We start from the raw sequence: 144,179 nt of genomic DNA, 5'->3' as shown, positions 1-144,179 counted from the left end.
CAGATAAGCTAAGTTTTAAGACCCAGATACAACATCTCAATATCCTAAATCTTTGCCTTCCGAGTAGTTTAGTGGCAAGTCAAAAGGCTTATAAAACTAAAATCTGAGTTTCAATACCCATGGTGGGCACAGCATAGATGGACCCATCATGTAGCTCTGAGCTTAAAAAAAGAAGAAACCTAATTTTTACTTCAAGCATACAAGGTCATTCTTCTAAAACTGTTTTACAAAAAAAAATCATCCAGCTGATCATACAAGAACAACAAAGGTCAAACAATAATTTAAATGGTTGGCAGCTGTTTAAAAACTTCTATTCATAATTCAGGCCAAAAGAAGTTGACCCATCATGCTGTGCCTCAGAGCCCCATTATACCCCATTACAAAGGAATAGTGGCAATCTTTCTCCATAAAATAACCTTAATAGAGACCAATAAAGTCTTACTGTATACATTACAAAATTCAACTACAGATGATAACAAAGCAATTGCTGCTGCAACGGTTCTTGATACAGATTATAATTTAAAGTATTCAATTTAAAAAAATGCCTGAAATGCTTGGTATTTGCACTGTAATGTTATACTTTAGATAATATTATGAGCCCTGGTAGAACTTCAAAATTAATATAATTCTGTTAATCAATATTCTCAGGAACCCTGGCTAGCAAAATTAAATATCAATTGAATTTTATCTGCTGCCATGACATGCCACACAAACAAAATAATAAAACTGATCCAAATCCTGATGACACAAGTCAACTGGTTATTTGTTTAACTTAATAAACTTTCACCAGTTTGTTAAACTAAAATTGTTTGGTCAATTACTTCCTTCTACACATTGTTATAAAGACTTACCTTTTTACACAATTCAAATACATAAATAACAGTACTGTATATTGTATATAAATATAATAGTACTGTCTGTTGTATGTCCATGTAACCACTTTCAGTGGGGTGTGGATGGATCTTCACCAGATTTGGCATAGATGTTCATTAAGTCTATGTGAGAGGGTATATAAACATTTTCAGTTTTGCATTTTGTAGGTTTTATGGGAGTGTTTGCTTTTTATAACACTACCTCACCTGCTGTAAATTAGCCTTCATTCAGTCCATGGGGAGATGCATACAAATTTTCAATTTTGCATACTGCAATTTTATGGGCATTTCTTACCACTACATTGTCCCCTGTGGATGAACTTCACCAAATTTGATATAAAGGTTTGTTGGGTACATGGGTAAATACACACAAACTTTCAGTTTAATGTTTTGTAGTTCTTACAAACATTTTATGCTTCCATTATATGTAACAAATTTTCATGTCTTAGGACAACCTTTCACTGATAATGAATTTATATAATTTACATCCAGTAGATGGATACTCCAGGTAGTAAATAAATAAATGTATCTAAACATACTTGAAAGAAGTATGCAGTAATTGTGATAACATTACTAATGATTAAAATAAACGTTTTCTTACAGAAACTGTTAATTCATTCATGCCAGGAGGTTTTGGAGCTTTGGGTTTATTTCGTCGATGATTTTTAGGTTTAACTGGATTGAGAATCTCCTTGGTAACAGTTGCATAGCAATCAGAAGGATTGTCAGCCAGAGAATCAGGGTTTGATTCACTTGTTGAGCTGCGGGTAGTAACTGGCAGAGGGATGTCAGGCAAGGCTCGATCTTTGGCTCTATAAAGCAACATGATTTTTAAAATCTATAAAAATCACCAACCCTAATATTAGATGATGATGATGTTGTGTAGTAAGTTAAACAGCATTTTCTCTTCTGTAAAATGTATAAAATAACAATGACTAAAATTTATACATAACAGTGATATCAGTAGAATTTTACATTTTTGTAGATATTGAACTATTTTACCAAATGGAAGATAAAATCTGTTTCTTTTATTTATATGAAACTTGTATCATAATAATTCTTTATTTTCCAACACTAAAATAATTGCTATTTAGCATTTCTCTTGCTACAATATATAAGAACCAAAGCTCATTGACTGCACACTTAAAATTAAGTCTAGCTTAACAATGATTACAACAGAGTAACTTATATGTCAGTCTTAAGTAAAACATTTATTATCTATAAACTGAACTTTTTGCACTATGTCACAAGACTTAAAAAAAACTGAACATAAACTTTTTACATTCCTGCAAAAACCATTCACTGTAATTTCTATTTTATGCACATCCTTTGAAGTTTAGCATTGGATCTCCCTAGTGACCTCAGCCATCACAGTCGTTTAGCGCTGGACTCTTCTAGTGACCTCAGCCATCACAGTCGTTTGGCGCTGGACTCTTCTAGTGACCTCAGCCATCACAGTCGCTTTGGCTGGACTCTTCTAGTGACCTCAGCCATCACAGTCGCTTACGCTGGACTCTTCTAGTGACCTCAGCCATCACAGTCGCTTGGCTGGACTCTTCTAGTGACCTCAGCCATCACAGTCGCTTTGGCTGGACTCTTCTAGTGACCTCAGCCATCACAGTCGCTTTGGCTGGACTCTTCTAGTGACCTCAGCCATCACAGTCGCTTGGCTGGACTCTTCTAGTGACCTCAGCCATCACAGTCGTTTAGCGCTGGACTCTCCTAGTGACCTCAGCCATCACAGTCGTTTGGCGCTGGACTCTCCTAGTGACCTCAGCCATCACAGTCGTTTGGCGCTGGACTCTTCTAGTGACCTCAGCCATCACAGTCGTTTGGTGCTGGACTCTTCTAGTGATCTCAGCCATCACAGTCGTTTGGTGCTGGACTCTTCTAGTGATCTCAGCCATCACAGTCGTTTGGTGCTGGACTCTTCTTCTTATCTTAGCCATCACAGTCGTTTGGTGCTAGACTCTTCTTATCTTAGCCATCACAGTCGTTTGGTGCTGGATTCTTCTTCGTAATCTTAGCCATCACAGTCGTTTGGTGCTAGACTCTTCTTATCTTAGCCATCACAGTCGTTTGGTAACGCTATAGTCGTTTGGTGCTGGATTCTTCTAAGTAATCTTAGACGTTTTAGTCGTTTGGTGCTGGATTCTTCTAATCATCTTAGACGCTTTAGTCGTTTGGTGCTGGATTCTTCTAATCATCTTAGACGCTTTAGTCGTTTGGTGCTGGATTCTTCTAATCATCTTAGACGCTTTAGTCGTTTGGTGCTGGATTCTTCTAATCATCTTAGACGCTATAGTCGTTTGGTTCTGAATTCTTCTAATCATCTTAGATGCTATAGTCGTTTTGTACTGAATTCTTCTAATCATCTTAGACGCTATAGTCGTTTGGTACTGGATTCTTCTAATCATCTTAGACGCTATAGTCGTTTGGTACTGAATTCTTCTAATCATCTTAGACGCTATAGTCGTTTGGTACTGGATTCTTCTAATCATCTTAGACGCTATAGTCGTTTGGTACTGGATTCTTCTAATCATCTTAGACGCTATAGTCGTTTGGTACTGGATTCTTCTAATCATCTTAGACGCTATAGTCGTTTGGTACTAGATTCTTCTTATCTTAGCCATTAGAGTCGTTTGGTACTGGATTCTTCTAATCATCTTAGACGCTATAGTCGTTTGGTACTAGATTCTTCTTATCTTAGCCATTAGAGTCGTTTGGTAATTGATTCTTCTAATCATCTTAGACGTCACAGTCGTTTGGTACTGGATTCTTCTAGCTACCTCAGATATTACAGCTGTTTGGTGCTGGATTCTTTTAGTTATCTTAGACGTTACAGTCATTTGGTGCTAGATTCTTCTAGTTATCTTATACATTACAGTTTTTTAGTACAGGATCCTCCTAGCCATCTTCACATTACAATTATTGTATACTACCAATATTTTTTTCAACACTGTAGATTTTACCTGTTCCATACATCAAAACATGCTCAAATATTCAGTACAGTTGAATAATGGATAATGCTTTACAAAGAGTACCTTGCTTTGGGATCCAGCGATACAGCATCATCAGGTGCAGGAATTATCATGTGACCATTTGCTTCCAATCCCTAAAGTAAAAAAAAGAAGTAAAAAGTACAATTTTTTTAAAAACATGAGTGTTATATTAAACCTGATAATTGCAAAAAGAAGACAAAAATATAATATGGTAAAAACTGAAGGCCAGTGATACAGAATACATGTTAATCATTTCTAAAGATAGTAACTTTAGGTTTCTGAGAAAGGAGAAATGATTTTTTTTTAATCTGAAAATGATAACTAAAGTAGAATTATTTGTCAGAATAAACTCAAAATTATCCAGGGGGGGGTCACAGTAAACTAGCTGCAAAGGTAACACAATGAACAACAAACTGAATAATGTTTTGTATGCCTGCTTTGTATTGAAATATATGGAATTCAGAAAGTTGTAATTGTTAGTGGAAATATCTGGGAGGTGGGGGACAGACAATTACTCATAGTGGCAGCCACCAACATTCACTTCCCCTAAAATCATCACTGTACAACTATGAAAAATAATTAAAATGTTAACATAATTAGAAAAAAAACAAAAAACACTAATAGCCAATGGATTTCACTTATTTCTCAAAAGCAGTTTACACCAAATTTACTCCATACACTAAACACTGAGTTATAGATATGTTTACATTCTATTTCCTATCAGTGGAAGCCATTTATCAAATCACATTACGTAATTTATGTTTTCTGGCTCTCACAAAACTCAATGCAAAACAACAAATAATCCAAAACAAATTGGGTGAAATCAATTGTTCATACCATTCTCTTCCTAAATTCACCTGCCAACTGACCTAAAGCTATGTCTAGATGACATGATGATAATCTATATAAGGTATGAGACACCACCAGGACTAAGGTTATAAAAGTATTCATTAACAATATAAAGGAGTCAAAAGTCAGGTTACATAAAATAATTAACCTTTTTTGTGACACAACTTGGGGAAGACACTAGACTGTGTCAAAATTAGCAGATTTTTAACCATTTGCAGAGATGCCAAAACTATTTCAAATGACTGAGCATAATGATTGTAGACAGAACCCTTTCACAGTTTTAGTCCTTTTAGATTTGCCAGAAACAAGACAATCTGGTGAATGAGGCCTCTCTTTTTCCATCTTGTGAACAATCGCATTGGTGTTTCTATGCTGCTTAGAAAATGAGAAATACCCATCTACGCAGGTGCTGATTAGCTGACAAGCACTGATGATGTAACTATGAATTCCCTTACGTACCTAGTATGGAGAAGCACCACACTCAAACTATTGGTAAACGTCGGAGATACAAATATTTTTTTATTATTTCAAGCACAAACATTATTGCAAGTATCCATTTGGACTATGTCTTTTATTTATTATCAAAATTTATTTGTATCTCATTAAAAATTTTCTTTTCACCCCTTTCAAGCCCTGGGGGAACAATTTATCACTTTATTGTATAGGCCTATATAATATATAATAACTTGGGAGTTGCAACAAGTCGTAATAATTGTCAGTATGAGCATATAGTCATAATGTATACACCAAAATTGTAATAATTACACTCAAATCATAATGATTGGCATCTCTGCATTTGGTTTCACTAAAATTTTCTTGGTCTGTTGTTTTATTTCGTCTGTTGTATCTCATAAAAGGAATTTTACTATTCATTAAAAACTTTTGTTTTTCCAGTTTAATGCAGCAAAATGGTCTGCAGTGTAGTACAGTTATGTTATAAAATGTCACAATTTTTAGTACTACAAAAAAAGAAAACGTAAAATGCCATCCTTCTTTGAGCTAAAATAGGCATGAGTGCATCACTGACATAACAAAATAACCGAAGTGGATCGAAATGTTGTTCGCTCCTCTACATAAAAATTTTCTCAACCCAAACCAGCCATTTTTACATATATATTTAAATAACAGGTTCTGTTACAATTACCTTATGTAACCCAGATATCTTTTTTATGCCTATCTTTGGCCTATTGCACAACCAGCCATTTTTACATATATATTTAAATAACAGGTTCTGTTACAATTACCTTATGTAACCCAGATATCTTTTTTATGCCTATCTTTGGCCTATTGCACTATGCCCCCTGGGTACCGTTATACCCTTGGTTATCCCTCAAACTCATACATGGTATGTCCAAGGCATGTTGTGGTTCTTCCACAGGACCAAGACAAGATCCTTAGTTTGTAATTGGAAATCAATTGCAAAAAATACCAGATTCCCCAGTGCATGGAGTAACAGGCCACTTGTCAGGAAATTGAGCAATTTGAGTGTAATTTTGGTACTATATCAAATTACCTCCACATAATAACAAGAAAGAATTGTGAATTAACTTATTTTACAAATATTAGAAAGACACACTTAAGTTCAAGTATAAAGTGAAAAGGAAGTATCGAATTAGACAGTACTTTACATGCACAACTTACCTCTGTGTGCTGGACGGAAGGATTGGATGGAAACGTCCATCCTCCTGTAGTACCATAAGTTACACTTCTGTGCAAGTTAAAAACAAAAAAAAGTACATCAGATTTCTTATTCTCTAAATTCACCTCCTTAGATTTAATACTGTTAGAATGAATTCTGCCATGTTCTTGAAATATCTAGGCCAACAATATTAAAAAAAAACAACTAATTCATCACAGTATACACAAATAAAATCATACTTTGCTTCAAACTAAAAGTTATAATATTAGATGTTTGATTCAATTTGCTTCATATCAAGTTTGGAGTTATTGTTTTTGTTTCAAGGTCTTTTGACACAAAGCCATGTAGGATGTCTGTTCCTAACAACTGCTCATTAGGTTTGTATTTATTTTATTTAAAAAACAAACCAAATAGACAGAAAATAAAAGCATATAAAATAAACTTCATTAAATAAAGCTGTAAACATTTCTGTAAAACATCAAAGGTAACTTACACACGTTTCTTTTTTTAAGATTCATTCTTTAAACATCCGAGACCAATAAAATTGAGTTTAAACTGGATAGATGGTGTGCACCCCTAACAAGGTTTATGTCTTGCTTCCAATGATATCTCAAAACCCTAGAACATATTACATTATGACTCATCTAATGGTTTATCCTCATGTTTTGGATGTCTGTTTTATAACTAAGGCTGTAGTTTTGTTTATCACTCTCTCTCTCTCTCTTTCTATGTATATATAGAAAATTACATTTAATTAAAAATGTTGTATAGGTTGTTTTTCTTCTATAAGGGTAAAAAAGTAAACAGAATTTTACTAGGATAATGGTCTATGTAAAACTAAAAACATGGTGAATGTAGACTGTCATTTTACCAATAACATTAAGTAACCAGAAGTTAAAGTATGTTGCAATGACTTAATATGATAATATCATGAAATTAAATGTTGGAAGTTGTAATCTGAGGGTCACACTGGCTGATTATTCCCTTATAAGAGGGAAAAAAGGATCAAAAATTAATGTTAAGCCTTGCTAATACAGCTTCCTCCTAATGATTACTGTGTAAACTAGATGGTCAACAATTTACAGAATGTTTGAATCTAAAATAGCTTATTCATACACTGTTTACCCCAAATTATTTTTCAACTGGCATAAAGCTATGTCTAGATGACAGGACAATCCATATAAGGTATATGGCATCATCAGCAGAGTGTTCACCAGCTAATTCACTTGGATATCAACATAGCTGGAGATACATAAAAACTGGACAAAAACAAATGATAGTAGCATCCATTTCTCTATATCCAAAAGAGTTGGGCGAAACCTAATGCTAAGCAAGCCCACAGCTTTCAAAGAGTTACCCTAAGCTGGTACAATTAGTGTTGTGTTTTCCTTCCATACATTCCAAAGAAAGTGACACTGTATGTCTTGATAGCCAGCACAGGATCTGCAGACAAGATCCTCTAAGCAACTACAAGGATGAATCAAGCAATGGTAGAGTTCATAGTATGTAATTCTGAGCAACCTATAAGAACTGGAAAGACGACTCAAAAGATATACATTCAAAAAAGTTAGTTCTTTTACTTAGGAGCACCTGACTTCTTCAGGTAACTCAGAGATTACAAGTGGAGTTGGGTTTATAACTGGATTTAGCAATATTTCTCACATCTCAGTTAAATCTGGCTGGATACAAAAGCCAAAGGTCTGAATAGAAAATTGTATATTTTGAAAAAGACAGTACCAGACTGAGGGTGGTGAGATAAGTGGGATTTCACTGCACCTTTGTAGTGGAACTTCACTGAGCCCCCTCACCTCCCGAATAACGTCAGAATGTTTAGTAATTTTTAGAAAAAAAAATTCTCCAAAATCATTCATAAAAAAACAAAACATTTCTCTTCAAAACAAGAGGTCACAAGAGATGGGCATGATTTGCTTGCTGAAAAAGGACTGGTTTGTGCACTGGAGAATTATAATTTTTCTGAAAAATTATTTGTATCAAAGATTCAAACCTTCATATCACCTTCACTCATTGACCAATAGTGAAGCTATAGATAAAATATGGTTCATAATTTCAAAAAAACACATTTAACTTCTTTTGTTCCAACTTTTACAGACATCAAAACTTGCAGCATCTAGCTTCCATGCTGAACAAGTACAAATTGACTTCAGGACTCAGAGTTTCCAAACTTGAGAAGAGCTGAAAATAAAATTGAAAATGATAGAGTTGCAGGTTCCTAAGACTCTGAGCACAAACTCTGAACTGAAAACTTGGAGAGGAAAAGAAGATCATTCCACCTTCACCTCAAGGTCAAAAGTCTGGAGTTAATCTTGAAACCCCTACCCACTGACTCCTGAGTAGGACACATGTTAGCAAGATAAATTGATATATTTATCTAAGAACCTGACATCTGGTATCAAAAAGATGTCTACATAATATAAATCAACTTCCTCAAAAGTAAAACTGACCAGAACCAACTCCAGAGGAATAACATCCTTGGAATAAGATATATCAAGGTATAGCAGAAGGGAAAGGACTGCAACAATCTACTGTTCCTCTAATGTGACTCACAACAATGAAGGAGTATAATTGAGAAAGGAATACAGAAATCCATGACATGTGAGAGTATGACTTACATTGACTGGTTCTACTCTAATCTAAATCCAAAATATGGCCACTAGGAACAGACTCTCATGTAGGAATAGGATCAAGAAGCAAATGGAAGGAAATGGGAACTTGAGATAAGAGAAGTGGGGAAATAAACTGCAGGACAATTCTCTACAATGAAACCCAAATGACCTTCTTGACTGTCGTGAAAGAATGCCAATGAGAAATAGAATTGCACAATCAAGCAACTACTGAGCAGTCACTGTTATTGTTGCTATTGAGCTCATCTACATCAAATAAAATGATGAGATGAGAAATCCCTAACAGAAAAATCAGGTAAGGGCTGAGAAGGACTGGGATGGGAAACAGGAATAGAGGCTGGTTGTGGTTTTGACTACAACAAGCAAGCTACTAAAGATGAAAGGGAAGAGTGTTCACACAAAGATTCCAATTGTGATTCCAAAATCACAGATACAGGGTCAAAAACATAGTGCCATTGACATAACATCACACTAAATCCCTGAGATGAATGGGCAGCAAAGGAACCTTGATACACAGAAGACCCAACAACAAATAAACCATACGTGTAAAGCAAGAGCCAAAAATGACAAATGAATCAATATGAAGGTAATAAGGGAGAGACTGTCCCTTAAAAAACCCTCAGAAACTCAGTGTATTGTCTTGGAAAAGCAACAGATGGCAGATAAATACCACAGAAGTGAAGTACGAGTAAGATGAAGGTGTGAAAACTAGGCATAAGATAAATGCACAGGAATAATCATGGACTGCCTCCTATAAACAGATAAAATAGACCTCAACTGCTGAGAGTCTGGAAATGAACAGTCAGCTTGATGACATGAGGGGCAAAGTATGCTGGCACTTTCAATCAACTGTGAAGCAAAATGCTAATATCTAAAGAGGGTGAAAAAATTAAACAAGAGGAAGGACTATCATGCAACAAAGAAGGACAGCTATCATGGGAAATTGTGGAATTGGATATAGTATCACCTGTAAAATCATGTCTAAAAATGCTAAATTATGCCTAGCTGATTCTCTGGGTGGGATATAGAAAGACACGGCAAGATTCAATAATGGAAAAAGGTTACCAAAATCTTCATTAGCCTGAACAGGTTCAGATTATTCAGGAAAAAGTAGGGCCAGTTTAGAAAAAGATGATTGACCCATATAATGATCAAGGTATTAACAAAATAATCACAGATAAATTCAACAAGTCAACCCCACCTACAGCTTGTGAAAAAAGTGCTTCTAGAAAGTGTAATAACCAAATTGGTAACATTGGCTTCAAAATTCATTTCAAATTATGAAACAAACAAAACTGTTTGATAGGTAAATGTAAATGTGCAAAAAAAAAGTAGCTAATACGGAATGCAAAATGAATTTAAAGTATAAAGCATCATCAGCAATGTAACTAGTCATAAATGATCAAATATAAATTCCACATTAAAATCCAAATTAATTTTAAGAATGCAAAGTACATGAAAAGCAAAAAAATATCTTAAAACAAGTCCTGCCAAATGAGGACTAATAGTTAGATTGAACAGAAGAGAGACTTACTTGGGTAACAAGTTTTGGACTTTTGTTGGTTAAGGATCATCGTATGATGATTTACATGAGAGATGCATTGAAATCAATCAATTCTAATAAAGGGGAGATGAAAACTTGGGGCATGCATAAAAATTTCTTGTGCATGTAGAGGGCAGCACTGAATGAGAATAGCTATATATGTAAGCGAAGATAACATACTATATGAGAATATATATTTCATGACATACTGTCATCAAAAGTCCCTGCATGTATACTAATATTATCCACAACCTATTTGCAATTTTCTTTAGGAACCTAACAGTCATACAGACAAGCATTTACTAATAGCTAAACTGGTAAAATTAAATTTTGCCTTCAAATAATAACACTTAAGAGGTTTATTTGTTCTACACAAAAACTTAAGTCAGAAATTTTGGTAAAAACAACCAATGTAAATTGAATATTTAATACATGTTTTATTTATTTCATGCATTCCCACCTCTTGAAAGTGCTTGGATTATAGGGTTTTGTATTTTTATTGTGCATGTATCAATGCCTTACAAATATGCTTGTATGTTATTTCAAATGTACTAAAAGATTACGCAAAACATATTTACTTCACTAAAATGTTAGAAGCTTCTGAGAAAGATAGTGAACTCAACATCAATTTCTACACATTTTATGCAGACTAGTTTTTAAACCAAGAATGTAAAACACTTGCTTAAATCATAAAGAAAACAAACTTTGTGATTCTTAAAAATGAATTGCAAACATTTATAAACAAAGCATTCTAATGTACATAATTTCCCCGATCTCTACATTTACAGATAAATAAAGCTTACAATAGAAGTTGGTTAGTATCTGACTTTTCCTTATCTCTGTCCAAGACCAGATTTCTTGTGCTAAAATGATTATCATATTTAGTATGTAATAACTGTAATACTTTTTTTTAAATACATTTGAAAAAATTTGTTTCTGTACATGCTGTTCACATATGACTAATAAAATACTTCATAATAAGACAGTAAAAGTGGTTTCAGTAATACAACTTCAAACTTACATTGCATGTGAAGAAATATTCATATTAATATTCATAATTTACAGAAAAAACAACCTTGATTTCATGATATATTAAATTATGGTTTTAATGACTTGATCAAAAATAAATGTACTGAATAAACTCTTAGTTCTTATAAAAAAAAAAAAAAAATCCTCAAATGAGAAGAGATGAAGTAGTTCAAATACAATAACATGTCCCAAATCAGACAATCCCATGCTATTGTTGTTTTTCTTCCAATTTTGACAATGAAGAACAAAACAATAACATTGTTTTAAAGAATGAAAATAAAACAACAAATAACTGGAATTAATTAATTCCCAGTTAGTTGTGGTTAAGTGATACAAAGCTACTAAAGTACACTACTCTTACATTCTTAGTTATAAATATTACAGTAGATCGTTTCATTAGCCTTGATTGCAATGACTTCCAATGAGGTTTGTCCAGTTTAAAGATTTAGGTTAGTCCTAAATCCATATACTAAGATAAGAATGCAAAAGAATCTATCATAAAAATACAACAGTAAATGTACTAAGAAGAATTAGTATTACCCAAAAATACAATTATTACCACTCAACTTTCAGTCACTTTTACACTACACTGATTTATCTAACTCATTTATAAACAAATTATCAAGCATTGCTATACGAACAAAACCACAGTGTCAATACACAAAAGTACATACAACTTTCTGTTTTCCTTAATTCTGTATAATGTTACTTAACAAAAAGGCAGTGGTTCCTAATGTTATTAGTGGTAATTAACCCTACTTGCATAGGTATACAAGTTTTAATTTCAAAAGGAGATATTTTAACAAGTTTTCTGTGTCTTGCATCACTTGTTTGCTTGAACTTGCCCCACTTTTTTTTTCTGGATATATTTACTAACCCCATATGATATCTTGAGTGTAATGTAACTTACATATTTATAGTATACAAACTGTCAACACATAATCTAATTTTAGTTTTCAATCTTGAAGTTATAAACCACAAAGTTAAACCCATGTGCCATGCCCTCCTATCACATATTGTCTTTCGAAATATATCAATTTGTGACCTTTGCTATGGGATTACTGATAGCCAAGAGAAAGAAGGTCTTACTTTAATGATTTCTGCATAAGCTGATTCTCAGATATATTTTGAATTATCTTAGGTCTAGAAGTTCATTGTTGTTGTTGTTGGCTATGCCACCTCAACAACAAAGTATTTAATACATTAATAACTTGGTTAGAAATCCAGTTAAATTCTGCAAATTTAAAGTCAGTGAATTTTTGGATGTAAATAGTTTGTATTATAAATGAAATATTTGAAATTAAAAACTAAATTATGTACTGGTACCATTATTATCATAATGTAAGATTAAGTTTTACCGAGATGAGAGAAAAGAAAAAGCAAGACATTTGTACTAAGTTTCTTCTTTTTTGTATACTTTTTATTGTTACAAAAAATAGATGTAAAAAAGTGAAAACCTATAAGGTTAGGTAAGAAAAAAAAGTAAAAAATTAAATATGAAATTTCTTGGTGAGGCATTCATCAAATTTAATTATTTGTTTATTGTAACTTGAGCTGTGTGCTCATGGGGCAATTTATAATTTTTTTATGCAAATCTACTTTATAGACACAAGGGTAAAACAAAACTAAATGAAACAAACAGAGACCCAAGGCTACTTAGGACAAATAACTAATTATCTGATACAATCTGTAGTCACTTCAAGAAAAAAAACAGGACAATGCAGTTGTTTTTTTTAATGTTTATTAGATCAGTCAAATGGGCCAACCCAAATGGACAGTGTCCAGATAGAATTAAAACAAATGAGATTTAAAAAATTGAAAACTGTTAGATCAAAAAAGTATTTTTATTCTTAGCATGAAAATCACCTTTCACTTGGACCAGTCGGACTGATGAAAGTAAGTTCAGAGACAAATCTTTAGGAGAAATACTTAGTGAAAAATTCTGATTTTTATGTGAACAACATACTTGTAATAATGTGTGCTAATAAAAGCTTACCAAATTTTGAGAAGATACACCATGTATACTTCAAATTATTGTGAACATTAATTCTCCAACATGGGGTTTCTCATGCATATATAGTTAAAGAACAATTTGAATACCACAGACATTACTAACTGCTACTGTTTACCCATTTTTCTTTTCACACAATACTAATCCCTACTATTTACCTATTTTTCTTTTTACACATTACTAATTATTATATTGTTTACCTACTTTTTTGATTTTCCAAAGCAAGTACAGAGCACCAAAAGTACCACTATCACCAAGCAGAGCAAAATTGGTATCACCCATGAAAACACAACAAGTTGTTGACCAGCTATCATTGTGAAGGGATTATGAAGTCAACATTGATGGTATGAATACTTGTAGCATTACACACCAATGCCATCTTCTCTGAAAAACAATAACAACAAAACTTTTTATTACTTTACCATATTTAAGATATATTAACACTGAAACTTGAATACCACAAATTGTTCTGAATTGTTCTGAAGTTTCAGTGTTAATATATCTTCTGTGAAAAACAATAACAACAAAACTTTTTATTACTTTACCATATTTAAGATATATTAACACTGAAACTTCAGAACAATTTTTAAAGGTAAACTACAGAACTTTAAAGCTAATAAAATTAAACATGGCCTTTGTTAACATTCCTAGAAGAAGCTAAAGCTCCTTATACAGGTAGTAATTACATCACCTTTGTTGAAAACAATTCTGATATTACTGTTTAATTACATGATTAAGTCTTTTAACAAGGTTTTATAAAATACTTGTCACCATCACATGATCTATAATAAAGTCCATGATGTTCTTGTTCAAGTGTTCTTAAATATACACAAGTCCTGGATTTCATATTTCATATTTGATTATGATCACAATAAAATGATCCACTTTAATGACAGTAACTTTGTTAATAAAATCCCTTGTTGTTCAATTTCCAGTCATTTCTGCACCATATTGGATGCTTTAACAGATTTACAAGCTACATATTCTTGGCAGTTTAACTGTTAATAAAATCTCTTGTCACTTAACTTCCAATTAACCTCTAACTTGGTTGCTTTAAATGGTCAATAAACCATATATTATGAAGCAAATTTCTCCAACAATACATCGGACATTTGAAATACTCTTTTTAATTATATTATTTGAAAAACTTAACATACATGTATTGACAGAACTTTGATCTATTTAGCCATGGCATAATAGCTCATTAAATGGCTCGGGTTTTCTTTAAAGCAGAAACATTCAGCTTATAACTCCATATCTTGACTGATTTGAAATCTAATTACAACCACAGCTACTGAAGTCTTTTTTCTTTAATGATGCAACAATTTGATTTGCATCTTTTGGGGAAATGTGTCTAAATTTTTTCTTATTGTTAAAATTTTCAATTTTTTTTCTTCCAGATACAAACTAATTAAACATTTCACAAACAATACTAGTGCATTTAAATATCTAAAATGTGTAATCAAAGTCTTAGTAAACTCAATTTTTTTCACAATTATATATGTTCTTTAGTATTAGAACTTCTTTTGGCCTTTAACCTATAACCTTGATGGTACAATAAAATATTAAAAACTTTAGAAGCACTAAGCTTTCTAGTAAATAGCAGCTTTTTTTCTTTCAGAAGTACAAATGAAAAAAAAAAAAGTGTTTATTTTTCTTCTAATAAATGCTGTTATGAACCTAACAGTTTAGCATCAATAAAGATTTTATACTTTTATCATTAGCATTCAGCTTTATGTCACTGAAATGCAATATTTAGTTCCATTTCCAATTTTTTCCTTATTTTGAATTAATACAATATCAGGCTAAGTAAATTATTAATATAATCCCACTACATTTATCTTCCACAAAATTTCATTTAAAATATAAATTTAACATTGGTTAACACTACAAAACCATTTTAGATAAAATTCAGTTCTGATATTTCCTGAAGGCAGTTTCACCCAAATATGTTTTTTTATATATTATACATTTTAATTCTATTACTTTTTAAAAACATCTGGAAAGCTTGTTTGTTTCAAAGTAAGAATATAATTAGCTAGGTAATTTAGTAATTAGATTGTATTTTTCAAGTTTAGAAATTACACACTGTTGCAAAAAATTTGGCACTTTGCTGCATAAAATTGTCATCTTATTAGAAAGAAATGGTTTTATTTCAATAAAACAATTGCAAAACACATTTTTCACTCAAATACAAGAAACAAAATTTTTTAAAATTATTAGAAAATACAAAAGACATACAAAAAAAAATTTTGTCTCAACACAAAACAAAACAATGTGATGATTCAATTTGCGTAAAAAAAAATTAGAGCAATTTCCCTCAATTGAAGCATCATTCAAATAAACTTCTTGAATATTTATAAAAATGAAAGAAACTATGGTGGTTAACTTTATTTGATTACCAGATTCAAGTCTTATAGTTATAATTTTTCACAAAGTATGCATCTTATGCTTTATCAAAGTATTGCCAATTTTGCAAAAATCTGTATTTATAAATATAAATGCAACATTAAAACTTAGTTTGTTTTCAAGTGAGAGTCAGTAATCAAGGAGGTGAGACGTTGTCCTAGATCTGCTCCTAAACACAGTAGAGTGGTAGTGACGAGGTGCAGGATTATCTGTTCCTAAACACAGTGTTGTACCCAGTACAGTAGTAGTGATGAGGTACAGGATTATCTGTTCCTAAACACAGTACTGCACCCAGTACAGTAGGCACGATGAGGTACAGGATTATCTGTTCCTAAACACAGGTCTGCACCCACTACAGTAGTAGCAATGAGGTACAGGATTATCTGTTCCTAAACACAGGTCTGCACCCACTACAGTAGTAGCAATGAGGTACAGGATTATCTGTTCCTAAACACAGTGTCGTACCCAGTACAGTAGTAGTGATGAGGTACAGGATTATCTGTTCCTAAACACAGTATCACACCCAATACAGTAGTAGTAATGAGGTACAGGATTATCTGGTCGTAAACACAGTTCACACAGTTCTGCACCCAGTACAGTAGTAGTGATGAGGTACAGGATTATCTGGTCCTAAACACAGTTCTGCACCCAGTACAGTAGTAGTGATGAGGTACAGGATTATCTGTTCCTAAACACAGATCTGCACCCACTACAGTAGTAGCAATGACGTGCAGGATTATCTGTTCCTAAACACAGGTCTGCACCCACTACAGTAGTAGCAATGACGTGCAGGATTATCTGTTCCTAAACACAGGTCTGCACCCACTACAGTAGTAGCAATGACGTGCAGGATTATCTGTTCCTAAACACAGTGTTGTACCCAGTACAGTAGTAGTGATGAGGTACAGGATTATCTGTTCCTAAACACAGTAGGCACGATGAGGTACAGAATTATCTGTTCCTAAACACAGTATCACACCCAATACAGTAGTAGTAATGAGGTACAGGATTATCTGTTCCTAAACACAGTGTTGTACCCAGTACAGTAGTAGCAATGAGGTGCAGGATTATCTGTTCCTAAACACAGTGTTGTACCCAGTACAGTAGTAGTGATGAGGTACAGGATTATCTGTTCCTAAACACAGTACTGCACCCAGTACAGTAGGCACGATGAGGTACAGGATTATCTGTTCCTAAACACAGTACTGCACCCAGTACAGTAGGCACGATGAGGTACAGGATTATCTGTTCCTAAACACAGTACTGCACCCAGTACAGTAGGCATGATGAGGTACAGGATTATCTGTTCCTAAACACAGTGTTGTACCCAGTACAGTAGTAGTGATGAGGTACAGGATTATCTGTTCCTAAACACAGTTCTGCACCCAGTACAGTAGTAGTGATGAGGTACAGGATTATCTGTTCCTAAACACAGGTCTGCACCCACTACAGTAGTAGCAATGAGGTGCAGGATTATCTGTTCCTAAACACAGTGTTGTACCCAGTACAGTAGTAGTGATGAGGTACAGGATTATCTGTTCCTAAACACAGTATTGCACCCAGTACAGTAGTAGCGATGAGGTACAGGATTATCTGTTCCTAAACACAGTACTGCACCCAGTATAGTAGTAGCAATGAGGTACAGGATTATCTGTTCCTAAACACAGTACTGCACCCAGTATAGTAGTAGCAATGAGGTACAGGATTATCTGTTCCTAAACACAGTATCACACCCAGTACAGTAGAAGTGATGGTTGGTTGGTTGGTTGGTTGATTTAGTGTTTTATGGCACAAAGCAGCTAGGCTATCTGCACCAAACATCCAGTAAAAAGTTAAAAGTAAATTTAGTAAAATTCATAAAAGGAAATTAAGGTAAAACAAAACAAATAACATAAAACCAATATTTACATCTAGTCTACAATGTCAGGAGCAAAACTACAGTAATTCAAGTTGTAAAGAACTTTCTGTAGCATAACGGTAATGATCATAACCTGTCAGGAAGAGTAACAGGAAGTACAAAAACCACCGTCAGTCACCTGAAGTTGGCCTTTCTAGTCCTGGTTTTGAGTTATTTGACGTTATGGCCATTTTCAAAAAGGAAAGTAATAAGAAGGTTTTAAAAGACATGTAGCAAACTTATAATAATAACTTGTCAAGATGACTAATGGGTAGTTCAAACAGCAGAGTTAGTGAACTGAGGTTGGCTTTTCCAGTCCTGGTTTCGAGTTATTTAATGTTACGGCCAGTTTCTAATTTTAAATCAAACTAGATAAACTGTGATTTTTAAAAGGGAGCCACATTAAAAAGGTTTAATGTATAAATTAACAACTTTAATATCAAGAAGATTAATGGCATTTAAACAACTAAAAACATTTCTAAGGTGGGCAGTGTCACCATCACCAATAACACTGTCTAACATTACGGACAAACCTTGGGACAAAACATGCTTAAAATGGTGCTGTCGTTGAGAGTCGTAATGATGACAAGAAAGTAAAATGTGACTTATTACGATCCGAGTGTTACACAAACTACATACTGGTGCATCAGTTCCAGATAAAAGAAAACGGTGAGTTAAAAAACTGTGACCAAAGCATAGTCTAGTTAGAACAACCTCCTTACAGAAGCAGGACAACCAAAGTCAAAGAGAGGGTTTTATTTGGAAAAGTTTGTTTTCGCATTCCTCACTCCAAGTCGACTGCCAGCTGTCATGGAGCTGAGCCTTAAGTACAGGACCATAGTCCATGTATGGGACAGGCACAGCAGTGATAGTGCCAGAGCAGATAGACTTAGGTGCAGTGTCGGCAAGTTCATTCCCGCCACTACCAATGTGGCCTGGTATCCAGAAAAACTAGATTGAAGTAGATGTTAAAGAGAAATTGGCCAGTTGCTTTTGAATATCAGTAAGAACAGGATGTGAACTAATGTGAAGCGATTCCAGGGCCAGTAGAGAACTAAGTGAGTCAGTATAAATAGTGCAGTTTGCGTACTGCTTAGCTTCTATGTGATCTAGGGCAAGAGAAATGGCATTCAGTTCAGCAGTAAAAACAGAAACTGTAGAGGGGATTCTGCGTGCAACCACCGAACCACAACAAATCATGGCAGAGCCCACAGAGTGACTTCATTTCGAACCATCTGTATAAATAAGAATGGAAGGATGGTTTAAAGATGTTCAGAAAATAGCAGACAGTATTTCCAATTGGGAGTGCCTGCTTTTCTGAGATGACTTAAAGATAGGTCACATTTGGTGACTGTAAGAAGCCATGGTGGGATGGGTTGACCAGTGGATACAGCAATGTTATCCAAGGACAGATTCATCCAATTCATCCAACTACATCTGGATATGAAGGCCACATGAAGCAATGACAGACCAACTGGTCTGTAAAAGCATGTCCCATTGAGGAAGGAAAACACAACCCCAAGTGGGATGCTTTGGTAAGGAACAAAGTTTTGAAGCATATAGTAAAAACAGTTGCAAACGGCAGAGGTGCAAAGAAGGTTCATAAGACTGTGTGTAAGCCCTGAACTGGGAAAGTGCAGAAAGCCCCAGTGCAAAGCCAAAATCCATGATGATGAATATGGTCTAGCATCTTTAAGGCCGATAGTCTGGCAGAGCTATAAACCAGTGATTCATAGTCTAGTTTCAATCGAATAAGAGCACTATATATCTTCAGCATAGAATGTCAATCTGCTCACCAAGTGGTGGAAGAGAGGACATGGATGATGTTCAGTGCTCTTGTACATTTGACCCATAGCTGCTTGATGTGTGGTATAAAAGGTCAGCTTATGGTCAAAGATAAGCCCCAAGAACTTAGTCTCAGGGAGCACAGACAGCACAACTTCACCGATATGGAGGTCAGGATCAGGGTGAATACTCCATTGGCAGCAAAAGTGCATGCAAACAGTTTGAGAGAGAGAGAAGGTAAAGCTGTTTGCTGTGCTCCACTTCAGTAAACAACTGAGGGCAGTCTGTAACTGCCGCTCAATATACCTCATGTTTGACGACCGACATGAGATGTGAAAGTCGTCCACATAGAACCCGTTGGCAACAGTGAGAGGGAGTTGTTCAGTGATGGCATTAATTTTTAAACTAAAAAGTGTGACACTCAAATCACAGCCCTGAGGGACTCCAAGTTCCTGTAGAAAAGAATAGGAAAGTGTTGAATCTACATGAACTCAGAATCTCCTGTCCATTAAAAATTTAATAAAAATGGGCAAATGGCCACGTAATCCATGTATATGGAGTTCTCGCAAAATGCCATACCTCCATGTTGTATAATAAGCCTTCTCAATGTCAAAGAATATTCATACAAGATGTTGTCATTTGAGAAAGGCTACTCTGATTGATGTTTCAAGTCATATCAGGTAGTCCACAGTGGAGCACTGTCATCAGAACCGACACTGGTTGGGCAAGAGGAGGTTGTTTGATTCAAGGAACCAAACAAGAGGAGCATTAACCATTCTCTATAAGGTCTTACAGAGACAGCACATCAAAACAACTGGACGACAGTTTGAAGGAATCTTGGGATCCTTCCCAGGCTTGCAGAAAGGTAAGACAACAGCCTGGAGCCAAGCATCAGGAAAAAAATTCTCATGCCAGATACAGTTAAAAAAAATCAAAAGAATAGTAAGAGAAGCAGGAGATAGATGGTGCAGCATCTGAGTGTATATCATCAGGTTCAACTGATGTACTACCAGACCAATGAAGGGCCAGTTTGAGTTCCACCAGTGTAAAGGGATGATTATAGCCACAGAGACAATCAGCTTGAAAGAAAAGAGGTGACTGCTCTGGCCAAGTCTTGATGGCTAAAAGGTGGAGGAAGAAGCAGAAATGCTAGATACCCGATAAAAGCTTTCACCTAGAGTATCGGCAATGCTCCAGGTATCAGTGACTTCCTGGCCATCAGAGAGCAAGATCGAGAGTGGGACAGAATTATATTGCCCACTGACCTTTTGAATCTTGTCCCATATGACTTTGAAACTTGTGGCAGAAGATATGCTGGTTGTGAACTTAATCCAAGAATCCTTCTGGCTTTGATGTCTTACCCATCGAGCATGTGCACGGGCCCACTGGAAAGCTATGCGATTTGAAAGTGTGGGATATCTACAGAAAGTATCTGAAACTCGTTTTCAAACCTTCCATGCCATGTGGCAGGCAGGATTCCACAATGGACAAGGAGATAGTGGAAAACGTGTCAAGGTTTTAGGAATACATTGAGCAGCTGCTTGTATAATACAGTCAGTTACTACTCCTACACAGTCATCTATTGATGGCTTACTGATGATGGCAGGATCAAGTTCTGCAAGAGCAGTGAAAAAGGGCCAGTTTGCCTGATCCAGTTTCCACCAGGGCACGTGGATCAGGTGGCATCAACCACAGCAAGTCTCTCTCAAGATTATAGGAAATGATCACTGCCTCATAGATTACTGTCAACCCTCCATGAAAAATGGTAAAATAAAGGGGAGCAAACTGAGAGATCAATAGCAGTAAAAGACTGACTAGGTGCACAGAAATGAATAGAAGAACCAGTAATGAAAAGAGAAAGGTTGTAATCAGAGAGCATATGCTCTACAGAGCAACCTCTCCTATCAATATCAGCACTTCCCCAGAGGGGATGAAATCCATTAAAGTCCCCCAGGATTAAAAAGGGAGACAGCAACTGTTCAACAAGAGCATCAAGGTCTGATTGATCATAGGTCTCTCCAGGTTACAGATAGAGAGAACAAACAGTGATGGTATGATCCAAGGAAACATGGATGGCTATAGCCTCCAAGGGTGTGTCGAGTGGCAAAGACATGGTGAGCACTGTTGGTCGATCAGCATGTGCTTACAGGAAACATCTCTGAAACCTGCTGATACAGTCACTTTTTGGTGGTTTTCTTTATACAGAAATGTTTCCTGTAAGGAAAGACAAACAGGATGGTAGAAAGCAATCAGTGTTTTGATGTCATCCAGATTAGAACATAAACCTCAACAGTTCCATTGTATCAGGATGGCCATTTGTATTTATGTGTAGGCAAATTGGGTGGAGAACTCTTCTGTTTACAACCACATCCTTCTTCCTTACTGTCCTTATTCTATCAACCTCCAAGCATCCTGCCCTGGATCAACTGGGCAGGTCTTTGCTGTTGAAAGGGGATTCCAGAGACTGAGGAGGTGAATGAATGATTGTTTTGAATTTTGGGGTGAGAGAGAAAGATGCATCCAAGGAAATGTCTGTACCTGGAACCAAAGGATGTGGGTCTTGGGGTTTGGTGGAATGTATATAAGGAGCAGAGATAGGTGTTGAAGTTGATTCATCAACTTTTTTAACCATGGACTTTACATTTGTTTGGAGAATGATTCTTTATGAGGCACAGAGAGATCTGTCTGCACTCCCACAGTAATTGTGGAATGAAGTGCAGCAGCATGCATCCGAGATGAAGTGGTGGACAGCAATTTTCGAGCCTCAGAATAGGTAATGTTATGAATCATTTTCAAATGCTGCACCTCTTTTTTCTTCCAACCATTTGGGGCAAGAATGAAAGTAGGACGGGTGAGAGTCATTTCAATTGATGCAATGAGGGTCCATTTCACACTCATAGGCATCATGGTCCTTGCCACTGCAACAAGCATACGTCAAGGAACCACAACATGACGTTTTCGAGTGACTGAACTGTTGACACTGGAAACATCGGAGAGGGTTTGTAATGTATGGCTGTACTTTGCAATTAAGATAACCTGCCTTGATGGTGGCAGGCAGACATGGTGATGTAAATGTCAGAATGAGGATGTTGGCTAACACCGTAATTCCATCTTTGCAAATGGAGATATGCCTCACTGCAGAAACACCTTGGGTGAAGAAACCAGCAAGAATCTCCAACTCTGGAATGTCCTTCAAATCCCGCTCAACAATAATTCCTCGTGATGAGTTCAAAGTAGCATGAGGTGTAACCTCAATCAGTATATCCCCAACTGCCTTTGAAAGCAAGAGAAGTTCACTGTGTTAAGATGTGGATGTTTCCACCAATATGTCACCAGATCGAAGCTTCTTTACTGACTTTGGAGAGCCAGCAAGTCCCTCTAGTCCCTTCTGCATGAAAAAGGGAGACATTTGCTCCTAAGGCAATATTAAAAATTGAGGTGCAACAGGTGGTACAGATGGTGAGGATTGTTGCTCAAAATCTTCAAGATTGGGGTTGACACACACGGCAAACATGTGGGTAGATGTTTAGATCCCAGAGAAGGTAAACTGAAAGAACAGAACCTTCCCTGGAAGGTCCCCTCACCACTACAGGAATCCACACCGAGGGGGGTAGTGATGAGGTATGGGATTATCCGTTTCTAAACACAGTATCACACAGTACAGTAGTAGTGATTAGGTACAGGATTATTGGTTCCTAAACATAGTATCACACCAAGTACATCAATATATTTACATGATCAATACATGATTATTTGTCACTTATGGAAAATTTCTTTATCAAGCAGAAGAATATTAAGAATTTATGTGCATAATTAAAAACATAATAATAATAAAAGAACTTAATACAAATTAAGAATTTAACAGCAATATAAAAATATAATATAAATTAAGAAAATAATATTAAAATATGATAAATTACTAATGTAAACAAAAACAACTGTAAATCTCTGTTATAAAACAATTTGAGATTTATCATATTTGAAATAGATTATATCAATTTCTAAACATACCGGACAAGTTTGATGGCTATTGTGTTCATGTAGTCATTCTCAAGGTTTAAACCCATTAAAACACAAGATAGTCCTGTCCATTCTCTCTACCGGATGGGCAGTATCCTTATTTGACCTTTTTCAATTGGTAACCCATAAATGATGGAATATCAACCACCTGACAATGAAATTCAACCAGCAAAAATAACATCTATGCCTAACCAACTGCCACCAGATGTAGCAGGTGATTACAGCTGATTGTATGATTAACATTTTCTGTACCTATATCGTAATGTGGCAAGTGTCAAGTTCTTACATTTCACGTTTGATATTAAACATATGTTCTTTTGTATTTGTACCATTATATATTCTAAAAGAATAATTCTAAATGTATGTTCACAACATAATTGATAAATAAATACATGTCAAAATACAGGTGAAGATATTTTTAATTGCATTTCCTAAACTTTTTATAAAAGTATACCCCTAGACTCCCTTGTCAAGACATGATGTTTGTGGTATTCAGATATTACCATCACTCACACTCTTAAAACTTGACAAACAGATAGAATACATCAATAAATTCTGAAAATTCTAGCCTTACAAATTTACATGTACTCTTACATCTCTAGTGATTTACACTCACTTCCAGGAGTTACTATTATCTATACTCCAAAGAGTTGATGATAATATGAATTGATTGCTACATTTATCAATACAGACATTTGTAATAGAAGACTCAGATTTCCCCACAGGAATAACTGGTGTTTTTTATCTATGCAAATATTGAAACAGAAATTAATAACTAAAGCATGTTTCACAGGAAAGATAACATTTTATGCGGATTACACAATACACTAAGAATGTACTCACCAAGTGAAAGTACAGAAACCAACAAACATATCATTGACAGTATTACTATTAACTGAATCTTTTAAAGTGGCCTGGAATAGGTTTTATTAAATTGTTTTTATCAATATTCAATTTTTTAAGATTAAAGTTATTTTTCATTCTTAAATAAAGCAGTTCTTTGCTTTATATATATTATACATTATACACACACACACAATACATAAACAAATTTCTCAACCCAATTTGTTAGAAATATCACTATGTAACACTTTGTAAAACAAGAAAGGAAAAATTATTAATCATGTAATTCAAACCAAAAAGTTCTACATAAAGAATATTGTGTGATAAATATTTATGTCCTGTATAAGCAACAACAGTTTACTGTACACTATACCATATTCCCACAGCTTACACCACATCTACTCTTACATGGTAATAAAATCTGGCAATTTTTCTTAATTTAGTACTTTCCTTCTGCATGTATTAAATACACAAATGCATGCCAACAACACTGCCATTGATTTCAGAAAAATGTACCCATGATGTTAAAATAAAAAATTTAAACACTAAAAGATAAAAAACTACACTTTTGGCCATAATCTCAATATCTTTCATGGTTTGGCAAACTTAGGAAATCTATGTTAGTGTTATGTAACACTGTAGTGTATGTGTGTGTGTGTGATTATTTTTACCAGACATATGTACACGAAAGTGCACACACAGAAAAGATAGATAATACATGCAAATAAACTGATAGAGACATAATAGCATGTTGAATATTTTGAGAATTTGATAAGTGCACAATTTTCAAGTCAGTTGTTAAATTAAACAGATATTTCCCATACTGAAAACTGTGTGTCATGATTACAGAATATAAACCACATGTGATCAAGCTTGAACTACACACAGTTTTGTGGTAGCATTGGGGTTTTGATTACATATTTCCAAACTAACTATAGTTGTTGTTCACCTGATGCTATAATCCTTTGTTTATATTCATTCATTCATCTTTCAACTGCACTTAGAAAAAAAGTGTTTACATAACATTTATAAACCTACTGATTATGATACACCTACTAGCAACACAAATGTTACAGTCATCTTGTATTCTAAATCTGTAAAAAAATATTAAGACTTCTTGGACATTTACTGCATTGATATATTTTTTTGGAGGTGAGAGCTGATACAAGGGGAAAAATATTTTACACATCAAAGCATAATTGATCCTGTTTTTTGCTTTCATTTTGTTAAAGTTCATTAAGAAAACAAACAGCAACAAATACAGATGTAGGTAAAAACCAGTGTATGTCAACACAGCCCAGGATTTATCTAAAAACTTCTTTGACATAATGTTATTCCACTAACCATACACAGAAATCACATGATCTACACAACACATAACCACTAAAACAAACAAAGTACTTCTGATATGTATAGTCATGGCAACTACTTCCATGGAATACGTAACATGTGTTGCAGATTATACAGCTCAATGCTCTCGTTCAAACAGAAATTATGCTCTAGACAAAGGGTGGACAAAATAAGGTCTACACACCAAATCTGGCCCATGTAACATTTCCGTTTTGCTCGCCATGATTCCCAGCAATTGTGGAGAGAGCACAATGGGATACTTTATACAATCAAAGTTGTAGTAATTTAACAGAAATGAGCAGCCTGAAATGACTTATCAAAATTTTTTATTCCTCCTATTCCCATTCTGGTTCCAAGTGGGTTGACTAACTAGAGCTACAACACTGAGGCCTGTTAACAAGTCTTATCCTGAAGCACAGAAACTTTTCAGTGATGTCGAGAAAACCCACTTGTATAGAAATATATATGCAAGAATGGCTCATTTGGGTTGAGAAAATATTTTACATAGAAGAGCGAACAACGTTTCGACCTTCATCGGCCATCGTCAGGTTCACAAAGAAAGAAAGAGGTAACTGACCGGAAGCTGACCACATGTTTGCCAAACCATTATAAGGTCCCACCCACAGTCACTATATTCACCATCTTCTAACATGTGGTCAGCTTCCGGACAGTTACCTCTTTCTTTCTTTGTGCACCTGATGATGACCGATGAAGGTCGAAACGTGGTTCGCTCTTCTCTGTAAAATATTTTCTCAACCCAAACGAGCCGTTTTTACAGAAACTTTTGTCTTCCATGCTGAGAAAGACACATGCTGCTCTCCTCCATTCTACCACATCAGTGGGCATTAAGACCTGACCTTTCTGTGCTTCAAGTCTTTTTCTTCTTATCTCAGAATTTGTTGCCCTCAGTGAAAGGAGTTGACAGTTCCATGGTTGCTCAGGTTACTTTCCATTGACTCCAAGATGCCAAACCATTATAAGGTCCTACCCACAGTCACTAGACTCACCATCTTCTAACAGATATTTTCCCACATAACTTCAATCAGAAGAAAAGTAGCAAGGTCACAAACCGAAGGACCCTCTCTGGAAAAAATTATTATCCACCCATGTCCAAGACCCTAAGAAACGAAAGATTAAAATATGTTTGCTACACATTAATCCTATGGTAGATACACTTCCTAGCTAAAGAAAAGTGAAATTTTAAAGGAATTATCTTCTAACACTCCAAGAACATTACCCATAAATATTACATAGAAATTGTTAAATTGGTGCTTTCCACATCTTATTAATATTTGAAACATCTTTGGAATGTAATCCCTGATAAACACCAACAGTTAATGTCATACTAAAGTGTTGTTTATTGTATAATTACCCACAAAGAACATACACATTATCAAGTTTTCAATGTCTTTATCATTCTTAGCATTACAGCCAAAGAAAATTTTGATATATGCTAATCTGATCCTAAGAGTTTGGAGAATATTGTAAATTTAAATTATAGTAATAAAATGCAATGTGAATGAATGTACAAAGGTCACTTCATTTTTAAGTACAATTTGTAAGCAATTTTAATACCATTTCCAAACAATCCCTTACCTCTTCATCAACACACCTAGTAATATTTTATTGTTTCCTATGCATATGATTTACATATACTGCCCTTTAACTTCTAGTTTTCACTTGAGATTTTTTGGCTGGTATGAAATGAAATAAAAGCAAAATAGGATGTGACAAGATTAAGTCAATCAACCTCCTTGTTGCAGTCCAAATGCTTTATGGAAAACATACAAATTTCCATTCAATCTTAGAGGTTCTTAAGTTATTGAACCTTCATCGTGTTCCATACACATTATAACTACTTGCACGAAGTAAGCTAACTAGTCATTAAACCCAGAAGAGCAATTACAAAGTCAGTCAACAAAACAAAAATTTAACTACTACATCTTACATCACTTCTGAATTTCACATTTTTAATTAGATGTACAATATCATTGTCATACAAGATCAACTTGCATACACAATTTGCCCATACGTGAATTGACTCTCATGGATGTGATAATATCCAGATGGAAACTCTTCATAACTTGGGAATGAGTGTGCATTAGACGGTTATTACAAAACCTTATTTTGATACATCAACCTAGAATTTTTTCTCATTACAAACCTGACTATCATTGTACTTATCTGTCTTTACACAACTCATTTCTTAACCATGGAAAAGATAAAGTAGAGGTGAATATCTTTAGAGAGTAACAATTATGTATTTAAAAATCCTTTCTTGCCACCTTCAGGGTGTCCACCCTTTCCTTTAAACAGGAGAATCAATCAATTAAACTTTCTATATTTTGGCCATGTTGTACATATGTATAGCAGTTACATAAGTGTTATCTTGAACCTTCCATCAGGAAGCAGTTTTTCTGGATTTTAAGCCCTTTTTATTTGTAGAATGTGTTAATTATTCTAGTATTCTCTACACTACATATTCAAACAAATGACTTAATTATGTATTTGTTCTGGCTTTTGTGACTCACACCTTGGATGAGTTAGGAAAAAAATATGATGTGATGTATAAGTTACAAGTAATTAAAAGATAAAGAACAAAACATAACTTAACCATGCAAACAACTAGATGCCGTGTTCCACAAAAGTCCAATTACAAAAACAACCCAATACTATGTTCCACTGAAGTCCAATAACAAAAAACAACCAAATGCTGAGTTCCAATGAAATCCAATAATAAAAACAACAATATTTTGTTACACTGAAGTCCAATAATAAAAATGGTATATTCATATATGAAAAAGAAATGTTAACTAAATACCAAATCCAATTTATGGAGACATTAGATCAGTTTAATTTTAAAAATGATTGTGAATAAATGGATAGAACCCCCTCAAAAAACAAATTCACAAAATAACATGAAAGACAACTGCTTTGACTCCATACTCAACTAGAAACACATTATATAACATTTAACCAATTAAGTAAATGTTGAAGCTGCATTAGTGTAATTACGAAATATATAAAACAGAAGTTAATATGCAAAATGCATCAGGGGAGGAAAGTTTCTAAGCTTGTTCATAAAATCTACCTAAAAAACAAACAACAGATGTTGCTCTATTAAAACTTCCATACACTGAAAAAATATTACTATATTGGGACCTCAAACATGTATTGTATATGTACAGTTGGTTTCATACCTATATGCATGGCAAGGAGAAATGGAATACACAGATGTTATTTACATACAAAAGAAACTCTCCTAAAAGTAATAAACAGAAATTTAATTAATGGGTAACAGTTTGCTAACTTATAAACATAACATTAAATATTTGTTAAAAATTGCATTAAACCTCTTTTTTTTTTATTACACCTTATCAAATCAAAAGAAATAAGTACAAGTAAGTGTACTTAACACAAAGGTTCTTATTTGAATATTGACAAGCAGGTAATTTATACTTAGAAGTTATATAGAAATTACAAATAAACAGTCTGATATCAACATAGTGATGCCCTATCACAGCTGAACTACAACTTCTAAGCTAAATGTTAATCTATAACTCAAAAGATAACGTTTTTTTTTTTTACCACATTTTAAAATTTCTCAGAAGGGCTTATCTGTAATATTGTGGTCAATGTAAATATTAGATACCTAAATTTATTGAAGTATAAGCATTTCAAATAACATGGTGACAGGAATTTGTTTTTAAACTGATGATGTGTTTGCCTTTCAAAAGCACCCAGGTCATAAAATTTCTTATCAATATTTTAATCTGTACATTTAATGTATTAAAAGAACAATGTCAATCATAGCTACATTCACATGTTCATGATGGCAATACCTAATATTTCTACAATACAATACTGTTCAAAAAAAACTATGAAAAATTTCAACTGCTAAGTATACACTATAGAAACAGTCAATGTTTAACTTTATAAAAAGAATGCCTACAGGTCAAACCTTTCTTATGTTTGTTAAAGCTTGTCTTAATCCAAAGGTTAGGGCTAACACAACTTTCTATGATGGTAGCATATTAAGCTCAAAGGTAACAGCAAGCGTATCTACAAGATCTGATAAATGACGAAACTACCTCTATTAAAACTGAACAAGCAATGTGATACCATACATTATATAACCCATTATCACTATATTTAACAATGTTTTTAACCTCTAGGCAACTGCTTTAAATGCATGTAGTTGATTTCAGAGTTTTACATTATAATAATTATTTTATAATTTAATCACTGGTTTAAAAACAAAATGGAGAAGAGAGTCTTCTCTCATATGGTTATATGTGTGGATGCAACCTACCTGGAGAAGAGAGTCTTGTCTCACAAGAGTCTTATCTCATAGGACTACACATACAAATACAATCTATCTCATCATTTCTACTTGTACTTATATTTTTTTTACACATGTACCAGCCTTTGTCATACCAAAAGTTAAAGTGATGGGAAATAAAACTGATTATCTACAAGCAACAATTATGTGGGCTAATATAAAATAATAGATTGGCCAAAATTATGATGAAATTGATTTATGTCATGGAATTAATTAACTAATCAAAATTAATATTTCTCATTATTACTATTTTAAACTATTTCAACTATCCAAGTAATTGAAATATTACCATTATGTCTGTTGGCTTGTGAAGTAAAAGCTACAAAACAGACTGTGTGCTGCCAACCACGAATATCAGAACCTGATTTTTAGCATTTTAATTTGTTAACACATCTCACTAGTTAAACATGATGTAATGAATGTTTGCTTGTTTTGTTTTTTCAACCTTGTGAGAATAAGAGATTAAATGAATGTAATTAATTGGAAAGTCTATCAATTAACCAATTATCAAATTCCATTATTATTTATTTAGTCTTCAAAGCAGTATGTATGAAAAATAAACTGCTTACATTCAACCACTACACTAGGCCTACCAGAGTTACTTGCTTCATTTAAACAGTAGCTACCTATTCACGGCTATCTGTAAATTCAAAGCTAGTCTCTTGCAGTGCAACTAAGAAATCAATTAATATATTAAACTTCTACTACATCTTTGTTAAATTTCATGTTTTAGTGAAGAAAAGAAATTATGAACTAAATAAAAGTACTGTTTCTCAAGCATCTTCACTGCAGCTAGTCTTACATTTCTGGGTTTAGCGGTGAATGCTTTTCTGTGTCATATTTCAACTTTTCTTGTACGCATGTAAAGGCAAGGTAATATAACTGTGAAATATACACTCTTATTTTAATAGTTTAATCTGAAATATCAAACAGGAAGAGTAGAGTAGAAAATCTACATGTAAAAAGACCTAACTAAATTGTTTGAAAAAATAATAATAGTGTAAAAAACATTACCATTAATAATTAGAGAAACAAAACTTATGTCAAAAAAACAGGTCCAAGAAGTGTTTATGCAAAATAATAACTCAAGTGTTTTTTTTAATGGTCCACATTTCAAAAGTGCTTGGGTAATAGTTTTATTTTTTTACAAACAAAACTGTGATATCTTGTATTCTGATATAAAAAGAAATCAAATTGGTACCACTACAAGTAATCAATTCGTTTTTTGAAACAATTACAAATATGAATAATTATTTGAAATATTTAAATATACATCTTCAAATTTCAGTTGGCTAGAAACACAAAAACATGCAATGGTAATTACATGAAGCATGTAGTATACCATAACAAATTACAACATATACAATTTTAATTTAAAACAAACAAAAATAAATCACACAAATTAAAATAGCTTTAAATCAAATGAAGCAGGTGTATTATTTATAGATGGAAAAAAATACATATGAATGACATCTCCTAGCTATTGAAAGGATTTTCAAGTTTTAGTTCAAGCCAGAAATTGAATGTCCTAAATCTGTATTATGCCGGTAATATGCAAAGACGTGTATTACGGCTCAAAATGGCGGTAGCAAACATTCCAATCCTACAATATTATTTTTTTAAGCCTGTCATTACTGGATTCCTTTGCTAGTGTGTGTACATATTTGCAAACTCCAGTTTAACTCTTTACCAAGACAAAAAATGTTAAACTTAATGTAAAGGAAACAAATGTGGTTAGTTACGGCGTTGACACTTGAAGCCTTTTTATTTTGTTTTTAAGTTTTATCATATTTGTATTGGGTAACTGGTACGAACAAAGTACACCTGGGGTCAAAAATCATGCGATCAGTAGTTAATAAATACAAGTGATTAAAGCCGTTTATAAACAGGTATGCGTAATCGTAAATCATTAAAAACGTGCAGGTTACAATATTTAACCGTCAGAAATCAAGTTATTTACAGATAACTCTACAGATTCATTCTCTATCTCCGGTAAAATTTGTCAAAAATATTTAGTTGTTTCGAACACCTTACCTGGAGCGCAGAAGAAAAAAAACTGAAAAAACAAATAGTAATGTGATATTCCAAGAGTGGGGCAGTTAAGTTATTTTGTAACAGTTCGACAAGAGCACCAGTATATTTGTGATTATTAAATAATTGAAGGGAATTGTTCGAAGCCATCGACCCGACCTTTGAATGACTCATTTTCCGCATTCGCCATAATTAATACGTACACGTACAACAGGCTTGTTATATCCCCCACCCTCTCCCCCGAAGTACACAAACGCTATTTACTCTCAAAATAACAGTCACCACGTGTAATCAACAGGAAGTTTTAGAAATACGAACTCAGATGTTTCTCTAATAAAATAAGTTTCTTCCGCCACTGAAATATGGTAACAAAACACAAAAACTAGTTATATCTTACGACAAATATTCAAAACTGTCAGATTACCTATACTGCTCCAAGAACTAAAGATTCACCTCATGAAATCTTTCTCTAACCTTGTTATAAACATTTTAAGTGAATATAGAGGTCGTAGGTCAAATAAGCTTTTCCACTTGTTTAATCTCACAGCGCTGCTATTCCAAATGCGCATAGTAGGGCGACGTCACGCAACAGAACCAACCAACTACACTTCATTTACTATATAGGTGTGGAAAAACATACTAAACCTAAACAACCACATGCATATAGAACAAGTATAACGTCCTACGCGTAACTTCCTTAGCCTAAGGTTAATGAAGTACGTGGCAGATGACACACAAAAAAACTTCAATGCTTAAATTATACTTAAACCATATTTTCTTATCTAATACGTTTTTAGTGCTGTAAAGACAAGTTATACGATACCCCCATGAAATGTAATATAATTTATTAATTTATTACTACAACAAAATTTTACAGAAAGTGTCAACACTTTTTGCCTCGGCCACGAACGATCTTAAGAATACATATACGCAAGATCTTGCGGTCTTATAACGCAACACAATGATACCTAATGAAATGATATGGATATAATACTAATTGCTGACACTTTTTTAATTCTTTAATTTGAAGGATCAATGTCTCTGCTATCCGTGATAATAATATCTTCACAGCTGTTAGAGAGAGAGGAACTGCGGAGTCCAAGAATACAGCAGCACCCCGTGATCTGGAAAACGGGTATGATGCGCACGCGCAATTCCCATTATATACAGAGGTTCAATGGATTGCAATAGCCATTACCACCGCTCCATTAAAAAAAAAACAAAAAAAAAACTGTTCCGGCATCACGCAGATACGTTCTGTAACATTATCAGAGTTCATCAAATACCAGTTCTAGATTAGGGTTGCTCGTAATTAAAACCATAGAAACATCACAATATTGTAAAGTTTTTAAAATGTTGTATTACATTGTGGATTTCAAATTTACAATACTTAAATAACATTTCTATTTAATGGCCTATCATTGCTTTATTTTGTAGTTTTTCTCAAGTCAATAACTGAAAGCGTTTGGTTGTTTACGACACTAAGCTACACAATGGGCTATTTGTGCTGGGTCTACCACCGAAAACTGCCAGGTTTACCGTCAAGTCACTGAAGGGAGAGGGATTTTGTTCCCTTTGACGGATCTGCTCTTCACTATGCAATCCATTCGCAATGGATAAAGGGATCGAAATATTACAATCCCAAGGAATTTAACTTTGCTTGAGTAACTTCATCTTTACAGTTGGTATTCCTCATCGGGAATGCATGTTCCATTGGATTAAATACAATTTAAAACAAAATTAATGATGAAATGAACTTTTACATGAAGGAATGTAATGTAGTCTTCCTGGTAGCGTTCCCTCGAGTGAATGCTATTTTATTTCCTTATTCATATCCCTGGGATACTATATCAAAAGATACCTCATATGTTTTCTTTGTTTTTGTAATTTCTTAATCAGGCGACTTTTCTATAATGGACCTTTACATCCTGTAACACAAGGAAGTAGTGACGTAGTTGGATTACTACCCTTAGGAAGATCTAGCAATCATGGATAACACGGCAGTAGTGGTAACAAACGTAAACTGGATAGGTTTTCTTACTCTATAATGCAAAGTTAATGGTTTATGAGAATAGTGTTAGAAAAAGAAGTGTAGCTTCTCTTGTTTTCACATGGATAGTTCGAGAATTAAAATAAATTTCTTTGACAGCATTATTTCTTTATCACTTGTAGGGAGTTATCAGAGCGGTTTATAAAACCATATACTGACACCCTAGCGGTATGTAGCTGGAAATATTGTTTTAAAATTCCTCCATTTCCAGCAATACGCGAAGTTTATTTAGTTTATAATACATTTCTCTTGTCCTGGTTTAGAACGCTTTAACACCTACATTTCTTCTGGTTTTTTTGGCTGTGTGTGTGTGTGTGTGTGTGTGTGTGTGTTTGTTTTTTTTTAACCTCGCATTACCTCCGAGGTCTAAACTCTCCTTTGAAGTAACAACTTTAATGTATTTTAACATTATTATAACAGTGAAGCTTTATAGAAAGCGTCTAGAATCCAGTTCCCTTCAATGAATATAAGCATGCTAGTTAATTTCCATAAAGTTTAATGACGCACACAATAATTTGCATTTCACAATGTTTGAAAACGTATTTAAAAGTATAACATTCGTTGCGGATGTAGTTCGAATGTGCAAAGTATGATAAAAATTTAACCGTTTGATTTCCTTCATACCTCAAGTACCCAAGAAGCGAATAATCAGAAACTAGTTATTATACTGAGTCTGTGCAGAAAAGTTATAATCACAGATTGAACTTGTATAAAGCATTTGAAATTCATTAAACCACTACTAATAAAAAGAAAAAAACAAACACATTCAACTGCTGAGTCCAGCACGACGAATTTACACTGACATTACTAACGTTATACATGCACAAGATTGAGTAAATTAAATTACAACGAATTTGAAACATAAATCGGCAAGTCACGTGATGTTTGAGAAGGGCAAGTAATAGCACTTTCCGACGCAAAATATTCACACATTCAAATCATAAAGTTAGGTTGAGATGAGAATTTAAGTTCTTTAAAGTTGGGGCATCTCTTGTGCTTAATACTACTGGAAAACAAATATGGATCAACTTGGGACACGGACTATTCAACAAGACCTACAAAAAGTCCTAATCCAGCCGTGGTAAGCAAATTGAGGCGTCTTATAAGAGATGAAATTCAGCAGCATAAAGATCAGTGGCAAAAGCCATCCACGTGATCCACAACGTATCAGTTTAATTGAGAATGAAACTGGTATTTATGCTATTCCACTGGATTTCTTGATAATCGGACGGTTGAAACAGACACTATTAATGAATTATGGAAAGTACGCTTAAAAGAATGGTGAGTTTTATGTCACAGCCATTTGCAGTGGAAAGTATACAACAGGGTTTTTTCAAGATACACGGTTTTCAGGTAGAGCACGAGTCTCCAAAGTTGCTTTAACATAATGTAATCTACCTCTGTACACATAATGTTCTTATGAACATTTTATTTCGGTGCAAAATTTAACGGCAAGATTTCGCGTGATTTAAACATTTTATTTCGCGCAGGATTTCTCGAACAAATTACCTTTTTAATACTTGTTTCTGTTTCACCGTTAAACGTAAAAAAGGCCATAAAACGAAGTTTGTTTGTTTTTTAGGAAAGTAAAATTCTACTAATAAACTCAGTAATGTCGATCTCAAGGAACGGCGAACAGATTTCGAGTAAAAATGTTTGCTCACTCACAGAATAGTAAAACATATAAAGTGATTAAAAGTCAGTCCAGTAAGCAAAAGAAGACTTAACCGAACGTGAAGCGACAATATCTACGCTATACACAAATTTGGCTAACATAATTACTATAATTATGAAAATGGGGGGATACGTTCTTAGTGAAGCATGACAATTATATATGTAATCCTTTTGCTGATAGACCTATATAGTTTTTATACACTGCTACACATGGTATCTTCCAAAATTCCGGATTCATGCAAAAATACTCCCTATACTTTGAGGTGGTGGGTGCGCTATAAGAATAACAATCAACTCTCTCTATTTGGTTAGTAGTGTACGTGTCGATACTGGGTGCTGGTGATTAGCTTCCTTCCCTCTATTATATCAGTTTATAGATTTGTACAAATTTTCTAAACTGATTGTAAAGATCATACGTTATTCTTTATGCCAGCTAGACGTATTTGTATTACAAATTAATATAACTGGTCACTGATAATATAAAATGGATGGCAAAAGTTAAATACGACTGGGTTTGAGCGTATTTCTCACGGTTAATATGTCACTACACAACTCTCCAAGTAAGATGCGTTTGATTTAGAAAAATTTTCACATTTTCCACATTTCCTTCACGTGACATTTCACATAATCAAACTTTTTATATAGTTCTTTAGGTTTTACATATAAATGTTAATTCTTATTTCCAATATCATACACTTCCTATGAGATTTTCATCGCACCACGCACCCTCGTTCGAAAAAAAAAAAAAAAAAGGGGGGGGTATAAAAAGTAAGAAATTAAAAGGCAAAAATATTTATCGACTTAAATATACATCAAACTGCAACTAAATGAATACAACAAACAAAACTCAAGAGTAAACCACTCACCCAGTTGAGAAACATTGAATACTGTAACACTACAACGACACAAATAAAACATTTATAATCTGCATAGTTCAGACTTCTGAAAAAAAAAATTCACAAATTAATTTATTCGTCTATTTAATCGCGTTTCAAACACATTCATCTTCTTGCGTACAATACCAGTATATTTCTAATTTTCAAAGGTTTTAAATTATTGTTGTTAATCAAGCTATACAATGAGATATCTGTACTGTTTACCACAGATATAGAATCCCGGTTTTTAGTCGTAAGTTTACTTTAAAAGCTTTTTTTTCGTTTGGAAGACTATTCAGGGATCCATTGAACATGTAATAAAAACAGTATAGTTTATAACAGTAACCCTACATCTCATTTAGTAACAGAAAATACTAATCATGGTAAGAAAACACATGCAATCAAAACGTAAACAAATCGCATAGTCAAGAAGCCAGATAACTCGAGAACATTCAAAAGGTATGTATTGGATTAATACGAACAAATCTGATAAACACAAATATGTTCGGAAAGCACAACTTTCTTTAAAAAATAAACTTAGAACGCAGGTGCTTTTGTAAGGTAGAAATTAGACTGAAAAATAATTGCCCTAAAAAAAATGTTATTTTATGAATATTTCATAAATATAATGGAAAAAAAATCTATAAGTTTCGAATAAACAGCACGACCTCACAATATTCACAGTATACTACGTATCTTAGTGTAGAGGTGTTTTATTATGTGTGCCCGTGTTTGGTAGCATCTATCACCCAGATGTGACTAAAAAGTTCGGTATGGTAATTAAACATTTTCAGATTCTGTGGATAGATTATTTTGTTTTAAAATTATGGCAGAGAAAAGAGATAGAAATGCCCCTCAAGTGGGGCGGATTTTTACTTTTTTTTTTAATACACTTTTGGCTTTGCATTTACATACAAGTACTCAATCAATTAAATAAGGCCATTATTACTACCCACAAGGCAGGATATGAATTAACATCTGATTAGGTCACAATGGATTAATAATAAAAGAAAGAAAGGGAACATTATCTAACAATGTTCTTCATACTATTTTTGCTTCTTTAATGAGAACCCTTAAAAACCATAACAAGTATAACACACAAACTTTTGTATTTTATCTTAGATCTTCAACAAAAATGTTGATATCTGTGCTCAGAATCACACACACACTTTCCACTTCTTTTATTTGTCCACTATGTTCTCACAAGGTACAGTGTAGTATAATGTTGAAATATTTAAACATTTGCAACCACTTCATAGGTCAAAATGGCTAGAACTCTATGATTCCCTTGTAAAGAAAGAAACACATCCTACTGCTTTACCTTTATATTTGACTGCATCTCAGGTACATTTCCCTACAACAGATAGATGCATAAAGTATACCTTAGTATACGAGTCTTAATATCATTATATAGTTTTCACAGTGACGTCAGGGGAAGACAAGGCATGCCCTAAATATTTGTCTGTCTCGCATCTAAATACTAAAACTTACAGAATAATCTATATTTTCACATGCAATGGAACTTGATAAAACCCAGCAGAACACCACCCAATCCCTGATAAGAGCCTTCACCCGTACAGCCAATCAGAGCAAGCTAGTCATTGTATGTTCTGTTTATGAAAACATTCTACTTTAAAGCTTTCTAATTCATATACATAACTCTTCCTCATTTTTTTTTTTAAATAAAATAAAAAATATTGATCCTCAAACTCATCTATCTGCCAGTACTTCCTAAGTATATGCCACTGAACTTCATAATGGTGTGATAAGTTTAATATTTTGATCACTCCAAGATCAAGGATGAGATCTTAGGTTTGGGGTTACTCATCTTTAATGTTAAACATTATCATTAAAGACAACGTTTATCATTTATAGGTTTTATCAGTTCTGCTTAAGCCTTTACATGAAGAAAAAAAAGCAGGAAATGAATGTTTTATTTGTTTAATTACAAAGTACATTTTCACACATTTACAATGAAGGTATAAAATAATCCCTATATCTAAATAATTATCTTTTTTTAAACAACAATCATTCTAGAAAAACAAAACTTCACCAGACACACAAACACTAGGAATCCTTGTTTCAGGCATTTAAAAAAATATCATTACACATCTAAAATCGTTTTTGTTTTCCTCTCAAAAATAGATTTTTTTCTTCAAGATATGAAAAAATGTACCCAATTTATATCAAGACTTGCATGCAGTGTTACACCTTGAGAAAGGTCTGAAATTTATTATATTTGTCGACAAGAATGTACAAGATTTATGGTCCAAATTTCCTAAATTTTTATAAAAAATTTCATTTTTAGTATACAAGTACAAAACACTGATTTGACCTTATTACACATAGATTCCTATAAAAAAACACACTCACTCTTCAGCCCTACTTGATAGCATGAGATCACACAATCATCTAACAATTTCATTGAAATTAGACCTGTATCAATCACATAATATATTCACTTATGCTGGTAACACACGTAATCCAAAAGTAAACAAACTGTGGAAGAGATATCACAATTCAATCTTTCAGCAAGTAACTTACTGATAAGTTGACAGAACTCCACTAATCTTAGTCATTTTCAATAATGATGTATTCATAAAATAACCCAAAATTTTGAGTGGTTTCTAGAGTGGGGAGAATTCTTGTCTCATTTTTTAATATTATTATACAATAATACTTACAATAAGTAAGCACACAATGAACCCCAATTCCATCTCCACTCATAACAACTGAAGCTAAAAATATAAATTTTGCAGTATCTGAAAATTATGATAGCTATATCAGTAAACATGATGAAAGTCTTAAGAAAAAAAATTAGACAATCCAGCAATAAAACCATTATTTAGAAAAAAAAGTAATCAAACAATGAAACCATTGTTGAAACATGTTCTACCATTGGCAGGTTCTTTTGGATTACTTGGTAAAAATATTGCCTAGTCCACTTTATATAATAAATCTACAGTCATGTTCACTTGTAAACCTCATATCATACACTTTTCAACATAAACACTGCAACTATTTTGATTTTGCCCTAAGTTAAAACACAATATTCCAAATATAAACTGTAATCTATTTGCCTACCTTATAAAATTTCATATTTAAGCTGATTAGTCAATAAACAACAGCTCACCAAGTAACTGAATAGTAGGATAGGCACAATAACTATCACTTTTAATAGTACACAACTCTCCTGACACAAATTCAATCAACCAATGATCACTCATATTTATACCATAGTCTTATTTCCACATCATCCAGGAAGTTTCTCAATTTCTAGCCTTAACAAACTTTCTAGATCTTGGTAGCTATGTTATGTTTTTACCCCAGTGTGTGTTTGTCAGTAAGATTTCTCAAAAACGGTAGAACGGATTTGGACAAGATTTGGTATTCATTTGGATTACAATCAACTTAGATTAGTTTTGAAAGTCATGGTCACCAAAAGAAAAAAAAAAGAAAAACTCGCTATCTGTTAACATAGGAACTGATTTGACACTATGTTTCGTCTATAACTCAGTCAAAAATAACCAGTTTTTGATAATACTTAGTGGGCATATGTAGATTATTTCTCATTGTCCTTCCAGAAGTGATCTGCGTCCATTGATAACAGTAGACATACAAACACATTTTCATATTTTTAGGGGCCAAATGAATAACATTGCATAACAAAGGTGTGCACTCTCCTAAGTGCCATTCTAGTTATATCTGAAATACAATTTCAAATCAAAATTAGATTTTTTTTTCTTGTATATATTATCAGGTTAATGTATGCAAGTATACCTTTTATTTATCTTCTTAGTTGTTATGCTGTGCAACACTTGACAATTACTTCAGCAGAAGCACTGAAAATTTATCTAATATACATAGGGCTGACTGTTCTGTTAAAAATTATTCTGAATATACGTATTAGTAAGTCACAAGAAAATCACAGCCGATATATAAAGTTGAAAGGAAAGTATTCATAGAACTATATTTTAAATGTTTGGCATCCATGGATAGTTTGATACCACTTAAAATTGATCACTTTTGCAAAGATTATGTAATAGTCATTTCCAAAACAAAATATTCATACACACAGATCATAAAAATATGTTTGAATGTGAGAAGTTAGAATTTCCAAGACAGAAACAGCCCTTGTACTTAATGACACCAGGAAACAGGAGAAACCTACAAGTCACACCCTAACAATGCTAAGCAAAATGGATTTTAAGGGTTTTCAAAAACCACATTCACCCAATTTCAACTGTCTCTGAGGGTTATCTCCACCCAATTTAGGAGTCTCCAGAAGTCATCTGTACATTCACATGAGCCAGTCACTAAATTTTAAGAACTGCATAGAGAGAGGATTAGGATATGCAAGTTAGTTAGAGTTAGTAGTGGTATTGCCTAGGACTTTAAACAGACAAATTCATTCAGTTTGACTTATAAACAGTGGTTTTAACCCTTAAGTGACCAAACTTACCAAATAATAATTTGATAACTTAATTCCTGCAGGAATACAGAACTAACACGAGAATTATGAGAAGTGAAATGATTTGTTTTGTTTGTTTGTTTGTTTTTGAATTTCCCACAAAGCTACTCGAGGGCTATCTGTGCTAGCCGTCCCTAATTTAGCAGTGTAAGACTAAAGGGAAGGCAGCTAGTTATCACCACCCACCGCCAACTCTTGGGCTACTCTTTTGCCAACGAATAATGGGATTGACCATCACATTATAATGCCCCCACGGCTAAAAGTGCAAGCATATTTGTTACGAGTCGAACACCTTAACCCACCTGGCCATGCCGAACCCGAGAATTGAAATGGATCACACGTGTAATTATGTTTAAAAGTACATTAGAGACAGATATCAGATTATGTGGTAAAAAGGGATGGGAAAAAACACCATGATCACCACTGTAAAACTGGTTACCACTTTAATGATGCTCCAAAGCTATTTTAGTGGGGTACAAGTAGTTCTATTGATCTAAATTCTTGATATTATCTGCAAGAATTTCATCGTTGAAATACATTCCTTGTTTGTTTTTTTAATGCATGAATACCCAACAGGCTATTTGCACGGTCTTTAACTCAAAAAACTCTGCACTTACTATGAAAGCACTAAGTCATATCAGATTAAAATATTTTAGTTAATAATACAAGAAATAAATGACTATGGACAAACAAGTTAAGCCAAAAACTAAAAAAAAACATAGATAGATAGCTTTAAATATAATTTAGTATTGTATTGCTCATTTCATCCCTAAACCAATACAACAAAGATTTTGACAAACTTTAAATAAACTGCACAAACCATATTATCAGATGAGTTCTCATACAAGTGTATAACTAATTAACTGGAAAAAACAATCCGACCAAAAACTTAATTTATTACATTTAACTTCAAGTTTACATTTCCAATTTTACCATCCCCCAACCCCAAAAGAGAGGGGCAACTTAAAGGAGCACTGTCCAAATCCAACAATTTTGAGGACCTCCTAGCTCTCCTACAATCCATAGTAAGAATTACACATTTCTTAGCCTTTCCTCAAACTTAGTCGTACTTGGAAAAGACTAATGACTGGAAATAAAACTGTTAAAAAATAATGTTTTAAAGTTATACACAGAAGTTTTAAAAGTGTATGTATTTTTATTTAATGCAGATAAAAACATTTTAAACTATAAAATATGAAAATGAGAATAAATATAGCATACTTAATATATATTATTTCAAGAAAAAATAGTTAACTTAGAAAAGTTAAAATTAAACTTATTTCTTAATACCTCTAAGACCATTCATCAAATGAAAAAAACAATACAAACAGGAACTCAAGTCTGCCAGAAGGATTCACCACCACAAATATAAGAGCAAATTTCAACATCTGTAATGTTTTTGATTTTTTTTCCTTTTTTATAGTCTTATAAAAGATTCTTGTTCCCAAACATAAAAAAATCCTTACATCACTGTAGATAATATTATATCCATTATGAAATCTAAAATAACAATTTGTTAGTACTGCCAGTGATAGTATTTATCAGTTATTCACTGGATTTATCAAATCTAATAATGCATTTTTGACTGTACTACCTTTGTTATAAATACTAAGTAACTTTTTATTTGTTGAGCAGCAAATATTAAATAACCAATATGCTGAACATTTACCTGATTGATGTCCTGCCTAGGGTAGACTATTACTACAAACTTGTATGGTGTGTATATGGCTTAAAAACCCTGCGATTAGTATGATACATTAGTGTGTGTTCATGTGACAGATTACATATAAACAGCAGCACTAAAGTGGTCATTTCCAGTGGACATTAGTACAACTAGTTTCTGTTACTGAGTGTCCTTCCAACAATGCAAGTAATTTCATTATGTAGAGTTCTTTTGTATTAAGTTTATCAATTATCTTTCGTCAAGACAAACATGACTATCATACTTTTATTTACTCATTACCAGTGGTATATTTAGGTAGGGGCTAGAGGAGGTTAAGCTCCAGGGCCCATGGTCTTAATGGGGACCCATTGATAACTTTATTTAATGTAAAATTACATGGGATGTAGGGCCTACAAAAATTAACTCCTGGGTCCACACAACCTTAAATCCACCACTGTTTATCACTACACAGTTTTCCCAAAGACAGAATTGTCTGCCAGTATCAGATACACCAACACAGATTTGAAATCATTACAAAACAATGCCCTCATCTCAGAATCTTACTTTAATAAAAATCGAAAAGAAATAAACAAAACTTAAAATTGTGTGTTTTGCATTAGTTAAAAATGACATCAAAAGTAAATAATTTAATAGAAAACCAACAAAGACCAGACCACAAAGTCATAGCTCTCTCTTTATATTGTAACTGACTGTGCTTAATCATTAAAACGAAGACTGAGCTAGTATCAGTCTGTATACATTACATAAATTTGTTCTTTAAATTATATCATAATTTTACTATTTTGATAACTGAACAAGCAATACCATTATATTAATAATCAAGCCTAATGGAAGTTTCTACAAATTTGTTTTTATCATATAGAATGAGTGATGAGGTAGTTCATATAATTAAATACATAGATATCAACATGTGTTCTCTTGTAGAAGACGTGTACACAATTGCAGTTTATTTATATAATGACATCACTTCCTACTTGGGGCATATACTCTAAACAGACACATTATTCACTTACATACATTTAAAAAGCACAAACGAAACTGGCTTCCTTTCCTAATGTGTAGTTAAAATAATATCATCCACTTCAGCCAATATTTTGATCTTCAAGTTTCTTCAGGATAGTTCATCACTTAGCATCTAAGACAAAAAGGAATGAATAAGAATTGCAATTATTATTGTTATTATACCAATTCCTCACTTCCCACAAACTTAAAACTAGTAGGACATGATTATTGTACATCATAGTTACGATTTTAGAACCAAAACTGCTCAGAGCATCATACACTATAGCTTCTCACCAAACTCGTGAACTACAACTATTCAGAGCACCATACACTATTGATTCTCATCAAACTCATGAACTACGACTGCTTAGAGCATCGTACGCTATAATTATGGATGCAGAATTACAAAAGAGCTTCAATTACTACACAGTCTAGAAAATAAAAGTAAATATATGTAACATAAAACAACCCAAAAGGAACTAAATACTGGGAATGACCTCATTTATACTTATACTGCATAAATAAGATTTTATTCAACAGCTGAAATATGGAAAAACTAAAAATGTTTAGAATGTCATTACATATTTAAAGAGCAACATGTAAATTCAAATAAGTGTGTGATAATGTACAGCAAAATACCTTCCTCTTAAATCAAAATAAACTATTATTTTTATGTATGTTATAGTTAGACTTGAGGGAAGATTAGCAGTGGTTTTGATGGGGAAATTCAAAGGAAAAAAAATGAAATTAAAAACACAAAGTAAGAAAGCTGATGTAGGAAGTAGAAAAGAGAGAACAGTGAACAACCATACTAACTGTTTGATATCGAAGTGCAAGCAGATATATCAAAGCTACAACTAAGTCATGTTTTCATCATCATGATAATCCTAACACAGTAAAAATACAATTACTAAAAGACCAGCCCACCCAAAATGGCTCAGCAATACATCTAAGGGTTCACATTGCTAAAAACAGAGCTTTAATATCTATAGTGGGAACACTACAGACAGCCCATTTGGTCACTAAGCACAAAGCAACACCTGAAACTGAAAAGGTATGGTACAATAATGATGATGGAAAAAAAAAGGCCCCCTTTCAGCATAGGAACAAGAGTCAATCCTTTATCATGGTCAATAGTTAAAAATTAGGCTTATAATATTAAAAATGGGGTTTCAGTACTCAAGGTGGGCACATCACAGATAGCCCATTATTTAGTTTTGAGCTTAACAAAAACACATTTTGCATACTCTAAACACTCTTGTCAGTTTGTTCTAAACAATTTCTTTCTGCTGAGTTCATTAGTGTTACAAACAATAGAAGGATTTTATTTTAATATATGAAATATCCTCCACAAAATTATATATAATTTTATGTTAAAAGACACTTAACAATAAATTTGGCTTGATAACTAACAATTATTTTTAAAGCTTTTTTTTTTTTTATAAGAACAATTATCTAAGTTTATAATAATAATAATAAAGATACCATAACAAAATTTGTGAATGATTTGCTAACTGTAAATACTACAACATGCAACTTTCTTGTATTATACATGTACACAGCTTAATTTGAGGTGTAAGATCATCCTTAATTGAAATTTAATCTCACTCTAAGTGTACATTAATTTCTGTTAAAGGTTTTAATGTACATAAAATAGATACACAGTATTTTATTCTACTTCCATCAAAATTTGAAAGTGTGGTCATTCTGCAGAAATACACAGTTTATTTTGTATAACTAAAACTTAAGCAATGTATTCTTAGCACTTGTAATTAATATATAACTTAGTGCTTTTCATTTCCTCATTTATAGTAAGACAAGCTTCCGATACATATTTCAATGTTGTTATTAAAAAACAAAATGACAGAAAGAGGTAAACAGAAATCCCTGACAATAAAACCATGTCATGCTAAGAACACACCCAAAATATAAAGTTTCCAGTAACGTATACAGTTGTCTTTTGTCAAAATGTCACTTGTTAGGTAATGTTTTCTCAAGAATAGACAGCCTACTCATGTTTAAGGTATCACTTTTAAACAAGGACACACACACAGTCCTCAAGGTAAACATGTGAAAAAAGCTGCCTCAGAGGTATGATACAGTCAATCTGAAGAGAAAGTCACACAGAAAACAAAACACAGATATGAATCACTGTGTTGTTGAAGGCTGTATGGTTGAAAAGATTCCCATAAAAGTTTATTTTCCCTATTTCTTTGTATTTTCGTACATAAAATAAGCTTAGATCATGGTTTATTTATTTACACAGTATCCTACATTTTTATTACTTAGGTCTCTTAAATAATCATAAAAACAGGAATATATTTAGTATTACATGTACACAACAATACTAGTAGAAGATATGTAACTAATTTTCACAGAAACTGTATTCTCTACCCATAAGAATTTCAGTCAACAGAGTAGTTTTTTTTTTGTTTACGAGGCAGTAGCTCCAGTTGTAATACTTAAGATAGAAATAATATTTTTTAACTGAAGATGATGCTTTTGCTTTATATAAAACTTTCCTTATAGTTATTTATGAACTCTACTAAATGCAAGTATCTTGTCCTTAGGCCTATTTATAAGCTGTGTTAAATAAGTATTTTGTCTAATATGAAAAGGTATGAAAAAGGATGCAAGAAGTTGAAATAGTGATTTAAATGGCATGAGCTATCATGAAAACCTTATACTTATTCTTGTTAAAGAATTAAGTATAATTCAGTTTTGATGTTCAAAATTGTTAGTATTTGTATGAGCAACATAGAATAGAAATCAGAAGACCATACTCATCAATGCCCTAGATGGAAATGGTACCTAGAAAGGAAGAGACATTTTGGACAAACATTTTGATAACTGTTTCTTTCAGTAAAGCCAAAGTTGAAAGAGCAACTTTGAAAACCTACATGTAGGCTTGTTCTCACAGTAATTATTTCTGTTGATTTGACCATGAAGCAGTTTACTGAAAAAATTAAAAGCTGTTATCCAGAGCTGTTTTTAGTTGAAGTGGTGTATGTTCAGGGTGGTAACATGTGTGGACATTGCCTGATAGGTACAGCTTTTCTTAAGTGAATAGTTGCTGTATACTTTTTAGTAAAAGAGGGATGTTTATTGACAAATGGCACATCATTAGGTACCAATACATTGAAATTTCAAATAACTGGCTAAATCTCTAACTGAAGTGCTTCTCATTTGCATAAGTGGTTTGTGTTGTTAATTTGTGTTCTTTTTCAAAAGCACAAGTAGCACGTACCCTTAGTTTACATTATTTTATCATAGAAAAGCACATTTGCTATTAACTTTGGTTTTTCTTTATACAAGTGGACAGAATTGTTTATATCTGTACATGTAATTTTATTTGTTATAATGGTCAAAACTGACCATGATACTGCAGGCTAACTTTAGATTAATATTTTCCTACCATGTATATAACATGTCTATGCAACAGAATAATTATTCAGTTTGAAAAATTTTAATACAACAGCCAAGTTTTGAAATTCAAGTATCTCATAATTACATATACTCTAGACAAGTTGCATGGCAATGTTTAGGCTTTGCAGCACATTAAAAACAACATTTCACAAATTCATTGTCAAAACTTACACGCACACTCATTTTTCACAAACAAGGTTTATCGTTTTAGAAGTTAAATATGAAATCTATTCAGATGTCTGACACACTGTAAAACTTGCTATTTCTTGCAGAACTAAAACTTTTATAGAATAACCCAGCCTTTTCAAATTATTACAACTACATTTTTTTTAAATTAAGTTTCCAAAACAACAGCTCATCCATCATTGAGCAAAACACTGCAGTAGGTTTAACAAACTTCTTTAAGATAATACAATCTCTACTAGAATGAAAACATTCTTGGCACATTTCATCATAGTTCATAATAAAACAGATACATGTAGGTCTCAAACACCTCTACAACTCAAAAGACTATGTTAACTCAGCAGAGACAGCTGCACTGTATTAATCAAGTTTGCATCATTCCAACTTATTCTTCAGTCCATTCTTCAAGTAAGCCACACATACAAAGACTGTACATCAAAAACCCTTCAAATAAGCCACACATACAAAGACTACATGTCCAAATCCTTCAAATAAGCCATACATACACAGACTGTATAGTCAAACCCTGAAAGCCTTGAGCAGGTTCTTCCAATTTGTACATTAAGAAAAAAAAAAAAAAACTAAGCCTTTCCTCTTGGTTCTTAAGGAGGGAAGTTAATTGTACACACTGATCACTAACAGGCTTTATACTATGCACTTATGTTTTTGTGAAACACAAAGAACAAGGCCAAAACTAATGGCAAAATGTTTAAAAATTACTTCTAGCTATAAAATATAATTCTTTACAAACATTCTATTTATAAAATTATGACAATAACTCTTACATGAAGATTTTGATCCATAACAGAATAAACCTTCATTACATCAATCCTAACAACACTACACATTAGTTATTCAAACATTATAACCTGTTTCATTAGCAGGTTGTCTATAACATACAGGATTTGGATTTTATTGTAAGTTACTCTACTGTTAACCATATCCTTAAAATATACAGCAGCTATACAGGATTTCAAGTAGAAAAACCTACTGTTATTTCTATATAAAACATATGAAGTCAAATTTAATTTCATTAAAACATTTTTGTACTAATTATGGAATATGGTGGAGGTGAATAAAACAACTAAACAAAACATTGAGAATATTATTTTAATAAAAATACAGTAAAAAATACACAACTATGTATGTTCACACTGCTCTGTACACCATGAACATGCAACTTGTTATTTAATAACATTTGTAAACATTTATTAACTTCTCTAATCACATTTACAGCATGAATTGAAACAGTAATCGAAAGGAAAGTAGGGACATGTCTACCAGTAAATTTATGCATACAGACTGGACATTTTGTGTAGTACTGTCTACATCTAGGTATATAATTTATGTGCATGTACTAATATTGCATGTGTTTGTGCTTTTGTTTACTTCTTTTTTTAATGCAGTGTTTCAATAGAGACAGGAAGATTATATTTATAACAAAGTTCTAAATATAATGAGGTTCCAACTGTAATATTTATTGTTTACCTATCATTGACTGATAATTCCTGTTCCACTCTGTACTTAAAACTTTTTAAAGGAACATTAAATTTCACAAAATCTAACTTCCAGAAGTAATGATAATATTGTTTACTCTAGAAGTATGCTTTTTTAATTATTACTAGTTATTAATAATACTTGTAAAAATGGATACTCCATTTGAAACTATGTCACCTCAGTTAACTTTGTTAACACTTATTTTGGTTTATCAGTTATTATGTAATTAAATAAAGAAGAACAAGAAATTCATAGTTTTTGTTATAATATTTACAGACTCTACCATAACTTGTGACTCAGTCATTACATAGATATTATTATAAAAGGAAACACTGCATAGTATTGTAAAGTTTTGTTGACCTATGACCTATATAAATTATTGTTAACAAGGTATTTGGAGAAGACTTTCATTGCCAAATTGTTAGAATGTTTTGGTGGTTTTTTTTTTGTTTTTATTTTTAGGAGGGAGTCTCCTGGGGATAAGGTGTCTCACAAGATTTTGATAAGGAATTTCGATTTTTATAAGATTCAAGGAAAGTTTGGAAACAAAAGTAACCAAGTGGTATATTTCTGTGTAGTTTCTGTTTTTAGTTGATACAACCTGTGTTGGCCTAATGTTTCAATGTTGTCAATGTATATATTAATTATAGTATATTAGGGGTGAAATACTGACACCTTAGTCCTTTAGTTTAAAACTAGCATGTAAACGTTTCTCTACGAACTTCTAGGAAGGTAACTTATTCAAACAAGTATCACAGAAGTTTGTACAACAAGCTGGTATTCAGGCTCTTATTAAGTTATAAAATAGGAAGTGTAATGTGAAATGTAGGTGGATACAAATCTTTCCCTTGTGTCTAGTAGCACAAGGTCTAGTGGTCAAGTGACAAGAAAATTATTGTTGAGTTTTTTGAAAGACTGGTAATAGCCATCCTTACACATTCCTTTTTTAAAAAGTTCCCTCTTAATGTTTTCATTACAAACAACAGAATTTAAAGTAATAGTGCCCTAATCTTCTTTAATACCACTCCTCCCTTTTTTGTTTTAATGATTAATTATTATTGCCTGTGTATTCTAAGTAGATATTTTTTTGTGCTAATACTTCTCAAACATAATGATCACATCATCTACTTAGTTTAATAAACAAATAAACTTCATGTTTAAGAATAAATGTCACCAGGACCACAAGATTTATCTCCTTAAGATTGCTTCAATATTAATATAATTTCAGAAAAACTCTTCACAAACAAATTGGTAAGCTTGGAAACCTTTCTTTCTACCCCCTTACTGGTGAAAACATTGATAGAAAAACATTTGTTCAGCACCTGAGCTACGTTTTCTTCTACAATACATCTTAAGCTTCCCTAAAGAACCAATATATTAATCTAAGTTGACATTGAAGTTTTCAGAGAAAATAATTTCATAATCCTATCTTTACTTTAATTAGTGTTACTTGTGTTGCGTTTTAATATAATTCATATTGTTATTGGAGATTTTCACATTATTGTTAACATCATCTTCTAAAAACCTATTTAGTCTGAAAATAACTTTTGCAAGAATGCATGAAACATTAATTGAAATACAATTTTTTTCCAACTACCTTGACTTAAACTAATAAATACCCCAAGTTTCAATAGCATTTTTTCTTTTCAGACTAACACCCTATTGGTTTCCTCTCCAAACATCTTGGTTTTAGAATACCACCTTTTCTACACTTAAAAGACTCTTTCTAATTAACCCTACATTTAGTTTCAATAAAACATTGAATTTCATTTCTTTCTGGTGGTCTTCTATAACCTTATCCTTCTCAATACAACTTACACAAAATTCTGAAATCAAATGTCTATAAAAATCTGTTCAATTGTCAAGTGAGAAAATAAAACCTGAAGAGGTTCTAACCTGTCACAGCAAGTCACATCATTCAAAAATAATTTGTAAATTTAATACACAAAATAAACCTTCTATAGACAAGAATAATTTGTAAGCCTAAATCTTATAAAAACATATTTATGTCAAAGTACACTTGGAACAGCTTCCATTCTTCTATTAGTATTATTTAACAAGCAATGTTTCTCCCTGTAGTTAAGGGCAAACTTACAAGTAATATTAAAGAATATACAGATAAGTTGCACAATTTAAATGGCCTCCACCCAAACTGCAAATTCTAAACCAACTCTTAAGTTTCTTCTCGGCTACAGAGGTTGTGAATGAAGCAAATTTAAAGAAATTTCAGGACAGTCTTTATAAATATTTAGATATTAAAACTGATACTGAGTTACTTCAAATCTCTTATTGCTTTTGAATCTTATGTCAAGTGACAGATACAAATAACTAAGTAGTGCTATACCAATATTAAATTTAAATTCCATATTAAATAGCACTAACTATAATATATAGTATTTAAGGTATACTGCATAACATAAAGAAACTTCTATTGCTACTGTTACTTACCCATCAATCCTAAAATTAAAATAAGTTGATGTCTAATTCTTGTTTGACTAAACGCATGAGCAGAAGGCACGAGATCAACGATACATTCAAAAGTCAAAATAACTCATACTACACTCTATAGACAGTATAGTACAACCTATTGGTCAGTAGTAATCAAATAATAAACTTAAAGATATATTAAGACGCGATACTATGACTTAAATTTCAAGTTGTTGAACAAACACAATTAAATTTCGATATTAAATCTAACAGACAAAACATACTGTGCATAACTATTATTTTACGAATTCACTAAACTCAAAGGTCACACTAAATGCTGAAATCGAAGTTAGAAATAAAAAACGAAATTCCATTTACTTCAATTTAATTCAATTTACTTGTTCTCACGAAATTTATTTTTGCGTAACTAGTACGCTTTCATTTTAAATGTTTTTAATTTTAAATAAAAACAATTAAATATGGAAAAATATAAAATCGAAGTAAGTTAATTTACATATAACTTGTATGTAAATTAGCTTTGTATTGCAAGTTGTAGATAATTCAACATTATGCAGTAATATTTTTATTTATTTTAGCAAAGAAAATAAAACGTTTATAATCGAAATAACTTTCTCAGAAAGTAAATAATTAAAACTTGTCTATTCTTGAACTTTTCTTGCTTCCTCAAAATATTTCCTTTTTAGGCTCCTCATGTACTCTTTGGTTCTTTTCGGTGTTTAATCTACTAAAAAAAATCAGTAAACATGGCGAGCTCCGGCCGAACCCTAACGTAAAATCTCTCGACATTTTTGAAAATGTTTCAGCTAATGCAAATAAGAGTAAAGGTGTAAATTTAGTGTATTTGTTTTTTGAGAAAGCATTTGACAAAGTTTCTCATAAAAGGCTTGTAAAATAAATCTCTATAGGTGTGGGGTATAAGTTAGCAAATTGAATAGAAGAGTAGCTGGATGGAAGAAAGCAGAGGATTGCTACAAATGTGGTACTTCAAGGCTCAATGTTATGATCTTTGCTCTTTTTTTATTTACATCAATGTGATATATAGAGGAAAGGCCAATAAATTACTTAAATTTGCAGATGATATTAAGGTCTTGGGTGTTACTACTTGTGAAGAGGATGTTGTTGATTTACAAAAGGTTTTTAAGTCATTTAGTGAGTTGGGAAAATAAAAGGTAGATTAGATGGACTTTAATTATAATAAATATAAGATAATACATGTAAGTTATCATAATTTGAATTATAATTATAATTTGGATGTGAAAAATCTGAATATGTAGTGTCATGAAAGAAAGGGATCTTGGTGTAATAGTCGATCAGTCTTTAAACCCATCCAGGCAGTGTGCTGTTACTAGTGGTAGGACAACTAGTATTTGAGGTTATATCTTCAAAAATATTGAATACAAGTCTTAAAAGGCTACACTTTCATTGTATTGGCAACTGGTTAAACTATATTTGGAGTATTATGTTTAATTTTGGACTCCTTACCTTGGTAAAGGCATTAAACTGTTTGAAAGGGTTCAGAGAAGGATTAATAGAATGGTGCTTGGGATGGACGAAAGTTATCATACGAGAACAGGTTGAAGTCTCTCAAATTGTTTTCCCTTAAAAAAGAAAAAAGATTTAGATGAGATCTAATTGAGATGTTTAAAATTGTAAAGAGAATTGATATTGTTGATGCATCATATTTTTAATATGTAACAGCAAGAATAGTAGAACTATGGCACACAAATATGAATTTCGTTATGCCAGAAGTCATCTTCAGCTAGCACGGTTTTATTTTTGTAGCAGGGCGATTGGTCTTTGGAATAGGTTATATTTGGATATTGTGAAAGTAGTAAATTTAAATGAGTTTAAGAGAAAGCTTAATATGAATGATAAGGAATGGTTTTAAGGTGTTTTTTTATTTATTAATAGTTTTAGTTTAGTTTAGAGAATGGAACAGCCGAGATGGACTAATAGGTCCCATGATGTCCCGAAACGTCATGTTAAAAATTTTATATAATATATAGTTAAGTATCTGGACTAAGCCTAATCAAGCAGTATACCTTATTGATGCGCTCGGTAACAAAAATGCCAGTTGTTGAACAATTATTTATTGCGTCTCAATACATTGGTAGCAGGTGTCAAATATTATTCAAGCAATACAACTTGTGTAAGAAAAAATTAGTAACTTTAACAAGTTAGTTTAAGATACATTAAATTTCATTTATAGAATAACTTCTACCAGAAGAACTGCTAATATTCTACTATAATAATTACAGTTAATAATATATGGTCTTAATTACGAGTTAAAGGCAAACTACGAAAAATCTTCTGTGACCACTTTGTCACTGATCATCAGCTGGTGACTCACGTCGCCAGCGGTATTTTCGGGCATTATCCCGCAAACAACGTACTAGACTGCTTAATAATATCATCAAACACCAACACAGAATTATCAAATGTAAAGCTTCGTGCACCATGCCTATCAGATGTAGTTGTACAGACTTTATTACTGCTTAAGAAATATAATGTCAAAAAAGTAATTTAGTTAATACTGCAAATAACTAGAATACATATTGACTGCTTCAATTTTAATTCTGAGAATTAAAAAAATGTGTAAAAACGTATGTCTTATTTTGCATGTAACACATGTTTCAGCTTTATTTCCACAGAATAACAATAAACATTGTGTGAATATTTAATCGCTAGTGTATCAGATCCATTTCTACTCCTTTCAATCCACTATGGTGTGCGATGATGGCCTTGCTAAAGAAAGTGTGCACAAAGACCAAAGTCAAAAGGGAAATGGAGCTTATAAACGCTTTCTGGACTATCTGTGGTGTTTTTCCCCATGGATGTCGAAACTGGGGTTTTAACATTATAAAGAGAACAAACCAAATGAGATTAGTTTTTAAAAGGGGAGGGTTAGTTAGCATAGAATGTGAGAATAGTAAGATATATGATCTTAAAATCTCAATAGTGTAACTAACGTTAGAGTTGTAAGGTTAGAACAAAGAAAGTTATTCATTAACCCAATATAAAAAAAAATAAGTGTTAAAGGTTAAATGCTTAGGTTTTGTCAACAATAGTGTAGCTGGGGGGAAGGGGCAAGAGGTCACCCCAATACTTTAAAAGATCCACTATCTTATAATGTTGTTTTTAAATGCCCCACACCCACGTGTTCTGCAGTGCTGGTTACGCCCCTGCGTCTGGGACAAAGCTGACCATGCTAATCACAAAGTTTACACTATTTATAGTGAGCCAATAATCACATTGTGAAAACAAAAATGGCTCAGCATGAGGTTTGTTTGATTATTTCGCTAATTGGCCCTAATTTATCAGTGATAGAGTACGGACAAGGCAGCTAGTCAACACCACCCACTGCCAACTGTGTGGATGCCCTTTTATAACGAACAGTGGGACTGACCGAACATTATAACATCCCCATAACTAAAACGGCAAACATGTTCAGTGTGACAGGGATTTGAACCTACGACCCTCAGATTTCCCTAATCACTTGACCATGCCAGCCCTTTCAACATAGAAGTTGGATAAAATTGTAAATGTAGCATGTGTTAAACTTGGAGACAATTCACAATTTCATATAAATTTATGCAGACAACGTACGAAGATTCTGACGCACCCTCTCGCTACTCATGGCATAACGTATGATTATTATTTGAAATTTAACTGATAATGCACGGTTAAATGTTAACATAACAAGAATAACAAAATAATTTTACAAAGTCAAGCAAAAATAAAAGTCCAAGTAATTTCATGTATTATGAACGTAGTTTTAATTCGAAAAGTTAAATAACGTATTATCTGCGCCTCCTTCAGCGGGAGGAATCAAACATAGCACTCAGCACTGTAAGGATGTAAGTAAGAAAAGAAAAATACATAACTCAGTAGTTTTAAAACACTAAATATATATAACTTTCAGTTTTTTTATTTTATATTTTTTGTAGTTTATGATCGTCTCGTTTCCCGAAATCTACACGTTTAATTTTAAACTTCCCGGAGATTTGGCATGGCCTGATTTTTGAGGTGTTCGACTCGAAATCTTTGGGTTTTGTGTTCGAATTCCGTCATTGAACATACTCGCCCTTTCAGTCTTGGTGGCGTTATAATGTAATAGTTAACATTAATATTTGTTTGACAAAGAATAGCTCAAGAGTTGGTGGTGTTAACCATCTGCTTCCCTCTAGTCTATCTTCAAAATTAGGAACAGCTAGTACAGATAGCCCTCGAGTAACATTACGCGAAATTCAACAAACAAACAAAAAAAATACCTAAACTATAATTTTCATTCACCTAAACTTCACATAAGTCCTCGAACTAACAACATTATTGTAGTCTTTGTTCATTTTGGCCTATTAGTCACTTAAGAATAATTCACAAAAGTTATTGATTTATTTATTTTAACTTACCTAGAACATTTTATTTTAGTTGTCTATTTCATTCGAATAAGTTAACGAAATCATACTGCTTTAAGATAGATTGATCTGTTAGAAAACCTGTTTTATTGTTAAACTTTAAGTTTAACCTGATATTATTATTTTTTAATATAAACTTGCGGCAATGAAACCGAATATTTGGGGTGAGTTGAGACCCTTGTCCTTCAACGCTCTTTGTTCTAACCAAAACACTTACCATGCAAAATAGTGCAGAAACAACGGCAATTAGAATTGTGAATATTTGTTAAATAAATAATTGTTTTAATAACTGGGAGAAGTGGAACTTACTAATATGCTATTTTAATAACAGGGAGGAGTGGAACTTACTAATATGCGAGCTTTTAAAGTTTTCTGGACCTCTAATATATAATGATTTTTTTATATCTTCATAATACTTAAGGCCCATCTGTCAAAGCTGAAAGACACTTTACAACCACAAATCTTCAAAATAAGCTAATATATAGCGCCACAGTTGATCAATTCTTTCAACACTGCACAAGATCCGATTTATCTTTAACCATATCTGGTAATGAGATTAAAAAACCTGTCTCTAAACCAGTCAAAAACCAGTACAAAACTGCTTGTCTCCGATAAAGACAGAAAAGAACAGCTTGAACAATGTTAGGGCTGCAAACCGTGGACAACAAATAGCTGAAAAAGTTTGATATACAGTAGCAAACCAAAGATCTCAACAGAAAAGAAATGTACTCGTTAAACATTCTTCTACTGATGAAATTGTACAAAAATGCTCTCTTTTCTGTAATAAAGTTCAATTATTTAGCTTTTCTTCTGACAACAACATAAAGTGTTTGGCTCGAGATATTTAAAATGATTTCAATCCAAGAATGATTGTAGTTTCTATTACACCAAACCAACAAATACATGTTTATAGCAAAAATTTATTCCAAACGGTTCTAACAATGGTTGTAGTTTACATTACTCCAAAACAAGCGACGAATGGTTGTAGTAACCTTCACTCGAAACGATTCTAACAGTGGTTGTAATTACCATTATTCTTGTATTCTTGTTTCAAAAAGCAATTAGGACTGGCACATGTAAATACTAATGCTGTATTATTATTATTTTTTGGTTCATAGCTTTACTGATTCCAAGAAAGAAACCCATTATAAAGATGGAGATATAAAAAAAACCTCTCAGTGTTACGTGTTATTTTATCTTTTATAATTTTCTCATCTTTTTTTGCATAAAATTTTATAAATTTCATTGAATTTTTTGAGGTCTTAAAATCTGGGCCATACGGCAATTGCCCTATTTGTCTCACTTATCCATTTGCCATGCTATTGGTGATGTGATGTCATTTCACATTTCCAAGTACATCACAAACAATGTAAAATAACTAATGTCACGTTTTTGTTATCTGGCAAAAAGTATAAGTATGGAACAAAAATCGTTTTAGTATTTGATCCTCCTTGTTATTTAATCGAGAGCAAAAAATGCTAAAGGTAGTGTAATAGTGTGGGAAATATTATCGTAGCTAGGATAAAGTTCTGTATACATGAACGCTTTAGCTTATTATGTCAATCCCAAAACGTTGTATTTATTCTCTGATGAAACCACAATTCTTCTAAGAATCCATTGTACTTGCTTTATCTGATACTAATTCAGAGAAAGCAATATTGACCTTAATTACTTTCTTTAGTCAACACAATTACTAGATTTTGGTTCAATGGAACATATTGAAATTAATTCGAAGTTTAAAATTTTACCGTAATCTTCTGTTGACATATATGAAACATGAATCTAACAAACCTTCATACCAACTTTGGTGGAGATATATGTCCAGAGGACGAAGTAGTGGTTAAAAAGACCATAAACACTGCAAAATGCAAAACAGAACATTTGTGTGAACCTAATGAGCCTCCAAAACAATTTTGGTGAAAATACATCTACATCCTGCAAAATAATTATACGAACATACACAAACAACAGACTATTGTTTGATTTGATGACTTTCTTGTATTTTTTTATTTATTTGTTCTCTTGAAGGTCAGTAAAACTTATTTTAATTAAGCCTAATTCAATTTGTAGCCTAAATATCAGGTGTAAAAATCTCTATTTTTAGGGTGACGAAGAAAGGATGGAAATGAAGAAAACATAAGCCACTGAGGCCAATGAATCACAGAGAAATAGCTTATGATCGTGCGTGAGGACAATGATCTGTAATACGGCACAGGTCAGTTTTATCTCGTGTCAGAAAGTTTAAAATTGCACATAATATTGAAAATAATATAATGTTGAATTTCGTACAAAATTATTTTATTTTGAGAGTCATCACCACTGATCTGAAGGCAGCTAGTCAGTCATCTAGCTCCAATTCGTGAGCTACTCTATTGGAATGTTCAATTCTTATAATGCACCCGCAGCCCCGATGTGCGCGATTTTTTTCGGGGAGAGGGGGTAAGAGAATAACAGATCGCGTCACTCTGCTCTTAGCTTCCACACCTACAACAAACACACCAAACAGAAATTACCTTATTTCAGATTACACCGCATCAGCTTCATTTAATTGGTGGGTAAATAATATGTGTAGGAGAGCTTTGGTACCTTTACATCACGTTTTTCTTTATTAACTTAATTATCAGGGGTTCGATTTCTCTCGGTGGACTCAGCAAATAGCCTGATGTGGCTTTGCTATAAGAAAACACACACACTGAGATTTCATTCTCTCTGTATCTCTTCTTCTTTTTCTCTCATTTATTTCCATCTTTGTTCTAATGTTTCCTATCTGTTTTGTTCGGTTTTATTTCACATTAGTTTCAGCTCAATAATATTTATATATATCTGTAATTTAATACTTTGATTTCCAGAACTTTGTGTCTTATAATAACAGTAAAGGTTTCCCACACGCTTACAGACTAGATAACCTTGGTTTTGTTTACAACGTCAAAACCGTGAATAAGTATTATTTATCATTTGGAAGTATAGCTACGAGAAAATCGGAGACAAAGACAAGTGCATCGTTTGAGGTCAGTTGTCAGCATGAGTTTGTTCAATGGCACTACACGAACACTTTCACAACAAACCATTTATTGTTAAAAGCGTGAGTAGAAAACTGTTATAAAATGGGTGATTGTTGAAATATTCTGAGCATACGATCTTTATAACTGGTTCTAAAATATTCAGTGTAGATGTCATAAAAGTTAAAGTTGGGATTTTTTTTTCTTTTCTTTTCCTTTCCTTTGAAGTTTCTTCAGAAGTTCGGATGACCAATACCATGACACTACCCATTAATTTACCGGTATATTTTTAAACATACAATTTAAGGATAACAAAAGGAATGTTGATCCATTTAGACCATCCCCTCCATCAAACAAATTTTTGAATTTTGTACTAAAATCCATCCCTTATTATTTAAATATTTACTAAGATTTTCATTAAACTTACATAAATAACTACATCTCCCAAAAACCAACCACTCTGTTAGAAGAGCAAAGTTGTGTTAGTTGAGGAGGACTCGTACCCTACAAAAATCCATACTTGTGTTCCCTAGACCTGCCATTCTCACCACGAATTACAAAAATGATTATGTATCAACACTACTAATTCTCTTAACAATCTCAAACACTTCATTCACATCTCCTCTAATTCCTCTTTTATAAAAAGAAGGCAATTTCAGATATCTTAACCTGTTCTCGTATGAAAACTTTTCCATTCTAAGTACTATCCTAGCAACCTTCCTCTGAACACTTTCTAACAATTTAATGTCCTTCCTAAGCAAAACAGAAAAGAAAGAATATAATATTCTAAGTGAGGCTTAACCAGTGACTACGCAATAAAATTATAACCTCTTGACAAGATTTGACTTTTAAACATATTTGTTGCGCGAACATAAGAATAAAAATAAAATAAATACTAAAATGCTGTTATTTTTATTGTTGTAATCTTGAAACAGCAGCACGTTCAACCATTGTCGTTCAATTAGGCTTAAGCTGGAAATAAAACTTAATTGAAAGCGAAGCTCAGAATTTTAAATATCATACACACTTTCAAAACTGTAATATGTAATTTTTCATTTTATGTTAGGGTGTTCATTATTCAAAGCATTTTTTGGTCATTTATTAATCATTTTGCACCTCCGCGATTTGTTTTAACTGAAGAGAACATGTTATCTTAGACATTTTACTAGGTATAATTATTGTTTAGGCTAGTGACTTATAATTTTGAGCTTGTAGACACTTACGGGGATTATGGCCAAAACTATCGTCCATTAAAATTTATTATTAGATTATTCACGGGGACTAAAGTATAACAATAATGAATATAAAAAGTGAATTTAATTGAATCACTTTAATGAAGATTAAATATTGTTTCCTCTTAAAAATTCAAAGCCGAAACCGCCAAGAAAATTATAACCTGGTTTTCAAGAAAAGAAAAAAACAACAACAAGACGCTTAAAAAATACATAATTATATAATTTCTTTGTTTTGTTTTTAGTTCCTTGCTCTTTCAAGGTTAATACCAACTATTTGAATATCACGCATTCGTTTGCTGTGTAGAGTGTGTTAATACAAATACCACAGTTAGAATATGGTTTACACAGATTTGAAGTTAAATATATTATCTTTTGCCCTTTATTTTAAGGCTTTACCAAAATTAATCAATCTTGTTTGTAGTTAATCGCAAAACTATACAATGGGCTATTCTAATATGCCCACCGAAGATAATGAAACCCGATTTCTTGCGTTTTAAGTCTGCAGACATACCGCTGTGCTAGGAAACATCAATCTTGTATCAAACGTATACACAATATAAAATGTCATTAAGAGCACAAAGTGACAACTGAATTACGTATTAGCCGTTTACGAGAATTACGGCCGAAAACAAGGTAACGTTAAGGGTAACTTTTGTTTGTTTGTTTTTTTTTAATTTTGCACAAAGCTACTCGAGGGCTATCTGTGCTAGCCGTCCCTAATTTAGCAGTGTAAGACTAGAGGGGAGGCAGCTAGTCATCACCACCCACCGTCAACTCTTGGGCTACTCTTTTACCAACTAATAGTGGGATTAACCGTCACATTATAACGCCCCCACGGCTGAAAGGGCGAGCATGTTTGGCGCGACGGGGATGCGAACCCGCGACCCTCAGATTACGATTCGCACGCTTTAACACGCTTGGTCATGTCGGCTTAACTTTTATGATGAATATGAGGATAAATATAAATTATGAGGATAGCTGGTGCTAAAACTAGCGTATAACTATAAACAACTTAGCTTATTGGCATACCAAGCATGATAATAGCTTTAGCATGTAAAACCTACAAAACTGAAAACAAAATAAAATAATGTGTATGTGTGTGTTACTATAGCAAAGACACATAGGGGTGTCTGCTGAATCCACCGAGGGGAATCTAACCTCTGATTTTATTTAGCATTGTAAGTCTCAAGACTTACCGTTGAACCACCAGGAGACATAAAATAACATACAAACGATGAAGGCTATTAGTAACCATATGACGCTTAATAAAATAAATGTTGTTTTTTTTCACATCGTTCCATTGCTAAGTGAAGCTACACACTGCATAATAAGGTCACTACACTTCTTTTCCCAGGAGGTTGAATATAACGTTAGCTACACCACACAGTGTCAGCTTCAAGCTAGATTAAAAATTAAAAAAAACGAATAAAACCCATGTTGATGGCAACAGAGGGCAGTCTACTTATGGAACAGGCAAGTTGATACTTTTTAATAAGTTTAAAGGTTATCACATACACTATAGCTCCCCCCCCGTATATATTATGACTGGTCATGTTGATTACTGGATGACTACATAGAACTGATCGACTGGTATTATGAATATAACAAAACTCTCTGTCGAAAGTCTTGAATCTTAGTGTCTTAGTTTAATGTGTAATTTTATTTTTAACGTTTATTTTTTTGTTCTCTGAAGTTCGCGCCAAGCTACACGAGGACTAGTCGTCCTTAGTCTTGAAGTTGTATACTAGAAGGTAGGGAAATAGTCCCCGCCAAATCTTCGGTGGGATCCTTGGAAATATCGTGTAATCGTATGAATTATCCGGTCTACTCCGGTTATATTCTGGTCCGCTATCAGATATCAACTGGCTTGTGTATCAATTATTTAAAATAAATTCCCTGGAACTTTTATTGTTATTATAAGAAAGACGCTCTCTAGCATGACCTGATGGTCAGAATATCGCACTGGGAATTCAGGGATCTCGCATTCGAAACGTAGTCGTGTAAGTCACGCTTTGAATTGTTCGGGTATGAATGTGTTAGAGGAGTGAAAGTCAATTCACTATTTAGTTATAAATAATTGCTTCGGATGGACAGTGTTGCCTACCGCTTGCCTTATATTGCCATCACGGAGGTTTTCTGACCTGGTCGTTTATCATGTGCCTATGGTGTCGTTCAAGCAAAACAAACAAACCCAAAGCAAATGGCTAAGCGGGTAGGCGTACAAAATATAAGATGCGTCACCATTCCCGTAATAAAAAAAGCATTATAATGGTGACAACAGTGCATTTTGAGTTTTTGTTTTGTTTTTTAATTATAGACTGTCCAGTGAGTTTCCAGTTCATTTTAAACATGGAGTAACATTGCCGTGACGAAGGTGAAATTTACTCATATATTATTACCTCGAGGAATGTGGCAGGTTTCACGTGGGTAGACTCACTTCTACCCCTGAGAGTTCTTCACTAATTTTTAGTATAAACATAGCATAATCAGTTTCATACATACTTTTACAATGGTTTTACATTTTATTACGTATTATTACATTTGGTGAAGAATTGTCTCTTCATCGACTGTCTGGTTATCTTCCCTTGCTTTTAATGGCCCGGTATGGTCAGGTGGGTTAAGGCGTTCGACTCCTAATCTGAGGGTCGCGGGTTCGAATTTCCGTCGCACCAAAAATGCTCGCCCTTTCAGCCGTGGGGACGTTATAATGTGACGGTCAATCCCATTGTTCGTTGATAAAAGAGTAGCTCAAGAGTTGGCGGTAGGTGGTGATGACTAGTTACCAGTGAAGATAATCCCACTAATTACTGATGAAGTAATTCTTACCAGTTACGTGGAGTTATTCAATATGATGTTATACGTGTACCCTGGCGGTAGAGAACGGTATTAAAACAAAGCGATAACTTTAAAAGTTAACACTTTTGAACCACATTTTTAACTATATTTTATTTTATTAGTTCCTCCACCCTCAGTGGCACAGCGGTATGTATAATGACTTACAATTCTAGAAACCAGGTTTTGATACTTGTGGTGGGCAGAGCACGCATGGCTCATTGTACAGCTTTGCACTTAATTTCAAACAACCATAACTACTGCAGGTTTTTTAAAAACTCCTTTTCACTTTTCATTAACACAGATCATTTCAAATATTTAAACGTACTTTCGTGTTTTTGCCATTTTATATTAATATTTATACAATTTTTTATTATTACATTTTATCGTGCTCTTTCAATTTCTTTGTTAAGTTTAGGTTGTGTTACTTATGAATACATATTTTAATGTTTACGTAAATCTGTTTGTGTTGTAAATTGAAAACATATTGGGCTATCTGCTGTGTCCACCACGGGAAATCAAACCCCACATTTTAATATTGTAAGTCTGTAAACTTACTGCTGTGGGGACATATTTTCAATCTCTACTTATTATGTAATGGTTATTTTTTTATTTATTTTCGTATTACTTTAAATTCATGAATTATTTGCTTCTAATCTTTCTTTAAATTTTTCGTATCGTAAATTATTTTTTTGTATTAGCATACCGGACTGCGAATTGTGACTTCAAAACGTGGTGCCGTCTTTGAGTTGTGTTATAGGAGTGACATTCAATATAGTTATTCAATTTAAATAGGTGAAAAAACATCTGGTTGCGACGGGTGTTAGAGCACAGTAGAGGTCTCCGGCTTCATAATATATGTGTCGTCTAGAATAAAAATGTGTAACTCCACATTTATAAATTTCTTTGGCGTTTGTTTCTCGAATCTGAAGGTTGATATGTCAAAAATCGGGTCCCGATTTCCGTAGTGGTCACACCAAAGTTTGCCCATTTTGTAGCTTTGTACGTAACAAAAAAACAGACAATTTTCTAAATTATTCTGAGATGCTTTGTTTGTGTTTGTAAACTTTTCGCTAATTGTAGAGAAAATAAAATCCTAAATGTATTAAAATATTTCGTAAACTGCTTGTTTACGAAAATCCTGTTTCCCACAGAAAAGAATATTTGATTGTTTAATATCTCTTAAAAGCAGCCCCTTGGTAGATCATCAGTTTACGGACTCACAACGCTAAAATCAGGAGTCGATTGCCTATAGTGGACAGTGCGTAAATATGTATGCTAAAGACAGATGGTTGGGTATTAAAACTTTAATTAAAATAAAGTACAGAACAACGTTTCAACGTCTTAGGTCATCTTAAGGTTAACAAAGAGAGTCGGATTTAAAACGCTAAAATCAGGGGTTCGATTCCCCTCGGTGGGCTCAGCAGATAGCCCGGTGTGGCTTTGATTTAAGAAAACACGCGAATACATACAGAGTGACCGTTTCACGGCACATGTCTTACGGAAGGAAGTGTGAACATGAACGAGATTGTAGGGGCGATGTAGTTAGATGTTAGGTTATTAATTGGTATAGATATAAAGGTGTTCATTTGTGTTGGTTTAATTTGGTTTGAGTTATTGTATAAGTAGGGTTTGGTTTGTTTTGAATTTCACGCAAAGCTACACGAGGGCTATTTGCGCTAGCCATTCCTAATTTAGCAGTGTAAGACTAGAGGGAAAGCAGCTAGTCATCACCACTCACCGCCAACTCTTGGGCTGCTCTTTTACCAATGAATAGTGGGATTGGCCGTTACTTATAACGCCCCCACGGCTGAAAAGCGAGGATGTTTGGTGTGACAGGGATTCGAACCCGCGACCCTCAGATTACGAGTAAAGTGTCTTAACCACCTCGCCATGCCGAGCCGTATGAATAGAGCTTCTTTGATTTTGTGTTTCTTTATATTTGTTTCTGTACTTAATGAATAGCTTTGCTCTAAAACTGCAACCTTAACTTGTCAAAACGAAAATTTTACAATATAAAGCCCACTGTCTTCGGGACTTGCAACGGTAAAAATCGGGTTTCGAAACCCACAGTGAGCATAGCACGGGTAGCCCATTGTGAAACTTCGTGCTTAACTCAAGTCCTTGTGACGGAAAGACAAGTCAGCGTTCAAATAATTATGCGAAACGGGATGCCAGCTTTTCAAGACTGCTCCTCCTTCGGCATTGACTTGTATTACTCAGGTTTCTGACGGCCAGAGAAAGTGCGCGTGTCTAAAGATTCATTCACTCACTTGAAGATCACTCCGTACCTAGACTAACATCACGACAGCAGCGACCTTTGGAAGAGCGGCGTCCTCAGTCGTTACAATGCGGATCAAACGCCTGCTGAAACAAAGAGATCGGTAAGAATATGTTTTAAAAACAGCCACAATGTTAAATAATATTCGCATTCATCTAACAAATTTAATTATTTAATAATATTGTACAGTAAGGACTTATAAGGCTAAAATCAGGTTTTGATACCTGCAGTGGGCATAGCACAAATAGCACATTTTGCAGCTTTGTGCTCAACAACAATAAAATCAAAAATTAGAGTTTGATACCTGAGAAGGGCACAGCACTACTAACCAACTGTGTAGCCTAGTGCTCATAATCAAACAGTACCATAAGAGTTTGCAATGAGAAAAACAATTCCGAAAAATTAAACTAGTTTTAACTTAAATAGACATAATCTACATCACACATTAGTTAGGCTAAGGATTCCGAAATTATGATAGCAAAACATGATAAAATCTCTTTATCAATTACATTTAATTTTAAACTGACATAACCCTCAAAATTACCAACTCCTTTTTTATTCCGATATAAAGCAAAAGGGGAATAGACAGAGTTTTAGTTTGAGGAAAGATACAAAGAATAAACATAAATTGATGCATTGAAATACGTTTTTTATTTTTATTGTGACATAGTATCCCAGAAAGCTACATTTCTTTCGCTGATGTTTTTAAATGTTATCTGAAATGTTAAAAAAAAATCAGATTAAGATTTTATATCAAAGAAAATCTGTATTTTTAATTTTTAATGTTACGCACATGTGTACGCCGAGTTATGCTTCTGACTCGTTAGAAGCACCTTGGAAACAGTGCACGTTCACGCTTCAACTTGTTATTATATCGTTCACAACTTGCAAGATCAATAGGTATTAACTTCTACTGAATAAATAGAACACCCGAGGTGAAGAAACATAAAACAATAGGGAACGCAATCGTAATAACTGGGGTTAATTAAGAAGTGGTATATTTTGTTTAGAATTGTTTACGTGACTTGTGTTAATAGGGACTCTTTAAACTAACACAGAGTAATAGACCCACAAGCAATTTGGTCCATAAATAGTTTAGAAAATAGGGTGAACACGTGGGTGTTACTGGATCCTACCGGTATTGTAGAATTAAAGCGTTGTGTAAACAGTTATTTTTATGAATTAAAAACACTTTAAAACGCTATTGGGTGAACATCTGACGAAGCTAGTGTATAAGGAGGAATTCAGACACACTATACTACAGGGTGTTCGGAAAGTCACTGTGCACTCGTATATTTATTAACAGACATGTTTCAATACAGAATACAGGAGGTAAATATGAATGACAATTATAAACAATGTTGAAAGTGACCCCCGTTGGCATCAATACAGGCCTAGATCCTTCTTATTTTGTTTCTATACGCCGCTATCAGTTGCTCGCTTGAAATAGACTGAATAAAATATGATTATAAAACTCCACAGTGACTTACCGAACACCCTGTAGATAGGAATTGTTGATTTTAAGTCTATAGGTGCTATGAACTGTGGGTTTTTTGGTTAGTTATTTATTAAAATATGTCAGATAGAGATAGAAATTATCATCTTTTGTAACTGTGGCTGAAAGGACACCAAGCAACTAACTGTAGGTTTTGTCGTGTAGTTTGAACTGAATAATTGGATTGCTTTTCACTTTTATAACGTGTCCGCAGCTGCGAATACCCTGCGTGTTTAGTGGCTTATCGTAGAGTTGAACCTTGGACCTTTTGATCTGCATTTATGCATGTCAATCCACAAGCTCAGGCCTTCGAAATGGAACACCTTTGTTCTCACGTGACTTTGAATTTCGAATTTCGTCACACAAAAAAAAGGCGAGTAAATATTATGTAGATAGATATTATATATTTTAAATATTATGTAGATAGATATTATATATTTTAAATATTATGTAGATAGATACTATATATTATAAATGTTATGTAGATAGATACTATATATTATAAATGTTATGTAGATAGATACTATATATTATAAATGTTATGTAGATAGATACTATATATTATAAATGTTATGTAGATAGATACTATATATTATAAATGTTATGTAGATAGATACTATATACTATAAATGTTATGTAGATAGATACTATATATTATAAATGTTATGTAGATAGATACTATATATTATAAATGTTATGTAGCTATATATATATTATATATTATAAATATTATGTAGCTATATAGATATTATATATTATAAATATTATGTAGATACATATTATTTTTGTTTTTTATTTCTCCTTAGTGTTATTTGTACAGGATTAACTTTTATTTTATTTTCTTTCAGCTGTTAGGACTATTTTATTATTTCGTATTTGACAAGCCTGTCGTGACAGGTTAGAACCCAACAACTCAACACATTATAAAGGGCATTATAAAGTTATTGTCAATCCCACCATATTGTTGTTAAAGAGCAGTCCACGAATTGATGGGGTAGTGTTGACTAGGTGTCTTCCTCCTAGTGTATCATTTCAAAATTAGAGACGACTAGCACAGATAGTCATCGAGACTTTGCGCGAAATTCAACAAAACAAATAAATGTGTCTGACATTTTCCAAATTAATAAACTTGGCACCCTATTAGTACCATGTGGTACTATAAATGAAAAGTAATTGAATAAATAATATGTTTTTATCAGTTCTAAGTTTTTATGGTATTAATAAGTTGTTTTATCTTCGTTTATATTTAAATATTCAGTAAATAATTATCATGTGCAGGGTTTCCTTCACACAACCCTAGGGAGTACGTACCCCATGAACTTTCCTATAACTCCATAGCGGTCAACTATTCACATGCAATGTTGCCAATTCAGTTATTTTCCAACTTGATCTAGTTGTTTTAGAAATGTTTCTAGTTCAAAATTCCCATTTAGCTGCTAGTTAAAAATTTAACTGTATGATAAAATTGGTCACTTTTCTGCTTACCTTTATTCATAAGTTTTCTCTAACAGTAAAATGAAATAGTGTTGACAGCTGACGACAGAAGATACTTACCTGATAAAAAAGCTCATGCAACATTTTTCAATTCCTACTCTCCTAATAATTCGAACTTCCTCTTATTTCAATTCCTGTTGAAAAGAAATGCACTCTAGTGGGTTTGTTTGTTTTGGAATTGCGCACAAAGCTACTCGAGGGCTATCTGTGCTAGCCGTCCCTAATTTAGCAGTGTAAGACTAGAGGGAAGGCAGCTAGTCATCACCACCCACCGCCAACTCTTGGGCTACTCTTTTACCAACGAATAGTGGGATTGACCGTAACATTATACACCCCCACGGCTGGGAGGGCGAGCATGTTCCCGCGACCCTCGGATTACGAGTCGCACGCCTTACGCGCTTGGCCATGCCAGGCCCACTCCAGTGGGACAACGGTAGGTTTCGGAGTTACAATGCAAAAAACCTTTGTTCGATTTCCCGCGGTGGACACAGCAAATTGACTAATGTGGTTTTGCTCTAAAATAAACATCCAATCAAGAGAAATAAAACACTGTGACCCTTATTCAAGGCATAAGATATGTTATCCTTCATTGGTGAATGTTTGGATACAAATCTTTTTTATTTTTACCAGCTACACGAGGTAAGAGGATAATTAGCTCACACAGTCCACTAATAAGTTACACGCTAGTGGGTGGTTTAGTGAAACTCCCGCCAAATAGGATTTGTTTAAAATTGAGACTGAATTAGGTGCCTCACTATCATTTTAAAGGTTGAAATCTCGAATATTTTGTTGCACTTTAAAAATAATGAGCACATTTTAATTGTAAATTTTATTTTTAACTCGCCAGTGGGAGACCCTTAAAAGCGCGAGGCTCCAAGCTGTCGCTTGTCTTTCTGAAGATTAAGGCAGGCACTGACCAGAGGCTTAGCGTGATGTGTAGGTCAGTGGTTCTCAAACTTTTAGTTTCTTAACCACCTGTTGTTTTATCACCACAGACCACAATGAAATCTATACACTATGCGGCTACTTCCTTTCCGTAATTATGCAACCTTTCTCGAACTACGTGAATGGGCCCCATAAACCACCATTGGTTCCCAAACCAGATTACGAACCGCTGATCTGTGACATTAACCAAAACAATAACAAAATAGTTACTTTAACCAACGAAAAAAAACCACATTATCCCTACTTTGTCTTAGACTAACATAACAGTAATTTGTCAAGGTAGGGATAATTCTTTTATTTTTTTTATTTAAACTAACTCAGTTGTTGTAGTTTTGACCTTTTTGTTTCAATACGTTTTCAGCATTAAAACCTGAGCCCCGCTAGTACAGCGGTAAGTCTACGGACTTCCCTGATTTTAGCGTTGTGTTTCATTCCCCTTGATGGACTCAGCAGATAGCCCGATGTGGCTTTACTATAAGAAAACACACATACAGCATTAAAACCCTCTATATTACTATAGTTATGTTACCTATTTATCGATCCCTAGTTTTTACGAAATTATTTTTTTATTATACTTATTTGTTTACTTTTATTCTCTTTATTTTTATGCGCTAGCAATACCAAACATGGGACGTGTATATATCAGATTCAATTTTATTATTCATCATAATCTTTAACAGCCTGCCATCAAATATAATTATATGCCTAAAGTATCGCATTGCCCGTTATATATATAACTAGTATACTAGTATCTTTTCGGTGCAAGAAAAGAACCATTGGTACTCCAGACGCAATAAATCAGTGAAAGAGTTAGAGCGATAAGGTTCGCCATTTTTTTGGTATATTTCTCTAGAAAAGTCACTTACTTTCTTATTCAGATGAAAATCCGTTGACATTGTGAAATTTTTATTTACTTCATAAACACGTATATAGGACTTAGGAGGCTTTACGAGCACAATAAGCTCTAGGTTTCCTCAGCCAATACTATGAAATAGTCATTGATAATATTCAGATATTTTATAAGTGGCTTTCAACAGGCGATTTTTATGGTCACCGTTTTGTTTTCTCAAGATCCCTACTACTAAGTACTATCGAATAACTCTGTATTATACGGTTTTAACTGTTAACTATGGTATATATTTGCAAGTTCCTTAAGTGTAAGGCAAATGTGTTTTTATTTATTAGTGTGTGTGTTTTCTTATGGCAAAGCAAGATCGAACCCCTGATTTTAGCGTTGTAAATCCGTAGAGTTACCGCTGCACTGTTGGGAAACGTTTTATTTATTAAACTAAGATGTTTTTATACGCTGTTAATGTAACTGATCTAGTAAAAGTTCATGCCAGGCGTTTCTATTATTTTCAAACAATATTATTACAAACTAAAGAAAACATCTTAGTAATACTATGAGGTACAGAACTGTTTAGTTGTTGCTATACACAAATCTACAAAATGTGTTTTCTGTATAATGCCCACTAAAGGTTTGCTTTAAATTAGCAAAACAGCTTAAAAGGGTACGTGTAATCTAGTAAATCATTGGCTTTTATCTAATGCACTATAGAGATAAAATTTAGTATATTAAAATATACACATTGCCTTTTTATTCACAAATCCTCAATATTTTCCTCCATAGGTTTTTAAGTTTTATCAGGTTTACTTTTTCACGATTCTGCAATTTTTTTCACTTTTTCATTGAAATAGGAAAAACTTTTGTAAACTCGCAGAGACACGCATAGGTTTGTTAATCGTATGAATAATTATTACTTTTGTTATCATTGTACCATTGTTCTCATTGATATTTGAATCAATATATAATAATCAATACACAGTTACTTGTTTTATCTAAAATATGCTAAGATTTTCATTTGAAAGCCACATCAACTTTTACATTCACTGAATCGATCAAGTGCAACATTGCGTTTCTAAAGATTCTCACCAGATGGCAGGACAGATATTCTCATAGTTTCATACCGAATATTCATCATGTAAGACAAACGTGAGGAGACTGTTTTCAAGAGCAAAGCCATAAAATAGACTGTGTTCCTATCCTTACTTTTAGGACTACAAACTCTTGAACTTTTCACTGAACCGTCAGAACAGCGTTTGTTTAATTTCGAACAAAACCACACGATAGCTGTCTGCTCTAGTCGTCCCTATATTTAAAGCAGTAGACAACTTATAACCGCCAACTCGTGGCTATTCTAATGAAATAGCACTATCTGACTGTCACTGTCATAACACACCCACTAAAGAATCAAAATAAAATTAAACCTTTCTTACCTTTCATTCCAATTCTTTCTTTTAAAAAATGCCTCCATTTAGAACTTCAAGAGACTGCTTATTAATACACGTTTTAAATTTTGGTTAATAATTTCAAATATTTGGTCTGATTTGTATTAAAAAATGCTGAAACTGTGGACTTGTATTTTCAAATTTATCAGTCAGTACAAATTATAACAATATGATGTTACACAAATGTTAAGAAACATTAATAATATTGCAATAATAAAGAGTAAAATGATGAGTGTTTTTTTTTTTCAAATCCAACAATAAATAAACCATTTGATGGGCTATCTGTTTTTAAAAATATAACCCATTAGTCTTACTTTCCAGGACCAGGATAGTCAGGTAGTCAGAGAGCTCAACTCGTAATCTGAGGGTCGCAGATTCGAATCTCCGTTACACTAAATATGCTCACTCTGTGGGGGCGTTATAATGTCACGATCAATCCCACTATTCATTGATAAGATAATCCAAGAGATGGCGGTAAATGGTGATGAGTAGCAGGCCTTCACTTTAGTCTTTGTTTTTGTTTTTTTAATTTTGCGCAAAGCTACACGAGGGCTATCTGCGTTAGCCGTCCCTAATTTAGCAGTGTAAGACGAGAGGGAAGGCAGCTAGTCATCACCACCCATCGCCACTCTTGGGCTACTCTTTTACCAACGAATGGTGGGTCACTCTATTCTTACCCTACTTTGCCCGAAATTCAAAACAAAAAACTTATTTGCCACGAGAGAGTAACATCCACCAGTTAATTAACATCGTTATATTTTGCAATAAAGTGGCGTTGAATGGCTAAGCAATAGATTAGAAGGCTTATAACACAACAATTCCAGGTTTCATCCGTACAGTGAGTAGAACAACCATTAGCCTTGATTTGTAGATGTTTTATCTTTGTAATGGTATTATTACCTACTTATTTTCTTCTTTCTGCTTATTTTACTGATAATATTTGATGCAATGGGTCAGTAATAAGATTCCGGATTCACATCGCTAAAATTTGGTGGAAAAAAAATGCAGATTTAGATTTTTGCTAAGTAACAAACTAACAAACAACTGTATAAATCCCTGAAGTAAATAATGTTTCCCCTTCCCCTTGAGTTTGAACGCGTATGGCCTAAGAGCAGCGTGGAGATGCCGATCGAGAGGTCCAAGGTTCGGGTTGTCATTTGCTGTTAAACATTCTCTGCCTCTTCATATTTATGCGCGTTAAACTGTGATAGCCAACACCGTTATTAAGCTTATATTATCTGTGTAGGTGGCTGATGCCGCTGACTAGTTGTTCTCCATAACTAGTGCCAAGCTTATAAAAGGATGTATTAAATTTGGTCTGGTCCTCCTTGATGCGGGAGCGTTTACAAATTACAGTATATTTGTTAATGTAAAAATAACTGCAACATTTTTGAGCTGCAACGCTATGGCCAACAAATTTTGACTATAGTTAGACCTAAATATGTTTTGTGTTTCAAACATGGCATTACATGATTAAAGCTTAGACGTATTTCTCTTACTGCTAATGTTTTCGTTGCGATTGTTTCATTCAGCAAAACTGTGCGACCAGTTTTTCTGACTGTGATTAGGTCACCTGATAGAGGTGTGGCTAAAACATTATAATAACTGTGATTGCGTCTCCAATAAGATATACTGATTATTTTTACCCCAGCCAGCAGAGTTGTTACTAATCAGCACACTGTTGTAATTGGTTCGTCCACAAACAGCTGTTGCTAACGGGTATTAAGCTACTCTTCTGATTGGCTCAGCCAACAGAGTTATTGCTAATCTGTGTTAAGCCTAATGTTCTGGTTGGTCAAGTTAACAGTGCTGTTGCTAAGCTGTATTAACTATAATGTTGTGAGTGGCCAAATTAGCAGAGCTGGTGACAATTTTCAGGTCAGCCAAGGCTTTGAGGTTATTTTTGCTTTTTCGATTTGTGAATGAGGTTCATCAGCAACAAATATCTGCTTATAACAAATGCCATGAAACTATATTAACATATAACATAACAGTACGAAAATAACAGATCAAATACTTTAACATTATAGTTATATTAAAATAAAAACTGAAAGGTTACAAAAACATTAAGATCATAAAGCAAATTTTCAAACAATGCAAAAACATTCACATCATAAAATTAAAATTCAAGCATTACAAAATAATAAAATCATAAAACAAAAAACTCAAACATTGTTGGACACTTGTTTTAGTGTACATCAATATCAGAGTTCTGAAACAATTCGTTATAATCTTCATATACATTTAACTAATATATATATATATATATGTATGTGTGTGTGTCTACTGCAGCTGTTCTGGAGTTTGTGGTTTATTTTTAACTAGTCATTTTAGCTTTACAAGATAAACAGCAAAATATACTATGCATAAGAGAAACAAGCAGGTTAGAGATCTAAGTTTCAACTATAATTGTTCCTAATCTAGAGATTCTGAGCAGGGTTCGAGCCATGGATGCGCTGAACGCAATCCAAACTTTAATTTGTGGTAGTATTACAAAAGTTGTAGTCCATACCGTGAATTGGTTCAAAAGGGCAAACAAGATCCTTGTGGCGGAGGATGTTACTGGTCAGTACTTCAAAATTACGGCCCATCTGTGCATAAGAAGTGTACCTTAAAAATTCGCATTCTAGTTTGACTTTTTCTGCAATGAACTTCATTCTGCAATGATAGCTCAAATAAATTTTAATTGAATGCTTAGTTTTTAAAGTTTAAAAACTATCCATATTCATTGTAATTCTAGTTTTCGTCATTACGCCACAACCAACTCAACGTGTCGTGCAGTATAACGGATTGCTTGTCTCTTTTAATGCAGAAGTTATGTTGATTAACTAGGCTTAATATCTTTTAATATAGATGTTATGATGATCAGTTAAGCCTAATACCTTTTAATATCCAAGTTATTGTGATTAGCTAGGTCTAATCTTTAACCAAATCTATAAATACAACACTTATAAGACTGATAATTGAATGCACTGTGTTATTTCACAAACATATTAAGAAAAAGTAACATGCTTGAATCAATTCGAAGGTCAATCTATGTTCATTGTTGATAAATATGACTTAAATCTTTTTGTAATATTATGTAAATTATTATAAATTAATGATAAGTTTTATTTGTAAGTGTAATCATAATAATTAGTATGTTCCACGAGCAATAAACAGGTTAGGATTTCATGATGACGAGAGACCCACCTGACCTATAGAAGACCTAAGAAGATCGAAATGTTGTTCTGTACTTTATTTTACTAAAGTTTTAACACTCATACCAACCGTCTTTAGAATACAGGTAAGAATTTTCTCAGTGAACTGTTGTAACCAAGGGGGTGACCCCCGTGGTTATAATACAAAGTATGGTTTCCATCTGTATCTGTAGGTATACTAGGATTATTCATGTCATTTTGACCTCTAAAAGAATTGGGACATTGACCCAGTGGCTACAATATGAGAACACTTTTCAAATAATCGTTATCTGTTCTGAATATCTTATTTTATCTGTGGATGAGTTTTAAGACTGATAATGAAACTGTTTCCCTGTTCGTAATATTTTCAAAATAAATACGAAATACATTAATTTTAAGCAGAATAAGTCCTTCACTTTGACTGGAGAATGATTAACCTAGCTGAAGAGAGCTAAATTAATATTGTTAGTGTTGAAATGTAACGGAGGACAAACATCGTTACTAAAAACGTACATCCCCTTGTAAGTTACGCTTGTGTTTAAAATTAATGTTCATTTGATGAAGCATATTCAAGAGAATGTTGTATTTCATGTTTTGTATCTTTTTCCCTATATAGTTCTGTATTATTTTCGTGGTTTAATTCATGAGATGGAAAAATGTAGATGTTCTGATTTCCACTGAGTAAAACCTGTAATAATTCCTTAGAATTCTCACTCTTGTTACCAGACGAGCTGATATCAGCTAGAGAGCGCACTTCCTCCTCTGAAATAAAAACAACACATTTCTAATATTATTTTTAGTTTGCTTATTTTAGCGCAAAAACTCACAACCTTCCAACGACCCCAAGAATCGAACCATAGATTTTAGTATTGTGAGTTTGTAAATTTACCGGTGACCCATCAGGAGACTATTTTTTGTAATATTAGTGGGAGTTCTTTCTTTTTTTAACTCTAAATTCATTTTTACAATTTCTCTGTGTTTGTTGGATTTCGTGCAAAGCTATTCGAGAGGTATTTACGCGGCCCGGCATGGCCAAGTGGTTAAGGTACTCGACTCGTAATCCGAGGGTCGTGGGTTCGAATCCTTGTTACACCGAACATGCTCACCTTTTCAGCCATGAGAGCATTATAATGTGTACGGTCAATCCCACTATTCGTTGGTAAAAAAGTAGCCCAAAAGTTGACTGTGGGTGGTGATGACTAGCTGCCTTCCCTCGAGTCGTACACTACTAAATAGGGAAGACTAGCGCAGATAGTCCTCGTGTAACTTTGCGCTAAATTCAAAACAAACAGGTATTTACTCTAACTGTCCATAACACAGAAGTTTATACTAGAGAGTAGGTAACACCACCAACTGCCAACGACTGGGCTACTCTTTACTAACGAATAATGGGTTTGATCATGACGGGATTCAAACCCATAGGTCATGTCACGTCTTAGCCAAATGAAAAGAAATTTACTGTTTCGAACAGAATAAATCGCCTCCTGATGGCTCAGCGATTAAGATTCAGCGCTTATAATACAAATATTCAGAGTTCGATCAGTGAACAGTTCTTTACGCTAAAATAAACGAAACATAATATCCCACGAAGTGTCTTTGTTTTCTGAAATATGCTATACGCACTGGGGAGTTGTTGATATTTACGTAAAATAAAAATAAATGTTGACTCGATCGACTTCAAAATACTCGGACATTTTGCCTCTAAAAGGTTTTTATAATAATCCACAGTAAAAATTATTGGCACAAATATCCATTTACTATTTTCAGGCAAAATAGTTTTGTGGAAAGCTGAAAGCTACCCTGAAATTTAGTAGAAAATTATCTGTTTCAGAAATATCGAAACGTAACAAAAATTTTTGATAATAGACCACTGAACTTTCTCAAACCACCACCACATTAGCTCTCCGTAAAGCATGACGGGAGTTTTATGTTTCTATGGGTATTTCTGAGCACCTACCGGCCAATAAATAAAATTTAGAATATTCCCTGAGGGATTATGAAGTTTACCACGTTCTTCTACCGTAATAGGACGCCCAGGTAACCTACATATGAAGCGTCATTGATGACGTTACATCTCGAAGACCGGGCCAGTCTGTCAGATAGCATTCCTAGTACAATGTAGAATAGAACAGCCGCATACAATATGGGGTCGTAGAACGTGAGCAAAACTTTGGATATAACAATCAACCTGTGATTTAACGCTTACCATAAAAGGTAGGTCTGCTTATAATATATAACAATAATCTAGGGTGTTTGATTTTATGTATATATATATTAAACGCAACAAAATATTATATAACAAAATGGTATATTTTATATATCACAAAATGATATATAATTAAGATTTTTGAAAATATAAGATAAAATCTTTGAATTATATATTTCAAATATCTATTAGTTTTACAGAAATAACAATTTAAGATTGTAATATGTAATGTGGGTGTAATACATAGTAACATTTGCTGAGAAGAGTGAACCTATGTGGCGATTAAGGCACTGAATTTCTAATTCAAAAAGCAGTCAAAATAACTACGAAACAGGGTTGAAAACTACACTAGACTGTTTTAATTAACCAGCAGTCTAGACTAAGTAACCAGGAAACAGTTGATAACCATAATAATAGTAGTTTAGACTGGCTAGGTAACCAGGAAATGGAGTGGAAATAGTAATCTAAACGTCATAAGTAACCACAAAATGGAGTTATTGACTATAATAATAGTAGTCTAGACTGTATTAAATAACCAGAGTTGAGAATCATGATCTAATAGTGATCTGGAATAGCTAGGTCACAAGGTAACAGTTAATAGCGATATAGTAATTTTATGTATTAATGAAAGAACGTTACTCACTAGGCCTGTACGCTAAAAACAAAACAACAACAAAAAACACCTTTTAATTAAGGTCAATGAATTAAATAATTTCAATAATATTTTTTTTAACTTGTTATGAGCTTGGACTGTCAACATTAATTAGGCCTACCGTATCTGATCAACTTATTGAATATTTAGCTTTGGACTTCAAAGCTTGCGCTCAAAAAGCCCTCAGTCAACGTGTAGAGAAACGACTGGGTATTACAGTAACGGGCCTAATGACGTACATGGTTTTACTTTAATGTTCCATGTTTTAAGTAAAAATAGTGTAAAGGTCAAGTTAAATATTTCGATGCCAGTAATTCCTCTTTTGATGGGTGAAAATGCATTAGTTATTGAAATAAAATACCAGATATGGTCTAGTCAGATATAAAATAGCAAAACATATGAGTGAGACCATTAACGACGTAAGTAATCTATGGGAGAGTACTTTTCTCGAAAGTAAACTAAACCAAGTAATCGTCTCGACTTACATTTTAATTTTTACGCTCTACACCCTTGTATGTGTATATGTCAAAATTTCTTGCTTTTAGTAAAGCAACATATATTTTCTAAACTTACAAACTTTAACAAACACCATTATTGTTGAAAACGTTAGGTTAAAATTAATCTGAAGAGGTGGCGCATCCATTATTGAAATACTGTTGAAAATTATTAAAGTACAGTGGTACATCGGTTCTCGAACAACTCCCTTCTCGAACAATTCGGCTTTCGAACATTGAGAAAAAAATGTCTCGGTTGTCGAACATAAACTCGGTTCCCGAACCAAGCTGTCGTGGCCCGAACCCCCGAAATAACCCGACGGATGACCCGAACGACCCTTCCACCATTTTCGGCCCATGCAAAGCTTGCCCAAAACATTTTACCCGCACCTGTCGCTCAGTCCACACCCCCGCTAAAATCTGCTGTGTACGTTCTCGTTTTTCTTTTTGTTTGTCTTGTTTTTTCTAAATATTCTGATTAAATAAGCCACCATGGGGTTAAAGAAGGATAATGAAAGCAGCAAACCAAAAATAAAAGTTGTTAGAGCCACAATACAGGTGAAAAAAGATCTCATAGCGAAGTATGAGAGTGGTGTTCGCGTGTCTGATCTTGCTACACAGTTTGGTATGCTGAAGTTTACAGTCTGCACCATACTGAAAAATAAAGAAGTCATCAAAGGAGCTGATGTTGCAAAAGAAATGACAGTGTTTACGAAACAAAGATCACAAACAATGGAATAGGTAGAAAAACTGTTGTTGATTTGGGTAAACGAAAAACAGTTAGTTGGTGACAGCATTTCTGAGACCATCATTTCTGAGAAAGCAAAGCAGTTGCATGCTAACCTCCTGAAAAACACCCCTGGAACGAGTGCTGATACAAGTGATGCCTTTAAGGCTAGTAGGGGGTGGTTTGAAAAATTTAAGAAGAGAAATGGCATACATAGTGTGGTGAGACATGGGGAGGGTGCCAGGCAGAAACAAACCTCATTAGACACGTTTTTACTGAGAAATAGGTCCAGTGAGTCTCAAGCAGGTTGTAGCGGTGCAAAGAGACAGAAAAGGGAAAGAACCCCAGAAGGAGAGTTACCTGATGTTTTTATGGAAGGTGACTCCCCTTTCAAACAATAATAACACTCCTACTCTCCACGTTCCTCACCACCTTTCACTTGCGCCATCAGCTCTCCTCAGCACAGGTAAAGTGCAGTTAAATTTTCATTTGTTTTTTATTGTGTTTATAGTTTTTGTGGTTGACTTTATGCATGTAAGTATTATTATAAGGTATAAATAAGGAATATTTTTACTTAAAATGCTTCATAATGCGTAATTTTGGAGGTCTGTGACGGATTAATTTAATTTACAGTATTCCTCATGGGAAAACTTGATTCGGTTTTCGAACAGCCTTCTGGAACGGATTAAGTTCGAGAACCGAGGTACCACTGTATTTCTTGAGGAAAGTAGGGAAAATGATCGGGATACTTAAATATTAACAAAAACTTTAAGAACATGAAAATATTTTCCAGAAATAACAATTTCACAATTTATAAGATGTATTTAGAATAGTTTTATTTGTAGCTAAGCAGAAAACTATACAATAGGTTATTCGTGCTGCATCCACTACGGGTATTAAAACAGTTTTTAATGTTATAAGCCTTCAGCCTTACTGCTGAGCCGCTAGAGGGCGTGTGATTAGAAGGGGCTTAAATTTCGAAACAGCAGATAGTAAATTTTCTAAAATTACCGATGTTTATGGTATTGTAATTCACTGGTAAACGTATTTTAGTAAGAAAACAGTTACTTAATCAGTTTTGTAGAATCTAGCCTAAAAAAGTTATTTTCCAACCTGAAGTATACCTGTAATTTTATAAACTTAATTAACTGGAATTCCTGCATAAAAAATAAGAAAACTTCTAACGTTGTTTATGAATTTACTTGTCCTAGTTGTGGTGCTAGGTGTTAATGATCTTCCGCTACATGACTTCAAACTCTCGTGCTAGAATATGCAAGTCGGCTTGGTGACAGCATATGTATAAAAAAAATGTTATTCGCAAGCGATTTGTAGAAATAAAGAATTACATTCCAAGATTATGACAAGAAGAAACAATGAAAGAAGTCTGCACAACAATAAGAGAACTTATTAATTAAGGGGTTAAATCCCCAAACTAATGATATTTCATTAAATTATTATTGAAAATGTTTGCTTGATTTGAGTGACAAATATCTTATCATTCGCACAAAATAATCAACACTTTATGTATAACTTCTAACCGCATTTCAAATATCGCAATAATTGAATCTTAATTTCGTCTGTTTTTGTTGGTGTTGAAATATATTACCTGTTTTCACCTTATTATTTCACATTTTATTTTATTATTGTGAGTAAAAATTAACCAAAAAGAAACTGTACAAAATGCTTATTTTCGTATATATATAAAAAAGGACACTTCGACGATCGAATCAAAGTTTGATTTGTGAGACGAATTTCCTTAGTTTAGTTGTTTTGTAAAATTATATGATTCTTAAATTTAATTTCCCGCTTAAAAATCATTTAAAATTATATAATTATACAATAATAATATATATAATATATATAATAATTATATAATTGTTTTTATGTGAGTTCCCATAAATAATGCTCTAGATTAAATAATTCATACATTTAACAATCCACCATAACAGTACTTATACAACTTTAAAACTTAACAATTTACTTTATGAATATTTGTAATTAAAGTTTTAATTCGTAATTTCTCGTTAAGCATGTTGTAAGTGGAATGATTGCTAACCCTAATTCCTGTTCTTCGGAATGAAGACGCCAGCTAGTCCCCGTTATACAGTTTTATGATCCGTATCAATGCATGTCTAATTTTTGTTGTTGTTGTTGTTATTATTAAGCACTTGGAGGTCAACTGTTTGTTTTTCTATGCATCAGCAGCCATTCTGAACAAATAGATCACTAGAAATGGCAAAACTGCCTCTTCCTACAAGTTAATAGTCGCGGAAATATTGGGGTTAGAGAAACTTGATTCTCTGGACTCCATATCGTACATACGTGTATCTTATATGACAACCAAATGCCTCAAGTTCTTAAATATTTAGTTTGTTTGTTATAATCTAGAGCTAGGCAATATGGCTATCTGCATTCTGTCCATCAAGAGGAATCGAACTCCGGATTTTAGCGTCCGTAAACTTAACGCTGACCAACCGGGGCTGTTGTTAAAGGAAATTTTGTTTTGAATGCAAATTGACGGGTGAATAGTAATATTAACGAGGTAATTTCGAAACCAATTATTGGAGCTAGAATTCACGTTTACGAAAGCGAAACAGTGATCGCCAACTTTTGTTTTTGTCTTATTTGTCCCCAGACATCACACACACATTGTTCGAGCGCCACCTACAACGAGGAGTTCATTGGTCCAGCGTTGATCAATATATTTGAACCATGTGTTAGGTATTCGGTATTTTGAATTTTAACGACCACATGGGTATGTGAGGCCTCTAAATGCAGACATCAAGGTCAAATCTCTCCCAGGTCGAGATGGCACATAGGATTTGTTGCTGAAATCCGCAATCTAATATGCAAGTCCGCCACCTGCAGGATGCCGATAACTTCTGAACGAATACAATAAGTTATTATGACAGTTAAAATGCGCTCACAGCTAAAACATGTTCAATTGTATATGACGGGCTCAATGTTCGTTTAGACTCGCAGCCTTGCACGCTCATCACTAGGTCACGCCAGACGTAGTTGTCCAGAAGATATTACTCAAGAGTAATATATATATATAGATAGATAGATAGCTGCAGATATTTTAAAAAATAAAATGTATACATCAGATGACACTTTCAAACGTGTTCATGAAAAAATTGACCCGGCATGGCCAAGCGTGTTAAGGCGTGCGACTCGTAATCTGAAGGTCGCGGGTTCGCATACCCATCGCGCCAAACATGCTCGCCCTTCCAGCCGTGGGGGCGTTATAATGTTACGGTCAATCCCACTATTCGTTGGTAAAAGAGCAGCCCAAGAGTTGGCGGTGGGTGGTGATGACTAGCTGCCTTCCCTCTAGTCTTACACTGCAAAATTAGGGAGGGCTAGCACAGATAGCTCTCGAGTAGCTTTGTGCGAAATTCCAAAACAAACAATCATGAAAAAATAATGCTGATAAATATTTAACTTTCATATATGCAAGAAATGTGTATAAGATAATAAGTAGGCCTAACAAACTCAATCTGTTACAACATTAAAAGATCACGCCACCGTTTCTTTTTTCTCACTAAATATCATTGCACAACTCATTTTTTACAATTTGCTGAATAATATTATGTTTATTGCATCGCGTTTTAGAACCATAAAAAATCAAATCTGTTAAAAACTTATCTAATTAATAGTAATAATAACAAATAAAAATCGCAGCCAAATTATCTTGTACCTACTCAGAACGAAAATGGTGCTTCTTTGTTTTCTTTTTCACCGCTAGGCGGTTATTCAAAATCTCAATTCTTGCAGCCGCCCAATGACAGTTTAACTCACGAAAACGTAGCGAATAGGGAGAGAACATTATATTATGTGTTTTATCTTTGTAAAATTTAAGTAAAATTTAAGGGACCCGTGAATAACAACACAATCACTCTGAGGCACAAAGAAACTAGAACAATTTTATATTTTCTCTGTTTCTGTTCTGAAAAAAAAATAAGACAAAGTCTGAAACGATCCGAGATTTATTGGGACATCCACTAACCCTACAACTTTACCATTTAATCTTTAGAGTTAAGCTAAAAATTATTATTTTGAGACACGGCATAGCGGCTCATAGAATGGACTTTTTTGTTCAAATCCAAACTTTTAGCTCACAACTTCGTCATCTCTTGAACGTTTTTAGATCTAATTACAGTTTTGGGTTCAGGAGGTTAAACCCTTTCGATTAATGTATTTGACAACGACACAGTCAGTGGTGAGTCTGTAGGTGGATAATGCTAAAAATCGGGTCTCAGTTCCTGTGGTTAGCATTGTGTAATTTTGCATTAAATAACAAATAAACATTTTCAACATAAGTGATGGGCGCAAATTGAATGCCCATTGTTTAACTCTAAAATTACTGATTGGTTATCAGTCGTTCGCTACTGGTGGGGGTCCACATATTAAATAACATAACGTTTTTATTTGGTAAAACGTTAAGAGCCTCATCGGTGCCCCCCGCTAGTACAGCGGTATATCTCCGGATTTACAATGCTAATATCAGGGGTTCGATTCCCCTCGATGGCCTGAGCAGAGAGCCCGATGTGGCTTTGCTATTAGAAAAAAAAATTCTCATCGGTTAGAGGTGGGGATCAGATATATTTTTTACGTCTCTTTCTCTCCTGTATAGTTATTTCTGTTCACGTCATTTTGCTTCTGTAAAACCTGATATTGTATTTATAAGAAGGCCGAAGTTTGCTCTCTCTCTCTTTTTAATATTTCATCCGACCCTGTTCGCTGGGTTACGCTCAGTGTAGTGTGGTTTGTGTTGAATTTCGCGCAAAGCTTCTAGAGATCTAGATGCGCTAGCCTTCCCAATTTAGCTGTGAATGACTAGAGGGAAAGTAGCTAAGTCATACCATCCGTCAACAACTCTTGAGCTACTCTTTTACCAACGAATAGTGGGATTGAATGCCACATAATAACGTCCACACGACTATAAAGTCGAACATATTTGATTAAGAGGATTCGAACCCAGTAGTGGATTTAAGGTTGCGTGGACTCAGGGGCTAATAATTTTTATGGGCCCTAAATCCCATGTAACTTTACATAGAATAAAATTATCAATAGGCACCCATAAAGACTGTGGGCCCTGGGGCTGAGCCCCCTCTAGTCTCTACCTAAATATGACACTGTTCGAACCCATAACTCACAGATCACGAGTCGAGCGCTCTAACCACTAGGCCATGCAAAGCCTCACTAAGTGTAAAGAAAACACCACAATAATGGGCTGAACCACTAATTTCTATGGAAGGTTGGCACCGGTCTTTTCACGTGGCTTAGGAAAGATATAAAAAGAAAAAATAGAGAGAGAGTGAGGTTACTTGAATGTACATATTTATTACCATAAGGCTGTTTATTTGATTTATTCTTTATTTTATGAAAGGTTAAAATGTAAACATCCATGATGGTTGACCCTCACTAAAGATTAAAGTATAAACAGTAATAATTGGTCTTCACTAAAGGTTAAAGTGTAAATAACTGTGATAGTTGGTCTTCACTAAAGGTTAAAATGTAAACAGCCGTGATGGTTGGTCCTCTCTAAAGGTCAAAGTGTAAACACTGGTATTCCAGATGTCTTCTGTTCCATTTTCCACTCTGTGTCTTTCTTTCAGAGGGAATCAAACTGAGATGATAAGTCGGCGCAAGATTCTGTCCCGGTCCAGAGATGACCTGAACTCTGATTTTGGTTTGGAAGATGAGGAAGATGTATGGTTCCAGAAAGAGAAACTCTTCAAGGTATGTTTGGTGTCGTTAAAAGATACGTTCATCAAGGTAGGTTTGGTTGTTGTTAAACAAAAGGCTACACAATGAAGTATGTTTGCTCTGACCACTTCTGTATCGAAACACGAATTTTAATGTTGTATGTTTGAAGTTTAGCCTTGTAGCAGGAAAAGTTGTTTATTATGAGCCGAAATGTAAATCCAAAACTGTGGCAGGCAAAAAATAATTTGTTAGTTGTTGTTAAGCACAAAGCAACATAATCCGCTATCTATGTTCTGTCCACCAAGAATATCGAAACCCGATTTCTAGCGGTGTTAGTCCGCAGACCTCCCGCTGTGCAACTAAGAGTCCAAAAAAATAAGTAATATGTTAATGACTTTTCCTCTATTGCTTTGTAACTGAGATAACTAATCAAATTATTACTTTGAAATCTTTATACGCTGGTATGCTTATACACAAAATGATTTTCTTTTCCTTGTATCTGTGTATAAATATATCAAATCAAGATGTTTTAGCCTCTGATACAAATCAAATCAATGCTGTTGACAAATTTCAACTTTATAAATTAAATAAGTGACATGAAACAATGTATTCACAATTTATCTCTTATGTCAACGAAAAACAACAGGTAGAAGTTTTTAAAAGGAAACGAATGCGAACGTAGAATCCAAAAGCGTTAGAAATAATTATAAACAATTGTTGTTGTTTTGAATTAAGCACAAAGCTACACAATTGGCTATCTGTGTTCTGCCCATCACGGGTATCGAAACTCGGTTTTAACGTTGTAAGTTCGCATACATACCGCTGAGCCACTGAAAAGCAATTCTAAACAGCTATCAGAAACAATAGTGAAGTCCGAAATATTAATTTATCACCTTTTACAAGCAACCCCGGCCAAGGTTTGATATAATGGTGCAATTTATATTATACAGTTACGACAGAAAGTGTTCGTACCCCTGCGTCGTGAGTAGTTTTTTCCTCATAACTTAAAAAGTATCACGATTAGAATAATGAAAGTACGGTATATTATAAATATTATACTGACACACATCTACATAAATGTTTACGTAAATTAAACGACAAATAAACTGTTTATAAACAAATAACCAAGTAATTTACCTGAAAGGCTACACAACTGATCATTAAAGTAGACGCACGAACACTTTCTGCTCCTCCTATGTTTGGTTACCCAATTGAAAACGTTTGGCATGAGTTGAAGACCAGGTGATTGCGATGGCCACTCCAGAACGCTTATGGTTCCTCTGCAACCAGGATTACACATATTTCGATGTGTGCTTAAGGTCATTGTCGTGCTGGAAGGTCCAACGACGCTCAAGCCGCAAAGTTCCGAGCATCATTCTTTATATAAGTGCCTAATATATCAACGTACTCTTCTTTTTTCGTGATTCCGTTGACGCGATGAAGGTTGGCTACACCAAAAGAACTGAAGGAACCCCATAGCATGTTTGAGCCACCTCCGTGTTTAACTGTAGGGACGATGTTCGTTGGAAGAATTCGTTCACCCTTCTTACGCAAAATATAGCGAACATCATTATGGCCAAAAAGCTCGATTTTAGTCTCGTCTGACCAAAGAATACTCTTCCAATAGGTAAAGGGTTTATCTACATGCTTTCTTGCATATCTCAATCGTGCTTCTAAATGAACAGGCTTTAAATATTAAGTTCTTCGAGGACGACATGCTTTGAACCCAGAAGAGCGTAACATATTCGTAACTGTAGAAGTGCTTACTTTAACCCCAGTTTCCCTTACCAGTTTATGTATGTCATTTCGTGTTAAACGAGGGTTCCTACTTACTTCTCTGAGAACCTTCCTCTTGGTTCTCTCTGGAATTTTGGTGGGGCGTCCGGAACGAGGGAGGTTAGCAGTTGATCCAGTAAGCTTAAACTTGGCAATTATGCTTTGAACAGTAGATTTTGGCTCATTAAGTTGTGTAGCAATACCGAAAAGAGACACACGAGACTTGTATTTTACAATAATTGTTTTTTTTTAATCACTGGACAGTTGTTTCCTGTTCGCTATGATGACCAAGCAGATATTGACGTAGAGGGCGCTAAATTGCCGGAAGTACATTTTTTGCTGGCTAAATTCCGATAATTATGAGCCCATTGTCTAGTTCTGGAATGGTACAATATAGTTTATTCGCCAAACTAAAAAAAAAATTTACGGGAATATCAGTTTTTTCACACGTTCTGAAATGTACGAACACTTTCTGCTCCTCCTATTTTTCGATATTTGTTTATAAACAGTTTATTTGTCGTTTAATTTACATAAAAAATTATGTAGGTGTGTATTAGTATAAGATTTATAATATATCATACGTCTATTAGCCTACTCGTGATACTTTTTAAGTCATGAGCAAAAAACTACTCGGAACGCAGGGGTACCAACACTTTCTGTCGTAACTGCACGTCTGGTGTTTTGAAACGTAATTGAGGCACTGGACTCGTAATCTGAGGGTCGCGGGTTTAGCTCCCCGTTACACCAAACATGTTTGCCCTTTCAGCTGTGGGGACGTTATAATGTTTCGGTCAAAGAGTAAAAGAGTAGCCCAAGAATTAGTGGTGGGCGGTGATGACTAGATGCCTTCCCTCTTGTCTAACACTGCTAAATTAGGGACGGCTGGCGCATTTAACACTTGTGTAGCTTTGCGCAAAATCCAAAACAAATCAAACTATTTTAATTATACTTGTGTTTATGTGTTTGTGTCTTTGAATTTCGCACAAAGCTACGCAAGGGTTATCTGCGCTAGCCGTCCCTAATTTAGCAGTGTAAGACTAGAGGGAAGGCAGCTAGTCATCACCACCCACCGCCAACTCTTGGGCTACTCTTTTACCAACGAATAGTGGGATTGACTGTCACATTATAACGCCCCCACGTTAATTATACTTGCTTCATTTGTATCCACTTCAGCTGCGCCTGGTAAATACATTGTGGTCTTTGTTCAGGATTACACTGTTAAATTTGGTGTACAGTGTGAAGAAAAAGTACAACTCCTCGTATAAAAACACGAAACTATCACAGCTATAAACCACTAACAGAAACGTAAAGAATACAAACGTTTCGGCAGATGTCTGTTTAGTGCGTGAGGAAGTCTCCCCATGTATGACGTATCAGCTCGGTCGTTGAAAACCTGAGACGAACAACAAGCTCACCCTCGTCTAAGAATTTTGGTTTGTTTGTTGTTTAGCACAAAGCTTTTCTGTGCCGTGCCTATCACGGGGGTATCGAAACCCGGTTGTTTAGTTATAAGCGTACAGAACTACTCTAGTGAGAGAATTCCTAAAGTGAACTCTTATATTTTGTATTCCATGTGTTAGAGTAAGAAGTGAGGTTTATAATCTGTCTTTGTTCTGCACGTAAAGTTGACCATAGAGGAACTAGTATACAAACTGTGAGATTTATTGTTTGATACTTCGCTTCTGGTTAATGCTACCCATTGACGAAGGCGCATTTGTCATTGGGGCCATCATGTCTGTTGATTAAAATACATTTGGTTCTGGGGTCCTCGTATTTATTGACGAAGGTGCATTTGACACTGGAACACAAGTGTTTTTCTTATAATAAAGCCACATTGGGCTATCTCCTGTGTCCACTGAGGGAAATCGAACCCCTGATTTTAACATTATAAATCTGTTGACTTTTATATAAAATATTTCTCGTGTTCCTTATTCCTTCAAACTATTTTTATATAAAATATTTCTTCTGTGTTTTATTATTTCAAACTATATTTATACAAAATATTTCTCGTGTTTCTTAACCACAGCTAGCGTGGGCGGAGGAGAAAAATTCTTCAGTTGGCGTTTTTAAGGTGAATTAAAAAACGCCGTACACTAACGTTCGAAATATTCAGTGAATTTCCAAACAGATATAATCCAACCGACAAAATAAACAAAATATTTGATACGTGTAAAGTAAGAATAACACTGGGGAACACTCATTTTGTTGCATTTAAAAAAAGACCTTTCTATAGTCAATTTGAGTGTGTTGATTTCAAATCTGAAGTCGGTTTTTGTCTGCAAGCTACAGATTTTATGCAATTTGACATTTGTATTTATTTTTTAATTTTTCGTTATTATAGGAAATTATAGGAATAGCTTATCAATTTGTTTGTGTATTTTATTCAGGTAGGAATTTGCGTTTGTAACTTTTGCGATTGTACACTTCATCTGGACAATCTCGTTTAATGCTCCAGCAGTAGTCAGCCATCATACTTTTGTCCCAGCGCCCTTGGTAGCGTTCTTCCATGACCTTTAGGTCTTGGTGGAATCGTTCTCCTTGTTCGTCACTCACAGCCCCCAGGTTGTCAGGGAACTTATCAAGGTGGCTGTTCAAAAAATGAAGCTTGATGCTCATGTTGCACCCGAGATCACGAAAAGCGAGGAGCATTCTGTTCACAAGTTCACTGTAGTTCTCCGCCTTATTGTTTCCAAGGAAGTTCTGAACGACTGCCACAAAGGATAACCATGCTGCCTTTTCTAAAGCGGTCATCTTAGCAACAAACTGATCATCACGAATTAGGGTTCGAATCTGTGGGCCATCAAACACGCCTGCTTTGATCTTCTCAAATGATAACCCTGGTAAAGCTGTGATGATGTGTTGGAAACATTCACCTTCGGTTTCCAATGCCTTGACAAATTGTTTCATCAAACCTAATTTGATGTGAAGAGGAGGAAAGATGATCTTATCTCTGCTTACAATTGGGTCTTGTATGATATTTGGCATGCCTGCTTCAAGGGTGCCACGAATAGGCCAGTCCTTCTGGACCCAATGTCTGTCTCGTGCTCGGCTGTCCCACATACAGAGGAAACATGGAAACTTGGTGAAACCTTTCTGTTGTCCAAGAAGAAAGTTGACCATCTTTAAGTCTACACAAATGATCCAATTGTGCTCATGATATTTTAATAAGTCCATGACCATTCTCATATCATCATAGTCTTCCCGCAAATTCACTGAGTGACCGACAGGTACTGCTCCATAAACATTCCCATTATGTAAAAGAACACACTTTAGACTGCGTTTTGAACTGTCTAAAAAGAGTCTCCATTCAGCAGGACTATAGTAAGGTACACCCAGTTCTTTGAGAAGCCCTTGGATGTCATGGCAGTAAACAAACTGTCTGTCTTCTGAAAAGAAGGTCACTAAAAGCTGGTCACGCTTTCTGAAATATGATACTTTAACAGAGTGATTAACAAGATTTCTGCCTTGTAATCTTGATGCCAAACGCTCTGCTGCTTTCTTTGAAAGACCTAAATCCCGCACTAAATCATTCAGTTCAGCCTGGGGAAGAGGCTTGGGGACGGGGAAAGGTTCAGTGTCTGAAGAACAGTTCTCCGATTGTGTACACTTTTCTGACAATTCACTGTCACAACTGTCTTGTTCGCTTGTATCATGTACAATGTCTTTATCGTCCAATGAAGGCAAGCCTTTGAAAACTGGAACAGGAACTTTTTCAGAGTGCGGAGCAGTCCGAATAGCTGAGGGAATGTTCGGATACGTAATCTTATGTCGGTTTTTTTCCCCAACACCCGTTGTGTTTACAATGCAGAAATAACAGTCAGTTACATGGTTGGTGGGTTCGCGCCAAATCATTGGAACACCAAAAGGCAGACCATTGCGTTTTCCTTTGGTCCAGTCTCGAAGCATTTCCTCACAATTGTGGCACACAACATGAGGAGCCCATTGCTTGTCTTGATCACCAAGATGAACTTCAAAATATGCCTTGTAGGCACGCTTGACGAACGAGGATATATTACGTCTCTGACGATTGAGTGTGTAGCATCCACATATGTAGCAGAAGGCATCAGGCTTGTTTCTGCAATGATATCTATTTTTGGAAGCCATGTTTGATCTGAAACAAAAGAAGAATGATCAAAATATTAGAAGCTATCTATATATATGGACGTGAAAATGCTTATACATGGTTTACGCAAGTTCACATTTGTACAATTTCATTAACCTCAAATTGCATACAAACTAGAGCTTGTAGAGAAAAACTAATTTCAGATTTGAAATCAGCGCCTAAAACTCCTTCAGAATCAGTTAAAATATCCAATGCAACTCAAAGTTACTGAAAAAGTGTTCCCCAGTGTAATTAAAGAAATTTACGATGTTTATTTCTGGTCAACGAAGTGCGAGTTGTAGATATTAACGTTTACTTCACTTAAGTTTTATGTAAAGACAGAATATTTTTTCCTATCCAGTAACATCCACCTCCCGACCAAACGGTAAGTTGGAGCACTCGTAAAACAAAAATGCATCACTCGAACTCTTTGTTGGGCTTAGCATGCATAGCCAATTCCGCAGCTTTCTGCTGAATAACGAAGTATCAAACAGTCTATTATATATACAGAAAGCAAAGCGAAAGGGTTACTTTAATATTAGAAAGTGATACGAACCTAAAACAACGTTAAACAATAACAAAATTTATGAGGATTCATAGACATGTGTATTTATGTGTCCATTCATAGAACGCATAGCTGTGTATCATTATTAGTGTATTTTGTATGTTCAAAACTTAACAATGAACAACTGATTAAATCTTGCTTTTTTCTTTTTATTTATAAGTTGTAACGCTCTGAATACGGAAACTAAATGTGTTTGTTATCTAACTGGGGCAACCTCGCGCCCTGAAACAATGTGAATAATGCCCTGGGGCTGTGAAACGGTAAACGGCAGAGAATGTGTTTCGTGGTTAGTAGTCAGTCAGTGCTGCTAACAATCGTTCGATGATCGTGTTATTTTTTAACTTTTGGGTATGTGATTTCCATCACCCAATAAAGAACCCCGAGTATTGCTACTAGAAACGCCACGAATTGCAACACATATATAGCAATAACGTTCCAACAAAAAAACTCGTGGGAATAGCTTATATAAATTATGTCTATCTTTTGTCTCTTTGTGGTAACGCACAAAACCGTATGTGTCGAAACCAGAATTGTAGTGTCATAAGTTCTCAGATTCACCGCTGAGGCACAATGAGGCTCCATATAATAGCCATGGATTATATAAATATATAGATAGATAGATAGTAAATAGAAAGTTTGCAGATGAGGGTTTAAAGGGTATTGTGATATATATAGATCGTCTGCAGATGAGGGTTTAAAGGGTACTGTGATATATAGATCGTTTGCAGATTAGAGTTTAAAGGGTACTGTGAGCTGGAAATAAAACAACAACCATTTTAGGTTTTTAAACTTCAGAATTAAACAAACATAGCAAAAAGAAGAGAAAATTTTTCTTACTCTCGTGCACACGTAAATTCGACCTATTACAAAAATATTAACGGTAACAGTTTTGGTTGTTTTATATACAAAACAAAATCCTTAAAAACTCAGTTAATTACGTTATGAAATAGTGTTTTCAATGTAAGGAAAGTACTGAACACATAAATCTGAAGATTTATAACACCAAAAACCTAGTTTCGACACACATTATGTTGCTTTGTGCCTAACAATAAACAAACAAAACTTAAGAATAGCCCTTTATATAACACATTTATTTCGAACATTTAAATTCTCTAACACAGTCTGATTGTTAGACACATTCTTATAGACTATTTGTGCATCAGCCTGTTATTTCATAACTTACTTAGGTACAGGGTCTCTTATAATACACGAGTCAGAAATAAAATTAATTAAATATAATTCTGTCAACATTGTAATTAATTTCACCATCTAGTGCTGAGATCTTTTATGAATTCCATATGGAAAATGAACGATTTTGTTAAACTTCAGAGGAGTTCTATAAACTAAGAGATGTAGTGGTTAAAAATTGACTTTACGGAGTTGGTAGTATTAGGCTTAACTGAAACTTATATTAACATAAAGCGTACATGTTTTTATTTTGTTCGGCAAATTATTCGTTATTCCTGTTTAATATTCAGATGTCGTAAATTTGTTTTGTTTTGTTAAATTTCGCGCAAAGATACGCGATGGTTATCTTTGCTGTCGGTCTCTACTTTAGAAAGAGCCTCTTTCGAATATGCGTGTGTTACAAGAGAAACTATGGTTTCCCGCTGCCTGATTTCGGTTGTACATGCATTTCCGCTGAGCTAGTCTAATCAAATACTGAGATTTGTCTGTCACTTTTTAACGCACATACACCCCCAAAACACGATTATTTTGGGGAAGGTGGAGTGATGACAGAGCGTGAATCTCGGATCCTTACTCCAGCAAACATAAGTTAGTAATACGAGGGCTGTTCAAAAAATACGCGGACTGACGTCATAAAACAAAATGTACTTTATTTAGAAGTTACAGGTCTGGGACCCCTTCAAAGTATTCTCCTCCCCAACGCACACACTTATCCCAACGGTGTTTCCACTTGTTGAAACAGTCCTGGTACGCTTCTTTTGTAATGTCCTCCAGCTCCTTCGTCGCATTTGCCTTAATCTCGGGAATCGTCTCAAATCTTCTTCCTTTCAAGGGTCTTTTGAGTTTGGGGAACAAGAAAAATCGCAAGGAGCAAGGTCAGGTGAGTAGGGGAAGAACAGTGATCGAGTGTTTGGCCAAAAACTCACGAGTTCTGATGGCTGAATTTCGCAGCAACGCGGTGCATCTTCAATTTTTCGGTCAAAATCTCGTAACAATATCCAACTGATATCCCACACTCTTCAGCAAGCTCCCATACAGTCAGACGTCGATTTGCCCGCACCAGGGTGTTGATTTTGTCGACGTGTGGGTCGTCAGTTGACGTGGAAGGACGTCCAGGACGCTCATCATCTTCAATGGACTGTCGACCATCCTTAAAACGTGCATACCACTTGAAACATGCCGTACGGTTCATAGCAACATCACTGTAAGCCGTGTTAAGCATAGCAAAAGTTTCACTCGCAGATTTTCCAAGTTTAACACAAAGTTTCACAGCAAGTCGTTGCTCCTTCAGGTCATTCATTCTGAAATCCGCCAAACGAAAAAATCGCACTTCACTTAAACCCGCGTAGCTAATACACAAATGAAGATATCTGCAATCGGGAAATGGCGTCGTAATCAGCTGATCTGTGCGAACCTAGCGACACCAAGCGGATTCCCTTGGAACCAACTGGAGCCGCGCAATTCAAACAGTCCGCGTATTTTTTGAACCAGACCTCGTAGTCATTGTTTGTGGACTTATGACGAGTGATATATACCCTTTAAAAGTAAACTAACTACTAGGCTAAATTATTAAACATATACAGAAAAAACATGTAATAACAAAGTGGTAAAAACAGTTATTTTGTGCAATTACCAATTTGAATTACTGTAATCAATCACCTTCACACCAAACAAGCTCGCCTTTTCAGCCGTGAGGGCGTTATAATTGACGACAATTCCACTGTTCGTGGTGAAAGAGTAGCTCAAGAGTTGACAGTGGATGGTGATGACTAGCTAACTGTCTTCTCTGTAGTCTTTACATTGCTAAATTAAGGACGGCTAGCGCAGATATCCCTCTTGTAGCTTTACGAGAAATTCGAAAAACGGACAAATACGGTAACCATGGTAATGGTAGCTATATTTTTATCCACTCTTTCTGAAGATTGATTATCTTATATTGAGAAATAAATGTATCCAGTCAACTGCATCTTTAATGTGAAAAGCAAAGCGTTGCACAGATATTAGATTTATTACCCAAATGATGAGAATACACTGATTTATCACTTGAGTATCCTTGCTATTAATGATACTTTCGGGCTTAATCCCAATAATATATCTAACTAGGTTCGACCAAGTACTAACTATAAGTGATAAGTTAACACTAAAAAATAATGACAGTAATAAAAACATGAAAATAGAAGTTACAAACATACTAAACTGACACTCAGATTTTACATATTAACGTAAATGTGACGTCATTTGTCTTTAAGTCTACTGCGAACCTTTCTTGGTGTGTAAATGTCGTGTTTAATAGTTTGTTGTATTTATTTATTTGTTTTCTTTACAGATTATTATTTTTAACATCCATTTAGGCTAATAATTGTAAGTTAAATAAAAATAGTTTATGTTTTGTGTGACGTGTGAAAAGAGTGACAATTTTCAAGAGAAAATTAAACACTTTTTACGTATTGTCTTTCGATAGAGTCACCACACCATACGCCACTTTTTATTCATCAAACCCTATCCAGTTCGTCATCAAACAATGAAAAGTTTTCTACATTGAATTAAATAATTTGTATATTTCGGAATTTTGTGCAAGATGCTGTTTATTTGACTTGTTTTAGTGCAATGAACTATCAGCGCAGAATCTATATGTGGGTAATCAAACTCCGACATTTAGCATTGTAAGTGCAGAAATGTAGAGCTGAACTATCGGTGGGCTCGCGCAAAGCCACACAAATTATAAACTCGCAGACTCAAGGAAAGTCAGTTAGTCAGTACCACCCATTGTGATAAGCTAGTAGCAATCACTGTCATAAGTCAGTCAGTCTACTGATTGGTGAAAAGTCAAACACTAAAGTATCCTTGGAGTTATTAACCGTTGTTGTTTGTTGGTAACCAAAGTGATCTTATAACGTTACCCCCTTGGAATTGTTAACGAAGGTGTTTTGATAATATAACATTCTTGTAGTTGTTAACTACGTTGAGTTTCTAATGTTACATATTAGGGATTGGTTAATAAGGTAATTTTATAATGTTTCAGCCTTGGAGTTAGTAACCAAGGTGATCTTATAACGTTACGCCTTTGGAGTTGGTAAGTAAGATGTTTTTATTATCTTACATCCTTGGAGTTGGTAACTAAAATTATATTATAACTTTATACCTCCTTTTAATCATTAACTAAGGTGTTTTAATAACGTTACGCCATTGGAGTTGGTAACTCACATGTTTTTATGATGGTACATCCTTGGAGTTGGTAACTAAAGTGATTTTATAACGTTACGCCCTTGAAGTTGGTAAATAAGATGCTTCACTCAGTTTTAAAACTGCTATTTAGCAGACTATCGAATACCTATGAACAAAGTGCTGTTGTAACTTGTTTTTGAACTATACATGTTTCCAAATCTGTATTCTTGTTTAACTGGAAAGAAATTTAATGTAACGTGATGGGCGAGACTTTAACGTCTACAACGTTATCCAAAGTTGAAAAAAACATTTTGAGCAGTATATATACAAACTGAATTAAAATAGAGTGTTAACGAGTCTGTAAGCTAATGAATGGCCAGTGTATGATTATGTCAAGTTTCTTTCAGTCAGTTACTTTAAGTAGTGTGTTCAGTTAAAGAAATATAGATAAAAATGCAGCAAGTAAATGACATTTACCAGTGAAATAAACGGTGAGCATTAGCTACTCTTACCATGAAGCTCACAGTTGAATAAAGAAGCAACTTCTGTTCTCGTTTATTCAACAGGATTTTGGGGTATTCTTTTTTATAAAATAATACCAAAAGATCCGCCTACAGAAGAAATCATCACACAGTACTATTTATTAGGCCTAAATAGGTCTAAATTACCCTATAGGTACAGCGAACTGTGATCAAGAGCTTGTTTTTGTTGTACCTGTAAAATTATTTTAAAGTTATGTATTTTACATTCGTTGAAATCTGCATATCTGTCATGAAAACTCGTGACTTGAAAGCTGAATTATTGTCAGCCGTGAGTTTCGACTTAAGTGAACCTCCTACGGTAACGCGGGTGCTTACTTAGCACGCCCAACACTTACATATATATAATTAGCGCAGTAGTAAAATGCAAGACAGATATCACGAGTATTGTGGAATGTCTGTAGTCGTAAATTAAAATTAAGAAAATGGTTAGATAATATTTCTTTTTTTTTTTTTCATTAATTTTATTTTGTATGTAATTGGGCCTGCCACCAACTATATGGAAGACAAGTTTCACTCTTGGGAATAAATTAAGGACTTGTGAATCGTTAACGAAGGGTTGTCGTGGGAAAAACACTACATAATTATAGTTTCTCTTTGGTGACATCTCCCGCTGGTTCCGCGTTAAATACATTGGGTGCTTTGCCTACAGGTGTGTAACTTTCTCTGATTTCACGATTTTCTCTCACAAGTTATTTAAACAACATTTCATGTGATACATGGGCTAGATCAAAGACCCTAAAATTTAGGTAAATCATACATAATTTAGAGGAGATCAACCAGCCAACGATACCAGCCGCCTGTCCAGCTAATCTTAATGATATATATATTGATATTGAATGTAATAATTATAGTTAGCCAAAGCCGAACGTGCGGGATGAGTCGAGTCACATATTGCGACTCGAGCCTTGAATAATATCAGCATACAGAGTACTTAAAACCACTTCATCAAAGTTCATGCATAATTACTCAAACACACAAACAATACCAGATAGACTTCTACACCCGTTAAATTTCTACATTAGATCATTAAGATAAAATCATTTAAAATAATAATAATAATAGTAACAATAGAATAGAGCTAAAATAAAATAGGTCACCTACGTTCTAGACTTATTAAAAAAATCAAAGAACAATATAAATGGACATTGCCTGACCAGACAAAACTTATGACACCACTCCAGCCATTCAGTATTTACTCGAAATATATTAATCTGGCCACTCCAACAAAATAATGGAAGGAGGAAGAGGTCTAGTGTATCTGACCCTCCTGGGTATACAAATAAATATACCCAAATACCAGAGAGAAAGAGAGAGAGAGCCAGTACGTCTTAAAACAAAACTCGCCCAACCCCCACCGCTCGACCATTTAGCATAAACAGTCGAGCGTTTCTAGCGGGCTTACAGGGAGGAATAAATGTTACATTGTTAGGATTATCCTCTCTCAATCTCGGCCTGCCTCTAAATTCTGAAGATTTTACTCTCGAACCTAGGAAGCACAGGCACGCCACTGGAGTTTGATGTCACTCCTAAGCTGGGCTTGGAATTTTACGTAAAACAAGAAAGAAAAACAAGTAAAATCAGAATCAAGTTCCTCAGAAGATAAATATTATACAGTTAATGCAGTAACAAACAGTTATTCTTCAAGAATAAAGATAAGCGGTTTCCAATGCGACATTTTACACACCTTTTTGTTTGTTTGTTGTTAAGCACAAAGCTACACAATTGGTTATCTGTGTTGTTTCAACCACGGGTATTAAAATTCGATTTTTAGCATCATAAGCCAACAGACTTACCACTGAGGTCCAGATTCTAAGATAGTTTACTCTTTATGCCCCTGTGGTAGTTTAATTCACAAGTCCTGATAAAACATAGTACCACGGAAAAAAATGTTTAGTGCATAATTACACAATAGGCTATCTGTGCACTGTCCACCGCGGGGAATCGAACCCCAGATTTTAGCGTTGTAAGTCCATAAACGTATCGCTGACCCAACGTGGGGCGAGGAACATGGTGAAAAGAAGGTAAAAAAATAGTGATCAAAGTGTCGTTATTTTTTAACAAATAACTCATAATAGCTGTGATTAACAACATTGTGATGAAGTGTAATCATGACTTTATGTTTAAAATAGTTGTTATCGATGGTAGCCCTTGAATAAACTTCGGGGCTTATGGTTCGCTACCCATTGTCCTAAAAACGTATTTCGTACTTTGAAGCCGTTAGTAAGAAGAATGGTAGTCAGAATCCACCATTCGATCAAATAAGAGTAGCCAAAGAATTTACGGTGGGTGCTGTTAACTATATTTCTTTCCTCTTATAAGTCTATAAGTTCAAAATTTGGGAAGGCCAGCGTAGATAGTCCTTATATAGTTTTGGACGAAAATTCTAGAAAACAAACAAACGGTTGTTAAAATGACTGGAAATGATATGCAGCTTCAAGTCGCGGCTTCGAATCTCCATTACACCAAACATGTTTGCCCTTTTAGCAGTGGGGGCGTTATAACGTACGGTCATTTCCACTATTCGTTGGTAAAAGAGTAGCCCAAGATTTGGCGGTGGGTGGTGATGACTAACTGCCTTCCCTCTAGTCTTACATTGCTAAATTAGGGACGACTAGCGCAGATAGCCATAGTTAAGCTTTGCGCGAAATTCAAAACGAAACGAAATCGTTATTTCAATCTGATTGTGTGTTTGCAAGTACACAGTCATCGTTAAGCATTCCGAGACAAACTGTAAGTGTCTTATCATTGTATTTTATTTTCCACAATCGAAATTGTATTAGTGTAGTGTTTGACATTTTAAAAGGTAGTTTACAGTGTTTATTTTGATTCTGAACCTCAAGTAGACGACTTCTAGATCATTTATACAGACAAACACGATCATGAGGTCGGTCACGTGCCCGGTGATTGCCTTAATGACCCATATCTGGCAGCTGCTCGTGTTGTTGTACTCCAAACTAAATTTATGTTGTTCCGGAGCACCTTTGTAAAGATTTACATATCAAGGTAGTGTAACCCCATAATCCCTCCTTCAACCTCTTCCTTCCGAAAAGGTTAGTTGTGGGGAGGGGAATAACACCCTCAGGTTATCACATATTAAACTCGTTTCTCGGTTATGGGTCCTCTTTCCCTAAGAAATAAACTCATAAGTTTGTTTGAATGTGTTTTACACTTGTGTACCTTTTGATTTTGTTTAAGCTTCGACATAAGACTTATCCGATATAAAACCTTGTTTATAACTTTACAAACCCTCAACCTCTGAAAAACTTTGAAAAATTATGGAATATCGTATTACAGTGCCGTTCCCAGTATTTCACACATTTACCAAGAAGTTTTATTATTAAGCGTGAAGCTACAAAGTGGGATATTTCTGCTGTATCAGTCACAGCTATTAAAACCCAGTTTTTAATGCTATGAATTTTCGGACTTACCGCTGAGCCACTAGAGGGCGTCAAGAAGGCAATATTATCATCATCTATTTGCATTCACACACAAGTTTGTTTTCTGAAACACTAAAATTTGAATGATTGCAGTAACTTATTAAGAACACAGCAATCAGTCACTTCGCTTTAATTAGATACAACACTAGTCAAGAACTGTGAGGCTATTGGTCTTTCACGAACAAGTAATGTAGGCAATGAAAAGAACAAACAATGAACTTTAACTCATAACAAAATCTAGTTATGGACTTTCCTCCGTTGGATTTCTATTTTCATTATATCCTTATGTCATTCTTTTATTACACTTCTATTTCTCTTTTTCTCGCGTTATTTGTCCTTTTGTTCGAAGCTATAGCACAAAGGTTGTGTTGACATTCAATAACAGTTTTGTGTAAAGATATTATTTTCTTCATTATAATTTCTCCTGCTGCTATAGAAACGACTCAGAATTACTTGTTGCTTTTTTCTTTTTTCACCAGGAAATTTTCTAAAAATATTTTTGCTACAGTCTTTGGAAAATGTATCATCAAATAGGACATAAGGCTTACTAACAGAGCCGTCGGCCCGAGCCTTTCAGAGGCCTCAATGGTTTGTGGTTAAAATATCTTGTAAAAACTTCGGTTAACAGTGCTTCATTCATGTGATTAAAATAACCCACGTACGAAACGCACGTTCAGAAAAAACAAACCCTCATACAAAATGTGAATGAGTGAAGTTATGGATGTTTTATGTTCGTCTTTACTACAGTTATCACCATTTAAAGCCCTAGGCAGGAATAAAGAATCGTTTAACACAATATTTACTGTGTTGTTAATTGCAGACCAGGGCAATACCAAGTTCTGAGTGTCTCTTTCCACACGTGATGGATGTTAGGGAAATCGGATTTATTAGGCTTGTGTATCAAAGACTAGTTCAAATATCTCAGAACGGCTGGTATAGGTATTAACACTTTCACTGACAAAGCAGAGAAAAACATTTCGACCTTGTTAAGTCACCTTCAGGTTGCCAGAGAGTTTGCAACTGACCGTTGCTTGGCGCGCGTTGTAGGAACGAGAGTGTAAACGGGTACGGGATTGTAAGGGCGATGCAATTAGGTGTTAGGTTATTAATTAGTATAGATATAAAGGTGTTCATTTATATTGGTTTAATATTGGTTTTAGTTATTGTATAAGTAGGGCTTCTTTGATTTTGCGTTTGTTTCCCTACTTAGTATCTGGGAGTTTTCTATGGTTATATTGTGTTTATTTCATTTGCAGTTTTTAAAAACGTGTGAGAGTGTTTTTTGTTTTTTTTTTGTTATTTGAATCTGGTTTCCGTTTTTTTGCTTGTTTCTTCAATATACAAGTCGTGGCAGTTGTTGCATTGTATTTTGTAAATAATGTTGGTGCTTTGTTTGCCATTGTAGTTTTTTACATAGTATGGACTTTACTTTTGTACCTGTTTTTAGAATAAGTTTGTTTACTGGAATGTTGTGTTTTGTTGTAAGATTTTTTCCAAATGTTCGTTATCTTTTCACTGATGTCAGGAACATATGGTATGCAGCAGTGTAAGTTTTTGCAGTTTGTTGTGTCTTGGGATTTATTGTTGTTTGTTTGTTGTTGGTCTAGGTGTATGCGTATAACTTTTTCAGGAAAATATTTTTAGAGGAAATTTGTTAAAGTGTTTTATTTTGTTAATTTCATCGTTAATTTTATCGGGTGAGCAGAGTTTTGTGGCTGTGTTTATTTGGTTTCTTAATATGTTGAGTTTTTGTTTTGTTTCATGTGTTCAGTTACAGGGAATTTATAGTCCAGTATGGGTGATTTTTCTGTGGATTTCTGTTTTGAATTATGTATGAGTTCTGGTGATCTTGAGGTTGAGAAGTATTATTTGAGTAGTTTTTTCCTGTTCACAGGTGAACTTAATGTTGGGGTGTATTGTATTAACATGACTGAAAAAACTAAGTGTGTATTCTGTAGATGTGAATCCAGTAATTGTATCATTAACATACCTGTACCAGAATAGTGGTGGGTGTAAGGCTGAATTGATCGCTCGTGATTCAATCTGTGTCATAAAAATGTTGACTAGAACTGATGACACGGGATTCCCCATATTTAGGCCATTTTTTTGGAAGTAGTTTTGGTTACTGAACATAAAGTTAGGTTTGGTAGTAGCGAATTCTATAACGGTTGCTAATTGATTGCTGGGGTGTATATCAATGGGTTTGGGTCTTGGATATAAAGTTCTAAAACTATCTTGCAGTCTTCAGTTGTTGGAACTGATAATTGATTGCTGGGGGTGTATATCAATGGGTTTGGGTCTTGGATATAAAGTTCTAAAACTATCTTGCAGTCTTCAGTTGTTGGAATTGCTAATTGATTGCTGGGGGTGTATATCAATGGGTTTGGGTCTTGGATATAAAGTTCTAAAACTATCTTGCAGTCTTCAGTTGTTGGAACTTTTGTGAAGAAGGAGATTACATCGAAAGCTTTATGGTTTAGTTGATTAAGAATATATTTAAAGTTAAAAGAGTCTTTGAAAAATGAGCCGGCTGATGTTACATATTTAGAAACTGACCACGCTGTGCATTTACCGAGGTTGTAGTTAAATGATTCATTGGTCGACATTGTGGGTCGTAGTGGACAATCGAGTTTGTGAGGATCAGGGATGCCGTATAGTTGTGGTGTGCGTGAGTCGGTTCTTCGTAGGTAAGAATAAATATTTTCTGAGATCGTGTTGGTTTTTTTCATTTGTAGTATTATTTTGTTCATTTGGTTTTCATGCGTTTTTGTTGAATTTGTGTGTTAGTCTAAATTGGTTTGTATCTATTAAAATGTTCAATTTTTGAATTTATTCATTTGTGTTCATTATAACTATAGCATTGCTTTTATCTGCTTTTAAAATTTTAATGTTGTTGTCTTGTTTTAGGTTGTTTATAGAATTAATATCTTTTCGTGTGAGGTTATGTTTTAGTTTTCTTTTCAGTGAAATTATGTTGATGGTTTTTTGCGGGAAAATTCTTTGAAAAAGTTGTTTAAGATAATTTTTGAGGTGTTTCGGGAAAATAGATGATTTCAGTTCTGCCTGAAAAAATGAGTTGTTGGTTGTCGATGGAACTGTTGTCGAGGTTGTCTTCTTTCTGGTGGTTGTTTTTCGTTGTTTTGTTGGTGTTTTCGGTTTGTGTAGAATGAATCACCAGTCTTCTAGCTCGGTCTTCCAGGCAGGTTTTTATTTCGACGGATGGAATATTTTACTTCAAGTGGGTTTCTTGTCATCGAGAAAAACTAGTTCAACATATACAGATGGTCAAGAGTGTCCCAGAAATTAGCGTGCCTAACTGTTACCACCAAAAATAATACATAAATAAATAATTTGGCTTCATAGAGTCGTTGCGTGGATACATCATAAGAGTAACAGTTAATTCCTAGTATTCGATGAGAGTGATCTACGAGTCGGCGGTGAGTAGTGTTAACTAGCTGCCTTCCCCTGTAGTCACTTTAAGAACATCTCGGTGGTGAAAAGTTCTTGTTTGTTTTTTGAATTTTGCGCAAAGCACACGAGGGCTATCTGGGCTAGCCGTCCCTAATTTAAGAGAGTGAGACCAGTGGAAAGGTAACTAGTCATCACTACCTACCGCCAACTCTTGGGCTACACTTTTATCAACATTATAACGCCCCTACGGCTGAAAGGTGTTCCATCCCTCATCTAATTGTAAAAGTAAATATCGTAGCTTGATTCTTATTTCACGCTTAATGTTCTTCCTATTACCTCTTTTGTTGCGGATTTTAAGGGTGCTCAGTAACACGTGCATCAATACATTCTATAACTAAGTCGAAAACAATTGTAATTTTGAATTTTGATTGAAAATAGAAAAATAACCCTTCAAACGAAACTTCTTTTTATTGTTGCAGTTATATAATTTGTTATTATTTTATATTTACGTCACAACAGTTGTGTAAAGTTGCGTATTTTTAGATATATTGTCGAAAAAATAAAACTATTTACACTTAAGAATAACAGTGTAGAGGAGGATGTAAAACCAAGTCATCGTCAAGAGAGCAGTTTTGCACACCTGAAAGCACATTCGTGTAAATCTGTGTTTATTCTAATATTCACTATTGATGGATCTTCGTTGCTACTGCTGCACATATGCATATGAGACTTTAGTTGATTTTATTTCTACTTGTTTTCTTTCTCTTTTGCTGTTTCGTGGAATCGGTGAAACGGCAATAAAGATCAGTGAAACGTTCAGCGAATTTTGCCACTTTTACTACTGCGTTTCGTTTTGCTACTATACGTATGTTTACTTATGTCAGTGGTGGTGAAACGCGTCTACGCATGCGTGCATTTGGTTAGCATATGTGAAGCTCGCAATTCGAAGAAAAACAAACTTTACAGTGTTCTGTTGCAAAGTTTATTGGATGTTTATTTATGTAGTGTGATGCAGAATAAAAATGTAACAATTTTAAGCCTATTTTTAACTGGAACAAGAAATCCACTCTGGTACCTAGCTAATAAATTTGCATACGTTACTTAATCTTACTGGAAAAATGCTTCACTTTCTCTCTAATACGTGATTGTAATAGCTCCAACAACGAGTGGCGTATCGTTAGAAAATTGTCTTTTCTTCTATTTGGTATCAAAACCAATTTTAAAACTTCTGTTGCTAGCGCTCCAGTCTGGAGGATGGGTAATTAACAATGGATGATTAAACATACCAATACACGAGTCCTGCATTTCTTTAGTAATGAGTATTTGCTTGCATGATTATTTTTTTATTTGTTGAGTTTTACACCAAGCGACACGGTGGCTATTTCATCTAGCTGTCTCTAATTATTAAGCAATAGACACCACCCACCGTCAATATTTGAAACATGCACCAAGAGGTTGTAGTACTAACCGTCATATTGTAATTCACAACATCTGAACCCGTTACCAGGCTGTGTGACGAGTGCCCTGACCACCAGGTCGTGCCAGGGCCTCCTTATTGTACGCATGGTTAAACTTTCAATTTTGTAAGTGTAATAAGTTAAACCAAAATATCACAGAGAGAAGCAAACTCGAGGTATTGCACTGTCTAGAGTTATGAGTGTTGATATATCAAAAGTATAGTTCTCAACTGAACACAGTTTCAGTTTTGTTTCCTAAAGTCATTTTGCCATATTTGGTTAATGTATTAGTTTATTGACTGTATTACGACATATTTCAAGCTTACGTTATTGCGGAAAGAACCTGAGAGCGTTCCACTATTTAGGTTCTTGAGTGTTCAGCTTCTAAGTGGTCCTCGTCCGATCATGGTTTGGGTTTTGTTTCCTAAAATGAGCCCACATCTTTTGTGGAATAGTTTCTACCGCCGATAAGTTAGAGTTCAGTCCTCATCTTAACTGCCAATCTATCTTTTATTTAACATCTTGTTCGTTGTTGGAATTACATATCGTATTACTTCGAATTTAAAAAGGGATTTTCAGGAAACAAATCTGGATAATAATTAGAAACGCTTTCCTATGGGTAAGAAAAGCAATTACAAAAAACGTATTAAAATAACATCTGGACAACAAGCAAGTCATACAAAGACTGAGGACGGTGATGTTCAACTACACCACTAGAGGCGCTGATATCAGCAAATTTGACGTTTCGTGCGTGTTTTTTTTCAAGTCTTTCTGAGCCAAGTTTTTTTAAAATATAGTCCAATCTGTATGTTAATGCAGGATTTTTCGAAAATTTTTGTGTTTCGAGGAAAGTGATGTTTTCGAGACTTTCGAAGAGTGGAAAATAATACATCGATTTAAGACGCACCCTGATTTTCAACTCGAAAAATGTGAAAAAAGATGCGTCTTAAATTCGAAATAATACGGTACGTCAAAAGTCTTTTCGTCAACAGTTCCTGATCTAAATGATTGTAGATATTGTATAAATCTCACCACTGGTCTTCAGATACTCCTTTATAAATTTGATAATATACAGATCTTTAAGGAAGAAGAAGACAATATCAAAAAAAAAACTTTCGGAAAAAAATCATTTCGGGGTGTAATTTTGGAAAGATTTTATAAAGAATGTCTGACAGAAGTTTCCACCCCCTAAGAACAAAGTTGTGCAATACTTAAGAAGTTCTTGTGGCATTTCTCTTTCACTGTTTTACATTGACTGAGAAGTGAGAACAACTTTTTGGTTTAATTAAAAAGGTGTGCCCGAAAGTTAAACTGATGTGCATTTTTTAACCCTCAGTAATTTTTTTAAAGATAAGATAGTGATGTTCATATACAATAGACTAAATATAGAGACATCTTTCTCAGCGGAATTCATATAAGTACCACTTACAGCGCAACAATTTTGTGTACCTACTGCAATAACTTAATGTAAAGTATAATTAATTAAAAAGTCTTGGTACCACTGTTTAGTTGAACGAATACATGGGCTGGTAACGTATTGTGTTAATTGTAAAACATAAGTGAGTGACATTTATGTGTGTTGTTAATTTAGGCTACTCATGAATGTCTCGTACATCCACTTCTGGATAGTTGAGGTTTATTCATGCCGGTGGTCGGAGGACCTCCTTCTGAGTGGGGGGTCCTGGTTACATTGGTAGTGGTTATTCCGAGACCATTGGAAGATCCGGTAATGAAAGATAACTAGACAATAAACAAACTAGTCTCAACTAAATCCACTAAGTGGAACTTTAAATTAAAACTTCTCCACCTATGGATTCAGCTGGAGTCCTAGGACTATTGTTGGTTTTTAGTTAATCTAATTTACGTTTATTGCCTGTAAGGTCTATAATATTTATGTTATTACCTGCTACAACACCTAAATGTAGAGAGCTGATCTAAATAAATAGGCGAAATCACTTATTTTCCCCTGTAAAAATCCACAGGGAATCCCAGCAATAATTAGATGGATTAACTATATTAATTGTATTTCCGTTTAATTTATTCATGTGTGTGACCATATCTAACCAACATATACAACTTGGTACATAAGTAGTTGAGAAAAGAATGTTATAAACGTCGGAAGAGTCTCTGTCTCATTGGTGATTCTTGGCTGAAAATATTCCATACTAAAAATTCAACGTTACACGTACTGGTATCTTTAACAACTAATTCTGGTTTAAATACTTCATGTGTACGTATAACGTTTATTTTCTTTACATAAATACATAACAAAATTTGAAATATGGGAATCAAAACATGAAAATTGTCAACCTATTTCTTAAGAACTGTAAATAAAGGAATTACTTTTTTTCTTCTTTGAAGATAAATAATATACAAAAACTTAACGTATTAATAACAACAAAATTTGAAGTTTTATTGGTATTTTAAGCACAATATTCAATAAGAGCAATTAGAGAGACTGTATACCCCCATCACCGCTCCTTTTTGAGCATTCCCCAGTAGCACACCACTAGAAAACAGTTTCGTTATCCTTTATGTAGCATTATGCTTAATTCCAAATAAAGAAACTATCTTTTTTGTGATTATGTGCGTTTGTATTGAATAACGTCAGATTTCACCTTCGAAAACTCAGAAAATCCTTCTCAGATTCAGAATGATCAACGATCCGGATGATTTCTTGAAGTGTGGTGAAAAGTCGCAGCCTCAATGTATTTATAAAATCTAGTTCAAATCAGATTACAGAGTTATTAACCCAGTACCACAAAAATGACACATGTTCTCGTCAAAATAAATGGTTAAAAGTGATTTAGAATCTGAATTCTTATTTAGATCCGAACTGAATTTGAGGAGAACTGTCCCATTTTGACTTCTCATTTTGTGTAAAATTTTCGTGTACATCGATCTATTAGTTTTCGAGACACGCGCGTAAAAACACACACCACACACATATACCATAATGCAATACCTCCACCCTGCGAGGTTCATAAAGAATTCTTTAATTCATTTTGACTTGTGGGGAATAGCCTTAAGCCTTGCATTTCAAACCTTGCGATTTGTGTCCGTGGCAAATTGGAAACTGCATGTTTTCGAGTTATTATCCAAGTTAATAAATGAAGAATACCAGCTATCCCAAAACATTAACATATCAGTAAATATATCTGAGCTGAGTGTCTGTCTATACAGCGAGGACTGAAAACAGGAATTTCCAGAGCACGTGTAAATGTAGGCCATTTGGTGGTGCTAAAAGTGTATTTTCTTAGACGAAGTACATCAAATAGCGATGGATTAATAAAGGAAACAAAAACTCCAAACAGGATTAAACTATAACAAGTATTAAGACAGTTCAAAGTGTGTGTTTTTTTCACTGTGAAAAACGTAATTTTATTATAAACGTCATGACGTGACATGGGACACAATTATTGCAATGTTGGCTTCCCTGTCATACAGCAGACATGTTGTTCCTTCTCTAAACGACAATAACAACACGTTTGTAGCTGCCTGTCTGATACTAGCTAGGGTCATACTCTCGAACTGGTTTGCTTTAGGTCTCAACTATTATTATTATTTTCGTGTTTAATATCACTTGTCTAATATTGTAAGTTTAAGGGTAAACTTCGGGGCTCAACTACCTGTGGAAGACAAAGCGAAGTTAGCCAAATATGCTAAACAATAACTAATTGTTGAAACTTTACAACCCTCCAGTTCTAAGGACATTTTTATTTATCTTTTCATGCTTTCATTTATAATAAATATTTGTCTAATATTAGTTCGCACCTTCGAACACTTTGAATTAAGTCATTGTTTGAGTTTTCTAGTATGCGGGTTGGCAGTAAGGTTAAGGACTTACGACTATCAAAATCTGGAATTTGATTCTCCGCGACCTGCATATTGTAAATCGAAGGTCCTAATCTCCGAGCCGTGCAAAGTTTCCAATAAAACTTTGTTTCTATGCAACAGAATTAACTTTTATAGTTTTCGGGCAAAAGAGAAAAGTTTTTATTTACTTATAGAGTAACTAATTTAGAGACAAGTCACAGGACTTAGAACGCTAAAAATCGTGTTTCTATACCCGCGGTGGATATTTTTCTCAGTTAATTTTTATGCAGCTTTGTGCTTAACAACAAAAAATACATTAAAACAACAACTAATAATCTGTGATGTTTGCATGAGATCGTCGGTAGAGGGCATGATGATTATAGATACTGCCATACATTTAGTAACAACTGTACGTTTTTACTTTATTTTCGTAACAAAATCGTTAATATTCGACTTTGTTTTTAAATCATGTCGCTTAAAGAGATTCGATAGGATTCATTCATAAGTGATGCACGTGTGCCCAAGAAGGACCGTTGCAATGACCTGTTTGATAACCTTATTACTTCGGTTATCTGTGTTATGTAATTAACCTATACATTTTAAGTTGATCTTTGTCATGCGTGGTTACAACAGTTATAACTGATATTGATATTTGTTCCACATTAAACCCTTGTGCTCTTTTGTAGCATTTGTTTTTGTTTCAGAATATTCGCGAGGAGCAGTCCTTAATTTTGAACTAATACATTTGAGGGAAGGCAACTAACTAGTCAACGCCATCCACCACCGACTTTTGAGGTACTTTCGATTAACCAAATAGGGAGACTTGGCTGTCATTCTCATAACGCCCCCACGCCCAGAAAAAAAACAGAACAATTATTTGTCCTGCAACGAGTCACAAACCACGAACCCTTGGATTTACATTTCTAACACGTTAATCACTTCATTTTTAGCCAGGGCATAGCGGCTTAGAGAATGGTTCTAAGTTTATGTTGTTTTTTAGTGTGTGTATTTTTTCAAGTACAAACGTTTAGCTCATAGCTGCATATTTTGACTGATTTGAGATTTAATTACAGCGGCGGCTATTGAGGATTCCCTGTACGGAGCCTGATTAGCGGTATAAGGTACTAATATCGCAATACGTGTCAATTTGTAAACATAAATACCGTATTTTCCGGTTAATAATCGCCGAATAAGCCGAGGCCAATTTTCAGCTCTGAAAATGAGGGTTTTTGCTTATTACCGCCCAATAAGCCGAAGCCATTTTTAAGAAGTGACAAGTTTCTTCAAAATGATTTCTTAGTCTCGTTTCAGCGTCAGCATGCATGTTGTGTGTGATCATTGGCGTTCTGTAGTAAAGCAGAACGTGTCGTATTGAGACAGAGATGGAATCAATATGTCATTCGTTATTGGCTCCACTCACTGTAATTAGGTAACCAATGAAATTCCAGAAACAACGTTTCACTGTAGTCTTAACGTGCTTTGCTGATGGGACAAAATTACCGCCTATGGTAATTTTCAAAAGAAAAACATTTCCTAAGAAGAAGAAATTTCCGAAAGGAGTGATCGGCCAATAAGCCGACCCCCAAAAATCAGGTCCAAAATTTAGGGCCAGAAATTCGGCTTATTAGACGGAAAATACGGTATGTGTTTAGGCGACAGGAAACTTTAGATCGTGTTCCAGCCAGGTTTAAGTTATTGGTTTAAACTGAAGCTAAAGAAACCAATATAAGTTAAAATGTTGTGAAGATATTTCGTGAAGAAGTTCGTTAGGTCAACGAAACATATGTTTCTGTGCAGTAAGTAGATGATTCGATACTTCTGTTCTCTGCCAAGTACGTCACTGTTCTAGAACGCCCATCTGCAGATCTGAAAGTCTAGGGTTCGAGACATGATATGCTGTCAACTCTGCAATTTCATTAAGAGTAGCTCTGTTAAAAGACTTCCCTTTCTGTGGCCATCAGTCGTAAATTAAAGCTAGCTGTGTCCTCATTACGAGGTCTTCTGACCTGACCATTTAATTCTTTTGTTTAATAGTGCACTTTTCAGGTTGACTAAAACTGACCAATGTACGTTGCAATCAGAGGAACGTTAAGTTATTATTATAACCATACTACATATTGTGGTAACAGCTTGTAGAGAATTCGTCAGATTGCAGTTGTAGACTTTTAGTAGTACCACGTGTTCTGGTTACCGTTGTTCGAGGTGGTTTAAGAGTTTAAATTACCATGGGTCAGACTTCGTTAGAGCTATAAAACGCAGACTGGGTTACAATAGCGCGAATTTGATGTTTAATGCTGAGTTGTTATTACCATTGAGCCTGCCTTCTATCGGTAGTTTCAGAAAGCAGGTCAGTGGTATAGACGTGTAGGCAAGTTCAAAGACCGTAAAGTCACCCAAGCAGGTATAATAGAAGAGACTTTTCGCTTTATTTGTTATCAAAACAAAAAATGTGACACTTGTTCACCGTATTGTCTTCAGGTACTACACTTAAAGGAAGTCTGTCGAAATTCACGCCTGTTTCGTGGTGTTAACAACAAACTAGACGAGGCCTAGCAGAGAGTGAAAGAAGACTTGGAATAACGAAAATATCAAACACAAAGGAATAACATAAGAGTACATTTGAATTTTGGTAGTTAAATTGTCCACTTTCTTTCGCATCTACATCAAACGGAATAAGTAGATGCAAATGTTTTAACCAACTTATGTTTGTCACATCCTCGCCTGTTTCCTTCCATGATTTCTTTTCACCACAAGAATAGGAACAGAACTAATTTTTGCCAAGCCTGATAAGGTTTGCCGATGCATTACGTAATGGCGAATAAGAACTGTTCTCAGGCTTCAAATTACACTTGTTTCTGTACCACTCACTACCTGTGTGTCCCACATATTTGTTGGCATCGAGTAATATTTATGCTTTCGTGTGTTACAACACTCAGAGTAAAGAATTGACAAAAAATGGACGAATTCATTTATTTTTCTATGTTAAATCCTCAGGAACATCCACGGGGACACAAGGTACTTGAGGCATAAAAAGTTTGGGGAAATATGCCTCGAAAGCCTGTGCAGTCGAACCACCATCAATAATTCTAAGTTCAAGCGAGAGGTATTGTGAAAAGCTAGAAAAAACACGTCTGTAATATAAAACTTCTTTTGTTAAGTACGCTTTGAATGTATGTTCTTCGACAGGTTTAGCTGTTAAAATTACAAAATGTAACTCTAATAGCTAAGCTAAGCTTGAAGAAGGGCATATGACCGTTTGTTTGTTTTGTTTTTTGAATTTCTCACAAAAATACTCGAGGGCTATCTGTGCTAGCCGTCCCTAATTTAGCAGTGTAAGACTAGAGGGAAGGCAGCTAGTCACCACCACCCACCGCCAACTCTTGGGCTACTATTTTACCAACGAATAGTGGGATTGACCGACACATTATAACGCCCCCACAGCTGAAAGAGTGAACATGTTTGTTGCGACAGGGATTCGAACCCGCGACCCTCAGATTACGAGTCAAAGACATTTTACGGGGCAGCATATGACCGAAACGTAGCTAATAAAAGAAATGTTCTTGTGTAGATGTGTGTTCTAACGTTTCACAATACTCTTTGCAAATGTCCCCTTTTGGTATAGCGGTATGTCTGTAGATTTACAACGCTAGAAACCGGGTTTCGATACTCGTGGTGGGCAAAGCACAGCTAGCATATTGTGTCGCGTTTGCTTAACATCGAAACATACAATTTTTGCAAATATTTTTCTACATTCCTCGGGTTTTCTTTGTAAGTTTGAGCATTCATTCACAGTGTTATTAACAAATACACACGTCGTAGAGCCTGAGAGAGAGAAACTTATACCACACACAAATATATAAAAAATGGTCAAAGTTCGACAGCACTTTTAATGTTCACGACGTTTCGCATGAAACGCTTTTTTTATGAATTTTAACTTTATCGAAAAGTTTGATACCACAAGGATTATCAAACATAGAACATTCATAATTAGTATCACACAACAGATTTGAGGGAGGATACACGTAAATCACAGAATTTTTTTAAGTTGGAATAATATGTCTAAGTAAATATGAATCTAAATAACAATCAGACATTGAAGTTTCAATTACATCTGAGAAGGCAGTCTTCAGTTGAGTTCTCATGTAGACCTTGAAAGACGCCCTAGCACGAAGAACAGTTACATTTTTATTTCCATCCTGTTTCGTATAATAACTCGCACGAGGAAATGAAAAATAGGTGGTCGACGTGTGTGGGTTCCAAAATACTGTGTAAAACATTGCAAATAAAATGTTCACACTGGCACACAAGCAACCAGCTCATTCACCGACAGAAATATCTCCGGTGGCTCATCAGAAGGCTTATAGCGTTAAAATACCGGGCTCGATCTCTGTAGTTGGTACAGCAGAGGTGCCTCTTTGTGCAACGTTGTGCTTAAACAAAATAATATAAACGAAAATTAACCATTATATGGTAATTTGAAAGACTGTTCAAAATTGTTGGTTCATGTGACACTGGACTAAGAAAATAATACATATGAACCGAAAGATTGACTATCATCAGTTCGTCTGGAATACTGCTTAGAATTGATGGCTATTCAGGGTACTGAATCAAGTATATAATCTGAATCTGGTTTGAACAATTAGGTGTAGCAAACACAAAAACGCTGCGAACAGAAATGCGTCTATTATTGTAATAATATAGAAATGTATTGAATCTGTAAATAGATCAACAGTTTTGTCACTAGGACAGAACTAGAATAAATAATTTTTACTTTTTTATTGTACTGTTATTTGTTACTATTTTAAAGAAAGTGGTTTGGTTTAAGCAAACGAACCATACGAGGGCTGTTCAAAAAATACGCGGACTGACGTCATAAAACAAAATGTACTTTATTTAGAAGTTACAGGTCTGGGACCCCTTCAAAGTACTCTCCTCCCCAACGCACACATTTATCCCAACGGTGTTTCCACTTGTTGAAACAGTCCTGGTACGCTTCTTTTGTAATGTCCTCCAGCTCCTTCGTCGCATTTGCCTTAATCTTGGGAATCGTCTCAAATCTTCTTCCTTTCAAGGGTCTTTTGAGTTTGGGGAACAAGAAAAAATCGCAAGGAGCAAGGTCAGGTGAGTAGGGGGTGGGGTGGGGTGGGGAAGAACAGTGATCGAGTGTTTGGCCAAAACCTCACGAGTTCTGAGGGCTGAATTTCGCAGCAACGCGGTGCATCTTCAATTTTTCGGTCAAAATCTCGTAACAAGATCCAACTGATATCCCACACTCTTCAGCAAGCTCCCTGACAGTCAGACGTCGATTTGCCCGCACCAAGGTGTTGATTTTGTCGACGTGTGGGTCGTCAGTTGACGTGGAAGGACGTCCAGGACGCTCATCATCTTCAATGGACTGTCGACCATCCTTAAAACGTTCATGCCACTTGAAACATGACGTACGCTTTATAGCAACATCACCGTAAGCTGTGTTAAGCATAGCAAAAGTTTCAGTTGCAGATTTTCCAAGTTTAACACAAAGTTTCACAGCAAATCGTTGCTCCTTCAGGTCATTCATTCTGAAATCCGCCAAACGAAAAAATCGCACTTCACTTAAAACCGCGTAGCTAATACACAAATGAAGATATCTGCAATCGGGAAATGGCGTCGTAATCAGCTGATCTGTGCGAACCTAGCGACACCAAGCGGATTTCCCTGGAACCAACTGGAGCCGCGCAATTCAAACAGTCCGCGTATTTTTTGAACAGCCCTCGTATGAATAACGGAGCCTAGCTATATATACATTTGTGTGTAATGTACAAAGAAATGAAGAGGAAAAATAGTAGGTTTCTCACTACATTCAAATATGTTGCAGACATGTGACAGCTACGCGTAATATGCTGTTGAACAGCTCTTCTGCTGACCCTTCATACATAACCACCGAATCCCAAGCTCATTCTCGTGGTTACTCGATTAATCACTTTTTTTCAGAAATATTCATGTCTATAGATGGTTACTTTGTTACGGGGTGAACTCCTTTACCAAGCTGGCAAGGTATGGTTATAATTAACAATTACCTCATAACAGTAGTTGTAACAAATGGCTTATATAACTAGTATTCTGACAACTGTTGTGTTATTGTTGTTTTGTATGCGTGCCAACCCCTCTGATGATTTCTGGATTCAGCGAATTGCGCCGTCAGCAATAAATATTGAGCATATAGTTTGGTTGGAATACTCTTCTAATTTTTGAAAACCCTTAAGTGATTAGATAAATAATACAGTGGTAAAAATATAATAGGCCTAATGCTGATGTCTCATGGCAAGTCTAATTATTACTTTGTTGAACATTCTGTAATTTGGTCTGGTTTTCTCCTTTGAATTTGTTTCACTAATGTTCTTTTACTTTCTTCTTTGTATAAAGACTTTAGAATAACACATTGTCTGATCATTTGAGTACCCTCATTGTTATGTATAGTTTCGGTCATAATCCTAATAATAATTCGCAAGGTTTGGGCATTTTAGGAACAACAACACTAATATGTATTTTTCATTGAATATAAATCTAAAATAACCAAAGATATATGAATAAATATATTCCAAGGCTAATCATTCTTAAAGATCTGACAAATGTAGGCAGTTACATTGATGCACGATATTCCACACTCTTGAGAATGACCACCAGAGTGGTCGAAACGTCGGACTGCCATTATACTTTCGGCTGGTGTGATTTTATATTCATGTTCAGTTTTATTGTGTAAGTGCTGTAGATTTTTGTTTGGTGTATTAATCCTTCACACCATAGAAAAGCTTCTTTATACTTACAATATTTTAAATCATTGAAAGTTTGATTTCGTTACGTCATGAGGTGGTCCAAAGGTTAGCTACCGACAATTTAAATCTCTTCCGTGTAAATAATATTTGAGTTGTAGCCCCAGATCTCCTTGTTAATCTGTACGTTCAAACTTATGTACTAAAAGTCAAAACAAGCAAAAAAGTGCAGGGTGTATGCTCCCCCCCACTAAAATATTTATAAATCAAAAGAAAATTTTGATTCAGTGTAAATCGAAGATATGGTGGAAACCAGGGTTCAAAGACGTGAAAATTCAGGTTAGTCACCCACGTACACGATTTTCTATTTTTTATCTCTTTCTTTGTTTGTTTTAAATTTCGCGCAAAGCTACTCGAGACCCCCAGTCGCTCAACGATATGTCTGTGGACTTACAAAACTAAATTCCGGGTTTCGATACCCGTGGTGGGCAGACCACAGATAGCCCTTTGTGTAGCTTTGTGCTTAATTCAAAACAACAACAGCTACTCGAGGGCTATCCGTGCTAGCCGTCCCTAATTTAGCAGTGTAAGACTAGAGGGAAGGCAGCTAGTCATCACCACCCACCGCCAACTCTTGGGCTACTATTTTACCAACGAATAGTGGGATTGACTGACACATTATAACGCCCCCACGGCTGAAAGGGCGAGCATATGTGGCGCCACGGAGATGCGAACCCGCGACCCTCGGATTACGAGTCGCACGCCTTAACGCGCTTGGCCATGTCGGGCCTCACACTATTAGAGAAGTGTGTGTTTTATTATAACATCGGACTATCTGCTGTATCCAGTGAGGGAAATTGAGGGAAAACTGACCCTTGTTATCCGTATGTTAATGTTAGACACATCAGAGAATCAGACATTGTCCAGTCAATTAGGGGACAAGTAGTCAGTTAAAGTCAGTCAGTTAAATCGTCGTGTAAATCTTGTAAAAAGCAGTGTATTCTTTTCTTAACTGTTAATTAACATAAGAATATAGCAAAGAAAGATGATGGATTGTCACACTGAATTTAGGTGATGTGCAGTGTAAGCAGTTACTCTGGAGCCTCGAGCATCAAGGGGCTTCATTTTTTAATCATCCTAAGAAGGGGGTCTTTAGCATCGCAGTATTGAACGGAGGCCTCAAAGGATTAAAATCTAAGCTTTGTGGACTTTCGTCTCAGACTAAAAGACATGTTTACCGTTGTCGTCGAAAAATGTTTTTATTCTTCTAACATACCATAAAACCTGTTGTCAGTGTTTACCTCAAACAAGAAATCTAAGTAAAGTGCCTCATCACTAAACCTTGTTGTAACGAGGTGAACGCATAAATTACGCAGAAGACCGACCTGACTTCAGTGTCTCTACTTTAGTTCTCCATAGAGTTGTTTTTTTACCCCGGTTGTTCCTAGAAAACCTAAAGACATCTGATGTTGAAAAACCTTGGAAGCAACAGAGATTAAAGAAACCCTAAAAACTACTGGGTTTTTAGGATTTCTTTAATCTCAGTTCTTTCTAGGATTTCTTTAATCTCAGTTCTTTCTAGGGTTTCTTTAACCTCAGTTGTTTCTGGAATTTCTTTAACCTTAGCTGTTTCTGGAATTCCTTAACCTCACTTGCTTCTAGTTTTTGTCCTTAGTTGATTGTATTTGTTTCTTTAATCGCGTTTATTTCTAGGGTTTCTTTAAACTCAGTTGATTATATTGTTTCTTTAACCTCAGCTGTTTCGAGAACTTTTTTCTTGTATTTTAAAGATTGTGGCATAACTGTTTAGTTTGAGCATTCTATTTCACCACCCATGTATGTCACTTAATGTACATTATTACTGATGTTTATTTTCTAGCAGATATAATGACATATACTGGCGGCCAAAATCTTAAGGCCAATGCATTAAAGAAAAATATGCATTTTGCGTTGTTAGACTCAACCACTTATTTGAGTAGAGCTTCGAAAGATGAAAATAAGAAAAGGGGAAAAAAAAAACCTTTTTAGCATTTAATATGGAAAATGTGAACACTATGAAATTAGCCTAAATACTAGCTGGTCAAAAGTTTAAAACCATACTGAAACGAAGCATTAATCGGTAAACACGTAACGAAATTTAGTCATTTGTGTTCAAGCATTAGCGTTGTCAACATCTCCCATTGTCATCTTTTGTGTTACATTGGATAAAAACATGGCAAAGGCTACAAAGTTGTCAGTTTGAACGTGGCAGAATTGTCGAGCCGCAAAAGCAAGGTCTCTCTCAACGTGCTATCGCTGGTTTGATTGCGCTCAGTAAAACTGCTGTTGCAAATTTCTTAAAAGACCCTGAGAGATACGGAGCGAGAATTTCAAGTGGTCGACCCAAGAAAATTTCGCCAGCGTTGAGGAGGAGGATTCGACTAGTTATTCGGCAAGACACCAGCCGATCGTCGAACCAGATTAAGGTTCTTACGGACGCAAAATGCAGCTCAAGAACAGTAAGACAACATCTACGAGAGAAAATCTTTAAAAACCGTAAACGTCTTCAAAGGCCACGCCTCCTTTCACACCACGAAACAGCTCGGTTAAACTTTGCTGAGAAGCACCAAACATGGGACGTAGAAAAGTGGAAGAAGGTTTTATTCTCTGATGAGAAAACATTTAACGTGGATGGTCCAGATAGCTTCCAACATTACTGGCGAGATAAGGATATCCCACCGGAGACATTTTCTACACGACACAGTGGAGGAAGTTCCATCATAATCTGGGGTGCTCTCTCCTTCCATGGAACAATGGAGCTTTAGGTTATACAGGGGCGTCAAACAGCAGCTGGCTACATTGGCATGTTAAAGAAAGCATCCTATTTGACTGAAGGCCCTCGCTTGTGTGGAAATGACTGGATCTTTCAACAGGACAATGCTGCAGTCCACAATGCCCACAGAACATAGGCCTTTTTCATGGCGAATAACGTGATTCTTTTGGACCATCCAGCGTGTTCGCCCGAACTGAACCCCTTGAAAATGTTTGGGAATGGATGGTAAGGGAAGTCTATAGAAATGGACGTCAATTCCAAACAGTGCATGATCTTCGCGAAGCCATCTTTACCATTTAGAATAACATTCCAGCTAGCTTTCTGCAAAAACTTATATCGACTATGCCAAAGCGAATGTTTGCAGTTATTCGCAATGACGGCCGCGCAACTCACTACTGAGCCCTCTTGTTGGGCATTTCCTACCCCGTTTAGGACTTCTTTTTGGTATGGTCTTAAACATTTGACCAGCTAGTATTTAGGCTAATTTCATAGTGTTCACATTTTCCCTATTAAATGCTAAAAAAGTTTTTTTTTTATTTTCCCTTTTCTTATTTTCATCTTTCGAAGCTCTACTCAAATAAGTGGTTGAGTCTAACTACGCAAAATGCATATTTTTTTTTATGTTCATTGGCCTTAAGATTTTGGCCAGCAGTGTATATATTTAATTTTATAAGCTAAACCACAACGTCTGCTAACCAGAATAAAAATCTTCCAAAACTGAGGCATCAAATTACAGAAAATAATCCAGAACTCTAAATAAAGGCGTCATTTGGGGGCGAAATAATGTGACGGTCAATCCTACTATTAGTTAGTAAAAAAGTAGCTCAAGAGTTGGCGGTGGGTCGTGATGACTAGCTGCCTTCCCTCTAGTCTTACACTGCTAAATTAGGGACGGCTATTGCAAATAGTCCTCATGTAGCTTTGCGCGAAATTCAAAACAAACCAAAACCAAACGAGAGATGTTTTCAGAAGTTGACGATACACAGATCAACACTACGCTACTTGCATTACATTCAGGTTCTAGAAGTATTACTTACATTATGTACAGCTTCTAGAGGAATCACTTACATTAGGTACAGCTTCTAAACATATTACCAACATTAGGTACAACTTCTAAAAATATTACCAACATTAGGTACAACTTCTAGAAATATTACCAACATTAGGTACAACTTCTTGAAGTATTACCAACATTAGGTACAACTTCTTGAAGTATTACCAACATTAGGTACAACTTCTAGAAATATTACCAACATTAGGTACAACTTCTAGAAGTATTACCAACATTAGATACAACTTGTAGAGATATTACCAACATTAGATACAGCTTGTAGAGGCATTACCTACATTAGATACAGCTTTTAGAGGTATTACCTACATTAGATACAGCTTTTAGAGGTATTACCTACATTAGATACAGCTTTTAGAGGTATTACCTACATTAGATACAGCTTCTAGAGGTATATAATTAGATACCGCTTCTTGAGGTATTATATACATTAGGTACAACTGCTAGAAGCTCTAACGTAGCTAATACCTCTAGAAGCTGCAATTAATGTAGATAATACTACTAGAAGCTGTATCTAATGTAGGTGTTACATACATTTGGTATAACTTATAGAAGTGTTATCTACATGAAGTGCTTTTTGTGGCCAGTCTGTGGATCCGAGAATTTTTGGTTAATCTTCTGTTAACTTTCCAAAAGACTGTTAAACTATATTCTGGGTTTTTAAAACGTCAGCCATTTCCTTTGCTTTTGAAACGATCGATCATTTCCATAGTTTTTTTCAGTTTAAAGACTTGTTACGTGGTTTTATCAAATTGCTCTGGTCATACAAATCAATACAAAAACAGGACAGCCATAGGTTTAAAAGGATGTATATCTGTTAAAGTGTTGCTTTCTGTTCATAACAAACAAGAAAGAACTGTTAAATCAACATAATATGTCTCAGCATTATACACGATAGAATTTTAATAGAATTGTTCATATCTAGTAATATAGGGCAAATTCTGTATACTATTCGTCTAATTACATTCTCGTTGATAATTATAATCGAATTAAGCACCACAGACTTTTCTTCTTTCTGACCTGACCTCATTTTCTATATGAGTAATGTTTATCCAGATGCTCTAGATGTCGTGGAATTTATTTGTTTTGAATAACACAGTACATTTCATTAATACGTGATTTGGTAGATATGCTCACATTTATTGTTACTAACACACACACCTCTCGTGATAACTTATAACACTAAAAATAAGGGATCGATCCCTACTATGGGCCTCTTGTTACGTCAACACTCGTATTTATTCACTTAACATTGTTTTGCTTTTAGGACACCCCCAAATGAAATTTTGTTTCACACCCTTACTTAAACTGTACTTCACTTTACCTTGAGGCATCCTGAGCCTTGTGTGGAGATAATTTGGTTTGTCATCAAGCGCATAGCTACACAATGATCTATAAAGTACAGAAACCAGATTTTTAGCATTATAAGTCACTTTGAGGGAGGGCTTTATATGTTAGATGATGTAATGTTTGTTAATTTAATGAAGCCCAATCAATCACAGTAGAGCAAAATGTCAAAGAAAATGATGCTAGTGCTTCAGCAGGAAATGGGTTGGTGGGGAAGAGGGACAGAAAGTATTGCTTCAGGAAAATAAATTTCTTTAATCCCTGCCACCTTCCATGTTCTGAAACGAGTAAATTACTAATTACATTGTTTCTTTCTTTGTTGCTAAGTGCAAGGCTATTCAATGACCTACGAGTATTCTGATTATCGCAGGTATAGAAACCCGATTTTATGTTATAAGTTTTCAGACGTACCGCTCAGTCACCAGAGGGACAGTAAGCGATAACTAAACAGTTTATAAGTTAAATATGAAATTTAAAAATCCTAACTCGTGTTTAAGAGGGGTGTTACCACGGGTTGTGAAATATTCACCTGTAGACGTTATCTGGTGTAAAACGAGGGGCAGTGGTTCATCCATTCATTATTATTTATTGGACAAAACTATCTGTACGTCGTGCAACATTTACACCTTTTCTATTAATTTACAGCCGTCTTACCCAGAGGTCCTCCCACTCCAAGGAACGTGAACACCGGGAGGCACCTCAAGCTATAGAAGGCGTTTCATTTTTAACTTTGACCTCGGCAAAAATGGCTTTTTGTTATAAATGGCATTTTTTACTAAGTGCTTTTGTCATTTGAAGACCACCTGGACTTTATGGTTGTTAGGCTTAACTGTCTAATTCGTCAACTGTTCTTTATTCTTATAGCTAATCTCACATTCTTCAGTAAGTTCTTAACATTTTTTTCGGTACGTTGAACGTAGTTATTAATACAAAATGGACATTTCTATAGCTACTCTGTCGTGACATACCATAAATTTGAGAAAACTTGAGGTCTCTAATCTTCTCCTGATCTCTACTCTCCCTCTCTCTAGTTGAAAAAGACCAATGGTTAGTACCCCGCTGTCAAAATAAAACAGTTTGAACCAAAATGTATGACTGCTTCAGCAAATTATTATAACTCCTTAACTGGCTTTTGTTATGTTAGCTTCTGTTTGATTCACTACAACTGTAGGCATACTTTTATTTGTTGGCCTCCTCTCCTCTTATAAACTCAAAAATACGGTAAGGGGAAAGGGGCTTAAAATGAAAAGTTAGTAGACAATTTCCAATAATTATCCTGTTGTGCGTATTCAGCGAGAAAAATCAATAATTCTAATTGTTTTAATTGAGATTATAGCTTGTTTTCGATCGATTTTAGAAATTAACGAAACCTGAGTACAATTATGTAATGAAATTTAAATCTATATTTTCTGTTGATAATTAATGCTTGCTGACAATAAAAACAATTAAAAAGTTGAAGGTGAAATAATACTGTTTTAAATCAAAAGCAACAAAAACATTGTTGAACTAACAATAGTAAATGATGAGTTTACGTAACTTTAAACTAACAATGGTAAATGATGAGTTTACGTAACTTTAAACTAACAATAGTAAATGATGAGTTTACGTAACTTTAAACTAACAATAGTAAATGATGAGTTTACGTAACTTTAAACTAACAATGGTAAATGATGAGTTTACGTAACTTTAAACTAACAATGGTAAATGATGAGTTTACGTAACTTTAAACTAACAATAGTAAATGATGAGTTTACGTAACTTTAAACTAACAATAGTAAATGATGAGTTTACGTAACTTTAAACTAACAATGGTAGATAATCAGTAAATTAGACTGTGACCTTCTTAAAGGACTAGATGAAGTGTATTGTTTTTGATTTTTATAATTTTTGAAGGATCACATACAAGAGGTCCTTAATAAGTGGGATCAAATTGACGACGAAATCTGGGCTAAAGTCATTTGTATGGAGAGAAATAGGAGAGTAGCCAAAGCCTATGCCCGAGTTCCTGTCTTAACAATTAACGGATCGGATGATGGATTCGATGGTTATAGGTTAGTTAATTCAACTTTTTTTTATCATTTCTGTTTGTTTGTTTATAAAAACTAAAACTGACCAAACGCAGATGAGGTTTACGTTAGTTATCAATAACAAACATCTAATTCCAATCAGTTTTTTTTTTTTTTTTCAGAATTGGCCTTTGTGGATTCGATAATCCAATGAGGGATTCTAAGACAGAAGAAGCAAAACGGCATATTGGAAATGTAAGTGGAAAAGTTGATATATAGACTTTCACTTTGGTTTCTTTCTTACGTGATCAATCCGATCCTAAAAGGGCACCAAGATGTCTCGTGCACATTTATCTACCTCTATATATGTATATATCTATGCATACGTACCTTTTAAAACTGTGATGGAACGGATTCCAAGCTCACACTTTAAGTAGAAATTTCATTCTCCAGTTGAGAATTTTCTTGTCATTTTTCTAAATTAAAAGTTAAATTGTATCTATGAACAGAAATAAGAAGTAATTGAAGTTCATACACCAAGCGCGCGCGCATTAACCCTGAAGAATCTGTAAAGACGAAACATTGGTTTAAATAAATTTTATACATATCTCGAATGTATTTTTTCTTAACTTATTTAAAAGTGTGTAAATCCTCCCAGTTTGCTCTCCAGATTTTGAAACACAAGTACTGTTGATATTACGGTATCCGTTGATGTACAAAATCATTTTAATAAGAGAGAAAATTTGGTAAATATCTAAAGTTTCAAATACCACCACCATCCATTTAAATGGTACAGAGGTACCTATGAATATTTACAAAGCCAAAAATCGAGTTTCGATACCCGTGGTAGGCAGAACACAGACAATTGTGCAGTTTTGTACTTCACAGAAACCAACAAATCAAAAATTAAGAAGAAAATTTAAAATTTGATTTAAAATATAAATTTATTATTTGCTTATTTCCTCCACTACCAGGGAGTTAAATTCAAGATGGATAACAGTGGCGACATCATGATCAAACGCGTCTGTAAATCTAATGTTTATGTTAAAGAGATTGGTAGTGAAGAAACTTCAGTGTCTTCTGACGTCGTGAAGAATAATGGCCAATTGGAAGTAGAGAAATCAACAAAGGTAAATTGAATATCTCGTATAAAGAGAGAATATTTTTGCATATTTCTAAGTAGTTAAAATAATAAAAGAACAATAGTTTGCGTGATAAACTTTCCACAAGGAAAAAGCAAGTAGCAAATATACATATCATTAAAACTTTAAAATGTGTTTATTTTTTTACAAGAAAGCTTTCAGACAACAAGAGCAATGACAAATTGATAGTAACCGCTTTAATGAACCGAGTTAAAAGAAAATGCGATGTTCCCAGTGGCTCAGTGGTAAATCTGGACCCTTACAACACTACATGTCCGGTTTCGATACCCATGCGGGAAAGAACACAGATAGTGTATTATGTAGTTTAACAACATAAACCAACCATTAAAATGCTAGTTGATAATGAAACATTTTAAAATGGGATGTGTTGATTTTTGAAACGCTAAGCCTATTAAATATGTATTTTATTGTCGATACAGAATAGAAATGAGTGATGCTGTTTTAATACAGTGAAACTCTAAAGAAAATACTGAATTTTCTTATTTTGAATATTTAAAAAAATATATTCGTTTGATCACGTGATCCTGAAATAATGATAAAACGCTCGATTATTCCAGACTTCATTGAACTCAAACTATGTGTAACCGATCGTTAGGAGGAAGTAAAATACCAATTATTCCAGCACTGTATAGAGTCAGTCCTTAAACTTGGTGTGGTTTTTGAATTTCGCGCAAAGCAACACGAGTGCTATCTACGCTAGCCGTCCCTAATTTAACAGTGAAGACTAGAAGGAAGGCAACTAGTCATCACCGCCCACCGCCAACTCTTAGGTTACTCTTTTACAAACAAAGAGTAGGATTGATAGTAACATTATAACGTCCTCACGACTGAAAGGGCGAGCATGTTTGGTGTGATGGGGATTCGAACCTGTGGCCCTCAGATTACGAGTTGAGCGCTCTAACCACCTGGCCATGCCGGCCCATCAGGCGTTAAGCCAAAAAATTGTAATTTAGCAGAAATTATAAAGTTTTCCCGTCTTGCTTACTTGATTATTACAAGACTTCAGTTGTCTGTTGAACGGGCGTGTTTATACTTTTATACGAGTCCGTATCTTTCTTTAGCTGTTGGTTTTCTTGAGGACTATATTTTACGAGAAAATCTTTGTTTAGAGTGTAGTATGTAGGCAAACGAAATATAGTGTTTATTTTCAGACTTATTAGTGTTTCAGCACATCTATAGATGTAAAATACTCCCTCGTTTGGTGTCGCATACGCTTTCTCGTGGTAAAGATTGTTGCTGCATACATGGTTTGAATACACTCTGTAGATGTTAGCAATAAGTCTATCAATGCTCAGAGGTAATAAACTCTCTGTTTTTGTTTGTTTGTTAGTGATATGAGTGACGCACGTATTTTGGGATATGTAATTCTATTTGAGTCCATACAATGGTTAGATTTCTCAGTTTTGGATTTCAAACTGATTTTATTCAGACTTCAGATGTTATCCAAAACTTTCTCATCCCAATGATAGGTGTTTGGCTTCTGTTTTATATATAATTATTAATTTTGTACATTTTGGTTAACAGGTGTATCAGTAAGTAAGCTGGATTTCTAATGGAAGACTTTGTTCAACACATAATTTTATTTGTGTACTTAATAGTTAACAAGTAAATCGGTCTGAGAAATGGATTCATAATTGACAACTTTGTTTGGTAAAAAAAAAATCACTTTTTTGAAAGACATGGTTAGATTGACAACAGTATAAAATGCCATTCCTCACGTAGCTCACCATTCATTACAACTTCTAAATATGATAATATAAGCATTTTTGTTCACATATCTTTCTCAGATTTCAAAGATACCTTACACATTTTGTGTATTAAAAGCCCTCATGCCACCATTGAATGTCAAATAATTAAACTTTTTGAACATGGATGAGTGGTGAACTTTTGGTATTTTCAAAAACCTGTTGCTAAGATGCCACGCAAATATTAACTACAAAAACCATATTTGAGGGGTTGAATAAGCTAACTAATTAGTTTGTAAAGTGGTCATATTACAGAATATTAAAGATTGTTATTAGCAGAGCTCAGCCAAACTGGATCATTGCTGCAAGTGAAGTGTCTCGTACAATTCTTTTTTGTTGCTTACGTTAAGGATATTGGCAAGGGCGTAATTAGTAAACATTCATTACCACATGAACTTTTGGGTATTTTTGGTTTTTGAGATACGTAGAATGGCTTGGATCTGTTTAAAAGTTGAAATATATATGGCAAATGATCACGCGTTTATAAAGATGGAAACCCATTCAGTAGGGTCATTAAAGAAAGTGATCTCAATTCAGCAGTAGATAGATCACCCAAAGCATCAAATAACGATCTGTGTCTAACTGTAAGGTTAATAGAATTGTAAGGTATGTGTATAGACATGTTGATAACAAGTCATAAGAAGCAATGATTTCTGTATACAAATCACTAGTTAAGCCTTACATGGAATATTGTGTATGGTTTTAGAAAAGGTTCAGAGGAGAACCAGTAGGGTTATTCCAGGATGGTATGGTTAAGATCTCTTGATAAAAGAAGGGGGAGTTTAAAGAATTATCGGCAGGATAAAATATTTAGATTTTTGTATAATATATTCTGAAAATAATGAGACGAAACGACGCCAGCTTAAGATTTGAAAACGGTGGTATACGTTTTAATTTCAACATTTTTTAAATAACAGGATAAAAATTATATTTGTCGACGGACAATAGTATTAGGCCTAACATGAATATCTTGCGACATATATAAGTGTTTTTCCCTGGCTGATAATAGGGTACACACCATAACAGGGTAACGATCTTATAAAATGATTTAACATCAGTAGTAGTCTAATGTAGTCTAAGCAAAAGTCTGAGGGCTAAAGGAAAATCACTGATTTTCCTTAAGAATAGGTGTGTGTTTTTCATCTGTAACCCCTCGAGAACGCTACCTCGTTTTGGCACTGCGTAACTGTCAATGTTAACAACATGCAAAACGTTTTTTTATTATTACCTTTTTTTTTTTGTAAAATAATAAAGAAATTAATAGTTCTTTCAAAGTGGAGATCTGAAGCCTAAAATGTAATGTCAACAAACAAGCATTACGTACCCATGTTTTGTTTTGACTGTAATAATGAATGAACTTCCCAGTTTTCTACTTATTGTTGAAAGGACCGTTTTTGTTGTTGTTTTAAGATTGCATTATTGTCTTGTTTCTACAGTTATTCGATATGAAGAAGTTCCAACAAAACGTAAGTAGAGAGCTGAGAAGAGCTTATCCCGACCGGAGGAAGTTAGATAGCCAGTGTATATCTGCTGTGAGCTTTGTTAAAGATTCTACTGACCTGTTAGAATGTCCTTGTTGGGTGATGATAATAAACATTGTTGCCCTGGATATGCTCAAGTCCAAACTGCCAATTGGTAAGTTTGTTTTTCAAATCTCTTTAGGTTGTCTTCTACGGTGCTAATAGTAGTAATACAAATCATGCTTTACTTCAAATGTTTTGCTTTTTCTCACGTTTCTCGGAATTTGTCCATTATGGATTTCAGTTCATGAATGTGTATAGATAACATTTCAAGGTCACTGTTTACATGTCACAAGTCACTCTCAAAGAGCATCAGCTGGGTTGGACTATAGTGTCTCTGTGAATGTTTCGTCACGTTTCGGCGCTCAACTCGAATACTATAATGTTCTAATGTTTCTTATCTTTGTAGCCATTGTTACAATAGTGTTATACTTTTTCTTACAATTGTTTACAGTGTTACAATAGTGTTCTAATGTTCCTTCATTCTTGACAGTGTTGAGTAATGTTACAATAACGTTCTAACGTTCCTTATAATTATTGGAGAATGTTGGATTATGTTACAATAATGTTCTAATGTTCCTTGTAATTGTTGAGAGTGTTATAATGTCCCTTATCATTGTTGACGGTGTTGGTTAATATTACAAAAATGTTCTAACCGTAATCTAATGTTCCTTATAATTGTTGAGAATGTTGACAGTGTTCTAATGTACCTTATAACGGTTGACGGTGTTGGTTACTGTTACAATAATGTTCTAACGTTCCTTATTGTTGATGGTGTTTGACAATGTCACATCAACCGAACCATAGGATACTTATGTAGGTGAAAACAGTTAATGTCTTCTGTTATGCTTATTTTTTTATGGGAGGGGGTTGCGAAACGAAACTAACTGATGTTCTCGGAATATCAGCATAAACTGATATTTGGTGGGAAGTAATAAAGATAAGTGCTCAACACTGGTATTGGAACCATAACTTTAGCATTGTAAGCCTTCAGACGTACTGCTGATCCACTGGGAGTGTTACGTTCTTTATATTGTTTTTAACGGATTTATAAAGGCACCATGTAAATTCAACTTTATTTGGTAACAAGTACAAAGTATTCGTTTATTTTGCTTATAACGAACAGATAGCCTCTCTTTGACTCAGGGGTATTTCTGCAGACTTATAACGCTAAACATTGGGCTTCAATATCCATAGTGGGCATGACATAGATAGCCCAATGTGTAACTTGTGCTTTACTAAATTAAATAAACAAACTGTATGCTTTAACGTAGGAATTCCACCAGAAATAAGATGTCACTGGGGGTTGCACAGCTGTAAGTTTGAAGGCTTAAAGCACGTTAAAATGAGGGGTCGATCCTTTCGATCCCTGTGATGAGTACAATACAAAGTTCCAACAGCAAACAACCAGACTAAAAAATATGTTTGAGTTATTCCATTTCTGTTGACTAATAAGAAATTATTTTATGTATTTATTGTGCCGATGTTTAGTTGCTCAGATACTATAAATGCTTTCACATCTGTTTTCTTACCACTAAATAATTTTATCGGCTATAAGTTATACAAATTTATCCTACAAAACATGGATTTTTTCATCTAAAACGTGTGTTAATTTTGCTTTTAAATGTGATGTAACAAGTTCTGTGACCCTAATAAAAGTTTCGATAACCTGAACGCTTTTGAAAAAAAAAAAAAGTTCCTTTTATCAGTCTGATTTTAATAAACTATGAGTTACAAACTGTTTTATTTCACGAAATTTATTGATATCGTAAATAAGTTCTGTTTCGTAGTGTGGAGACCACATATTGAATAAAAAGTGACAGTTAGTCCTATGTACGTTAAGCTTACTTTGGGCAAACTAAGAGTATATATGTTAAGTCTACTTTAAGCAAATTATGCTGGACGTGCATTAAGCCTACTTTATTCAAGTTAGACTAATGTACGTTTAAAACTATTTTATGCAAATTAGGAATATGCATGTTAAGTATACTTTAAGCAAGTTAGGAGTATGCGTGTTGAGTTTACTTTAAGCAAGTTAGATTCGATGTTCGTTAAGCCCACTTGATGCAAGTTCAACTAATTAATGTACGTTAAGGTTGCTTTGAGTTAATTAGGCTGAATGAACTTTAAGCCTTTTTCGGTCTACTTCGTCATCGTATGGAATCATATTATAGAAATTTAAACTTTTCTGTTGTCATTTATATATTATTTCACTCTTTAATGTGCACACGTAACGTCCCAATGATAAATGTATTGGTATTTCTACAAAAAAAATATTTATTATTGTGTAATTCAACTTCTCACTCACTAGTAATTATTTTTGCAGTCCCTAAGAAACAGAGTATCCCCAGCTTAACAAGTATATTTGATCGTCCTCGACTTCCTGTTCCTGAAGAGGACCCATATAGTGTACCTCATCCAGGAACTTCCTTGCGTTCTTCAAGCACTCCACGTGATAAACCTCCCAAGTTACCGCCACGTGACTTATCACACATTTCAGTGCCTAAGGTAAAAATCTATGTTCTCGCATGATTTGTGAGAACATTTAGTTGATGAAATTATTTCTTTCACCGAACAGTTAAGCATTTCCGTGTGATTTGTTTGTAAACATATTTAATTTGCACTCTGTTGGCAAGTAAACCCTCTAAACGCTCCTGTTTGTCAGTATATAACGTTTGGAATTAAAACTAAATCGAAAAGTCCAATTTAATAAGTGTTTCATTATCTTCAATAATATTCTTAAAGTATTACTCCAAAATCTTGAAAACTTAACCTATTTAATCTAATTCAGGTGAAATGCAGCTACAGGCACAATCTGATGGCTCAACGGTGAGTCTGAAAGCTTATAATGCTAAAAATCAAAGTTCGATGTATGCGGTGGGCAGATCACAGATAGCTAGCTCATTGTGTAGCTTTGATTTATAAATAAAAAATTACAGCTATTAAATTTGAACTTCTTTATTGTCAAAATAATGGTTTATGATCAAAAGAGTACTAGTACTTTCTATTGTGAAATCCTTGGTTACTATTGTTTTTTGAATCGAAATGATACAAGTAGTTCAGCAGTATGATATATTTGGTATTTGGACTATATGGACAAGACAGAAGCTCTTACGTTTCATGTGCAGCCAGTTCTAATTTAGAACTGTTGACAAGAGAGAGAAATCTGTCAACAGTACTTATCGCTACACGGTTACTCTTAAACAAACAGCGAGATTGACTGCCACAGTTATAACGCTTGCACAACTAAGTTGAGCATATTCAGCATTTCGAACTTTGGACCTTACAACTCACGGTCTTGAATAATAATTCATAATATGTAGTTTTTGTGAAAATATAACAAATAACATTAAACTGTAGAGGTTTCTCACTCTTTTTCTCTTAAAACGCGCGTATTTGTTCAGAAATTCAAGTGGAACAGACTTATTTTTACCTCAAAATACTTCTCTAGGTATCAGTTACGCAAACATAAAACAACTGTTGTAATTTTATACGCAATGTTTGCTTACCTATGTATTTCGAAATTAGAATTTTCCTTCCAAATAGCACCTTATTCGCATGTGGGCTGAAAGTTCAAAAACAAACAAACATCCTCAGTACGTTTCGAACACTGGATCATTCGATCCGCAGTCCGAGAGGCTAATCTTTAGGTCACACCCGGCTAACTTATATATTTTTAAATTCAACGTTTTTATTTGGAGATTGTATAGTATATCGTCAATCGTTGTACTTAAAAGTTAGTTTATATTTTTTATTAATACACATGACAACATTTAATAAACACATTTTACATCCTCACTACAAAAAATAATGGTTGTTTTTATTTTAGAGGAACAAATTTATCTTATATTTCAATACACTATCACGTCATCAGAAAGTTTAAAACTGTCTTGCGCACCATTATGGAGATATCGTCATCGAAAAACATAATAATTAATAAGAAAATCGAAATCTGGATTTTTACCAGAAACAGTTTCCCCTTAATTAAAATAACATTTAATGAAAACTTAAGCAAAAATTTGTTTTGTTTGTCTATTTTGAATTTCGCGCAAAGCTACACGAGGGTTATCTGCGCTACCGTCCCTAATTTTGCAGTGTGAGATTAGAAGGAAGGCAGCTAGTCATCACCACCCACTGCCAACTGTTGGACTACTCTTTTACCCACGAATAGTGGGATTGACCGTCACATTATAATGCCCCCACGGCTGAAAGGGCGAGCATGTTTGATGCGACGAAGATTCGAACCCGCGACTCTCGCATTGCAAGTCGAGCGCCATAACCACCTAGTCATGCCGGGCTTTTAAGCAAGAAACTCTATATTATGGCTGATGTTGAAATATACAGTATTTCATAATGAAAATAAGTTAGAACATATAATGAATACGGTGTATGACACAAACGAAAAACTGAACAAAATAACTTATCTATTTATATAATACATAGGGGTCAGTAATAATAATTAGTGTGGTTAACTGTAATATTGATAACATTGCTATTTACATTTTTGTGTCTATTGTTATTATGGACTATAAGAACAACAAAATTATGGACCCAGAAACAATGTAAAAAATAAATACTTTTTGAAAACATTTAAAATCGCTGCCCTATCGGTAAATATATCAGTTTTACTTAGTTTTATTTGACATAACCATAATATTTCAAACTTAACCACGTAGTTTATTGTTTGGTATAACCCTATTATTCAAAACTTAATTCAAATTTTTAACAGGGCTAAATTGAAAAAGAAAATTATTATATATATATATTATTTTTATATTAGTATATATAGGTGTCGCTAGAATGTTTTCAAGAGACTCGTTTCCGAAGTCAGTAACATATGTAGGCCTAAGTAAGCCATAGGTCAGTAGCAGTCTAGTGTAGAATCCATAATAAGATTCATGTCTGATTGATGAACCATATTAAAAAACGATTTAGATTATATATTTTTTTACTCGTCAGCCCGATTATGACAACGAGAAAAAGGAAGAAAATTTCAGTCTTCCATCTGTAAAGTCGTCCAGTCGAAGCAAAAAGTCAGGACATCACGGTAAATACTCTTTTACCACAATTATTTTACTTTTGTCACATTTATCATACTTTTTTACTTTCGTCACCACAGTAATAACTGATTTTTTTATCTTTCATTTACAATGCCAAAGGTAACCCTACTTTTATTTTGTTTTCTTGTCTGTAATAACCATATTTCTTCATTTTCCTTGTGAATTAGCCAAATTTTCACGACTAACAAAGTCGAATATGTAATATATTCAAAAATAAAGACCCGCAAAGGGAAAGTTACTTTTCATCTTTCAGAAACGTAGCTTTCCCGTTGCTTCTTTTTTCTATTTTCCAATATCACACGTTACTGACAAGTTTCGTGACTGATCATTTCTGTTTGCAATAAGTTCGAAATTAACATTTCCTGACGTACAGAAAACCTGCATAAACCCTCCATTTCACTCAGTCCTGCATCATTCCATCATGCCACACAATCTTGTATCGCATAACTATCACATAACATTTCTTTCCTTCAGGAACCTAACACACGATATCAACTTGGCACTAATCCTTTGTCGTGTTAATCAGATGCAACTTCAAGTCTATTTGTTTTATTATCCTTTGTTTGTTCCTTTGTACGTTTACTTCATAGGGGGAGATAATTGTATTTCAGTGTTTTATAAAAGTACTTTTATTTTTTGTTTATGCTAACCAAACAGAATTATTTTTAAGCATTTCATTGCAAGATATTTTGACCTTGAGATTGGAATAACTTGTTCCTTCCCAAAATCGGATATCCGGCATCCAGTTCCCGCGTTTTTGAAGAAGTAGGTTCTCTAACTGATTACTGTACAAGCAAGTAAGCTAGTTGTCAAAAGCCCACAGCTGAGGTTAAACTAAGTCAGGAGATTGCTGTTATGGTAACTTCTTTCCTCTGTTATGTAATTTAAGTAACTGATATTTAACAAACTAGTGTGCATGTTGCGTTTAGTTGGAATTAAATCTTAACATGAAGCACATTGCATTAAATGTACAGTTTTTACCTTGTTTCTCGTTTACACTATTAATAGCAATTAAGAAAGGGATGATAAATTGTTCTAAAAATCATATTCGGAAGAGTGACCTTTGAGGTCACGAAATCGATCGAAAAAATTAATAAAAGAGAGAAAAACACAGAAATTGTAAATAATTTAGCCGGAAAGGAGCCAAGGAGTGCTTTATGCAATTATCATTTTTAATCACTCTCACCACTGTTCAGTAATGTGTTGTCTGTCAGTCAGTCAGAAGACACTAACATAACGTCATATAAGGGACGCTTAACATTGGAATTTGTACTGTCTTGACGTCAGCAAAACGTGTGCATGTCATGAATCACGAGAAAAATATGCATTCTGTAGGCTACAGTACAGCATGACATATGAAGTTCAAAATCGGGAAAAAAAACATTTGTTACTCTTACTTTTGGGTTTTATTTACTCAAGAAACATAACACTTTCGGGAACGCTTTATAAGTACATCTAGTATAATAGTGTTTTGTTATATGTAACATATGTATATATATATATATATCTTTCCATCAAGTCAAAACCAAATCGAAAGATAAACACGAAAATCAATGTCTCACTGACGTCACAAAATATGGTATCTGAAAGCCACGTAGTGATTTGTGATAAAATGTGTATTAGAGTTGAAGGCATTCGATTACAATAACGTTTAATAAAACGAGGAGGCTGACCAAGCCAGGTTGGTAACATTTTCAATATCTAATTTTTAACCCTAAAATGTAAGGTTTGATTTGAGATAACCAATTGTGCTAAAAACAGACTTCATACTATTGTAATTTAATTTACTGTTCTAAACCAATTATTTTTCCTTTAATATAATAACTGATCGTTATTGAAATATTACTGAAAATATTTTACAGACGATCCCTACTACTGTGGACTTCGTGCTCGTGTGCCCAACTATGCCAAGCGTGACCATGAACAAGTCAAGAAAACCCATAGCGCTAGCTACCTAAGTCTTCTACGATCTCAAGAACGTTCATCATATATAACAAAACATGGTAAGTGTTGGTAATGTTGACCAGTTTAAAGAAGCTTTAAGGTGATTTTAAGTTTTTCTTTATATCGTAAAGGCTTAAAATATATGCAAATATACTAAACAAAATACATAAATTGAAAAACAAACCCCAGTGGCTCAGCGGTAAGTCTGAAGACTTATAACGCCAAAAACCGGGTTTTGATAACCGTGATGGATACAGAACAGATAACACATTGTGTGGCTTAACGCTTAATACAAGCAATGAAAACGTATTAAGAGTGAATTTTATTTACTAATTTGTATGTGTATAGATAAATATACATACATATTGTGCAAGTTTGTTTTGACTTCGTCATATGGAGTATGTGAGTGGTTACATCTTTTCTCGATAGGGGGCATAAAGACGTGCTTTAATCTGTTATGTTTCACATTGATGGCGGAATAGCCGTCGCAACTGCGAAAGAGGATACACTCTTAGAGGTCTATAGTGTAACAAAATTTATTGAGTTATTGTTTTATTGGTTTACTTATTTGTAGGTAGTTTTCATCTACCTGATTCATTTGTTTTGACTGTTTTTTTTTTAAATTTTGAGTTTAATTTGAGGAGCGAAAAGAAAGTCATTAAATTCAAATGAGTAGTACTCTTTTTTGCTGAGTTTAATCTACTGATTATCCCCTGGTGGACATATGGACTTGCAACGCACAAATCCGTGGCTCGATTTTTACGATGGACAGAGCGCACTGTCTCGTTAATGTATGCTCGAGAAAGTCATGGTTCCAGCCCCTCCGTGAGACAGCTGTAAGTCTACTGACAGCAGATAGCCCAATGTGGCTTTTTTCTAGAATAAAGAAACAAACAAGTCAGCGCTTCAGTGGAATTTACCAACATTTTCCAATGCTACTGACAAGCCATCATTCCACTTGTGTCTATCTGTATTTTCTTTTGCTACCGACAGTACACAAGCCATGGTTCCACTGGAATCTATCGATCTTTTCTTTTAATACCGATAGTTCACAAGCTAGAGTAACTGATTATTGTCGCATCTGTTGTAAAACTTTCACAACTCAACTTAGAAGTAAAGGTCAAGTGTCATATATCATTATTACGATAACTAACGTTTTCAGAAAATTAAACGGTTTTGTTTTTAGTTTTAAAGACACAAGTGGTGTTATTTTAATGTTAGGTAAATTACAATTCGGCTGCTTAACTTAATATTATTATTTGTTTTAGGTTTTGATGGACTGATTTCTAGCGAGGAGGAATACAATCGTGTTTGCAATAGACTTCGAGCGCCATCTTATAATTACTCTCCTGCACGGGAAACGTACGTTGGAGAATGGGAGTGATTCGTTTCTTAATCAGCCAATTAGAACTATTAAATATATATATATATATATATATACTTGCACCCAATGGGATTCAACTAGGATTAAATTTTTGCAATAACTACCATGGTTTCTCGGTTACTGTTTTGTGGATCCTATCGTACTTTTGTGACAGTTCGGGATTAATGAATAATCAGAGACTTCTAATGACAACTGGATGGAGGATTTGTTATACGAGTGGCCAACCAACCAACTTCCTAAGCACTATATTCTAAGATGGTATTTTCGTAATCAAAGCCATGCTCTTTTGATATCGAAGTTAGTTTATTTTTCATACACCAGGACTCTTTCAATAATGTTTTAGTATAGGGTTCTCTCAATCATTCCTTTTACACCAGGGTTCCTTCGCACAAACCTTTAACTCTCGAGTTCTTTCAGTCAATCATTTAACCGTAGGGTTCCTTCAATCTTTTCTTTTATACCAGGGTTCCTTCAATCAGTATTTTAATATCAGAATTTTTTAATCAATCTCTTTTTGCATGAGTTTTGTTTTACAAAGAGGAATTATTTTGGCTCTGATGGATTTTTTTAATATAACCAACATTCACTCATAACTTTCAGAAATAAAGGTAATGGTTTATTGACTTTTATACTCATTTCCATGAACTTTGAAGTTTGGACTAACGTATCTCCATCTGGCTTACAGTTATCTAAAGGCTAATTTTTTCGTAATGTTTTGATTATGCTTCAGAACAAACCCGTGATTTCGACAGCCAGTTACATAGGTCCAGTAGCCTAAATTTGAACTTTCAAGCACATTAATTACCTGTCCAGGATTTATTATTGTTTTTCACACACTCACAAAGAAATAACACAATCCCACGTTTTACTTTTCAAAGTTTATTAGTTTTTCGTCTGCTATTCACTATCATCTATATAGAAGAGGTACACTGGAATAATGGATGAATACTCTTGGAATTCAGATAAACGAGATGTAATCACCGAATAAACAGGCGAAATATACTTTGACTTGAAATCAGTGTGGTAATTAATCCTAACTACATAAACTTCTCCAAGTACCTAATCTATGAATAAAAAGTGTTTCTTAGATCAATCTAAATTAGTGGGATTAATTATTATTATTATTAAATGTTACTATTAGTAATTATTATTTAATGACCGAGTAAAAATAAAACCTTTTTGATTGTCTTCTGACGTCTTCACAGTAAACAACAATTGTCTTCTGACGTCTTTAGAGTAAACAACAATTATTTGTATTCTAACGTCTTTACAGTATACAATAATTATTTCTGTCTTCTGACGTCTTTACAACAGTATAGAACAATTATTTCTGTCTTCTGACGTCTTTACAGTGTACAAGTTATTTGACTCACGTTTCTCATAAAGCGAAGTGGTGCATTTCTTCGTAGATATAATAATTAAACCAAACTCATTTTTATTATGAGGCAGTTGACTGTGAAACAATATTAAGGAAATTAACCAATACAAATATACAAAAATATATTTTAAATCAACTTGGGAGCAAGGCTTAATGTTTTTAAATACATCATCATAATTATTTTAGTATATTCTATACAGAATGGTAAATAAAATATATTTGATGTAAATATATTATTTATCGTGTTCACCTGCCTTCAAACATACTAAACTGTTCACAACACGTTTCTACAGATACAGTGTCAAGTGTTACAGTACGACACGTTTCTACAGATACAGTGTCAAGTGTTACAATATAACACGTTTCTACAGATACAGTGTCAAGTGTTACAATATAACACGTTTCTACAGATAGTGTCAAGTGTTACAATACAAAACGTTTCTACAGATACAGTGTCAAGTGTTACAGTACGACACGTTTCTACAGATACAGTGTCAAGTGTTACAATATAACACGTTTCTACAGATAGTGTCAAGTGTTACAATACAACACGTTTCTACAGATACAGTGTCAAGTGTTACAATATAACACGTTTCTACAGATAGTGTCAAGTGTTACAATATAACACGTTTCTACAGATAGTGTCAAGTGTTACAATATAACACGTTTCTACAGATAGTGTCAAGTGTTACAATACAACACGTTTCTACAGATACAGTGTCAAGTGTTACAATACAACACGTTTCTACAGATACAGTGTCAAGTGTTACAGTACAACACGTTTCTACAGATACAGTGTCAAGTGTTACAGTACAACACGTTTCTACAGATACAGTGTCAAGTGTTACAGTACAACACGTTTCTACAGATACAGTGTCAAGTGTTACAGTACGACACGTTTCTACAGATACAGTGTCAAGTGTTACAGTACGACACGTTTCTACAGATAGTGTCAAGTGTTACAGTACGACACGTTTCTACAGATAGTGTCAAGTGTTACAATACAACACGTTTCTACAGATACAGTGTCAAGTGTTACAATACAACACGTTTCTACAGATAGTGTCAAGTGTTACAATACAAAACGTTTCTACAGATACAGTGTCAAGTGTTACAGTACGACACGTTTCTACAGATACAGTGTCAAGTGTTACAATATAACACGTTTCTACAGATAGTGTCAAGTGTTACAATACAACACGTTTCTACAGATACAGTGTCAAGTGTTACAATACAACACGTTTCTACAGATACAGTGTCAAGTGTTACAGTACAACACGTTTCTACAGATACAGTGTCAAGTGTTACAATACAACACGTTTCTACAGATAGTGTCAAGTGTTACAATACAACACGTTTCTACAGATACAGTGTCAAGTGTTACAGTACGACACGTTTCTACAGATACAGTGTCAAGTTTTACAATATAACACGTTTCTACAGATGAGTGTCAAGTGTTACAATACAACACGTTTCTACAGATACAGTGTCAAGTGTTACAATATAACACGTTTCTACAGATAGTGTCAAGTGTTACAATACAACACGTTTCTACAGATACAGTCTCAAGTGTTACAATACAACACGTTTCTACAGATACAGTGTCAAGTGTTACAGTACAACACGTTTCTACAGATACAGTGTCAAGTGTTACAGTACAACACGTTTCTACAGATACAGTGTCAAGTGTTACAGTACAACACGTTTCTACAGATACAGTGTCAAGTGTTACAGTACGACACGTTTCTACAGATAGTGTCAAGTGTTACAGTACGACACGTTTCTACAGATAGTGTCAAGTGTTACAATACAACACGTTTCTACAGACACAGTGTCAAGTGTTACAATACAACACGTTTCTACAGATAGTGTCAAGTGTTACAATACAACACGTTTCTACAGATACAGTGTCAAGTGTTACAATACAACACGTTTCTACAGATAGTGTCAAGTGTTACAATACAACACGTTTCTACAGATACAGTGTCAAGTGTTACAATATAACACGTTTCTACAGATAGTGTCAAGTGTTACAATACAACACGTTTCTACAGATACAGTGTCAAGTGTTACAATATAACACGTTTCTACAGATACAGTGTCAAGTGTTACAGTACAACACGTTTCTACACATATAGTGTCAAGTGTTACAGTACGACACGTTTCTACAGATAGTGTCAAGTGTTACAATACAACACGTTTCTACAGATAGTGTCAAGTGTTACAATACAACACGTTTCTACAGATAGTGTCAAGTGTTACAGTACGACACGTTTCTACAGATAGTGTCAAGTGTTACAGTACGACACGTTTCTACAGATAGTGTCAAGTGTTACAATACAACACGTTTCTACAGATAGTGTCAAGTGTTACAATACAACACGTTTCTACAGATACAGTGTCAAGTGTTACAATATAACACGTTTCTACAGATAGTGTCAAGTGTTACAATACAACACGTTTCTACAGATACAGTGTCAAGTGTTACAATACAACACGTTTCTACAGATACAGTGTCAAGTGTTACAGTACAACACGTTTCTACAGATACAGTGTCAAGTGTTACAATACAACACGTTTCTACAGATAGTGTCAAGTGTTACAATACAACACGTTTCTACAGATACAGTGTCAAGTGTTACAGTACGACACGTTTCTACAGATACAGTGTCAAGTGTTACAATATAACACGTTTCTACAGATAGTGTCAAGTGTTACAATACAACACGTTTCTACAGATACAGTGTCAAGTGTTACAATATAACACGTTTCTACAGATAGTGTCAAGTGTTACAATACAACACGTTTCTACAGATACAGTGTCAAGTGTTACAGTACGACACGTTTCTACAGATACAGTGTCAAGTGTTACAGTACGACACGTTTCTACAGATAGTGTCAAGTGTTACAGTACGACACGTTTCTACAGATAGTGTCAAGTGTTACAATACAACACGTTTCTACAGATAGTGTCAAGTGTTACAGTACGACACGTTTCTACAGATAGTGTCAAGTGTTACAGTACGACACGTTTCTACAGATAGTGTCAAGTGTTACAATACAACACGTTTCTACAGATAGTGTCAAGTGTTACAATACAACACGTTTCTACAGATACAGTGTCAAGTGTTACAATATAACACGTTTCTACAGATACAGTGTCAAGTGTTACAATACAACACGTTTCTACAGATACAGTGTCAAGTGTTACAGTACAACACGTTTCTACAGATACAGTGTCAAGTGTTACAATACAACACGTTTCTACAGATAGTGCCAAGTGTTACAATACAACACGTTTCTACAGATACAGTGTCAAGTGTTACAGTACGACACGTTTCTGCAGATAGTGTCAAGTGTTACAATACAAAACGTTTCTACAGATAGTGTCAAGTGTTACAGTACGACACGTTTCTACAGATAGTGTCAAGTGTTACAATATAACACGTTTCTACAGATAGTGTCAAGTGTTACAATACAACACGTTTCTACAGATACAGTGTCAAGTGTTACAATACAACACGTTTCTACAGATAGTGTCAAGTGTTACAATATAACACGTTTCTACAGATAGTGTCAAGTGTTACAATACAACACGTTTCTACAGATAGTGTCAAGTGTTACAATACAACACGTTTCTACAGATAGTGTCAAGTGTTACAGTACGACACGTTTCTACAGATAGTGTCAAGTGTTACAATATAACACGTTTCTACAGATAGTGTCAAGTGTTACAGTACAACACGTTTCTACAGATACAGTGTCAAGTGTTACAGTACGACACGTTTCTACAGATAGTGTCAAGTGTTACAGTACGACACGTTTCTACAGATAGTGTCAAGTGTTACAATACAACACGTTTCTACAGATAGTGTCAAGTGTTACAGTACGACACGTTTCTACAGATAGTGTCAAGTGTTACAGTACGACACGTTTCTACAGATAGTGTCAAGTGTTACAATACAACACGTTTCTACAGATAGTGTCAAGTGTTACAATACAACACGTTTCTACAGATACAGTGTCAAGTGTTACAATACAACACGTTTCTACAGATAGTGTCAAGTGTTACAATACAACACGTTTCTACAGATACAGTGTCAAGTGTTACAGTACGACACGTTTCTACAGATAGTGTCAAGTGTTACAATACAACACGTTTCTACAGATAGTGTCAAGTGTTACAATACAACACGTTTCTACAGATACAGTGTCAAGTGTTACAATATAACACGTTTCTACAGATAGTGTCAAGTGTTACAATACAACACGTTTCTACAGATACAGTGTCAAGTGTTACAATACAACACGTTTCTACAGATACAGTGTCAAGTGTTACAGTACAACACGTTTCTACAGATACAGTGTCAAGTGTTACAATACAACACGTTTCTACAGATAGTGTCAAGTGTTACAATACAACACGTTTCTACAGATACAGTGTCAAGTGTTACAGTACGACACGTTTCTACAGATACAGTGTCAAGTGTTACAATATAACACGTTTCTACAGATAGTGTCAAGTGTTACAATACAACACGTTTCTACAGATACAGTGTCAAGTGTTACAATATAACACGTTTCTACAGATAGTGTCAAGTGTTACAATACAACACGTTTCTACAGATACAGTGTCAAGTGTTACAATATAACACGTTTCTACAGATACAGTGTCAAGTGTTACAGTACGACACGTTTCTACAGATACAGTGTCAAGTGTTACAGTACAACACGTTTCTACAGATACAGTGTCAAGTGTTACAGTACAACACGTTTCTACAGATACAGTGTCAAGTGTTACAGTACGACACGTTTCTACAGATAGTGTCAAGTGTTACAGTACGACACGTTTCTACAGATAGTGTCAAGTGTTACAATACAACACGTTTCTACAGATACAGTGTCAAGTGTTACAATACAACACGTTTCTACAGATAGTGTCAAGTGTTACAATACAAAACGTTTCTACAGATACAGTGTCAAGTGTTACAGTACGACACGTTTCTACAGATACAGTGTCAAGTGTTACAATATAACACGTTTCTACAGATAGTGTCAAGTGTTACAATACAACACGTTTCTACAGATACAGTGTCAAGTGTTACAATACAACACGTTTCTACAGATACAGTGTCAAGTGTTACAGTACAACACGTTTCTACAGATACAGTGTCAAGTGTTACAATACAACACGTTTCTACAGATAGTGTCAAGTGTTACAATACAACACGTTTCTACAGATACAGTGTCAAGTGTTACAGTACGACACGTTTCTACAGATACAGTGTCAAGTTTTACAATATAACACGTTTCTACAGATAGTGTCAAGTGTTACAATACAACACGTTTCTACAGATACAGTGTCAAGTGTTACAATATAACACGTTTCTACAGATAGTGTCAAGTGTTACAATACAACACGTTTCTACAGATACAGTCTCAAGTGTTACAATACAACACGTTTCTACAGATACAGTGTCAAGTGTTACAGTACAACACGTTTCTACAGATACAGTGTCAAGTGTTACAGTACAACACGTTTCTACAGATACAGTGTCAAGTGTTACAGTACAACACGTTTCTACAGATACAGTGTCAAGTGTTACAGTACGACACGTTTCTACAGATAGTGTCAAGTGTTACAGTACGACACGTTTCTACAGATAGTGTCAAGTGTTACAATACAACACGTTTCTACAGACACAGTGTCAAGTGTTACAATACAACACGTTTCTACAGATAGTGTCAAGTGTTACAATACAACACGTTTCTACAGATACAGTGTCAAGTGTTACAATACAACACGTTTCTACAGATAGTGTCAAGTGTTACAATACAACACGTTTCTACAGATACAGTGTCAAGTGTTACAATATAACACGTTTCTACAGATAGTGTCAAGTGTTACAATACAACACGTTTCTACAGATACAGTGTCAAGTGTTACAATATAACACGTTTCTACAGATACAGTGTCAAGTGTTACAGTACAACACGTTTCTACACATATAGTGTCAAGTGTTACAGTACGACACGTTTCTACAGATAGTGTCAAGTGTTACAATACAACACGTTTCTACAGATAGTGTCAAGTGTTACAATACAACACGTTTCTACAGATAGTGTCAAGTGTTACAGTACGACACGTTTCTACAGATAGTGTCAAGTGTTACAGTACGACACGTTTCTACAGATAGTGTCAAGTGTTACAATACAACACGTTTCTACAGATAGTGTCAAGTGTTACAATACAACACGTTTCTACAGATACAGTGTCAAGTGTTACAATATAACACGTTTCTACAGATAGTGTCAAGTGTTACAATACAACACGTTTCTACAGATACAGTGTCAAGTGTTACAATACAACACGTTTCTACAGATACAGTGTCAAGTGTTACAGTACAACACGTTTCTACAGATACAGTGTCAAGTGTTACAATACAACACGTTTCTACAGATAGTGTCAAGTGTTACAATACAACACGTTTCTACAGATACAGTGTCAAGTGTTACAGTACGACACGTTTCTACAGATACAGTGTCAAGTGTTACAATATAACACGTTTCTACAGATAGTGTCAAGTGTTACAATACAACACGTTTCTACAGATACAGTGTCAAGTGTTACAATATAACACGTTTCTACAGATAGTGTCAAGTGTTACAATACAACACGTTTCTACAGATACAGTGTCAAGTGTTACAAGTACGACACGTTTCTACAGATACAGTGTCAAGTGTTACAGTACGACACGTTTCTACAGATAGTGTCAAGTGTTACAGTACGACACGTTTCTACAGATAGTGTCAAGTGTTACAATACAACACGTTTCTACAGATAGTGTCAAGTGTTACAGTACGACACGTTTCTACAGATAGTGTCAAGTGTTACAGTACGACACGTTTCTACAGATAGTGTCAAGTGTTACAATACAACACGTTTCTACAGATAGTGTCAAGTGTTACAATACAACACGTTTCTACAGATACAGTGTCAAGTGTTACAATATAACACGTTTCTACAGATACAGTGTCAAGTGTTACAATACAACACGTTTCTACAGATACAGTGTCAAGTGTTACAGTACAACACGTTTCTACAGATACAGTGTCAAGTGTTACAATACAACACGTTTCTACAGATAGTGCCAAGTGTTACAATACAACACGTTTCTACAGATACAGTGTCAAGTGTTACAGTACGACACGTTTCTGCAGATAGTGTCAAGTGTTACAATACAAAACGTTTCTACAGATAGTGTCAAGTGTTACAGTACGACACGTTTCTACAGATAGTGTCAAGTGTTACAATATAACACGTTTCTACAGATAGTGTCAAGTGTTACAATACAACACGTTTCTACAGATACAGTGTCAAGTGTTACAATACAACACGTTTCTACAGATAGTGTCAAGTGTTACAATATAACACGTTTCTACAGATAGTGTCAAGTGTTACAATACAACACGTTTCTACAGATAGTGTCAAGTGTTACAATACAACACGTTTCTACAGATAGTGTCAAGTGTTACAGTACGACACGTTTCTACAGATAGTGTCAAGTGTTACAATATAACACGTTTCTACAGATAGTGTCAAGTGTTACAGTACAACACGTTTCTACAGATACAGTGTCAAGTGTTACAGTACGACACGTTTCTACAGATAGTGTCAAGTGTTACAGTACGACACGTTTCTACAGATAGTGTCAAGTGTTACAATACAACACGTTTCTACAGATAGTGTCAAGTGTTACAGTACGACACGTTTCTACAGATAGTGTCAAGTGTTACAGTACGACACGTTTCTACAGATAGTGTCAAGTGTTACAATACAACACGTTTCTACAGATAGTGTCAAGTGTTACAATACAACACGTTTCTACAGATACAGTGTCAAGTGTTACAATACAACACGTTTCTACAGATAGTGTCAAGTGTTACAATACAACACGTTTCTACAGATACAGTGTCAAGTGTTACAGTACGACACGTTTCTACAGATAGTGTC

The 144,179-nt window shown here is 34.5% G+C and overlaps 2 protein-coding genes across 8 annotated transcripts in view; one reads left to right on the top strand and one right to left on the bottom strand.

Annotated features, from left to right (window-relative positions):
- LOC143257139 (uncharacterized) overlaps window positions 1-51,938 on the bottom strand; it is a 67,378-nt gene extending 15,440 nt beyond the window's left edge. Inside the window, exons 1-7 of one of the 6 annotated variants that reach the window (XM_076515430.1) lie at window positions 51,575-51,938; window positions 44,032-44,153; window positions 13,792-13,971; window positions 11,351-11,410; window positions 6,365-6,431; window positions 3,917-3,987; window positions 1,474-1,684 (exon numbers count right to left, since the gene is read on the bottom strand). In XM_076515430.1, the coding sequence (XP_076371545.1) occupies window positions 1,474-1,684; window positions 3,917-3,987; window positions 6,365-6,431; window positions 11,351-11,410; window positions 13,792-13,901 (519 nt within the window). In that variant the 5' untranslated portion in view covers window positions 13,902-13,971; window positions 44,032-44,153; window positions 51,575-51,938. Of the gene's footprint in view, window positions 1-1,473; window positions 1,685-3,916; window positions 3,988-6,364; window positions 6,432-11,350; window positions 11,411-13,787; window positions 13,972-32,267; window positions 32,382-32,688; window positions 32,855-44,031; window positions 44,154-51,574 lie in introns of those variants that run through there. The other 5 variants (XM_076515429.1, XM_076515433.1, XM_076515431.1 and 2 more) reach the window with 5 other exon arrangements.
- Window positions 51,939-65,300: 13,362 nt separating this feature from the next.
- Window positions 65,301-135,410, top strand: LOC143257138 (uncharacterized). Of its 2 annotated transcripts, none has more exons than XM_076515427.1 (10): window positions 65,301-65,439; window positions 84,439-84,562; window positions 121,859-122,016; window positions 122,154-122,226; window positions 122,946-123,101; window positions 126,316-126,514; window positions 128,726-128,907; window positions 131,359-131,446; window positions 133,322-133,462; window positions 134,672-135,410. In XM_076515427.1, exons 1-10 carry the CDS (start codon window positions 65,405-65,407, stop codon window positions 134,785-134,787), a joined length of 1,272 nt encoding a protein of 423 aa, XP_076371542.1. In that variant the 5' UTR covers window positions 65,301-65,404; the 3' UTR covers window positions 134,788-135,410. The 2 variants fall into 2 exon arrangements, with proteins under 2 accessions (XP_076371542.1, XP_076371543.1); XM_076515428.1 differs by lacking the exon at window positions 65,301-65,439 and adding an exon at window positions 76,813-76,952.
- Window positions 135,411-144,179: the final 8,769 nt, after the last annotated feature.

This window comes from Tachypleus tridentatus, chromosome 7, assembly GCF_004210375.1.
Source record: "Tachypleus tridentatus isolate NWPU-2018 chromosome 7, ASM421037v1, whole genome shotgun sequence".
NCBI lineage: Eukaryota > Metazoa > Arthropoda > Merostomata > Xiphosura > Limulidae > Tachypleus > Tachypleus tridentatus.
This window is presented reverse-complemented; position numbering and strand designations above follow the sequence as displayed.

Excerpts from the sequence above, each read along its gene's own strand:
- LOC143257138 (XM_076515427.1), top strand. The coding sequence starts at position 65,405 with ATGCGGATCAAACGCCTGCTGAAACAAAGAGATCG. Across the intron at positions 122,227-122,945 it reads CAAAACGGCATATTGGAAAT|GGAGTTAAATTCAAGATGGA; the intron begins GTAAGTGGAAAA and ends CTCCACTACCAG. Across the intron at positions 126,515-128,725 it reads CAAGTCCAAACTGCCAATTG|TCCCTAAGAAACAGAGTATC; the intron begins GTAAGTTTGTTT and ends TTATTTTTGCAG.